This window comes from Coptis chinensis, chromosome 8, assembly GCF_015680905.1.
Source record: "Coptis chinensis isolate HL-2020 chromosome 8, ASM1568090v1, whole genome shotgun sequence".
Taxonomy (NCBI): domain Eukaryota; kingdom Viridiplantae; phylum Streptophyta; class Magnoliopsida; order Ranunculales; family Ranunculaceae; genus Coptis; species Coptis chinensis.
In genome coordinates this window covers 11,944,325-12,080,539 of record NC_141463.1, presented here as the reverse complement: position 1 = coordinate 12,080,539, position 136,215 = coordinate 11,944,325, and the positions used below count along the sequence as shown (strand labels likewise).

The 136,215-nt window shown below is 36.3% G+C and overlaps 2 protein-coding genes and 1 pseudogene across 3 annotated transcripts; all 3 read left to right on the top strand.

Moving 5' to 3' along the window:
* The first annotated feature begins 60,324 nt into the window (after positions 1-60,324).
* On the top strand, positions 60,325-65,794 carry LOC147479979 (tRNA/rRNA methyltransferase (SpoU) family protein). The gene is made up of 7 exons (XM_086580833.1): positions 60,325-60,551; positions 60,736-61,201; positions 62,727-62,865; positions 63,293-63,354; positions 63,510-63,648; positions 64,795-64,995; positions 65,601-65,794. Exons 1-6 carry the CDS (start codon positions 60,374-60,376, stop codon positions 64,930-64,932), a joined length of 1,122 nt encoding a protein of 373 aa, XP_086436959.1. The 5' UTR covers positions 60,325-60,373; the 3' UTR covers positions 64,933-64,995; positions 65,601-65,794.
* A 15,425-nt stretch (positions 65,795-81,219) lies between these two features.
* Positions 81,220-92,596, top strand: LOC147479978 (DDB1- and CUL4-associated factor homolog 1-like; annotated as a pseudogene). Its single transcript, XR_015205419.1, has 4 exons — positions 81,220-81,324; positions 81,767-82,067; positions 91,013-91,513; positions 91,655-92,596. The product of XR_015205419.1 is annotated as a DDB1- and CUL4-associated factor homolog 1-like (transcript).
* Positions 92,597-105,386: 12,790 nt separating this feature from the next.
* Positions 105,387-113,086, top strand: CLPB3 (casein lytic proteinase B3). The gene is made up of 10 exons (XM_086576746.1): positions 105,387-105,874; positions 106,354-106,572; positions 106,892-107,129; positions 108,088-108,283; positions 108,616-108,670; positions 109,027-109,177; positions 109,732-110,040; positions 110,139-110,404; positions 110,538-111,464; positions 112,606-113,086. The coding sequence occupies exons 1-10, from the start codon at positions 105,593-105,595 to the stop codon at positions 112,933-112,935; spliced, it is 2,973 nt and encodes a 990-aa protein (XP_086432872.1). The 5' UTR covers positions 105,387-105,592; the 3' UTR covers positions 112,936-113,086.
* The last annotated feature ends 23,129 nt before the right edge of the window (positions 113,087-136,215 follow it).

The window sequence follows — 136,215 nt, the reverse complement described above, 5'->3', positions numbered from 1 at the left end:
TCAGAGATTAACTAACGGGAAATCAAAAATTGGATGCAAATGCATTGAAATAATCTCAAAAAATAGTTAACTGGAAATTGGAAGTCGGATGTATCTGCATCGCATTGATCTCAAAGCATAAATGTGTCCACTTTTTTAGCCTTCTCACATGAGTAATTACGAGTAATTAGGAATCCAAAACGAAAGTGAGTTTATGAAAATAGACTTTTACATGTATGCAAACTGTATAGAAATTATAAACTATCAAACTAACATATAAAAATAATTAACGAAAAATCAGAAACTAGATGCAGATGTATTGAACTAACCTCAAAGAGTAATTAACAGGAGATTGGAACCTGGATGCAAATACAATGAACTAATCTCAAATACTAATTAACGAAACATCGAAAACTGGCCGGATGCAATTGTACTGAATTAACCTTAATGAATAACTAACGGAAAATCATAAAATGGATGCAATTATTGCACTGAACTAACCTCAAATAATAATTAACAGAAAATCGGAAACTTGATGCAACTGCATTGAACTAACCTCAAATAATAATTAATGAAAAATTGGAAACTGGATGCAACATACTACATTAAACTAACCTCAAAAAATAATTAATGGAAAATCAGAAACTTGATGTAAATGCATTGAACTAATAACCCTAAAATATATTTGTATTATATGTGGAGGAAATAAATGTCTCGACAAATATAGTTTTGCATTTTAAGTAGTGTTAGTCATAATTCATTTATTGTGATTGGGAATGTCTTGCTATTCAAGTAGCTTCAATATTATCTTCGTCATATTGGGCATTCTCACAAAACTTCAATCAAACTTTTATTGTTAAATCTAACAATAAAAAAAAGTCGATGAGTTTTATCAAGGTTTGATGCTTCCTTTTTATAGAGAGTGGTGCAATAAATTTAAATGAGTAATTAATATAATTTTCATATCTCATAGATATGCATAGTTGCTAATATTTTTTAGAATAATTTAATATAACGACACCCGTTCGTAGGACACGTTCATGTGATAAATCTTTTTAAGTAGGAGTAGTGTATTCTTTGAGGATATTGAAACAATCAATCTATTTTAGTGATTTGTACACATTAGTACGTAAGCCGAACGGTGATGATTTACCGCTAAATCACCTTAAATCTAATAAAACTATTATACAAACTAGATCGAGTTTAAGATAATTCCATTTGAAAATTACGGATTAATATCCTAAACCACAAAGTGAAGATGATATCTCAATTTGATCTATTAGTTTCTAAGTACTTATGCACCATAATTGCTGCTCATTAACGTATTTCGGTTTATTTTCAATAAAAATATATTCTGATTCAAAAAATTTCCACTAAATCACCATAAATATAAGAAAACTATTATACAAGCTAGATCGAGTTTATGATAATTCTATTTGAAAATTACAGATTAATATCCTAAACCACAAAGTGAATAGGCTATCTCAATTTGATTCCTTAGTTTCCAAGTACTTATGCACCATAATAGTTGCTCATTAACGTATTTCAATTTATTTTCAATAAAAATATATTCTGATTCGAAAATTTGCAGCTAAATCACCATAAATCTAAGAAAACTATTATACAAGCTAGATCGAGTTTAAGATAATTCTATTTGAAAATTATGGATTAATATCCTAAACCACAAGTGAAGAGGCTATATCAATTTGATCCCTTATTAGTTCCCAAGTACTTATGCACCATAATCGCTGCTCATTAACGTATTTTGGTTTATTTTCAATACAAATATATTCTGATTCGAAAATTTGTGTGAGACATTTTGTAAAGCCTTTTCAGCACACAAAATATTTAATAGATCCCGGGCGTATGCCCGGGTTCAAAATCTAATGTATATTAAAGTAGGGTACATCCTACGTGGACAGCCTCTCTCCTAGGTGGCACTCTCCCAATATAGAGTAAAGCCATGTAGATGAGTTTGTTTCTTTTGGGCCCAAGAGAGAGTGAAGCCACGTGGATGGGGCGGTTTGTTTCTTTCGGGTGGCCCTCTCTCAAATAAAACTCAATTAAACCCTTCGCACTAACTTCTCAGGAACACCGATAGAATCTCTGGGTTACTCTATTTATTATGAAAACGATCTCTTTCCCAGCGAAATAGAACAACTCTAATGAGCTATACCTCAACGGGCCTATTTTATACTGAGGGTGGTATATGGACACAACTGGTCAATTTGATTCACATAAAACAAGTGTTGTCAAGCTACAAGTTTGATGAATTTTTATTATAGTTTTATTTATTGATCAATCAATATGATTGTTGAAACTATTGAGACTACTTTTGTTGCAAATGCAATTGAATGAGCGCAATGTGATTTTTTTTCTGGCTTTGGAATTGTTTTTTTTCTTAGGTTGGACTGTTGGGCCACCGGTCAGTGCAAAAAACTCTTGATCGGATCAGATTGCTGAAGAGGCTGATACATCCAAACCTGCAGGATTGAGTTATATTCTGACAGGTAAATATGATGCGCGTTGTGCATTTTTCTTGTGTTCAAGCCATTTAGTACCATCCTTTAATTAGCACTTGATAATGTATACTAATGTGACCGCAAACTTCTAATCTACATACTAAATTCTGATAGATATACTTGATTGATGAACAATTTATTCTAAGAAGACATTGAGATACACAGTTGAACTCAATTAACTTGGGAACTCAATTCTGCTTGCTTTTCTCTTTAGATTCGCTTTTGACACTTTCGTCGTAAAGTACTTCTTAGAAGTCAAGTTGCGCCAAATTGTCTGCGAGAAACTATGTATTATTTTGTGTGAACTATTAGCAGGGTCTTTGTTCATGCAAGGAGTTTTTATTTAGTTGTTGGGTTCAATTGTTGAATTGCTTACGGATTGACCGTTGCCATTTAAGCATCCTTCTGCAATGATTTTAACTGTCCAATGAATGATAGGTTGCATTTTAATATAAACTCAATTAAAAGGCTTCACGTACCCTTTCTCAAATCTCAAATAAAACTCAATTAAACACTTTGACACTTTTTTACCACCCTCTGTCAAAAAGACACTGAGAGAATATCTAGGTTGTTACTTTGTTCTTTGTGAAGACCATCTCTCTCCGGGCGATCGAAATAATACCTCAACAGGCTGAGGTGATATGCATTAAGAATCAATAAATAATTTCTTTTGTTGTTTGTATATTAGAGCGAACCACCGAGAATTAGAGAAGTTTGGAACAAAGGTAAGATCATGTTTATTTTCGCTTTACTATGTTTGTACGTTAATTTAAATATCTTATTATGTCGTTTGTTGTTTATGTTATATATAAATTGTTAAGATTTATTCCTACGCGGATTTTGCTATCCTAATTTCCTTTACTAGAATTCAACAAGTGTCAGTGTGGATTTAAAATTTTAGTTGGTAAGAATTTCTAGATGAAAGTACTTATTTTAATGTATATCGAAAATTAGCCAACACATGTATCACCAATAGCCTCTCCTTCACTTCTGACATACTTTTGTCGTAAAATACTTCTTAGAAGTCAAGTTGCGCCAAATTGTTAATATACCTCAATTTTACACATTCTTCACTACTTCCATTTGTTGATACCATCAAGAATTGAATAACTTCTATTTACCAATAAGTTGGAAATTCACCATTGGGTTATTCAAATTTAGTCATCTGAGATTGCATTTCATTCAAGAATTTTCACTTTTAGTCATGTGCTCAATGAAGAATACTTTTCCTCATTTCAAAGAATAAGAAGCTCCATATTATCTGTTTTAGGAATTTATTTCGATCGGGTTGACTTGACGCCTAAAACTTGATCCCAACATTTCAGTTAAGGTTGCATTGAGACTGTGAAAAAAGCTATTTATGAACTCAGGTTGAAGATAACAATTCCCTTATAATAGGGTTTCTGTGGACCCATGAGTAGGTTCTCCACAGAGGGTGCAGGTGGGTAAAGCAGCATGATAAACAATAGATATACATTATACATGTAAAGAAATGATCAAATTTTTGACTACGCTATTTAGAAGTACACAGTGTAAATTCCCTAACGTCAACACCCTTAGAATATATCGACACAACAATAGCAGATTCTATGTAAAAACCAACTTCTTAGAATTAAGAATTGGAGATGATGAGCCTTTTGGTGTAGTGATATTGAATTGTGTAATTTTGAGAGTTTCTTGGAGCGAAGTTTCGAAGTCCAATACTATTTGTGGTTTTAATTGTGGGCGGTAAGGTGGCGTGACGCACAATATAGATGAGGTTTAGGGTGGTGGCTGGGTTGATGTTGGGTTTGCTGACGGGTAGACTCTTTCAGTCATTTTTTTGCTAGCTTTTTTTTTTGGGGGTTGGGCAAGAAATCAAGACTTAAGGTGGTGAAGAAATAATAAAGGAATAGAGAGATGGGGAATAATACAGCTATAAAGAATTGAAATAATAATGAAGTATGCAGGGAATTTTGGGCTATTTTCTCTCTTTATTTGTTAAAGTTATTTTGGTGATGTTGAAGTTGAAACTACTTGGGAAGGCATTTTGTTTAAGTTAGAGGAATTATGATTATGGGGATTAGAGAGAAGGTTTTGTATTACCTGTGGCGCATGTGAGGTTCGCAATGTAATGGGTTTGCAAGTAGCATCAAATAAGGATTTTTATTTTATTTTTTCTCCTGGATCAGGTAGGGGCTAAGTGCACAAACACTTATGTTACCCAACCAAGTTAATAATTTGAGTCTAGTTGCAAAACGTACACACTTATGTTGGTCATATAGTTGCACCTATTACATGATCGAGACAATGTGCTACTGTCAGTATTGTCCAATGCAATAACCTAATTGGGCTTCGCTTCCTTTGGTCCTTCATTCCCAGTGAGTGTAATAATAAGACCTGTAATCTCATACTGTAGCTGAGTATATTACCTTATATTTATTTGTTTATTCATTATTAGTGTTTGATTCAAGGTATAGATTTTAAACTATTAACTTTGTTATGCAAACTTAGGGTAGGGTAGTTTTCTTAGGTTGTTCTGTGGTGGTTAAGTATTTTTTTCATGTCTAATCCACCCATTTTCCCTGTGTGATCACAACACAGTATAATTAAAAAATCTCTACTCCACATCCCTCCTGATTTCCCGCTAAATGAAATTTGGAGAGTTTAGACTCTGATAATGAAGAGTTATTCTCAAGGTGCGTGCCAAGGGCCAAGTGGTTAGAAGTTCACCTTATTCTGTTTACGTAGCCTGCAATTTTATGTCATTGCTGACATTAGTATTTTGCATAACCAACCTACACAATATGGTAGTTGATACAAAATTTGGAAAATGGTATAGCACTAACTATATCGATCGCGATCAAATTTAGGATGTTGGATATAACTACAACCAATGAAGCTATCATTTATCATTTATAGTAGTTACTAGTTAGTGGATTTGTTGTTATTGTAGTTAATTGTTCTATCAGTCACAGGCTACCACCAACTTGGATATATACAGGATTCAATCACCGCTAATACTCTCTACTTGAATTGTAAGTAATTAATATGAATTCAACTGTTGAAGCCCTTTATCTCTTTAATTTCCTTATTAAACCAATTCTTGAAGCAATTAAGTGAATCAAAAGTGTTGTTTCACATACCTTAAATGTCGATAAAACTATGAAAGGATAAGTGCAAACATAACCAAAAGCACTAGATGAAGTCTAGGCTAGAACCAATGACACTACTAGTTTTTGAGACAGTACAGATTTGGTGTTGTTTCACGTCCACATTGAATGATATAGTTTGTTGCAGGTGTTTTGTATAGGTATTTGGCTATGCGATGCCCAACAGATTGAATGGTAACAAAATCATTAATGGAACTTAAGCTACATGGAATGGTGGAGTCGAGATTGATGCTATAAATTATGATCCACAAACTTAAAAACTGCAAAAGAAATTGTGTCGATGATTTTCATTAATGAGACTGGTGTAATGCTGAGCAAAAACTTGGTTTGTCCTGTATTCCTATGCGAAAATTCAGCTACAAAGTCTCAAGTGGAACTTACGTACACTGTGTATGCATGCATACCTAATCATCAACCCATCTATCTATACCTACAATTTTAGTGTCTTATAAGAAAGTGTTTGTTTTATGGTGAATCAAGGACTACCATTGAAATTTTGTAGCCGATTTAAAAACAATGATACATCAAGAAAATTAGAGCTTATAAGTTTTATGAAGTTTTTCTAATGATGAGATAAATTAGTTAAAAATTAACTTGAATGTTATCAATTTTGACATCAAGCTTTTGTTAAATCTGATATTCAGGTGTGCAATCGAGACTGAGGAACTTAATGTGAAGTTTACAGCTTTTAAGTTTAGGACTTTGACCACTGAATTTAAGAAAGCACTCCCAAGGAAAATTTCCAAAAGAGCCTGGCCATATGGCTGGGTCAAAAACCTTGTATTATATTAAAGCAGAGTACATCTTATGTGGATTATCTATTTTTCAGGTGACACGTTCTTGAGAGAGAGGTATGTCACGTGGACACTCTTAAATCATAAGAAGTTTCCTAGGTGGCGCATTCTTGAGACATAGGTATGCCATATGGACATTCTTAATTAATCATAAGAAGTTCCCTAATACAACATGAACTTTTAATCTTAAGAAGTTTCCTAATATAGCACAACTCTAATAAGTCAATCAACATCTCACAAGGAAATTTTATAAGACTCCAATAAGAAAATATTACTAAATCAACTCCAAAAACTTATGCTAATAATTATTAGTCATTGAATTCCTCACAAAAATTTAGGGAATTTGAATTTTAGAAATGATTCCGGCCATATGGCCGGGTCTAAAACCTTGTATGCGTATTATTTGCAAGGTCAGTGTGGCGTCTGACAATTATGTAGTTTGTCATTGCAAGGGAATTCACAGCTTTCAAGTTTTCAAGAGCAAAGAACTGGAATGATAAATAATAATTACACTAAGAAAATAAAAAGAAAATTTTCAAAAGCAATAAAACTGAAAAACATTTTCTCTCATTGACCCCATCGAGAATGTTGTAGTTCATAATCTCAAATCTTGAAGATAGTTCTGACAGCGGAATATATCAATATGGCTATAAAGCCAAAAATATCGGAATACTGATTATACCAAAAGTTTTAAAGTATCGCCTAGATTTTTTGTCCAGATTTTTTGTATCGAATTCAAGTGACGTGAAAGTTAAGCGAACCTCCAGACCCTCCAGTATATAATGAGAATTCAACCAACGCAGCAATACCAACTTTGATCATTGAGATTTCGTTACGTTCTTTCTGATTCTCTCTCTCAATAATATTCAAGAAGAATGGGTTTTCGTAGGAACAACACAAGTTCTTTCATAATGTTCTCATTGGTATTTCTTTCCCTAGTATCGGTAGGTTCGGGTAATGTTGATCAAGTTACGTACTCAAGTTAAGGGATGTCACTTCGGTTCAATATACAGCTTTGGTGATTCTTCATCGCTTCTTGATTTTAAGGATGGTCGAAGCAGTTCATCTGATCAAGGGTTACTACAAGTTGTGGACTACTTAGGTACGTTGAGAAACGAAAATTCATGTTTCTTGCATGTTTCTTTTTACGCCTAGAATCTTTCTTTTGTTATTCTTGTTCCTTGTTATTACGATTATATAGTTATTGTCGTGCATTCTTGTTCTTGTTCTTGGAACACTTTGCATGCAACTTCTTGCCTATATACTGAACGTCTAAACCACAAGCAGGGCAGGCCACTAATGATTTTTGCTTTTATTTTGGGCACAAAAAACAAACAGGACATCATATTAAATTACAGTATGAAAAATCCACAATTTTCTGCGGACGTTTGCTTTTTCAATATATATGAATATATAATTATATATATATGCCTATGCTATAATTGGATAGTTACTACCGAAAAAAAAAGTAAAAAAAAATTGGATAGTTCAGTTAGTTGGATTAGACATAAGAAAACTTGATGAATTACACACCGATAATTCCTTTAGTATTTTTATTCCAGTACTCATATGGCCTACTTTTCGAGTCCAAACAACTTATTCGATGTCTAATTTCTAATAATTGGCAATCTTCGTTTGTTATACAGCTTATGCTTTTCATCTTCCCCTTGGTCCATATGAGGAAGACACAAAGTTAGATTATGGAGTGAACTTTGCTGTACGGGGTGCTACTGCTCTGGACTCAACCTTTTTCACAAAGAACAACATTACATTGTCGCTAGCCAACAATTCTCTTCACACACAAATTGATTGGTTCCAGACCCATCTTGATGCACTATGTGTTGGAATCTCTAAGAGTATTTCTAAATACTAGTTTCGGTGTCCTATCTCTAGTTGGTTTCTTCTTACTTATCTGTTGAGGATGAGTCTTTATCTCTTTAGAGTTTGATATTGACTTAGAGTTTGAGGATGAGTCTTTATCTCTTTAGAGTTTGAAACCAACTTAGAGTGGAAGTGTGAGTCCTTATCCTATCTGGAACCGACCACCTTACCTCTATAAATACAGGACCTTGTGTCCATATAGAGTATCCCCAGAAAACAGCAACTCACACCTTCAGAGAAACAGAACTCGACCCCATCTTTTTCTTCTTCTCTTCTTACTGTCAGCCGCCAGAGAGAGTTATATTGCCGTTCTAGAGGGTAGTTGAACTAGTGCAAAGTCAAACTGCTGTTAACCATTGAATCCTGTGAGGAAGACGTCATTGTTGCCTTTCTGCACCATTAGAAGGGGCGAAATCTTTCCTTAAGGACAGCCTAATCCGCGCCTTGGTTATTACCTGTTACTTCTGTCCTTGTCTCTTATTGTTTTCTATATTCGGTTACAACAATCTTAAGGAAAGAATTAGATGTCTACACCAGCAGACACCACGCCGATCAAAGAAACCAATTTTGGAGTCATGGAAGTTACTTCGACAATGAGAGATGTTGCACCTCTATTGAATGCTCGCAACTTACCCAATGTGTCAAAGATTGAATTCTTCAATGGTTCACACTTCAAGCGATGGAGAGAAAGGGTGTTCACAACTCTAGATGTACTCAACTATGCAAAGTATCTCACTGATACAGCACCCATGGAGGGTTCTAATGATTTCGAAAGAAATCACGCTGCTTGGCTCAATGGGAATAATGTATGTCGTCATGCTATTTTGAGTACCTTGTCCAATGAAATATTTGATATTTATTGTTCAAATAAGAATGCACATGACATATGGGAGAGTTTGAACAAAAAATACGTAATAGGGAAGGCGGTACTCAGAAATATGCTATTGGGACTTTTCTAAAGTTCTAGATGAGAAAGGATAGAGATGTAACGTCTCAAATCCATGATTTTCATGTGCTGATTAATGATTTGAAAACTGAGGGTATTGATTTACCCGAAACCTTGCTTTGTTGCTGGATGTTTGATTGAGAAACTTCCCGAGTCTTGGAAACACTATAAAAACAGTATGAAGCATAAGCGTAAACAAATGACTCTTGAGGATGTGATCATTCACATTCACATAGAGGAAAAGAACAAGACTCGGGATGACGTGTTGTCTAAGGAATTCCATTCCAAAGCCAATATCGTTGAAGGTAATCCCAGTAAATCCAACAAAAACTCTAAAAAGCAGAAGTACAACAAAAATAAGAATTTCAAGGTCAAAGGCACTTCTTTTAAAAGGAGTGGTACTCGTAATGGAAATTGTTATGTTTGTGGTAAACCTGGACATAGATAGCCATCACTATTTCTGATAATTTTGATTCCAAGAATCACATCAGCTTCTCCCAAATCCTTCATTTCAAATTGGGAGAATAAGAACATCTTGGTGTTTCTCACAACATCAAGGCTATGACTCATGATTAACATGTCATCCACATATAGACAGATAATCACATATGTATTCACATCAAAAGATTTAAAGTAAATACATTTATCAGCATCATTTATGTGATATCCATTAGACATCATGACACTGTCAAACTTTTCATGCCATTGTTTTGGCGCTTGTTTCAACCCATATAAAGACTTAACCAATTTGCATACTTTTTGCTCATTCCCTGGGTACTATAGTACCCTCGAGTTGCATCATATATATTTCTTCATCAAGATCACCATTCAAAAATGCAGTTTTTACATCCATTTGATGAATAAATAAATTATGAATAGCAGCGAGAGCCATTAGAACTCTTATAGAAGAAATCCTAGTTACAGGAGCATAAGTATCAAAATAGTCAATGCCTTTTTTCTAGGAGAATCCCTTGACTACTAGTCTAGCCTTGTATTTCTCAATGGAACCATCTAGCTTCAGTTTCTTTTTAAAGATCCACTTGTAACGTATAGGTTTCGCCCCAGGAGGTAGATCAACTATCTCCCATGTGTGATTAGCTATAATCAAATCCAGTTCTGAGTTTATAACATCCTTCCAAAAAGGTGCATCTCGAGAACTGATTGCCTCATTATACGTCACAGGATCATCATCAAGAAGAAACGTGTAAAAGTCATCACCAAAATTGGTGGATTTTTGTCTCTTTTACTCTTCCGAATTTCTTGTTCGAAATTTCAGGGATCTTAATTGTTGTTCACTAGGAGCAACCAACCTCTCAATGCCAATTTTCAAAGGAAACAAATTCTCAAAGAAATCAGCATTTTTACTCTCTATAATAGTGTTAGCATCAACAAGGTTATTATCAGATTTTACTACTAAAAATCTATATGCGGCACTATTACGAACATAACCAATGAACATACAATCAACAGTTCTAGGTCCCAATTTTCTCTTTTTAGGTTCGTTCACTAGAACCTTTGCAAGACACCCCCACATTTTGAACTATTTTAGGTTAGGTACATGACCTTTCCATAATTCATATGGTGTCTTATTCCCTGTTTTCTTGTTGGGTATCCTATTCTGTATATGGCAAGCAGATAGGATTGCTTCCCCCCACAAGTTCAGGGAAGCTCCAAAACTTACAAGCATAACTTTCATCATCTCTTTTAGTGTTCTGTTTTTCCGTTCGGCTACTCCATTTGACTCAGGAAAGTATGGTGGAGTAGTCTCATGAATAATGCCATTCTTGTCAAAAAAGTCCTAGAAGGGGTTAGACTTATATTCTCCACCCCTATTAGACCGAAGTTTTTTAATCTTACAGTTAAGCTGGTTTTCAACTTCAGCTTTGTACTTGAGAAACATCTCACCTGCCTCATGCTTATTTCTAAGTAAATATACCATGGTGTACCAAGAGAAGTCATCTATGAATGTAATATAATAAAACTTCCCCCCCTCTAGACATGGTACTTCTGAATTCACCCAAATCCGTATGAATAAGAGTTAGCAATCCAGTTTTATCTCTAGAAATAGTTCTGAAGGGTTTCTTTTTGGCTTTAGTCTCAAAGACATATCTCACATTTTATCATTAGAAAAATCAGAAATATCAGACAATAAACCACATGCTTTCATTCTTTTCATATACTGAACATTCACATGTCCTAGTCTACCATGTCATATATTAAAAGAGTCAAGCAAGTAAGGTATGCAGATTCATCTTTATTAATAATAATGTTGTCAAGTACATTTAACATGAAAAGACCACTGTTATTACAATAACCTTTCCCAACAAAACCCTCATTCTTCGTCAGTACGAACTTGTCACTCTCAAAAGTCACCTTGACCCCAGCTTTTCCTAGTAAGGACACAGAAATCAGATTCTGACGAATCTCAGGAACATGCAGTACATTACTAAGTGAAAGGGTTTTCCCTGAAGTTAACTTCAAAAGAATCTTGCATGTTCCCTCAACAGGAACAGACCTTGAGTCACCCATATAGACCTTTTCATCTTTCACTAGTATGTAGTCTGAGAAGGCTTCAACATCACCACAGACGTGGCGGGTGGCACCAGAATCTAGTACCCAGTTCTTCTTCCCAGTGGCCATGAACACTTGTGACACCACAGTAACAATAATATCATCTCCCTCAACCATATTAGCATTGGGAGGATCATCAGTGTCTTTCTTGTGCCTGCACTGAAAAGCCCTATGTCCAGGTTTACCACAAACATAACAATTTCCATTGCCAGTACCATTCCTTTTAAAAGAAGTGTCTTTGACCTTGAAATTCTTATTTTTGTTGTACTTCTGCTTTTCAAAGGTTTTGTTAGATTTGCTAGGATTACCTTCAATGATGTTGGCTTTAGAATGGAATTCCTTAGACAACACATCATCCCGAGTCTTGTTCTTTTCCTCTATGTGAATGTGTATGATCACATCCTCAAGAGTCATCTGCTTGCATTTATGCTTCATACTATTTTTATAGTGTTTCCAAGACTCGGGGAGTTTCTCAATCAAACATCCAGCAATAAAGGTTTCGGGTAAATCAATACCTTCAGTTTTCAAATCATTAATCAGCACATGAAAATCATGGATTTGAGACGTGACATCTCTATCCTCTCTCATCTAGAACTTTAGAAAAGTCCCAATAGCATATTTCTGAGTACCAACATCCTCTATTATGTATTTTTTGTTCAAACTCTCCCATATATCATGTGCATTCTTATTTGAACAATAAATATCAAAAATTTCATTGGACAAGGTACTTAAAATAGCATGACAACATACCTTATTCCCATTGAGCCAAGCAGCTTGATTTCTTTCGAAATCATTAGAACCCTCCACGGGTGCTGTATCAGTGAGATACTTTGCATAGTTGAGTACATCTAGGGCTGTGAATACCTTTTCTCTCCATCGCTTGAAGTGTGAACCGTTGAAGGATTCAATCTTTGACACATTGGGTAAGTTGCGAGCATTCAATAGAGGTGCAACATCTCTCATAGTCGAAGTAACTTCCATGACTCCAAAATTGGGTTCTTTGATCGGCGTGGTGTCAACAGGTGTAGACATCTAATTCTTTCCTTAAGATTGTTGTACCCGAATAAAGAAAACAATAAGAGACAAGGACAGAAGTAACAGGTAATAACCAAGGCGTGGATTAGGCTGTCCTTAAGGAAAGATTTCGCCTCTTCCAATGGTGCAGAAAGGCAGCAGTGGCGTCTTCCTCACAGGATTCAATGGTTAACAGCAGTTTGACTTTGCACTAGAACAAACTACCCTCTAGAACGGCAGTATAACTCTCTCTGGCGGCTAACAGTAAGAAGAGAAGAAGAATAGGATGGGGTTGAGTTCTGTTTCTCTGAAGGTGTGAGTTGTTGTTTTCTGGGGATCCTCTATATGGACGCAAGGTCTTGTATTTATAGAGGTAAGGTGGTCGGTTCTAGATAAGATAAGGACTCACACTTCCACTCTAAGTCGGTTTCAAACTCTAAGAGATAAAGACTCATCCTCAAACTCTAAAGAGATAAAGACTCATCCTCATCCTCAAACTTTAAAGAGATAAAGACTCATTCTCAAACTCTAAGTCGGTTTCACCAATAGATAAGAAGAAACCAACTAGACACCGAAACTAGTATTTAGAAATACTCCTAGAGATTCCAACAATTGTTGTACCCGAATAAAGAAAACAATAAGAGACAAGGACAGAAGTAACAGGTAATAACCAAGGTGTGGATTAGGCTGTCCTTAAGGAAAGATTTCGCCCCTTCCAATGGTGCAGAAAGGCAGCAGTGGCGTCTTCCTCACAGGATTCAATGGTTAACAGCAGTTTGACTTTGCACTAGAACAAACTACCTTCTAGAACGGCAGTATAACTCTCTTTGGCGGCTAAAAGTAAGAAGAGAAGAAGAATAGGATGGGGTCGAATTCTGTTTCTCTAAAGGTGTGAGTTGCTATTTTCTGGGGATCCTCTATATGGACGCAAGGTCCTGTATTTATAGAGGTAAGGTGGTCGGTTCCAGATAGGATAAGGACTCACACTTCCACTCTAAATCGGTTTCAAACTCTAAGAGATAAAGACTCATCCTCAAACTCTAAAGAGATAAAGACTCATCCTCAAACTCTAAGTCGGTTTCACCAACAGATAAGAAGAAACCAACTAGACACCGAAACTCGTATTTAGAAATACTCCTAGAGATTCCAACAATCCCCCACTATTTCAAAATACTAATAGTCCCCTACTATTTTGGAATAGGATATTACAAAAGAAATGGGTTAACGAAATGCCAGAGAGAATCGAAAAAACAATGCATAAGATACTGGTGCTTTATGGGCTTGAACCAGTCATAGGGTAACATGTCTTATAATACGTGAAAGTGGTGGATTAAAAAATCTTTGAACCAACATTCTCTTATAGTAAAATAGATCACATGCACCCACATTGCTCTTTCATTATATTCCTGTTTTGCGTTGTTGCGCTTTTTGGCCCCTGTGCTGCCTGTGTTCCATGAATGCTCTAGAGTACTTGCTTGAATACTAATCATAAGAACCGACCCAGTTCTACATTCACGTAGGTGGATATCCATCAAATGTATATTGCAGTTAAAATACACTATCTCATAAACAAATGGACTATGGATTCCAATAAAAGTAAAATAACTCATCCTTTTCTCATTGCAATTCAAGTTATACAAAGTATACAAAAAATGCTATCTAGTCATAGGGTGGGACGTCTCAAAGAAAGACAATAGCATACTAGAGCGATGAGGTGACTTGTTTTTCTCTTTGAACCTAGTTCATGGGATCTCCAATCACATAGGTGGGGGTGCCGTTAGTGTCGCCCTCTATCTAAGGCAAAAGTCCCATCCCCCTTGACGTTTCAACCACTTGTCTCCTGTTAAGCGGTTTTGTCAGAGGATCGGCCAAATTTAACTCTGACCTCACATAATCTAGAGCCACAACTCCGTGATTCCAAAGAAATGCTTTATAGGATCTGTAGTCTCGGCGGATATGCCTGCTTTTCCCATTATACAATTTGCTCTTTGCCTTTGCTATTGCGGCCTGACAGTCACAATGCATAGGTACAGCTGGAGGCGGTTTTGTACCAATAGGAAGATCTGCCAAGAGGTTTTTAAGTCACTCAGCCTCAGCACTTGCTTTATCTAAAGCAATAAGCTCGGACTCCATGGTTGAACGAGCTATCAATGTCTGCTTAGAAGATTTCCAAGTGACTGCACCTCCACCAAGGGTGAAAATATAACCACTAGTGGACTTGATATCATGAGAATCAGATATCCAATTTGCATCACAATAACCCTCTATCACAGGTGGAGTTTGTCTAAAACGTATGCCGTAATTCATTGTTCCTCTCAAGTACTTGGCTAGTCTCTCTAACGCACTCTAATGTTCCTGGCTAGGACAATGAGTGCATCTGCTTAACCTGCTAACTGCATAAGCAATGTCAGGTCTAGTGCAATTCATCAAGTACATGAGACTACCAATAATTTAGGCATATCTAGACTGAAGGACACTATGTTGATCATTTTTCTGAAGTTCACTAGTTGCTTCATAAGGTGTCGACACAGGCTTACTATCATAAAAGTTAAACTTCTTCAAAAACTTATCAACATAATGCTCTTGTGAATATTGTTTAGGGAGATGATGGTGTCACAAGTGTTCATGGCTACTGGGAAGAAAAACTGGGTACTAGATTCTGGTGCCACCCGCCACGTCTGTGGTGATGTTGAAGCTTTCTCAGACTACATACTATTGAAAGATGAAAAGGTCTATATGGGTGACTCTAGGTATGTTCCTATTGAGGGAACATGCAAGATTCTTCTGAAGTTAACTTCAGGGAAAACCCTTTCACTTAGTAATGTTCTTCATGTTCCTGAGATTTGTCAGAATCGGATTTCTGTGTCCTTACTGGGAAAAGCTTACGTCAAGGTGACTTTTGAGAGTGACAAGTTCGTTCTGACAAAGAATGAGGGTTTTGTTGGTAAAGGTTATTGTAATAATAGTGGTCTTTTCATGTTGAATGTACTTGACAACATTATTATTAATAAGAATGAATCTGCTTCTGCTTACTTGCTTGACTCTTTTAATATATGGCATGGTAGACTAGGACATGTGAATGTTCAGTATATGAAAAGGATGAAAGCATGTGGTTTATTGTCTGATATTTCGGATTTTTCTAATGATAAATGTGAGATATGTGCTGACACTAAAGCCACAAAGAAACCCTGCAGAACTGTTTCTAGAGATAAAACTGGATTACTAACTCTTATTCATATATATTTGGATGAATTTAGAAGTACCATGTCTAGAGGGGGGAAGTTTTATTATATTACATTCATAGATGACTTCTCTAGGTACACCATGGTATATTTACTTAGAAACAAGCATGAGGCAGGTGAGATGTTTCTCAAGTACAAAGCTGAAGTTGAAAACCAGCTTAACTGTAAGATTAAAAAACTTCGGTCTGATAGGGGTGGAGAATATGAGTTTAACCCCTTCCAAGACTTTTGTGACAAGAATGACATTATTCATGAGACTACTCCACCATACTCTCCTGAGTCTAATGGAGTAGCCAAACGGAAAAACAGAACTCTAAAAGAGATGATGAATATTATGCTTGTAAGTTCTGGAGCTTCCCTGAACTTGTGGGGGGAAGCAATCCTATCTGCTTGCCATATATAGAATATGATACCCAACAAGAAAACAGGGAATAAGACACCATATGAGTTATGGAAAGGTCATGTACCTAACCTGAAATAGTTCAAAATGTGGGGGTGTCTTGCAAAGGTTCTTGTGAATGAACCTAAAAAGAGAAAATTGGGACCTAGAACTGTTGATTGTATGTTCATTGGTTATACTCATAATAGTGCTGCATATAGATTTTTAGTAGTAAAATCTGATAATAACCTTGTCGATGCTAACACTATTATATAGAGTAAAAATGCTGATTTCTTTGAGAATTTGTTTCCTTTGAAAATTGGCATTGAGAGGTTGGTTGCTCCTAGTGAACAACAATCAACAGATCCTGAAATTTCTGAACAAGAAATTCAGAAGAGTAAAAGAGACAAAAAATCCACCAATTTTGGTGATGACTTTTACACATTTCTTCTTGATGATGATCCTGTGACGTATAATGAGGCAATCAGTTCTCGAGATGCACCTTTTTGGAAGGATGCTATAAACTCAGAACTAGATTCGATTATAGCTAATCACATATGGGAGATAGTTGATCTACCTCCTGGGGTGAAACCTATACATTACAAGTGGATCTTCAAAAAGAAACTGAAGCTAGATGGTTCCATTGAGAAATACAAGGCTAGACTAGTAGTCAAGGGATTCTCCCAGAAAAAAGGCATTGACTATTTTGATACTTATGCTCTTTTAACTAGGATTTCTTCTATAAGAGTTCTAATGGCTCTCGCTGCTATTCATAATTTATTTATTCATCAAATGGATGTAAAAACTGCATTTTTGAATGGTGATCTTGATGAAGAAATATATATGATGCAGCCTGAGGGTACTATAGTACCAGGGAATGAGCAAAAAGTATACAAATTGGTTAAGTCTTTATATGGGTTGAAACAAGCGCCAAAACAATGGCATGAAAAGTTTGACAGTGTCATGATGTCTAATAGATATCACATAAATGATGCTGATAAATGTATTTACTTTAAATCTTTTGATGTGAATACATATGTGATTATCTGTCTATATGTGGATGACATGTTAATCATGAGTCCTAGCCTTGATGTTGTGAGAAACACCAAGATGTTCTTATCCTCCCAATTTGAAATGAAGGATTTAGGAGAAGTTGATGTGATTCTTGGAATCAAAATTATCAGAAATAGTGATGGCTATACGCTTTCACAAGAGCATTATGTTGATAAGTTTTTGAAGAAGTTTAACTTTTATGATAGTAAGCCTGTGTCGACACCTTATGAGGCAACTAGTGAACTTCAGAAAAATGATCAACATAGTGTACTTCAGTCTAGATATGCCCAAATTATTGGTAGTCTCATGTACTTGATGAATTGCACTAGACCTGACATTACTTATGCAGTTAGCAGGTTAAGCAGATACACTCATTGTCCTAGCCAGGAACATTAGAGTGCGTTAGAGAGACTAGCCAAGTACTTGAGAGGAATAATGAATTACGGCATACGTTTTAGACAAACTCCACCTGTGATAGAGGGTTATTGTGATGCAAACTAGATATCTTATTCTCATTATATCAAGTCCACTAGTGGTTATATTTTCACCCTTGGTGGAGGTGCAGTTGCTTGGAAATCTTCTACACAGACCTTGATAGCTTGTTCGACCATGGAGTCCGAGCTTATTGCTTTAGATAAAGCAAGTGCTGAGGTTGAGTGGCTTAGAAACCTCTTGGCAGATCTTCCTATTGGTACAAAACCGCCTCCAGCTGTACCTATGCATTGTGACTGTCAGGCCGCAATAGCAAAGGCAAAAAGCAAATTGTATAATGGGAAAAGCAGGCATATCCGTCTGAGACTACAGTCTATAAAGCATTTCTTTGGAATGCAGGTTGTGGCTCTAGATTATGTGAGGTCAGAGTTAAATTTGGCCGATCCTCTGACAAAACCGCTTAACAGGAGACAAGTGGTTGAAACGTCAACGGGGATGGGATTTTTGCCTTAGATAGAGGGCGACACTGACGGCAACCTTACCTATATGATTGGAGATCCCATGAAGTAGGTTCAAAGGGAAAAACAAGTCACCTCGTCGCTCTAGTACGCTATTGTCTTTCTTTGAGATGTCCCACCCTATGACGAGATAGCATTTTTTGTATACTTTGTATAACTTGAATTGCAATGAGAAATGATGAGTTATTTTACTCTTATTGGAATCCATAGTCCATTTTATAATGAGATAGGGTATTTTAACTGTAATGTACACTTGATGAATATCCACCTACGTGAATGTAGAACTGGGTCGGTTCTTATGAGTATTTGGGCAAGTACTCTAGAGTATTCATGGAACACAGGCAGTGCAGGGGCCAAAAAGCGCAATACCGCAGAACTAGCATATAATGAAAGAGCAGTGTGGGTGCATGTGATCTATTTTACTACAAGGGAATGTTGGTTCAAAGATTTTTTAATCCACCACTTTTACGTATTATAAGACATGTTATCCTATGACTGGTTCAAGCCCCTAAAGCACCAGTATCTTATGCATTGTTTTTTCGATTTTCTCTGGTACTTCGTTAATCCATTTCTTTTGTAATATCCTATTCCAAAATAGTGGGGGACTATTAGTATTTTGAAATAGTGGGGGATTGTTGGAATCTCTAAGAGTATTTCTAAATACTAGTTTCGGTGTCCTATCTCTAGTTGGTTTCTTCTTACTTATCTGTTGAGGATGAGTCTTTATCTCTTTAGAGTTTGAAACCAACTTAGAGTGGAAGTGTGAGTCCTTATCCTATCTGGAACCGACCACCTTACCTCTATAAATACAGGACCTTGCGTCCATATAGAGTATCCCCAGAAAACAGCAACTCACACCTTCAGAGAAACAGAACTCGACCCCATCCTATTCTTCTTCTCTTCTTACTGTCAGCCGCCAGAGAGAGTTATACTGCCGTTCTAAAGGGTAGTTTGTTCTAGTGCAAAGTCAAACTGCTGTTAACCATTGAATCCTGTGAGAAAGACGTCATTGTTGCCTTTCTGCACCATTAGAAGGGGCAAAATCTTTCCTTAAGGACAGCCTAATCCGCGCTTTGGTTATTACCTGTTACTTCTGTCCTTGTCTCTTATTGTTTTCTTTATTCGGTTACAACACTATGTTCATCACCTCCAGGTAAGCATATATGGTCCAAAGATTAATTTCATCCTATTTTAGCCAACTATTTCCTCTTATTATGTCACACATTCATTCATATTATTGATCATTATTTTCTTTATGTTGCAGATTGTCGTCAGAAGTTAAAGAAGTCTATCTTCTTGGTGGGGCAGATTGGGGCCAATGATTATAATTATGCTTTCTTTCAAGGGAAAACCATGAACGAGGTTGTTGGTTATGTGCCTGAAGTCGTGCAAACTATTAAGGATGCTTTGAAGAGACTCATCCATATGGGGGCTGTTAACCTGATAGTCCCTGGAAGTTTGCCAATGGGATGCCTGCCTAGCTACCTGACAATGTTCCCCAGTGATGATAGAAGGAACTAGGACAAGAATAAGTGTCGAGATGGCTATAATAACTTTGCAAGGCTTCACAATGATCACCTTGAGCAAGCCTTAACCGAGCTCAGGTTTGAGCACCCTCGTGTTCACATTGTGTATGCTAGCTATTACGACGCATTCATTGCTCTCCTTCACAACCGTGCTGTTCTAGGCTTCCAAAAGAGCTCCTTGAGGAAAGCTTGTTGCGGAAATGGAGGATCATACAATTTTGATTCATCAAGGATGTGCGGTGCTGAAGGCGTTCCAGTTTGCTCTAATCCAACCAAGCATGTTCACTGGGATGGGATTCATCTAACCGAGGAGGCCTACAAACTCATGGTGGAAGGCTTCATCAGCGGCAACTTTGTAATACCGAAACTAAGAATTCCAGAGAGATGGCATTGTGTTATGTAATAATCTAATGTAACCGGAAACATCAAATTAAACATTGAAGAACTACGTGTGCTTGATCCTATAAGTGGGGTAAGACTCCATGTGTCCCCTCCATGGTACGTAGGCAGCCCAGAAGTTACTTGGTTCCAACACCAAAAATACAAAAAAAAAATCGTCATCAAGGCACGTTGGGATCGCGGATGTTATAGCCTCCTGTATATAAGTGTGCAATTCCTCTGCTTTTATGTGTAGTATGTTACTGTTAGATTTCATGTGTAATTCTATATGTTCTGCATTCTTCTCTTGCCTTATTGAAATATTATTTTACTTGGCCAAAGGATCTAATGAGGGTCGGATTCCAAGATGTTTTAATTACTCATTACTCATTAGTGATGAATGTTGCTTTAGGTACTGCAAACCCAAAGGATTGTGGTACATGACAAGTTTGAACAATTCCTTTAAGCTGAAACTGTGGGACAATCAACGAGCAGTAAGATCCCTGTGTGTAACCATTAGTCGAGCAAGGTTCAACTGGTTCGGAGTGGTCTTAAAAGTATGCACGTCATCTTTTTCATACACTGCAATTCTCAATAAAATTACCGGATTTCTTCTGAAATTATTGGAATGAAAAAGCGGTCTACATTTTAGACAGTACTCACAGTCAGCTGATCTGTATTCAATCTTGTTAACCATATAGGTGTTAAATGAGGGCATTACTTGCTTCAAGAGCACCTAAGAAGAAGGGTAATCTCATACTCTCTAGTTGTTAAAAGGAGCGCATTACACTTGCCTCAATCACATGGGGAAATCTCATAATGTTGGAGATCGATGTATATTCTCATTGCACTTCCTCAATCTGATCTAACATATATTTTACATATTAAGTATTTTACAGTATTAAACACCCTTCTAAAGATGTGCACAATGTAAAAATTGTATTCCACCATATTAAGTTAATACATAAATGCATATCACATTAAGTATATATGGTGAACTTGATGGTGAATGTAAATTTGTTGTAGATTCTCTCTGGATGAAGAGGAGTGTCTTTTCTGACGTTAATACTGTTGGGGAAAACGATACCAATCGATCCCCCTTAAGATAGTTTGCATTTGGACAATCTACTAATCCAATCTAAAATCTAATCTTTCACTACAACCAACAACCACAATCCTAAACTATGGATATGACTATCACAAACAAGTAATAGAAATATTAGAGAAAGTAAAGCATACCACAACACAAAGATGTACCATGGTTTGGTCAATGATACCTACTTCTATAAGAGCTAATCCTTTTATAAGTATTGGAAGGAATATTACAATCACTCTTCTCAAGTCTCTCCAACTTACTAGATCACTCTTCTCTCTTTACAAGCTTTTCTTCTTGCAAAAGTTTTCTCTCAATTTTTTGATTACTCTCAAAATTGGGTTTCTATTCAAGACTTGCTTTTCCAAAACCTAACTTTTGTTTTTATAGTAATCTGAAATTTCGGCGCATTTACGAAATTTCACATTTACTGAAGAAAAATCAGAACATGGGATGTTAAGGGATGAGTGCGGGCGCGCTCTTGGTAAGGCCAATCTGAGCGCATGATCGCCCTCTCATTTTTCCATCTCAAAACTTCCAGTAGACATGTTTCGTGAGAGGGCTGAAAAAAATTATCTTCTTTTTCATAGCAAGGGCACGGGCGCGCCTTGGTCATGACCAATATGAGCTCGTGTGCGCTCAAACCTCTTCACACGAACAGTACCAATTTCTCTCTCTCCTCTTCCTCATGTGAGGGATAACTCCAACAATCTCCCCCTCCCGAATAGTGAGGGTGGACACCTCCATATATTCCCAAATCAACAGGAGGATCCCTATAAAAAGGGAATGCCTCACAAACAAATTACATATTATAAATTTAGAGGAAATGAGTTCACATTTGCATGTAATCCCTTATAAGTCTTTACGTCTTAGGTTATTCCCCTTATATCACTTACTTGCCATTTCTTCCTTTCTCTCCTAATTTCTGTTTTGGCTGAATTGAATATTTTATATTTGATTTTACAGGTTTAGTAGTAAACCTGCATGAGGAGTAATATGTCAGAGTATGGATGATTGGGAAGACAAATGTGTGGCTATTGCAAACACAAAAATGGATAGGAAAGTCTAAGGCTGAAGCACATATGCTCGCTGCTGAGTTAGATGTGGATTTTGTTATTAAGAAATACCAAATGTTGTTTTGTTAGTTTTAGGAAGTTGGTGTTAGTTTTTTTTGTTTTTGGAGGGCATTTTTTTTTTTTTTGAATTGTAATATGTATTGATACTTTGCAAGTTTGTGTGTTTCAGTCAGTTAAATGATTTTCTAGCTTATGGTGATCACAGTGTAATGTTTATTGTCCTTTTTTCTCTTTTAGAATATTCACTTCCCTTTATTAGACCTGTCAGAGTCAGTGAATATTTTTTTTGTTTTGATATTGTTCTGCTGGTCACAGTGGAGAATGCCCATCTTAAATTGGATTTTAAGAATATGCATTTATCTCCATTAGACCTGTCAGACTCAGAATTGGCTTGACGCACAACAGTAAGTAAAAATAAGTCGCAAACAACAAATGCTTCCACACAGAAGAGTGTCAGAGTGTGTAAGGTTACCTGCCAAATGTTCTCAGTGTGATGTGTAGCAGGTTACTATTGTTAGTTACAGGACTGCATGAGCTAGAGATCATTAGTATAGCATAATGCATACCTTATCAGTACCTTAGGCCATGACGAATATTAAGTTGGGTTTGTTTAACACTACTAAAATGCTATGTGCAACAACGACAATCCTTGCAGGTGAGGCAACGGTGTGTTTTGATATGCATAACTACTAAAATGCGTAGTCTGCACCGAAGTTTGTATGAGAGTGCAGACATTAGAACATTTTTTTTCCTTCTTTTAAATTGGATATAGCTTGGCTACTGGTAAAGTATACGGAAAATGGTTTGCTTAAGATGTTTGAAGACGAAACAGAGAAAGGACCTGTAACAATGCACAAAGAAGACATTGTGACCTTTTCTTTCCATCTTTTTCCACTCTTCACAATTGGCATGTACACAAAACCTTGGCTAAAAGAATGATTACATTTACTCACTTCTTTTGGAAGGTCAGCAAACAAAACAAAGCTATGATACGAATACCTACTCCAAAGGTGACAAATGACTTTTATTTTTTTCGATATCGAATACAATATAACTTGAAGTAGTCGAATCGGAAAAGAGAGTGTTTCAACTCATAACAAACCTCTTGCGCATTCACCACAACTGTGAACGCTTAATTACCATGATACTTGTACATCACAATATGGCCAATATCTCTAAAAGGTTATTAATATTTAAGCTAATATTATAAATTTAAACTAAAAGTTAAAGGACTCAATAGTGACAAACTTTCATAAATAAGAAGCATTAAACCTCAGCATTAATTGTAATGATTTCCTTTTCTTTATTTTCTTTATTCTCGTCTTTGCTGCTAATATCTTTCCAAACGCTTTTCTCCTTTTTCCTTCATCTGTTTAATTATTTCTTTGAGCTCAAAGATCTTGTCTCTATTTTCTTTGTCTTGAATCATACAATCTAGCATAAGGTTATTGAGGGTGTCAAGCTGATTTTGTTTTTCTTCAACTTCTTTTCTTTTCTTCAGCAGCTCTTTGAAATTGAAGTCTTCAATTTCTATTTCACGTTCATCTTTTATAAATTTTATTGCATTAAAAGTAGCGGAATCTTATGCCTTTTCTAAAGAATATGCAGAGCTTCCAGAGAATTCTTTAACTATGACTTCTTCATTGTTAAAGAATATGTCTTTTGGTACATATAGTGTTACACTGCTGATGAATTGTCCATTCTCTATTTTTGTGTTGTACACTGGATCTTGTTGAACATCAAGAACAGTTTCTAAAATTTGTTTTAGCAACTTAGTTTTATGTAAGTTGTAATTTTCATACGCCATGACCCTGCAATAGAATTTTTTATATAGGAAAACACAATTAAATATATGAAACTCATAAATATAGATATTTGGATTAAATTGAATTCTTTGCTTTATAGGTACACAATATTGAGGAAGATAAGAGGAATTGTTTACCTTAACCATTTGTTTACTATGCGTATGCTCTGGTTTCAATATGAATAAGTTTTATTTTTCTACATATATAGGTTTATTTATGTAAATTGATTAGGCTTCCCTATGTGATTAGAAGTTTAGTTTGTGTATTATTCTAACTTCATGTATATCTATAATTGTTCTATTAGGCTCAGGTCCCAAATATTGTTTTGTGTCCTTAACTTTAACTTGGGCTTCAAGCCCATTATATTTTTCATGAATTGCCCGTGTCTTCAAGTAAACACTGACGTGTCTTTACTTTTGACACTTTGACTAAAGTAAGTCAACTTCATTTCCTCCGAGTTATTACCGGCCAAATTGGAATGAATTGGAAATTAACAATAAACCCCAATAAAGTCATTGAAGTTGAAACCCCCATAAACTCGGATAGTTATTGAAGTTGAAAGAATAAAGTATCCGAGTCATTGAAGGTTTTGATCGATTACCTGCCAAAAAACCCTTTTGATTACAAATTCGTTTCCAATTTAGTTGTTTAGTCTTTTCTAGTGCCGTTCCTTCCTCTTTCTCCTGGTTTATCTTTTGGAGCATTGCATTTAACAATGAAGTTGATAAACCTAAATTGAGACGGCTTGGAATTTGTTATCTAAGTAACAATTACAACAGTTACAGGTATACTTTTTTCTCTTGCTTAGGACAGATTAGCAAACAAAGAATTACTGAACATCCAATTACTTTTCTTTACATGCACTGAAGACAATAAGCTTGTAGAGTTTCTAATTGAAGGAAATTGTCACAATTCAACACCCACAGTCCCACACCCCGTAACTGTCAAAAAGAAAACAAATATTAGTATAATCAATTGCATTATTAACACAATAACATCAAATGATTTCAAGAAAAAAAAAAAGGGAGAAGAATAGATATTAATATTCCAAAAATTGAGTTGAATTTTTGTTTCCAAAACTGAAGTTCAGATTTACAACTTTTAGATGAAGTGGGAACCTTATTTTGTTAGAATTTGTGCAGCTTACCACGTTGTCTTCTTATTGTAGTCTTTGTAGATAATACTGGAGAACAGGAAAGTTTAAAATCAATAACCATGCATGTTGTCTAAGAAGCCATAGGTGTGTGTGTATTGGGGGTTTTTACGAACCTAGAATGTAGGAAGTTGCTCATTTGAGTTGTCACACCTCAATACTGCTTGGTTGCATTGTATTTTAATTTTTTTAATTTATATTTTTTCCCCGGTTAATCATCAATCAGCAAGCACTTCTATGCCTTCTGAATCTGTTGACGCACAATCATAATTAGATGGTTACATAGTTCGGATTCGGCTTGGTTGTTGTTTTGTGTTTGTGCTTGTCTTGCATCCACGTTGGATTATTGCTTTGTTGAGAATCTCGATGAAAGTCTTGTTGACGAATATTTTCTTGGGAAGGAAGAATGCTCTGTTAAATATAGAGTGATTGGTTAGTACTATTTTTTTTTCTTTTCTTTTAATATTGAAGTGAATTATAGTATGTGGTATATTGTTTGAGTAAATGTTTCATTAGGCTATACATTTTTATTTTTATTTTTTATTTTTTATTTATTTTATTTTATTTTTGTTCTAAAATTTTAAAGAGTATTGTTAATGGCCTTTTAGCATGATATATTGAGATTTTGCATAAAAGCATTGTAGATGATATAGCCAACTCATAAGTTGCTTCTGTAAGGTGCAGTCTTATGCTTTATCTAAGTAACTTTCTGTAAGGTTGAAAGTATAACAAAATTTTACTATAACAAATTCAGTATTCGCATTGTTAATTTTCATATATTATATGGAAACTTGCTTTAAATTATCTTATCTATAGTTTATGTTATTATTATATTGTTTTTGCTTATCAGTTTTGGTCATTTGTGAGGGGAGGAGGTGACAAATAATCTTTATTAGTTATAAGATTGAGTGAGCTCAAGTCTTTGCAGTGAACTTGTTTAAACCAATCGTCTTTGTCTAACTGCGCAAATACAGTTTTACCCTGCCAAGATGAAACATACAATGTGATTACATTTTGAGAGCTAAGGATTCAAATAGGAAAAACATACTTCTTGACCAACTTGATGCTCTTTAAATTTTTGTCTTGTAGTCAGGATTCCAATTAATATCATTTGATGACCATTTCAGTTTAGGGATGATTGCAGACATGGGAAATAAAGTAACTCTCCTTGCTTTTACTTTTGATAGTTCTTTAAGATTATGCTTCACTTTCTATTCCTCTCAGTACCAAGTTACCCGAACTCTTTGATTCATATATGTAGATTGCACTTAATGGTCTTTTAAGGGCTTTGGTTAAGTTGGTGTTGTTAGGCCATTCCAGTAGGAAAATTTCTTTCTTTGATGATGCAAATTCAATCAAAACTTTGGTTCCATTCCAAAACTACAAAAAATGATTGGGACCTCTTTGGCTTGGCTCGAGTTTGGAGTGATTTTTGTATAAGGAAAGATGTCTTGGCTACTCAAAGCCCATTTCTTAACAAAATCGATCGTGATTTCCTTGCACAATCTTTTTCTTTCTGCTAGTCAGAGCCTAATAGATAAAAGATTGTCAATAGTAAGTTGGAAGTAATATTTAGGACATTGCAGGGGTGGTAGGTGATGGTCGATGCCTCTTCAGAGCAGTGTCTTATGGGGATTGCATGGAGTGTGGGGAAGAAGCTCCTGATGGAAACTGTCAGATAGAACTCGCTGATGACTTAAGAGCTTAGGTGATTATTCCTTTTCTAGTTGTGTTACTATGTTGTTTTACATCTTACACTCCAGGATCATGAAGCTTCTGATTATAATTACAATACGTAAAATTTGTAGGTTGTGGATGAGCTATTAAAGAGGTGAGAGGAAATAGAATGGTGAGCTTTTGAAATATTTTATTGGATATATGGTATAAACTTCTAGAGGTTCACATCTGGTTTTGTTTCTTCTTGCTCAATACAGGATCATTGAAGGAGAATACAACAACCTTATGCATGGGGTGGAGAACCCGAGCTGCTGAGGGCTTCACATGTCCTACGGTATGTTTTGATACTTCAAACTTCCTCTATTTATGTGGACCTTATTGTCACCAGTGTTGTAGTTAACAGACCAGATACAGAAGAAAAATTATAGTACATTTAAGCATAATATATAATGCTCATTTTATTCTATGGATGCAGGATGCCTATTTACGTGTATATGATAGACAGGAGATCAGGAGACCTGGTAAACATAGCAAGCTATGGTCAAGAATATGGGCAGGATGAAAGTCCTATTCAGGTAATATATAACAATGAGTTTTCCCTATGAGTCAAAATTGTGAAATAAATATGTTTTTTGGTCTGCATGCATCACTTTTAATTTCATAATAATATATAACAATGTTTTTAAATAGTATTATATGTGATAGATTTTAGGGGAGAAAACAATATACAAAAAAAAAGTTAATATGTAATATGTAATGAAATATACCTGGCATGTTGCTCTGAAAGTTGGATAAACTTTTCCATTAACAGTTTTAATATCTTCATAAGTCAAAGGACCTTTGATGATATTCAGCAACAGCCGCAGATAAAATCTCTCTCCTGAAGTGGGATGTGCGTAGTAGACACGTCTAATTTTATTCCAATTTTATTCCCTAAACCAAATGCTCACCTTCAAGATGGAATGGTAACCTTTCAACGCCTGGTCTTCTGTACTGAATATCAAATTTCAATAGTCTCCAAACCACTTTAGAAGCAGATAAGAATCGGCATGCAGTCTAAGAAATTTGCAACTTTATCAACGTCCTTTACTATTTGATGATTACTATCTTTGTTTGTAACCAAGTTTTCAACAATAATTGCAATAGCTCTGTCCCTTCCCTTGTTAATGTATTTGAAAAGGTATTTGATTGATCTTCCCTTGTTGTAGTGTTCTACATTAATATGAGCTTGGTACTTAACTATCAAATCAACATTGTGTGGAACAACCCGTCTGTTATCAACTTCTATATTTTTCTTCATTCCCTTTCGATTGTTATTCTGCCTCATGTAAACTGTGAAGTCATTGTCACCAATAGTTGTTTCTTCACTAAACGGTCTTGGATAGAACTTAGTACATTTTTTCTCATTCATGCAAGGGGAATCTAAGTTTTCTATTCCACATGGCCCATGTATCATGAATTCTACAACTGAATCATAGGAAATTTTATCACCAATTGGGTCAGGTAACTCTGCTGATATGAGCTTGTTGATTAGTGAAAGAGTAGTAAGCTTCGAAGCGTTGTCTAGAAAAAGTAAAATGTGAGCATGTGGTAAACCTCTCTTTTGGAATTCAATAGTGTATAATGCTGCAAAACATTAACAAAAACCTTGTTTATTAACATCTTCCTAAAATATTTTGACTTTTTAAATTATTTAAAACAGTATAGTATATAGGTTACCTGACCAAGCCTTTCCAAATTTCTTGCGCTTTTGTAAATCAGTCATCAGTTTATGCAATTTCATCTAAAAAACTCTTGCAACAATATCAAGAAAGTCTTCTGGTTTATAACCAAGAGCTATCATGTCAATACATCTTTGGATTTCTGGCCATTTAGGGCATGTAAAAGTAATGAAGAGATATGGAGAACCTATGTGTCTGCATATTGCAATGTCATCTTGATATTTCTGTACCATGTACCACGGACCACCTGTGAAAGATGAAGGAAGAACTAATCATTTGCCTATAGTACCAGGTCTCGTGTCACCAGCAACAACTGCATCTACTAATCCTTGATACAATTCTGCACGAATCGTTTGTTGATTATTTCGAACCCAATCCATTCTATTTTGTTCAACAGCTGTATAAGCATCTACACAAAGTTGTTGTCTCAATTTTTTCCCACGAACTATAGTCTGACCTTCATTGCATCTGAGTTATAATCTAAAAGCATAGTATTATCTCATGCTAATAGTTTTTCTTTTTCCAACTCCTGCATTGTTTCTATATGGAATGTCAAGTCTGTATCCATCTTCAGCATGGGGGAACAAAAGTGGATACTGCATTGCCATGAAACTTGGAAGCAATTCGTTGATTCTCTTCAAACCAAATCCTTTCTTGTCCACAATAACATCTCTGTGCTCATTAAATTCATCACCATTACCAACGATTAGACCAGCTATCTCTTTTGATGATGACAAATTATAAAGTCTCCCATCTTTTTGTCTTCTATTAATCAATTGTATGCTGACATTGGCCACGTACATGACATTCTTTAAATCTATCCCTTGCCATTCTATAAGTCTTGGTGAGTTCATTGGTAACATTCAACATATTTATCAATCCTTGAACAATGCTAGAATCTAAAGTATATTTTGGATTTCTCTTAACAATTTTCTTTTTAAGAAAGTTCAACCTGTGGATGACTTCATTTTCAGTATCATGTATGTACAACTGTGCAAACCTTGGACGTACTCCTTCAGCTGGAAGCAATGTTCCAATTTTGTGGTGATTTTGCCCTTTTATTTTATAAACAAAGGGTGCCTTTCCATCATTAACTAAGCTCCGAACTTGTCCACCAGTAGATGTGAATGCAAACATTGAGTTGTAAATGCTGATGTTTTCCATGTAATTTAACGATTTTGACCCTCCATTGCAATCCAAAAGATTCTTCAAAAATTTTGGAGTATCTTTTAGAAGAGGCAATTGAACCTTTCCATTCTGACAACATATGGAAAATTTAGGATTAATAGGTTTTTTGCTCCTATCATTCCTTTCTTCGTATCAAACAATAGCTCCACAGTGAGAACATATGGATGTTTGTAGAGGTTTGGTGTCCTGGGTCTACTACCTGATGTTATGGATGGTTGGGAATGGCTGCACTCTCCTTGGGACAAGAGTTGCCTACGTATCAAGTTTATACGGGTAAACTTGAATCAAGCCTTACGTAGTTTATCTTTCTCTACTTATAGATGTTTGAGCTGGCTTTCCTTATTTGCTCTAGGCTGTTATGAAGTGTAAATCCACCTTGTGTGCTATCTTGATGATTCGCCATTATTCTGATGTTACAAAGTAAATGTCTCCTTGATTATTGCGTTGACTGAGCTCCAGGATTGCTCTAGTTGATTTGCTTCCATAAATGGTTGTGGTTGATGCTGGAGACGACTTGGGCTTGGGTCGTTGGTATGTTCTGATAGACAGGTGCGAGCTGATGGATTGATACAACCTGGTGTGTGGACATGTGTATTGTAACGCAGAATGAAGGGTACTTACACAACCCCCTTTGTTTTACTTATTGTTTGGACAGGTACGGTGTGAAACTAAAAGTTAAAACAAAGCTTTTTAACACATGTCCATATGATGGGTGTTTGTATTTTGGAAAAATATGCAGGAACAGTTGGATATGACCCATAGGCCCAAAATATCGGCGGTTTGTGGGCGAGTTATGATTGTGTTTTTTGGGAATACGAAACATTTTTCTGTTCTCAAGGTTTTGTGCAGCTGAAGGGCTTAGGGTCTCTTGGTGGCTTCTCATTTTCATTAATTATATCAGCACGAGTCAAGAAAAAGTAGAGCAAAAGGAAAAAAAAAAACTTTTCCAACCTTTCGTCTTCAGGTGCGTGTTCTTGATCTAAAAAAATTGATCTTTTGTTTATATTGTTTTCGCTATGTCTATGACCAGTGATAGTTTGAGTGGTGAAGTGGAGATTGACTAGTGGAGAGAGAAAACTGTAAGCGAAGAAGATATTGAAGTTAGGGCTCGTAGTGGAGTTGGGGTGTCATCTTCTTCTCCATTGGAGACGATGACTGAGGAGGTGGAGTCTAGGTTGGTAGATTGTTATGCTTCTTTGCGGGAGGAGTTTGGTTGGGTAGAGTCCAACCTGGAGATGTATGACCTGAGTGAGGAGAGGAGGATATATAACAATGATTATGTTCCTCGAGATAGGGGAGTGGTGGTTTGTTATAGGCAGTTGAAAGCTGGGATGAGGTTGCCATTTTCCCGTCTTACTGTTGAGGTTTTGAACTATTGTGGAAAAGCCCCATGTCAGTTCGTAGGGAATAGTTGGAGAGTTTTCTATTTGTTAGATTTGTTGAATTAGTGGGGTTATAATATCCGCTTAGGGGATGTGCTGGAGCATTTTTATGTGAAGAGATCGTCTGCAATGAATTGTAGTTTGTAGGTCGTAAGGAGGCCTGCTGTGATTATGGGGGTGAGTAAGGAGGAATGGGGGTGTAGGCCATTGTTGGTTGTGGGTAATTACACCCCCTCTGGGTGTGAGCTAAATACCCGCTCTGTAAAGTGGGCTGGTAGGTAACTATTTTGTAGGTTGTAGGTAAGTCTTGTGTTTGATATGTTGTACGTTCTGATATTTTTGTTTCCTTTTGTGCAGAGATTTCCATTCGGGGTCGTCCTCAGCTTGACGTTATAGAAAAGTTTGCTTGTTTGAGTTGGGAGGAGAAACGAGCTATCTTGGGGGAGGTTGCCCACTACTTTAAGAAATGTAGTGGTGTGAAGATTAACAAGAAGAAAGCTGAGCAAAAGGAAAGGGCTCGTAAGCTTGTTCTTGATATCTCTGATTCTAGCTCGGGCACTGAGATGGAGAAGGAGAGCCAAAAGAGAGCACCTGTTTCTGGAGTGAGAACGGCTGGAGGAGCTGCTGATAGCTATTCTACTTTAGTGAGGACAACTAAAGAAGTTTCAGAGCGTTTTGCATCCAAAAGCCCTGAAGTGGGTAATGGTGACCGAGCTGGTCATGGTGGTGGGAGTGCTAGAGGTAGTGGTGATGTAACTTTTCGTAAGCTTCAGCTGAAGAGGCGCTCTGAGGTGGTTGAGACTGAGGGGGCAAAGAAGTCCCGAACTGAATCTGAGGAATGACCTAATACTGGGGGAGGTCGTTCTTTTGTAGGTCGGGATCCATTTAAGAAGCTGGATCTGAAGGAGCTTTCTGCTGATGTGGGGGCTGCTGATGCCCGAGGCAAGAAGAAGGCTAGTGAGAATAAGCCTGCTGCCCAGAAATGCAAGCGGTCGGGGAGTGCGACCCTAAGTGAGAAGAGTGTTGATGTCGTCCTGGATCAGGTGGTCAGTTACTACGACCCATTGAGTGGGTTGACCAAGCTAGTGAAAAACTTGGATTGTAGTTTCAATTCTTCATCAGTTGCTGGAGGACTGCTGGAGAGTGTTGCCTTGGATGGGGACATGCTCTAACTGGAGACTGGGAAGGATCTAGGGGCGAACTTGAGAGATATAGATCGCTCCTTGTGCTTTGTAAGTGTCCATCCGATCTCTGTTTGTGCTTTGTTAGTATCTTTCTGATCTGACTTATTTTGTTGGTTTTGTCAGGTTCTGGCCATGTACAAGAAGCTGAGGGAGATGACCACTATCTCCGACATGTACAAGAAGAAGCTGGATGCGGCCAAGGATGCTTATGACAAGTTGGTGGCTGTGCAAGAGGTGGAGAGGGCTGAAGTGACGAGGCTGAGGTCGTAGGTCGGGGATCTGGCTGGGAAGGTGTAGCCTTGCTGCAACCAACACTTGATGCTTCTAAGGTGGAGGTTCAGCATTGGGTTAATGAGACCAAGTGAGCGCAGAACATTGCTTAAAGAGCTCAAAAAGAATACAACGACTTGGTCGATTTGGTAGAGAGTAGGGATGTTTACGTTCTAGTGGATGACTTCATGGAACTAGAACGTAAATATAAAATCCTCAAGAGGTCGGTTGAAAGTAGTGCTGTAACAGTAGTTGTGGATAGTGCTATTGTAGATGTTAGTAGACGACCTGATCTACCAGCCGACCTGGGTGGTGCTCCTGCTGCTCATCCCACTGAAGATGTTGCTCCTGAAGTGTTGGATGCAAGTGGTGATCCAGCCAGCAGCTCTGTTGGTGAAGAAGGCTGCCAACTGGATCCTTTGAATATGGAGAATCTTCCTTGTGTCAATTGATCTTGCTTTTCTTGTTAGTTGTTTTGATGATGGATGAACTATATTTTTTTACTTGTTGTGTTTGATACTGATAACTGATATTGACAATTTTGATTTTTGATGGGGGTACTGAAGTTGTTTGCTCAGGATAACCTGGGGGCCTCTAGTATCTAACCAAATTTGCATGTAAGTAGAAATATTTAAATTACTTACTTGTTGAGATTGTGTTTAAATTTTTGCATGGATGTGATTGCCTTATTGCTATTTTGATTCGTTGTATGACGACTTGTGCTGCATAGTAGTAGTCTTGAGAATTTGTTGGGCATAGTAGTAGATGATTGTAGCCGTCACCTAGGTCTCCTTGTGTGTGTTATTTGGGTTGTTCCTTTTGGGGGAACTCCGATTAACTGATAACTAGCCTTTGATTGGTAGTTACAGTTGAGCCAAGCTTAACCTTGTTCAAAGGCCTTAAGTTGACTGTGGGTCCTTTTGGGGGTCCCATATATTTGAATTTGATTGATAATTGCGTGGAATTTACAGCTGAATCATGCTTAACCCTGGCGTTGGTGTTAAGTTGATTTAGGGTCCTTTTAGGGGACCTTGGGTTGGATTGATTGATAATTAACCACTGCGTGGTAATTGTACTTGAGTCGTTCTTGACTCCGTCTTTGATGTACGACCTGACATTGTGATGTCCTAGGTCGGGTTGCGTAGTGCGAGATGCATGGTACTTATGTAATACAAAAGATGGTATTTGTACTCGAAATGTTGATGAAATTTTATTCATATTGACTGATACATCTGGAGAAAAACTTATTAATAAAATCACTTGAGGAGAGCTATATTTCAAGGTCGAGGAAGCATATCATCGAGCTGAGTTTTGATCCAGTATGCTCCATTTCCAATGACTTTGTCAACGATGTAGGGGTCTTCCTATGTTGGGTAGAGCTTGGCTGGAGCTAGAGTCTTTTTGAGGACTAGGTCGCCAGTTTAGAAAGATCTTGGGACGACCTTCTTGTTGTAAGATCGTTAGATTATTTGGTGGTACCGAACTAGGGATATTGCAGTTGTTTCCCTTCGCTCTTCTAGGAGATTGACTTCTTTTGCCAAGATGGTGTCATTTTATCCTGATTCGACGATGTTAGAACGTATGGTTGTGATTGTGAGTTCTGATGGTATGATTGCCTCTGTTATGAAGCAAAGTGTGAAAGGAGATTCATTGGTACTGGCTCTGGCTGTTGTTATATATGCCCATAGAATGTTCTTGAGTTGCTCTGGCCATTGGCTTTTCTTGCTCTCTAACTTCTTTTGGAGATTTTCCTTGATTGCTTTGTTGGTAGCCTCTGCTTGACCATTGCTTTGTGCATATCTAGGTGTAGAAAATACTTGAATGATGCGCTATTTTTGCATAAATGCCTTGACTTGTGAGCCAGCAAATTAAGTTCCGTTGTCCATGACAAGGGTGTGGGGGAGACCAAATCTTGTGATGATATTGGTCCATATGAAATTGATGGCGTGGACTTCTTTGACTTGGACTAGTGGGATTGCTTCCACCCATTTGGTGAAGTAATTTGTGGCTGCTAGGACGTATTTGAGTCATATTTTCTTTTGTGGGATGAATGGTCCCATGATGTCTAGCCCCTACATATGAAAGGGCCATGGGCTGGCTATGTTGATCAACTCTCGTGCTGGACTCAGATGGTTGTGTCCAAATGTTTGACATTGGTGGCATTTGAGAACATATGTCTTTGCCTCAATGTGCATGCCTGGCCAATAATACCCTTGGGCAATTGCTTTGTGAGCCAGAGATCTTGCTCCTGCATGGTTATTGGTAGGTAGTTCATAGCTACGGCTCCTGCTTCTTTGGCGTTTGGCATCCAGTTTATGTCTGAGGTCGCTTTATGGCAGAAACTCTTTCAATTTGCCCTCCTCGACTAAGTCTTGGAGGTAGTGCTTGAGGCTCCAACATTCATTGGTGTCATGGTGGTGGATCTTGTGAAAATAGCGGTATGGACGTTCTGGTATGGCAATCACCTTGTTGATGTTGGATTTGAAGTATGGTGTTGTATATATTTTCTTCAGGATTTGGCTCGGCGTCCTGGAGAAGTTGGAGAATTCCTTTTTTGTGTAGGAGGGATTGTGGGAGCTAGAGCCCTTATTGTTGTTGTTGTTATTGTTACTGCTGCTACCTGAGTAGTGATTGTTTTCTTTGGGTTCTCGTTTGTCACTTACTACGAGAACTTCTTTGCCCTTGCGCTGGGCCAGCCACTCTTCGTACTTGATGTACTTGTCAATTTTGTGATACAGGTCGTCTAAGCATTCTGGTTTGTTGCGCATCAAAGATCTTGCTAGGTCGGAGTCATCCAGGAGAGCGTTGGTGAATGCAAAAGTTGCAAAGCTATCTTTTAAGCCTGGCTCCTTTTTGAAACGTCCTAAGAAAATGCAAATCATCTCGTCATGTGCTTGCTTTAGCTGAAACAAGGAATCCAGGTCGGCTTGTTTCTTCCCCGTTGTGGGACGAACTCCATCGCGGAACGCGTCTCGGCTAGCTTGTCGGTTGTTCTTGATTGAGTCAGGAGTGAGCGTATAGAACCATTCTAAAGCTCCATCCTTTAGGCTGGCTGGAAAGAGTTTGCACTTAAGGTAGTTGTACTCTGGAGCGCTGTTGAGTGTGAGAGTCTGGCTAAAACGAGCTACGTGTTGGTTTGGACACGAGCTACCATCGTACAACGGGAACTTTGGTTGGATGAACTCTGAAGGGGGTTGCTTGTCCCTGATTTCAGTTGTGAATGGTGACGCCTTATACGTTTGGAGTATTTCAGGTGTTGGCCTGGATCACGCTTGTCTTGTCGTTCGACTTCTCCAACCTTTGTGCGAAGTCTTCTAACTGTTGATTAGTGGTGGTGGTGAGGGTTGTAACGGCGTTGTTCTCCACTACGTCTGGAGTGCTGTTATTGGCATTGGAGGTGGCTTGCTCGCGCATTGTTTGGTTTTCTTGTTATAACGTGATGAAGGCCTCCTGGAGCGTCTTCATTTGATCTGCTAACATCTGAAGTGAGGGGTCCATGGTGGTTTTTCTGACCAGCTTCGTGAGCTTGAGAAAAGAGTGTGTGTTCTTTTCTTAAGGAAACGAACCAGCAGACGACGCCAATGTAGAGGTTTGGTGTCTTGGGTCTACGACCTAATGTTGTGGATGGTTGGGAATGGCTGCACTCTCCTTGGGACAATAGTTGCCTATGTATCAAGTTTCTACGGGTAAACTTGAATAAAGCCTTACGTAGTTCATCTTTCTCTACTTATAGATGTTTGAGCTGACTTTCCTTATTTGCTCTAGGTTGTTATGAAGTGTAGATCTACCTTGTGTGCTCTTTTGATGATTCGCCATTATTCTGATGTTACAAAGTAAATGTCTCCTTGATTGTTGCGTTGACTGAGCTCCATGATTGCGCTAGTTGATTTGCTTCCATAAATGGTTGTGGCTGATGCTGGGGACGACCTGGGTTTGGGTCGTTGGTACGTTCTGATGGATAGGTACGAGCTGATGGATTGATACGACCTGGTGTGTGGACACGTGTACTGTAGTGCAGAACGAAGGGTACTTACAATGTTGGACATCCAAAATCCAAAGGCTCAAAACAACTTCCTGCAAGGCAAAAAGTTAATTAAAATTAAATAATTTTATTATAATAAGAATATAAAACATTGCTGTAAGAAAATTACTTTTATGTGAGACATCTATTCCATGTGAAATGGAAACTTCAGTTTCATTGTCCACTTCAATGTCGGAATCAGATCCACTCATTTGTGATAGATAATCATCATCACTTTCACCGTCAATGTAATTATCGTTTCTAATGCTCTTCAAATTCAGCATATATATCTTTTTGTTTAGCTCTATTTATTTTAGCTTCTTCTTCATTTGTTCCAGGCATAAATTAATAATGTTTAAAAAATAATAATATGTCATTTAATAAAGTATTTGATGGTATAAGAACAATAAATTGAATACATAAGAAGAAAATATTTACCATTACGTTTCATTCTACTAAGATGATTAGATTTATAACTTCTCTTCTGTGTTTTCCTCCTCTGTTTTCTTTTGACTGGGTCTGTACTATCAATATCGGATATCTCGGCCAATTAATTGCCGATTAATCGCGTATCGCTTGTAAACCGATTAGTTTTTACCAATTTTTTAACTTTTTCTCATCGAACCGATTTAATCACCGAATTGACCAATTAATTGGCCGAGATGACCGATTTCTCACTAAACCGAGAAAAAAAATTATTGAAAATATCGGTTTCCCATAAAAAAAAAAACGTAAAATTAACGAATTGGATTCTTAAACCGTATTAATAATAATATAACCCAATCATGCAATACACAGAGCTAAGAGTTTACTTATTTTCCCCTCCTTAACGAAAGTTAAATATACAACTTATTATATTATCTCTCTAATAAATATTATCGCTTCTCAATCCCTTTATTCCTTTAAATATTTAACGTAATTTTTGTGTTTGACATATCTGTAGTACTCCAAAATTGAGCTAGTTAGATGTGATTATGAGAATTTGATATTTTTTGTTGTATCTTGGATTACTGTTTAGAAATATTTGGTATGATTATACTATTATATATTTTGAAAATGCCAAATATATACATCCGATATAACCGATTAACCGATTAATCGCATATCGCTCCTCGACCGATTAGTTTCAAAAACCGATTTTAACTGCTTAGATTGGGGTAGACTTTATAGTTGTTGTTCTTCTAACTGATACTTGATGCTGACCTGCAATTTATAAGTAATATTAGTATGATGAATATATAAAGTACTTGTCAGAATCATTGTGACTTAAGACATACTTTTTTGTGAAGGAACAATGTCATCAGAAGTTTCTTCCATATTATTAGGCTTGGTCTTCTTTGGAGAAATTTGAATCTCTACTTGAATTTCATCCGATTCTTTCTCTACGTTAATGAGTGCTTTTCTTTTCAACTTAGCACGCATGTTGCGAAACCAAGTAACTATGTTTTTTTTCTGAAACATTACTGTGTTGATTTAGTTCATCTTTCAAATTGTTAATCATCTCTTTATTTGGACTTCCATTGAATTGATCAAATACTTGATGCAGTTTTTCAAGTTGGATTGTTGTTGGTGTCCATCGCTTTCTGCTAGATAAATTCTTGTCAACATAAATCATGTAGAACATAATACTACTGGAAGCCTGGAAAGAAAATGAGCCAGTTAACTCAGAAGCAGCCAAATGTGTTGTGTTGTGTTGGACCAAATTTAAGTTGAACATAGTAAAACTCGATGCTAATTGGAGGTGTCAGTGTGGATAAATCTGGAATTGGTGGACTGGTGCGTATTAGTGATGGTGGTGGTCAGAGTGGTGAAAGCTTTTGCAGGAAGCAACAAATAATTCTTCTTATGTACCAAAAAATATGTACTAACAATAAAAATTTCAGACAAAGATGTAGACAAACAAACTTTTTCCTTTTTATTATTACCATGGGAAAAAAAATACTAACCTTCAGTGGAAGGAATTTATAGTCCTTTCAAGGATGGTGTACCAGGGAAAAACCTTCAGTCCAGGAAAAAAAAACAAATCTTCAGTGGAAGGAATTCGTAAGCCTTTCAATGATGGTGTGTGCTTCGTGAATATTGATGTGTTTTCTTATGATTTCTTTCTGTATATTGGCGTATGGTTTCAATAGGTTTTTGTTTAATGCTTCCTAAATATTGATGTCTTTATATATATTTTAATATGACAGCAGTTGTGTAGCATAAGAATTTTGTCGTTGATCCATTAACTAATCCATATCTATTATCTAATCCATATTCATTAACTCCATATCCATATCCATATTCAATAACTAATACATATCAATTAACTAATCCATTAATTAAGAGTTGCGCGGTTAGTGTTTAGAATAAGGGAGCTAGTTGACAACATAAGGCCTTTCATACATAGCTAGTGGGTGCCATCTTTCTTCAGTTTGTTAACGTATTTTTTTTTTGCTGAAAGGTAATTTATTAATAATAAAAGAAAAGAATAAGAGTTACATGAAAATGAAGAACAATTGGAAAAGAGTATCTAAGGAAAGGTAACACCAACAAATGTGTATCTTTCCTAGTATAAGATACTCTAGTTGACAAATCTGAAATAAGTAGTATAGTGGTTCTCTAAATTCTTCATAAAAGGAAGTCTGGAGTCCCACCACATACTTTCGCCTTGAATAAGAGCAGCTCCATGTCGCGCACAGCTATCAACTCTCAAGTTAGTCTCTCTCCATATTGGAGTGACATTGATCCATGCAGCCGCTTCCTTCATCCTTTGCCACTAATACTTGAATCTCCAATGCATAGTATTATTCTGGAAAGCTTTAACCACCGATGAGGAATCACATTCCACCCATATATATCTCCATCCCAGTTCCAAAGCTTTTTTAATGGCTTGCACAACTACCATAGTTTCGCCCAAGAAATTAGTCGCTATGCCCATTCCACCTGCTGCTGCACCCAGAAATTCCCCCTTATAATTTATGAGGACCAAACCCCCATCCCAACCTCCCTGGATTTTCCCTCGAGCATCCATCTGTGTTAATCTTAAGAATTCCCAGAGGGGGTAAGAGCCAATAACATTCCAAGATTTTGGGGGATTTGCGGAGTTTGTGTTGTAGATTAAAACATTTCAGTACCTTGAGATCGTGGACTGAATTCTCCACCCTGATGATATGTTTGAAACTATGACTTCTCTGATGATTATGATTGCAGCAGCTTATCTGATCATATCAATAATAAATCGGCAATAGTTCTCCCATATGAATAAATTATGCTTATATCCCAAGTGCTAGACTCAAAACTAACATTTGAAAAAGTTGCAACCACAATAAAAAAGATCTATCCAAATGAAACAACAACTAATATCTTTAATTGTAGAAAATTGTCCGCATGAGTAAAATTTTATACCAACAGCCAACCATATCCATTAACTAAATTGTTGACATTACCATTACATATTAATGACAACAAAATTCTTTCCTAACCATAAGACTTCATTGAACGCAACAGAAAAGTTTATTAAACACCCAAAGCTCCATCCACATCCAACATGTTTGCTTAAACCCTAAAAAGCCCAATTGTCAAGTCTCTCGAGGTCACCTTTTCCTCTAGGGTGAAAGTGTGAAACAGTTTGTTGCGGTGTCATTCACCCTCTGCCATGCTAACTCAAGCAAGCTCTCAATCTCCAGTGAAACTGTAACTTGTAGAAAATAACGCAAAAATCAACCCAAGCTAGACAACAATAGTAGCAAACTCAAAGGGAGAAAAAACGACATTATGCATATAGAATGGGCACTCAGCCAAAGTCCCTTTATCATACCACCCAAACGATTGGCATTGTGACTCCTTAAAATAAGTTTGGCATACCTGACTTTCAGAGATTGCGGGTGATGCAAAGACCACTGTAAAGCTTTACATAGCAACAAAGCTAAAGATGTACAATCATAGGCCTCTTCAAATGGAAGAAATTTTCCAAACCCAAGAACAAAGTATCTATTGACATATAATTTAAGCATGATTAGTTAACATATTAGCACCTAACAACTTTTGATAAGCAAAAAATGATACCTAGGTTTATGTAGTCATAACCAAGGATTGAGTGGCTAGTAGACAACATTGCATCAGCTGTGAATCAAGTATGTAATTATGGTAGTAGCTGGAAGATACTATCTCAATGTGTTGGTCTTCGGAAGCTTCCTAAGTTTGTTAATGCCCCGTCAATGCCTTATTTTTGTTGCACTAGCCCCATTCATTTACAACCCCACACATAGTTAAGACAGTACACAATAGGACAGTAGTCTAGCTAATACAACCTCCACTTACTGATACAAACACAGTAATTGATTCAGGCGCATGTAAAGAATTCATAATATTGCAAACATAGCACCATTTAGAAAATAATAATAAACCATGTCCCCCAAACCATTGCTTAATCTTTAAGTGAGCAATGACAGACACAAAAGCCCAATTGTCCAGTCTCTCGAGGTCGCCTTTTCCTCTAGGGTGAAAGTGTGAAACAGTTTGTTGCGGTGTCATTCACCCTCTGCCATGCTAACTCAAGCAAGCTCTCAATCTCCAGAGAAACTGCAACTTGTAGAAAATAACGCAAACAATCAACCCAAGCTAGACAACAATAGTAGCAAACTCAAGGGGAGAAAAACGACATTATGCATATAGAATGGGCACTCAGCCGAAGTCCCTTTATCATACCGCCCGAACGATTGACATTGTGACTCCTTAAAATAAGTTTGGCATACCTGACTTTCAGAGATTGCGGGTGATGCAAAGACCACTGTAAAGCTTTACATAGCAACAAAGCTAAAGTGGTACAATCATGGGCCTCTTCAAATGGAAGAAATTTGTCAAACCCAAGAACAAAGTATCTATTGACATATAATTTAAGCATGATTAGTTAACATATTAGCACCTAACAACTTTTGATAAGCAAAATATGATACCTAGGTTTATGTAGTCATAACCAAGGATTGAGAGGCTAGTAGACAACATTGCATCAGCTGTGAATCAAGTATGTAATTATGGTAGTAGCTGGAAGATACTATCTCAATGTGTTGGTCTTCGGAAGCTTCCTAAGTTTGTTAATGCCCTATCAATGCCTTCTTTTTGTTGCACTTGCCCCATTCATTTACAACCCCCACACATAGTTAAGACAATACACAATAGGACGGTAGTCTAGCTAATACAACCTCCTTGTACTGATACAAACACAATAATTGATTCAGGCGCATGTAAAGAATTCATAATATTGCAAACATAGCACCATTTAGAAAAGAATAATAAACCATGTCCCCCAAACCATTACTTAATCTTTAAGTGAGCAACGACAGACACAAAAGCCCAATTGTCTAGTCTCTCGAGGTCGCCTTTTCTTTTAGGGTGAAAGTGTGAAACAGTTTGTTGCGGTGTCGTTCACCCTCTGCCATGCTAACTCAAGTAAGCTCTCAATCTCCAGAGAAACTGCAACTTGCAGAAAATAATGCAAACAATCAACCCAAGCTAGACCCCAATAGTAGCAAACCCAAAGGGGAGAAAAAAATGACATTATGCATATAGAATGGGCACTCACAATTCCAAACTCACATTTTATTATGAACTCCTGGATAAAATATAGAATTTGACGTGTTTCAGTATAGAATCCAAAGATTAAGAAAGAATAGGCATCACATATATCAATGAACCTAAACAGTATTTGCTCCAAGAAGAATAAATTCAATTCAAGCCGCTAATTACCTACACTCCACTCCCCACCAATACTAGAAAGAGAATAATGCTTGTCGTCAAATTCAGATTTCATCATTTGTGCAATGTTCATCACTTTTGCAAGTGCAATAGGATGGACAGCCTTGCAGGAATAGCCTATAAGTGTGGAGTAGTTGTACATAATAGCCGCAAAACTTTAGAAACTTGGTAATTGGTTTACGCCTATTCAGATTTGTAACTTTGATCAGGGTAAAGGTTCAGGCTATAAGGTATTGAGATTGATTCTCATTACACTCATGATTGTGTTAATTGCAACGATTCCTTCGCATCCTGATTTTAATGGTTTCCAAAAACAATAAGAAACAATTTAATATGATAAAACGATTCCTTCACATTCTGATTTTAATGGTTTCCAAAAACAATAAGAAACAATTTGATATGATAATTCATGAAACCTGGGCAGGTGCCTTTCCCTTCTTGAGATCTTCTTGCCTGCCCTCCTCCGACACCTTTTCCTTTATGAACTCAATTTGTTCATCCCCCATTGTGCAATTTCAGCAACTTCTTTATCAGGGCTACCTAAAAATTATGTTTGGGTTTTTTCTAATTTGAAAGTTAAAGAAATATTGTTGATTTCCACGAGTAAATGAGTAAGCGGAGAAGTAAGAGGTTTTGGGGTTTTTAATGAGTGAGCGGAGAAGAAAGAGGGTATGAGATTTTCATTTTAATTTCGTTCGACTATTCTTAGTTTTCACAGTTTTTTCCTCCTAATTTATCGTAATTAGTCTGGACACATGGACACTCTAGCAATGCTTTCTCAATACAGGAGGGGAGAGCTATAATATATACTAGTTTTCGAACCCGATCTATGAACAGGTGTCGTTATATTAAATTATTTTAAAAAATATTAGCAATTATACAGAGCTATGAGATAGGAAAATTATATTAATCACTCATTCAAATTTCTTGCGTCACTCTCTATAAAAAGAAAGTACCAAACCTTAATAAAACTCATCGACTTATTTTTGTTGTTAGGTTTAATAATAGAAGTTTGATTAAAATTTTGTGAGAATGCCCAATGTGGCGAAGATGGTATTGAAGCTACTTGAATAGCAATACATTCTCAATTATAATAAAAGAATTATAATAAACACTACTTCAAATGCAAAACTATACTTGTCGAGACATTATATTCTCCCTATATATAATATAACTATGTTTCGGGGTTAGTTCAATGCATTTGCATTAAGTTTTCGATTTTACGTTAATTATTATTTGAGGTTAGTTCAATGTAATTGCATCTAGTTTCCGATTTCCAATTAATTATTCTTTGAGGTTAATTCAATGTAGTTTTATCAAGTTTCTGATTTTTCTTTAATTATTCATTAAGGTTAATTCAATGCAATTGCATATAGTTTTCAATGTTTTGTTAATTACTCTTTGAGATTAACTCATTGCATTTGCATCTAGGTTCCAATTTCTCGTTAATTACTCTTTGACGTTAGTTCAATACATCTGCATCCAGTTTCTGATTTCCCGTTAATTATTTTTCAAGGTTAATTCGCATCTAGCTTCCAATTTCCGGTTATTTACTTTGAGGGTAGTTCGATGCAGTTACATCTGGTTTCCGATTTCTAGTTAACTATTCTTTGAGATTATTTCAATGCATATAAATCCAGTTTCTGATTTTTTGTTAAATATTCATCAAGGATATTGCATCCAATTTTTTATTTCAATGCAGTTGCATTCAGTTTCCGATTTTCCGTTAATTATTGTTTGAGATTAGTTCAATGTAGTTGCATCTAATTTATGATTTTCCGTTAATTGTTCTTTGAGGTTAGTTCAATGCATTTGCAGCAAGTTTTCGATTTTCCGTTAATTACTTTTTAAGGTTTGTTCAATGCATTTGTATCAAATTTATGATTTCTCGTTAATTATTCATTGAGGTTATTTCAATGCAGTTGCATCCATTTTTCGATGTTTTATTAATTAGTCTTTAGATTAGTTTATTGCATTTGGATCCAGTTTCCGATTTCTCATTAATAACTCTTTGAGGTTAGTTCAATACATCTGCATCTAGTTTATGATTTATGATTATTTATGCTTTGAGGTTAGTTCAATGCAATTTCATCCGGTTTCTGATTTCTTGTTAACTATTCTTTGAGGTTATTTCAATGCATTTGCACCTAGTTTCTGATTTCCCGCTAATTATTCTATGAGGTTAGTTCAATAAAGTTGCATTCAGTTTTTGATTTCCTGTTAATTATTTTTTTAGGTTAGTTCAATGCATTTGCATCTAGTTTCCCGATTCTCCGTTACTTATTATTTGAGGTTTGTTTGATGCATTTTTGCATACCATTTTCGATTTCCAGTTAAATATTTTTCAAGGATTTGCATCCAATTTATAATTTCCCATTAGTTATTTTCTGACGTTAGTTTAATGCAGTTGCAGCAGTTTCCGATTTCTAGTTAATTACTTTTTGAGTTTAGTTTATCGTATATGCATGAAGTTTCTGATTTCTTGTTAATTACTCTTTGAGCTCAATTAAATGTATTTAAATCTAGTTTTTTTTTCTTTTAATTATCTAATATGGTTTGTAATACCAACTTTCTACTAATCCATATGTAGTGTCCTTAATTGCAAACATGACATAAAAATAAATTATGCTTGATTTACTATATGGGATCATCAAAGATTATCCAGTTCCCGATTTCCTATTAATTATTCTTTAAATTATACCTGACTCACTATGTGGAATCTTCAAAAATTATCTATGAACGGGTCTTATCATATTAATTATTCTGAAAAATATATGCAACTATATATGCAGAACTATTATATACAAATATTGTATTGATCACTCATCCAAATTTCTTATAACTTGAAAACCCCACGTACTCTCTATTAAAAAAAATAACTCACCATTGATAAAACCCTTCAACTTCATTTTATTATTTAATAATAGAAGTTTGATACTCTCTATTAAAAAAAATAACTCACCATTGATAAAACCCTTCAACTTTATTTTATTATTTAATAATAGAAGTTTGATTGAAGTTATGTGAGATTGCCTAATAAGAAAAAGTTCATATTGAAGCTACTTAAATAGCAAGGTGTTCCCAATCATAAGAAAAAAGATAAGATAAAACACCGTTTTAAATACAAAACTATACTTATCGAGACATTCCCACAACATATAACACAACTATATTTTTAGATTAGTTCAATGCATTTGCATCAAGTTTATGATTTTATGTTATTTATTTTTTGAGGTTAGCTCAATACAGTTGCATCCAGTTTCCAGTTTCCGATTTCTTATTTATTATTCTTTGCAGTTAGTTCAATGCATTTGCATCCAATTTTCAATTTCCTGTTAATTGTTCTTCAAGATTAGTTCAATGCATTTGCATCCAGTTTCTTATTTCCCGTTAATCATTTTTTGAGATTAGTTTAATACATTTGCATTCAGTTTCCGATTTCTCATTTATTATTCGATGATATTGTATTTGCATCTAGTTTTCGATTTCCCATTAATTATTGTTTGAGGTTAGTTCAATGAATTTCATCCAGTTTTCTATTTTCCGTTAATTATTTCTTAAGGTTAGTTCAATGTTTTGCATCCAATTTATTTTTTGGAATTAGTTCAGTGTAGTTGCATCTAGTTCCCGATTTTCTGTTAATTATTTTTTAAGATTAGTTTCACGCATTTGCATTCTGTTTCCAATTTATAGTTAATTTTTTTTAGGTTAGTTCAATACAGTTGCATTCAGTTTCCAATTTCCTTTTAATTTAATCTCTAAGGGTTAGTTCAATGCATTTGCATCCAGTCTTCGATTTCCCGACAATTATTTTTTTATGTTAGTTTGATGTATTTGCATCTAAGTTTTGATTTTCCGTTAATTATTCTGTGAGGTTAGTTTAATGTAGTTGTATCCATATTCCGATTGTTCATTAATTACTTTTTAAGATTAGTTTAATGCTTGCATGTGCATCCAATTTTCGATTTTCCGTTAAATATTATTTGAGATTAGTTCGATGCATTTGCAAATATTTTTTTGTTTTCCGTTAATTATTCTTTGATGTTAGTTTCATACAGTATTATATATATTTTATAATATTTGTCATTATTGGTTTGCCGTTATTTTTTTTTCATTTTCTATTATATATTTTGTGATGTTATTTTTTGTATAATTTAATTTTCCACATGTAATTTGTTTTGGTTTGGTATATAATTTATTTAAGCCCAACATCCACTTTAACTAAATAAATAGTTATATAATTTATTTAATTCAATGTCCGTTTTAATTGAATCTCGTTATTCCGCTAAAATTGGAAATTATAAAATTCAGAAATTTAATTGGAATATGTCGTAATTATTGTGGTCGGAATTGTAGTTTTTGAAATCCTTAACTATGACTAAATGTCTAAATCCCACAGTGGATGCCACATCAAATTGATCCAACTTTATTTGTTATGCCCATATATATAGTATATACAATACAATTTTATTTGTTTTGGGTGTACACCTGTACTATTACTTATTTTATGATTAGTTTTTTTTTTCTCCAGTCACATGTGTGGTTAATAAATGCATAAAGTAAATGTTCAAGCAACTCAATTTATTTTTTTCTTTGTTTTTTCATAGTTTCATTGTCATTTTCTAAAAGAAACTTTGTTATGTTGAACTTCATCTGAGATTAGTGGAGAAACTATTCTTTGTCGAAAAATCATTTTTGGTTGAAACTATTGTTTTTAGCAATTTAGTTTTTTGTATATTTTTTTTCCTCCGTAATTAGCTATATTATTTAGGAAAAGTTGGAGACTTTGTGAAACTATAGATGGGATTGGTTTTTATTATATCCTACTTTTTCGTAATTAGTAAATAGTAATAGAGTTTGGAAAAAACTGGAGTCTCTGTGAGTGTTCCAAAAAATAGATTGGTGAGGGGTATAACTATAATACTAGCTTTCGACCCTGTCCTATGAACGGGTGTCGTTATATTAAATTGTTGTAAAAAATATTAGCAACTATGCATAGCTATGAGATATGAAAATTATATTAATTAGTCATTCAAATTTTTTGCACCACTCTCTATAAAAATAAAGCATCAAACCTTGATAAAACTCATTAACTTCTTTTTGTTGTTAGATTTAATAATAGAAGTTTGATTGAAACTTTGTGAGAATGCCCAATGTGACGAAGATAATATTGAAGCTACTTGAATAGCATGACATTCTTAATCATAATAAAAAAAATTATGATAAACACTTCTTAAAATGTAAAACTATATTTGTCGAGACATTTATTCTCCCTACATATAATACAAACATGTTTTAGGGTTATTAGTTCAATGCATTTGCATCAAGTTTCTGATTTTCCATTAATTATTCTTTGAGGTTAGTTTAATGTAGTACATTGCATTCAGTTTCCAATTTCTCATTAATTATTCTTTGATGTTAGTTCAATGCAGTTCCATCAAGTTTCCGATTTCCCATTAATTATTATTTGAAGTTAGTTCAGTGAAATTGCATCCACTTTATAATTTTCCGTTAGTTATTCATTAAGGTTAATTCAGTACAGTTGCATCCAGTTTTCGATGTTTCGTTAATTAGTCTTTGAGATTAGTTTAATGCATTTGCATCCAGGTTCCAATCTCCCGTTAATTACTCTTTGAGATTAGTTCAATACATCTGCATCCAGTTTCGATTTTTCCGTTATTTCTATTTTAAGGTTAGTTGAATGCAGTTGCATCCCATTTCCGATTCCCATTATTTATTTTTTTAGGTTAGTTCAATGCAGTTGCATCCAGTTTCTGATTTCTCGTTAATTATTACTTGCGGTTATTTCAATACATTTGGATCCAATTTTCAATTTCATGTTAATTGTTCTTTAAGGTCAGTTCAATGCATTTGCATCCAGTTTCTGATTTCTAGTTAATTATTCCGTGAGATTAGTTTAATGCATTTGCATCCATTTTCAATTTTCCGATTTCTAGTTTATTATTTGATAAGATTGCATTTGCATCTAGTTCCCGATTCCCAATTAATTATTGTTTGAGCTTATTTCAATGAATTTGCATCCAGTTTTCGATTTCCCGTTAATTATTTCTTGAGGTTAGTTCAATGCATTTGCATCAAATTTATTATTTATGCTTTGAGGTTAGTTCGATGCAATTACATCCGGTTTTTGATTTCCCGTTAACTATTTTTTGAGGATATTTCAATGCATATTTGCATTTAGTTTCTGATTTCCCACCAATTATTCTATGAGGTTAGTTCAATGCAGTTGCATTCGGTTTTTGATTTTCTGTTAATTATTTTTTGAGTTTAGTTTAATGCATTTGCATCCAGTTTCTGGTTTTCCATTAATTAATTATTATTTGATGTTTGTTTGATATATTTGCATACCGTTTACGATTTCCCATTAAATATTTTTCAATAATTTGCATCCAATTTCTAATTTTCCATTAGTTATTCTATGACGTTAGTTTAATGCAATTGCATCCAGTTTCCGATTTCTAGTTAATTACTTTTTGAGTTTAGTTTATTGCATTTGCATAAAGTTTTCAATTTCATGTTAATTACTCTTTGAGCTCAGTTATATATTTAAATCCAGTTTTCGATTTTCTTTTAATTATCCAATGTGGTGTGTAATACCAATTCTTCTACTAATCCATTTGTAGTGTCCTTGCAAACACGACATAAAAAATAATTATATTTGATTTACTATGTTGGATCATCAAAGATTATCCAGTTCCCGATTTCCCGTTAATTATTCTTTAAATTATGCATGACTCACTATGTGGAATCTGCAAAGATTATCTATGAACGGGTATTGTTATATTAATTATTCTAAAAAATATTTGCAAATATGCATAACTATTATATATTAATATTATATTGATCACTCATCCAAATTTCCTATAACGTGAAAACCTCACTTTCTATTAAAAAAAAAACTCACATTTGATAAAACCTTCCAACTTCATTTTGTTGTTTAATAATATAGGTTTGATTGAAATTTTGTGAGATTGCCTAATAAAGCGAAGTTCATATATATTGATGCTACTTGAATAGCAAGGAGTTACCAATCATACGGAAAGAGAAAAGATAAACACAAATCTAAATGCAAAACTATACTTATTGAGACATTCTCACAACATATAATCCAACTATGTTTTGAGGTTAGTTCAATGCATTTGCATCCAGTTTCTGATTTTCCGTTATTTATATTTTGAGGTTAGTTCAATGCAGTTGAATCCAATTTTCAATTCCCGTTATTTTTTTTTAGGTTAGTTCAATGCAATTGCATCCAGTTTTCGATTTCTTGTTAATTTAATCTTTGAGGGTTAGTTCAATGCATTTGCATCCAGTTTCCAATTTCCTAACAATTATTTTTTGATATTAGTTTGATGTATTTGCATCCAAGTTTTGATTTATCGTTAATTATTATTTGAGGTTAGTTTAATGCAGTTGTATCCATATTCCGATTTTTTATTAATTACTTTTTAAGATTAGTTTAATGCTTGCATTTGCATTCAGTTTCTGATTTCCCGTTAAATATTATTGAGGTTAGTTCGATGCATTTGCATCCAGTTTTCGGTTCCCCATTAATTGTTTGTTCTTTGACATTAGTTTCATTCAGTATTATATATGTTTTACAATATTTGTCATTATTTTTTTGCCATTATTTTTTTTTTTCATTTTCTATTATATATTTTGTGATGTTATTTTTTGTATAATTTAATTTTCCACATGTAATTTGTTTTGGTTTGGTATATAATTTATTTAATCCCAACGTCTACTTTAACTGAATCTCGTTATTATATATATATAGTGTTGAAAATTTATAAATTTAATTGGAATATGTCATAATTATTGTGGTCAGAATAGTGATTTTTGGAATCCTTGACTATGAATAAATGTTTAAATCCCATTGTGGATGACACATCAAATCGAAAGGGTTTTAGGAAAATTGTTTTCGGTGGAAACTATTATTTTTAGCAATTTAGTTTTTTGTCTCATATTTTTTTTCCGTAATTAGCTATATTGTTTAGGAAAAGTTTGAGACTCGGTAAAACTCTATATGAGATTATTTTTCTGTAATTAGTTATAGTATTTAGGAAAAGTTAGAGACTCTCTGAAACTTTAGATGAGATTGTTTTCTTATTTATATCATATTTTTTTATAAGTAGTAATAGAGTTTAGAAAAAACTGGAGTCCCTGCGAGTGTTCCAAAAAATAGACTGGCGAGAGTATAACTATAATATAGATCTAAGGAATTGAAAGACGTCGTAATTATTGTGGCCGTAATTGTGATTTTTTAAATCCTTAACTAAATAAATGTCTAAATCACATAGTGGATGGTGCATCAAATCGAAAGGGTTTTAGGAAAATCGTTTTCGGTTTTTTGTCTCATATTTTTTTTTCGTAATTAGCTATATTGTTTAGGAAAAATTGGAGATTCGGTGAAATTATAGATGTGATAGTTTTTTCGTGTGTTTAGGAAAAATTGGAGAGTCTGTGAAACTATTGATGGGATTGTTTCCTTATTTATATCCTACTTTTTTATATTTAGTAATAGAGTTTAGAAAAAAAAAAAATGAATCTCTATAAGGGTATAACTATATATATATATATATATATATATATATATATATATATATATATATATATATATATATATATATAGGATAAATATAAATATATATATATATATATATATATATAAATATTTGATTTAAATATTTGTTTTCTATTTTATCTCCTACTTTTTCTTAATTAGCCATGACACGTGGACACTCTAAAAACGTTTCCTCAATTGAATAGGATAGAGCTATAATATATATATAAAGATAAAGATATAGAGATAAACTAGATTTTGGACCTGGGCATATGCCCGGAATCTATTAAATATTTTGTGTGCTGAAAAGGCTTTACAAAATGTTTCAAACAAATTTTCGAATCAGAATATATTTTTATTGAAAATAAATCAAAATACGTTAATGAGCAGCAATTATAGTACATAAGTACTTAGAAACTAAAGGATCAAATTGAGATATCCTATTCACTTTGTGGTTTAGGATATTAATCCGTAATTTTTAAATAGAATTATCTTAAACTCGATCTAGCTTGTATAATAGTTTTCTTAGATTTATAGTGATTTAGCGGCAAATTTTCGAATCATAATATATTTTTATTGAAAATAAACTGAAATACGTTAATGAGCAGCGATTATGGTGCATAAGTACTTGGAAACTAAGGGATTAAATTGAGATAGCATCTTCACTTTGTGGTTTAGAATATTAATCCGTAATTTTCAAATGGAATTATCTTAAACTCAATCTAGCTTGTATAATAGTTTTATTAGATTTATGGTGATTTAGCTGTAAATCATCACCGTTCAGCTTACGTAATAATGTGTACAAATCACTAAAACAGATTGATTATTTCCATATCATCAAAAAATACACTATTCCCATTTGAAAAGATTTATCATATAAACGTGTCCTATGAATGGGTGTCATTATATTAAATTATTCTAAAAAATATTAGCAACTATGCATAGCTATGAAAAAATGAAAATTATATTAATTACTCATTTAAATTTCTTGCACCACTCTCTATAAAAAGGAAGCACCAAACCTTGATAAAACTCATCGACTTCTTTTTATTGTTAGGTTTAATAATATAAGTTTGATTAAAGTTTTGTGAGAATGTCCAATGTGGCCAAAATAATATTGAAACTGCTTTGAATAAAAAAAAAAAAATATAATAAATACTATTTAAAATGCAAAACTATATTTGTCGAGACATTTATTCTCCTTACATATAATACAAATATATTTTACGGTTATTAGTTCAATGCATTTGCATCAAGTTTTTTATTTTCAATTAATTATATAATCTTTGAGATTAGTTTAATGTAGTACGTTGCATCCAGTTTCTAATTTTTCATTAATTATTCTGTAAGGCTAGTTCAATGCAGTTGCATCAAGTTTCCAATTTTATGTTAATTATTATTTGAGGTTAGTTCAGTGCAATTGTATCCACTTTATGATTTCCTGTTAGTTATTTATTAAGGTTAATTCAGTACAGTTGCATCCAATTTTCGATGTTTCATTAATTAGTCTTTGAGATTAGTTCATTATATTTACATCCATGTTCCAATCTCCCGTTAATTATTCTTTGAGGTTAGTTTAATACATCTGCATCCAGTTTATGATTTTCCGTTAATTGTTTTTCTATGTTAGTTCGATAATTTACAATTTCTATACAGTTTGCATACATGTAATAGTCTGTTTTTATAAACTCACTTTCATTTTGGGTTCCTAATTACTCGTAATTACTCATGTGAGAAGGCTAAAAAAAATAGACATTTATGCTTTGAGGTCAGTGCGATGCAGTTACATCCGACTTCCGATTTCTAGTTAACTATTTTTTGAGGTTATTTTAATGCATTTGCATCCAATTTTTGATTTCCCGTTAGTTAATCTCTGATTTTAGTTTAATGCAGTTGCATCCAGTTTTTGGTTTTCCGTTAATTATTCTTTGAGATTAGTTCAATGCAATTGCATCCGATTTCCGATTTTATGTTAATTGTTTTTTGATATTAGTTCAATGCATTTGCATCAAGTTTCCGATTTCCCGTTAATTATTTTTTGAGGTTAGTTCAATGCAGTTACGTCAAATTTATAATTTCCGGTTAATTATTCATTTAAGTTAGTTCAGTGCAGTTTCATCCATTTTTCAATGTTTCGTTAATTAGTCTTTGAAAGTACTTCATTGTATTTGGATCCAGTTTCCAATTTTCCGTTAATAACTCTTTAAGGTTAGTTCAATGCATCTGCATCTAGTTTATGATTATTTATGCTTTGAGGTTAGTTCGATACAATTATATCCGGTTTCTGATTTCCCGTTAACTATTCTTTGAAGTTATTTCAATGCATTTGCATTTAGTTTCCAATTTCCCACCAATTATTCTATGAGGTTAGTTCAATGCAGTTGCATTCGGTTTTTTATTTTTTGAGTTAAGTTCAATGCATTTGCATCAAGTTTTTGGTTTCCCATTAATTATTATTTGAGGTTTGTTTGATGTATTTGCATACCATTTCCGATTTTTCGTTAAATATTTTTCAAAGATTTGCATCCAATTTCTAAATTCCCGTTAATTATTCTCTATCGTTAGTTTAATGCAATTTGCATAAAGTTTCCAATTTCTCGATAATTACTCTTTGAGCTCAGTTATGTATTTGAATCCAATTTTCGATTTCCTTATAATTATCTAATGTGGTGTGTAATACCAACTTCTACTGATCCATCTGTAGTGTCATTGCAAACATGACATAAAAAGTAAATTATGCTTAATTTACTATGTGGGATCATCGAAGATTATTCAGTTTTTATTTATGTTAATTATTATTTAAATTATGCATGACTCACTATGTGGAATCGATCTTCAAAGATTATCTACAAACGTGTGTTGTTATATTAATTATTCTGAAAAATATTTGCAAATATGCATAACTATTATATATTAATATTACATTAATCACTAAACCAAATTTCTTATAACGTGAAAACCTCACTCTCCATTAAAAATAAAAAATTCACATTTGATAAAACCCTTCAACTTCATTTTGTTGTTTAATAATAGAAGTTTGATTGATGTTTTGTGAGATTGCCTAATAAGACGAAGTTCATATATATTGAAGCCACTTGAATACGGAAAGAGATAAGATAAACACCATTTTAAATACAAAACTATATTTATCGAGACATTCCCACAACATATAATCCAACTATGTTTTGAGGTTAGTTCAATGCATTTGCATCCAGTTTCTGATTTTCCGTTATTTATATTTTGAGCTTAGTTTAATGCAGTTGCATCCAATTTCCAATTATCGTTATTTATTTTTTGAGATCAATTCAATGCCATTGCATCTAGTTTTTGATTTCTTATTAATTATTCTTTTTGGTTAGGTTAATATATTTGCATCAAATTTCCAATTTCACATTAATTATTCTTCAAGGTCGGGCCTCGATGCATTTGCATCCAGTTTTTTATTTCCCGTTAATTATTCTGTGAGATTAATTTAATATATTTGCATCCAGTTTCTGATTTCTCATTTATTATTTGATAAAGTTGTATTTGCATATAGTTTCCGATTTTCCGTTAATTATTTTTTAAGATTAGTTCTACGCATTTGCATTATGTTTCCAATTTATAATTAATTTTTCTTTGAGATTAGTTCAATGCAGTTGTATTCAGTTTCCGATTTCCTGTTAATTTAATCTTTGAGGGTTAGCTCAATGCATTTGCATCCAGTTTCCGATTTTCTGACAATTATTTTTTAATGTTAGTTTGATGTATTTACATCCAAGTTTTGATTTTCCGTTAATTATTCTTTGAATTGAGATTAGTTTAATGTAGTTGTATCCATATTCCGATTTTCTATTAATTATTTTTTAAGATTAATTTAATGCTTATATTTGCATTCAGTTTCCGATTTCCCGTTAAATATTATTTGAGGTTAGTTCGATACATTTGCATCCAGTTTTTGGTTCCCCATTAATTGTTTTTTTACGTTAGTTTCATTCAATATTATACATATTTTAAAATATGTTATTATTGCTTTGTCGTTATTATTTTTTTTTTCATTTTCTATTATATATTTTGTGATGTTATTTTTTGTATAATTGTTACGTGTTAAGGATATATTCGAAATAAGTCGGTGATTTATTATAGTCTCATAGACACTAAAATTATATGATTTGTAATATGAAATTAGTTTCTACAAATCACCTATTTTTTAGCAATTTTTTTATTTGATCAAATATATAAAAATTAGAACAATAAAAGTGTTTGATTCGTAATATGAAATTACATTCTACAAATCACCTATTTTTTAGCAATTTTTTTTATTTGATCAAATATACAAGAATTGAAAATACACTCAAACTCTCCAAATATAAGAATTAGAAATACACTCAAACTCTCCAAAGAGGTTCTATGTACGTAGGATTGTAAGCTATTAGAAAATACTATCTTTCATATTATAGTGCCACATAGGAGAGAGAAAATCTTCCTTTAAAAGTCTCTGTTTTACTATATAGACTATATTTTGGACCCGGGCATACGCCCGGGATCTATTAAATATTTTGTGTGCTGAAAAAGCTTTACAAAATGTCTCACACAAATTTTCGAATCAGAATATATTTTTATTAAAAATAAATTAAAATACGTTAATGAGCAGTGATTATGGTGCATAAGTACTTGGAAACTAAGGGATCAAATTGAGATAGCATATTCACTTTGTGGTTTAGGATATTAATCCGTAATTTTTAAATAGAATTATCTTAAACTCGGTCTAGCTTGTATAATAGTTTTCTTAGATTTATAGTGATTTAGCGGCAAATTTTTGAATCGTAATATATTTTTATTGAAAATAAAACCGAAAATATGTTAATGAGCAAATGATTATGGTGTATAAGTACTTGGAAACTAAGGGATTAAATTGAGATAACCTTTTCACTTTATGGTTTAGAATATTAATCCATAATTTTCCAATAGAATTATCTTAAACTTAATCTAGCTTGTATAATAGTTTTATTAGATTTATGGTGATTTAGCTGTAAATCATCACCATTCAGCTTACGTACTAATGTGTACAAATCACTAAAACAGATTGATTATTTTCATATCATCAAAAAATACACTACTCTCATTTGAAAAGATTTATCACATGAACGTGTCCTATGAACGGGTGTCATTATATTAAATTATTCTAAAAAATATTAGCAACTATGCATAACTATGAAAAAATAAAAATTATATTAATTACTCATTTAAATTTCTTGCACTATTCTCTATAAAAAGGAAGCACCAAACATTGATAAAACTCATCGACTTCTTTTTATTGTTAGGTTTAATAATATAAGTTTGATTAAAGTTTTGTGAGAATGTCCAATGTGGCCAAAATAATATTGAAGCTGCTTGAATAGCAAGACATTCCCAATCACAATAAAAAAAATTATAATAAATACTATTTAAAATGCAAAACTATATTTGTCAAGACATTTATTCTCTCTACATATAATACAAATATGTTTTAGGGTTATTAGTTCAATGCATTTGCATCAAGTTTTTGATTTTCCATTAATTATATATTCTTTGAGATTAGTTTAATGTAGTACGTTGCATCCAGTTTCTAATTTTTCATTAATTATTCTTTAAGGCTAGTTCAATGTAGTTGCATCAAGTTTTCAATTTTCTGTTAATTATTATTTGAGGTTAGTTCAGTGCAATTGTATTCACTTTATGATTTCCAGTTAGTTATTCATTAAGGTTAATTCAGTACAGTTGCATCCAATTTTCGATGTTTTGTTAATTAGTCTTTGAGATTAGTTCATTGTATTTGCATCCATGTTCCAATCTCCCGTTAATTACTCTTTGAGGTTAGTTTAATACATCCTCAGATCCGGTTTCGATTTCCTATTAATTGTTTTTCTAGGTTAGTTCGATAGTTTACAATTTCTATACAGTTTTACATATATGTAAGGTCTGTTTTTTATAAATTCACTTTCGTTTTGGGTTCCTAATTACTCGTAATTATTCATGTGAGAAGGCTAAAAAAGTTGACATTTATGCTTTGAGGTCAGTGCGATGCAGTTACATCCGACTTCCGATTTCTAGTTAACTATTTTTTGAGGTTATTTCAATGCATTTGCATTCAATTTTTTATTTTCCATTAGTTAATCTCTGATTTTAGTTTAATGCAATTGCATCCAGTTTTTGGTTTTCCGTTAATTATTCTTTGAGGTTAGTTCAATGCAGTTGCATCCGATTTCCGATTTTATGTTAATTGTTTTTTGAGATTAGTTCAATGCATTTGCATCAAGTTTTCGATTTCACATTAATTATTTTTTGAGGTTAGTTCAATGCAGTTACATCAAATTTATAATTTCCCGTTAATTATTCATTAAGGTTAGTTCAGTGCGGTTTCATCCATTTTGCAATGTTTCGTTAATTAGTCTTTGAGATTACTTCATTGCATTTGGATCCAGTTTTCAATTTCCCGTTAATAACTCTTTAAGGTTAGTTCAATGCATCTGCATCTAGTTTATGATTATTTATGCTTTGAGGTTAGTTCGATACAACTATATCCGGTTTCTGATTTCCCGTTAACTATTCTTTGAGGTTATTTCAATGCATTTGCATTTAGTTTCCAATTTCCCACCAATTATTCTATGAGGTTAGTTCAATGCAGTTGCATTCAGTTTTTATTTTTTGTTTATTATTTTTTTTGAGTTAAGTTCAATGCATTTGCATCAAGTTTTTGGTTTCCCATTAATTATTATTTGAGGTTTGTTTGATATATTTTTATACTATTTCCGATTTTTTAGTTAAATATTTTTCAAAGATTTGCATCCAATTTCTAATTTCCCATTAATTATTCTCTCATTCGTTAGTTTAATGCAATTTGTATAAAGTTTCTAATTTCCCCGTTAATTACTCTTTGAGCTCGGTTATGTATTTGAATCCAGTTTTCGATTTCCTTATAATTATATAATGTGGTGTGTAATACCAAGTTCTATCGATCCATCTCAGAGTGTCATTGCAAACATGACATAAAAAGTAAATTATGCTTAATTTACTATGTGGAATCATCGAAGATTATTCAGTTTTCGATTTTCAGTTAATTATTCTTTAAATTATGCATGACTCACTATATGGAATCGATCTTCAAAGATTATCTACGAACGGGTGTTGTTATATTAATTATTCTGAAAAATATTTGCAAATATGCAGAACTATTATATATTAATATTATATTTATCACTAAACCAAATTTCTTATAACGTGAAAACCTCACTCTCCATTAAAAAAAAAAACTTGATTTTGATAAAATCCTTCAACTTCATTTTGTTGTTTAATAATAGAAGTTTGATTGATGTTTTGTGAGATTGCCTAATAAAGCGAAGTTCATATATATTGAAGTTACTTGAATACGAAAAGAGATAAGATAAACACCATTTTAAATACAAAACAATATTTATCGAGACATTCCCACAACATATAACCCAACTATGTTTTGAGGTTAGTTCAATGCATTTGCATCCAGTTTCTGATTTTCCGTTATTTATATTTTGAGGTTAGTTTAATGCAGTTGCATCCAATTTCCAATTCTCAAGTATTTATTTTTTGAGATCAATTCAATGCCGTTGCATCCAGTTTCTGATTTATCGTTAATTATTTTTTTTTTAGTTTAATACATTTGCATCCAATTTCCAATTTCCCTCGTTAATTGTTCTTCATAGGTCGATTCGATGCATTTGCATCCAGTTTTGATTTCCGTTAATTATTCCGTGAGATTAATTTAATGTATTTGCATCCAGTTTCGATTTCTCGCTTATTATTTGATAAAGTTGTATTTGCATATAGTTTCCGATTTCCGTTAATTATTTTTTAAGATTAGTTCCACGATTTGCATTATGTTTCTAATTTATAATTAATTTTTCTTTGAGGTTAGTTCAATGCAAATGTATTCAATTTCCGATTTCTGTTAATTTAATCTTTGAGGGTTAGCTCAATGTATTTGCATCCAGTTTCGATTTTATGACAATTATTTTTAATGTTAGTTTGATGTATTTGCATCCAAGTTTTGATTTTCTGTTAATTATTCTTTGAGGTTAGTTTAATGTAGTTGTATCCATATTCGATTTTCTATTAATTAATTTTTAAGATTAGTTTAATGCTTGTATTTGCATCCAGGTTTCGATTTTCCGTTAAATATTATTTGAGGTTAGTTTGATACATTTGCATCCAGTTTTTGGTTCCCCATTAATTGTTTTTTTTATTACGTTAGTTTCATTCAATATTATACATATTTTAAAATATTTGTCATTATTGCTTTGTCGTTATTTTTTTTTTTTCATTTTCTATTATATATTTTGTGATGTTATTTTTAGTATAATTGTTACGCGTTAAAGATATATTTGAAATAAGTCGGTGTTTTATAATAGTCTCATAGACACTAAAATTGTATGATTTGTAATATGAAATTAGTTTATACAAATCACTTATTTTTTAGCAATTTTTTTATTTGATCAAATATATAAAAATTAGAACAATAAAAGTGTTTGATTCGTAATATGAAATTACATTTTACAAATCACCTATTTTTTAGCAATTTTTTTTTTTTATTTTATCAAATATATAAGAATTGACAATACACTCAAACTCTCCAAATATAAGAATTATAAATACACTCAAACTCTCCAAAGAGCTCCAAATATAAGAATTAGAAATACACTCAAACTCTCCAAAGAGGTTCAATGTAGGATTGTAGGCAGGATTGTAGGCTATTAGAAAATACTATCTTTCATATTATAGTGCCACATAGGATAGAGAAAAATCTAACTCTCATATTAGAGTGACACATAGGAGAGAAAAAATCCTCCTTTAAAGGTCCCTGTTTTAGTATATAGATAGTAGATAGTAGATAGTAGATAGTAGATATGTAATATCATGGAGAAGGCCCAAAATACTGGACTTGGACCTGTTTTATATGCCCAAGACATTCATTGGTTTCATGGATTGGACCAAAGCAAGACAAAATTGTGACGTGCCTTTTCTTATCCAGCACCCGCACACAAAAACCCACTCTTGTCACTCTCGGCCAACAGAGGACTAGAGGAGGAACAAAAAAAAAAGAGTATGAGTACTAGCACTAGCGTCTGCAAAACCTTTGTTCTTCGTACATCATTATTCTCTATCGAAAACCAACTCATACGTACAAACACCCGACCCATTTCACTTCCAAGAAGCTCCCTTTTCTTCCCCAACTCTTACTCTATTCTCCCTCTCGTTTCTCCATTCTCTCCATATCAACAAGGTAAACTTTCCCAAACTCTTACTTACTTCAAATATCACTTTGTAGTATAAATATGTTCACTTTACTGTTACAATATGCCTACAAAGCATTCAACATTGCTTACTACTTTAAAAATAGTAAATTTTTCTTCCATAATGCGGTCTTGCCCAGATATTTAACTAACTACTTGAACTTGATGTACTAGGGCTATGGTTTGATTGTAAGAGAGGTTCTATAAGATCATATGGTTGTGCTCTTAGAGCTGTTTCAAATGAGACTACGGATCATAATGTCCTTGAACCCGGTACAGAAGATATTAATAAGGATAGGGTTGAAGAGTTACTTAAAAGTAAAGAAGATGATATTGCTAGACTAATGAAAATGGAACGGAAGTCGGATATTGGAAGCGAGGGTCGTTGGTTTCCATATCTTGATGTTTTTAGAGCGGGGAAGTCGTTTTTGACCAGTGAGGAAATACTTGAAGCTGTTGATACACTTATACTGGATGTGAGGAAGGAGAGGATTAGGAAAGTTGTGGAGAATAGAAGTTATTCTGTTTGTCTGGTGGTGGAAGGTTTAACTGATTTCGGGAATGTTTCGGCTACTTTTCGTTCGGCTGATGCTCTTGGGTTCCAGTCGGTTCATGTCATTTCCTGTGACAGCACGAAAAGGTGCAACCACATTTGAGGTGCAAGCCTTTTTAAATTGCTTTTACTTTATTTTCATTTATTTTTTTTTGTTTTTTTTTAATCTATTGCCATTATCTCCCCTGGTTTATTAAATTGATATTCAATGTATGAGATCATGATGCACATTATATATGTAAATATATTATATATTTTTGGTGTTTTGAATGATGCATGAACCTAGCTTTGGATGATGACTTAATGGGTTTCCACCGTTTGATTATGTTTCCAGATTTTATTGAGGTCCATGTGGCTTTACATTTAAGCATGCCACCTATGTGATTTTATGCACGAATATGTGTTTACCCATACTATACTAGTATACTGAACTAACTCGCTGCAAGTCTCTATCTGTTATCCTCCCCTTTCTCTTATCTTAGGCGCTCATGTTGATTTTAAATAACTTCAAGAAGTTTAAGGTGCAAGTGACGTGTTTGGGCCCTGATGGGCCCAAAATTTGGCATGTTTGCTAAGTAGTCTACCAAAATAGATAGAGAGATAGTAGATAATCTTGAGAATACTGGAATACATGATGTTTTTCTCAATTAATAATTCATATTGAAAAGCAGCCTGTGTTTGGCCATCGTACTTGTATGCTGATATGTAGTCTTCGGCTCACCCTGGCTCTAGGTCACAGCTCTCATCAGGAGAAAATATGCCGAGTCGTGGACGCCTATGCTCGCGCTTAGACTCGAGGCTCAACCTTGTGCTTAAGTCTAGCATCTGCGTTTGCATTGTTCTGAATGTTAGATAATAAATCTCCTACATGGATATTTGATTCTGTCCAAACGTTGATTGGGTACCATTTAACCTATTCTCTTCCTGCTTGACATTGAAAAGTGAATGTGACCACAGTGTTGAGTCAACTTCTGACCTAAGACCTTCAATTTCATGGCTTGTTTCCACGGTGAATCAGATTGATAAGTCTTAAGCTATTTATGTTTCATTATTGATCTTTAGTTGTTCTTCTAAGATTGATTCACCATTTTCATTAAGGAATTGTTTTTATTTGGGTTATTGAGCCACTAGAGAGTTTATATTTGGCACCAATACGTTGAAACTTGAAAGTGTGAGGTTGATGATCTTAAATCCATTGGCACTGAACTTGGAGAATAACACGTTCAGCGAATGCCTTCATGAAACTGCAAAAAATTTCATTGTGTTTCTTATTATAACATACTAGTTTTCTTCGTGTTTTTCTATATTTCTTTCATTTTTGACAAAAGTAGTCTGCAGAGGACAAGGTTCAACTTTTTGAGATTGTGAATTAAAAATCATTGGGGAAAAAGAAAAGAAGAGAAATTTTGAGTGTTTATCAGTCACTCTATAGTGTTTATGTTCTAAGTCGTTTATAAGATTACCTTTTAGGTCAATAAACTATCATGTATCAAATATCAAGGGAAACAGAAGGAAGTACAATATGGGCATTTAGATAAATTTGTTTCTTTGAACTTTTAGAGGAGTCTGCCCCATTATTTGTGTTTCTGATAATTCTGTTGTTTTATCACAGATATAGAGACAATCGTCATGTTAGCATGGGTGCTGAGAAGTGGTTGGATATTGAAGTTTGGAATTCTCCACAGGAGTGCTTCAGAGTGTTGAGATCACGTGGTTATCGCATTGCTACAACTCATGTGGGAATCGATGCGGTATTATTTTCCTTCTTCCTACTAAACATTGCAGTGTTGTACCCATATGTTACTAAGTAAACACAGAAACCAAAAATGAGTAATGAAGCAGGAAGAAACTTTGCCGCATTGCATCACCTAAGGCTGTCTGGGTACATTACATAATGTGAATAGTCATGTAACTGCAGAATATTTACTAAATTTTTATATGACATGGTAAAATGGAAGCCTTTCAATGAACTTTTAGATAAAAGAGTTTGTAGCATTTAACACCCGAATAACTATATGTCTATAACTATATAAGCATCTCCTTTTTTCTTTTTCTTTTTCTTTTTGTAATATAAAATATCTTAATGAAAGTTCATTGTGTTATATTCTACTTGCTAAGCTTCCTATAATTCTTTTTCACTGTAGATACTGTACTAAACCTATATATCGCAATTTGTAGGTATCAGTATATGACATGGATTGGTCGTGCCCCACAGCAATAGTAGTTGGAAATGAAAGTAGGTGAGCCTGTTCTCCATTCTTTTGCACCAAAGCACGTCCTAGTATTAGACATATGACCTGGATTATCTTACTGGTCTACCAACATCAAGGCCACTTGTGTCTGTTTAGACCAGTTAAGTTTCCCTGAGTTGATATTGTTTTTTCTTTGATTGTAGGGGTATAAGCGACGAGGCTTTACAATTGTCTGACTTGCACTGCAGCATTCCTATGAAAGGCATGGTGGACTCATTCAATGTTTCAGTTGCTGCTGGCATCATTATGCATCAGGCTGTTTGTGATAGGACATCTCGACTGGTAAAAAAAACTTGAATCAATAGTTCCTCTAGCTTGAGGTACTATCATTTGAGAGGTTCATTAATGGATACAGTTCTCAAAATTGAGGGAAATGATAATTTTGCTGCAATTAGTTTAGAAACTAAGGACATGCTCTACTATCTAAGTGAAGGTGCTATCCTTTGCAACAAAGCCCCTAACAGTATCCTTGTTAGTGCCTGCTTTACCAAAATTGTTTTAGAAGTCACTCGCTATAAAAGACACATGCTTGTGTACCGTTGTCAACATGGGTACGAAGTGTTAAGGAAGCATACCACCATCATTGTGATACGAAAATGCTGATAAGATGTTTTTGCATGACTGACAACCCGGCAACTTTGAAAAATGATACAGTTTCCTTGTTTATTTTTTTCTTGGAAAATGTTCATGGCTTGTTTGTTGCAGTTTCTATGCTTTTATCACATAGGCCTCATTATGGTTGAACTCAAAACAGATATGCAAAAGCTTTTAACGAGTTCCGGGAATGTGAAGTTTTCTATGAAAGCTTTATCTGGTAGTTTCACACAGCAACAAAAGACACACTGACACAGCCGTATTTACCATAGCAATATTATTTATGAGAAAAACTGAAAAACATTTGATGGATGGTAAAGTAAATTGATATTATTGCTAATGAAGAAGAAAGTTTGGAGAGAAAAGAGAGTACAGTCTCAATTGGGTTTGGCCTTCTCTAACACTTCTTGATTGGGGGGGAAATAGTCGGGGCTGAAATGACCCACCTATCCATTAGAACTCTAAGTCTCTAACAGATAAACTATACTATTATCTAGGAGAACTTTACTAAGCTCACATAGCACCTAAACATGACCTATATTTTGATTTGTGAGAGCAGGGACCTGTTATACATTTGGAGATTCTAATCTTAGAAAACAACAAAAACAACAGATTGTACCTGATTGATTGATATGACTCATTAAAATCTTACCGTTTTGGCCTTTTAGGGTCTTAGAAAAATAGAGAATACCTCTTAGTAATCTTAAAGCAAGTTAGTTATGTTTATATCAGTCACTCGGCCGTTTCGTTTTGGCTGCCCATGAGTTACACTTCACATTTTGATTCTCTCATCGTTACTGGATTATGAAAACTTATCTATGCATTTGTTGGCAGGGTTGTCATGGCGATCTGACAATGAAAGAAAGTCAGATCTTACGTGCTGAGTTCTCTCTGCGTCACAGCAGTAGTGCAATTGGCATTGCACATGAGTATGCGAAGCGCAAGGCAGACTGGTCCATCCCTAAGCTTTGACTCAGAAGCAGTGTATAATGAACATGCTCTTTATAGAAAATTCAGATTCAATACATCTCCCAGGCAAGTTATGACTCTTGATTCCTTCTCTCTTTGATTCTTAAAACACTTGTTTGGAAGAAGCTAACCTCTTCTAGGCTGCAGTAGGTCCCCGTCCTCCAGTACTGTGTTTATGATTTGATACCATTTCTAATTGCAATTTGATATACATAGATTGAACAAGTACCTTACATAGAACAAATAGTCTTACAAGAAATATCAGTTATACAACTGAGATCCAGAAATGATATGCAGTGGAACGATTACTGTTACAAGAAATTCGGTGATGCAACTGAGATCCAGCGTTACATATGTGGTGGAACGTATTTTGAGCTGTAAACTTTTTTCACCAACTTGGCTGTGCGCCTGTACATCAGTTTCTTGACATTTTGTGGAATATGACATTACATATTACTTATTTGATGGATATTGCAAATTTCTGATTACAAAACAGGATTAAACATATATTGGACAAATCTAAATGCTGTACTCTTTAGAAATGTGGGAGACATAATCTTTACAATGATTAGAAATTGTAGGAAAATCCAATAATTTCTTTTGTAAAATTGCTAATTATGCAGTTTGTCAAAATAATTTGCTTAGCTCGTATGGTCTCCCCTGGTTGGCAGGTTATTGAGGGATCGGGAAAACAAGGACGATCGTGGATGAGAAGATTTGTACTCCGGTGGCTGGTACCGAGCAGTGTGAACAAGAAACATGTTTTATTTATCTACTAGTAGTGTTAGAACTCTTATACTTTATTTATTAAATGAAGATTCAACTTTGACAGCCATTTACTGGCATGCCAAGTCTCAAGCTTCTTTATTTGCTAGATCCTCAACTGAAGTAAAATTATCATTGTGCATGATACGTTCTTTAAAATAGCCCTTTGAGACTAAGCTTGTGTTACTATGCCCTTGTGTTTTGCACAATGTTGTTAAAAAGGCTGTGGACTTAGTCGGACAATGATGGAATTGCCTGTGCCTAGACTGTCCTGTTGGCTTAGCACCCGAGCTCAAACAATTAGTCTTTGTCAGATAACACCCCCCCCGAGACAAGCACCATTATGAAATTAACAAATTAACAAACCCACTGCTGAAGGGTTACGCCTCAAGTTCTGGGGGACAACTCCCCACCTTCATAGGGAAAGGAGAATAAAAGTTCAGGGGTATGTTTGTTTACTTCTGGTCCTCACATCACTTATTTCGAGGTGTTTGGTTTTCGCTGGACAATCGTCATTGAAAAAGCGAGAGAAACCTACATTAACTTATCAGTGGTTGTCAGAAGAAATCTCATGTTTTGAAATGGACCACCTATTCTTTCAGTGAACGCGTCCGAAGAGTTTAGGCGTTAAGTAAAGGCCCACCTAAGTGTTTTTTTTTGTGTGAGTGTGTGTGTTTGGGGGGTGGGGAGGGGATTGAAATTCGGGTATATCAAGAGCTCGAGTAGATTATTTTTAGCAGTGCTTTTTATTTATTGGAAACGTTGTTGTATATTAGTAAATCAGTGATAGATGTTTGTTACGGCCGCCTGATACTTTTGCTAACTTTTGGTATTTGTTATTTTCTTTTGCTTGCAATAGAAAAGGAGATATGCCTACTATATTGCTGATTTAGTAAAACCACCAGGAACAACATTACTTTCTGTATGATGGAGGACAAATTGATTCCATCAGAATAATACATGAGATATATACATGCGTTTCACTGATCATTCTCTGAGCTTGACCAAAGTGGGAAATAATAGGAGTTGGTTCTGCAAACTGCTTGAATTTTGCTCTACCCGTCATCACCCAACCTGGATTCTGAGTACTAATCTGTCAGAAATGAAACACACATAGAGTTACCATTTAATTATGATGAGCAAAATTAGCTAACAGATTGTGAATCGCAGGCAATATTTAGAAGTCATTTCAGCAGCAGCTTTGAAATTATACTGGTCAAGTTAGATAGTGTTTTATGCACTGACAAAAATGGTTGAATGACTAAGAGGTTCATAAACATGTTATCAGACATGCAAAGGTGTTTGCTGGTAAGAAAATTCTCAGAACTCGCCAGTAGTGTAGTTTGCCATCAGTTTCAAATGTGAACAGAGTTCCCCAAAGGGGTGACCTGAGAACACAGGTACAAGTCTTGATATTTCCAGGCAGCACTATCACCACCATCACCTGTGTTCTCAGTGCCACTCCTGTGGGTTGTACTCGATTGGATGTAGACGATAACGATACTTCATGTGGTAGAAAATAGGAATATGACGTAAAGTGTGGAAAAGATTCCTGGCAGGACTTCGTCTAAAACAGGCGATGATGGAAGGACTTGCAGGTGACCGTCAAAATCCTTAACTAAGAAGAAGTAAACCCAATAAAAACTGCAGAGTTAAACTGCAGAGTTTTTATCTGCTTTTGCATCTTCCAAGGCTAGGATTTGAGCGGCAGAACCAGTACCGAGTCCTTTAATCATCCCTGCTTTATTTGAAATCTGGAAGTAGAGAGCACATGGGAAGCTGCGTTCTTTGCAATGGGATGATGGATGACATGTTGTTTGAACCTTTTATAACACTTCTTTCTTCCTCGTCATAATGTGGACATCCTCTCTTCACTATCCAAATATGGATGGTCTTATTGATTGAAGTCGTGTTGCACCCGTCTTTATCATCAATTTAGGCGCCAGTTTCAGGTACTGGTCCGAAAGGGCATGAGTTCGAATCCCATTCTTGACCATTTCTCTCTATTCTTTATGCCCCAACTAAATTTCTTTTCTCCTCGCTTACCTATCAAAAAAAACACTCGAAAAGAAAATGTCGTCATCTACTTGTGTACAACTGTACATAGAAAGGATGAGCACACGAGTCTTTACACTATACTAGCCATTTGGCCCGGCCTATGGCCGGACTTGCTACATAGATAGCTAATGACTCAAAAACCTAAAGTCCACTTGAATAAATAATATATGTATATTGATAGCTAATGATTAATTACTTATAATATATATATATATATATTTTGTTTGATGGGTTTATGTGTGTTTTTTTTTTTAAGTATTATTGTCCTAAAAAACAAAGTAAATCTAAAATAAAAGCAATAGATAAGAAGACATATAACAGAAAAAGTCAAGCTTAAAGTATATAAGTGCTAAAACGTTATAAGTTAAGTATCCATGATAACAATCTCCGAAAAATTGTTCCAAATTTGGGTGTAATGTTACCGACGGCTCTTGAAGAGGCCAATAACGCCTACAATTGTTTTCACATAAATGTCGAGAAACCTAATCAACAAATAGCCGAAGTTAACAAAGGAAAGTGGTTATTGAAATAAAATATTACCTATGAGGTGAGTTTTGTTTTCAACTTGGCTTGAAATTTGCAATGTCAATACCTTCTCCATTCATTGGCGTGACTAATGTGCCAGGTTTGAAAAAGATCTTGTGATCATTCTCAATTAGCCTATAACTTTTAAGCAAAACCACACGTCGAATTTCTCTAATGTGTAGATATTGCCTTCCTTTAACACATTTCCTTAAAGTATATCTCCAAAATCCTTAAAGTTCAATAATCACGTCAAATTTCTCTAATGTGTAGATATTGCCTTCCTTTAACACATTTCCTTAAAGTATATCTCCAAAATCCTTAAAGTTCAATAATAGATGAGCATTTGTTAACCATTAATTCAATTGTTTACCATTAATTTATATAAAATGGGTATTGACCATTGATATAATTTTTAATTCTTGGTAATATTTGATAATAAAAGTTTATGAATTAGTATGTATCAAAAAATCTTACTTCTAAAATATATTGAAACTCAAGAGTAACGCCAATAATTGATGAGGCTAAAAGGCTCTATTTTTGTATTAATGGGTATTAGAGTGTATTATTATTAAGATGTCCAATTTTTATGGGTTTCATGATAAAAGTTAAACTTAATTTTTAAACACATTAGTATACTTAACACGTGGTGTCACATTCACCATTTGTATCTCTAATTTCCACACGGTATTAAGCACTCGATTTTTTTTAGAAAGCAAATGGTTAACCTCTTTAGTCTCTTGGGTATCTATTTTCAGTTTACTTTAGCAAAAAAAATTCAGGGCAGCTCTCAAAGGTACTTTTCTTTTTCAAGAAAATCTCTTGAACTTCGCTATCGTTATTTATAGTTTTGTAATTTGCTATATTCATTCTTATTGGAATTGAGTCGAGTGCTTTTGGTTCCTTCTCTTAAACGTTTAATTATCAGATTTGTTGAATTGCAACACTTTAAGAAACAATTAAAATATTTTTTTATAGAACCTACATTTAAATCATATCATATTATTAGTGTTTTTTTGATATATTGATTGTTTTAGGTATTAGATATATCTTTACATTTGAAGAATGGTTTGTTTGATGGTCTTGTTTGTCAAATTTCAATAAAAAAAATTTAAGTGACTTATGAGATACATTGCCCTTAATCCATTATAAAGACCTACAAAGAAACACGATAAAAACTCACTGAAGTTGCCAAAATACACAATAGAAAGATTTAGATAAGCTGCATTATGTATCCGGCTAGAGTTTGTTAACCATGATTTGATCTTTTGTCCAGTCCTCATCAAGTCTGGTGTACAAATTAAATATTAAGTTCCCCATATCCTTTGTAAGACCATTGTTGCATGTGTGATATGCCTTAGATACTTCTAACAGAAAATTTTGCTTAATATTAGTTTAAGCAAATATTAGTTTCAGGGCATATATATTTGCTTCGAAATAAGAAACACCATTGATTGAACCATTGTGTTTACCTTTCCCACTGTCCCAATCAACACCAACCCCAAATTACAGTACCAAGAGTGGGTTCTTTCTTTTTATTGTAAGTGAGATTTTCACATTGCAAGAAATTTGGATGAGTGGTCAATATAATATTCATATCTCATAGTTATGCATAGCTGCTAATACTTTTATAACAGCACCCATTCGTATGACGGATTCGAAAGCTAGTAATGATTCAAAAGACGAACTCTTTCGCAATCATTAGTGACAGTCTGAAACTACAATTCTAATTCATGGACTAAATGTTTGTTTTTTGCCTTCTGATTGACCGACATTAATAGGTGTTTTGGTTTAGGGGATTAAAACCCGCCCCTCTTCATCACTGGTTGGACTTATTAGGCATACATGAATCAAAAGAAAGAGGTAGATATGTCCCTATGTGATAGCTTTAACACACCCTCCCATCCCTTCTTGACCAGTTTGTTTCAACACACCCTCCCATCCCTTCTTGACCAGTTTAGGGGTTTGCAGTGGTGAAGGGACCCTTAAATACATTGCGGTGGCAAAGAGGTCTTTCAGGAGGGGAAAAAAAAGAGGTATTTCATGGAAATGTCCTTTCTTTGAAACATACAGAAGAATCATTGTTGAGATTAGGGAGTCTAAAAAACATGAGTGGCAACGAAGGATAGACAAAAGAGAAAAATGAAGATAAATTTGATTATCCATAATATCCAAAAATCAATTAAGAAACCCAGTAAGTGAGAGAGTCTAACTCAACCACCTCCCCAACCCTAAGCACTTTACTCCATCCCATGTTAAAATTCCAACAGAAATTCCTTATAACGCAAGTTTCATTGGAGTCGGTTAACTTTACCCCACTACATCTCCTGCTAGTACCGAATTAGTTCCTCAATATTCTTTTCTTCAGAATTATCCAAAGTAAAGAATAAGAATAAGAAAACCTTTTCTCGATAACTAATGCAAGTAATCAACAAATGAAAACCGGAGAACTAAAGTTTATTTTCCTAATTTACGAGATAACTCCTAAGCAGTTTTAGAGAACAGGAATAAAAGCACCAACAACACACATAGTCACACACAAAATATTATCGAAAACACACACACACACACACACACAAATATTATTTAATAATATCATGTCATTTGGGGCTAAACCAAAAGGAATAAAATAAAGAAATAAGACTTCGGTTTCCTCATTCAATGATGGAAGTAATACCAGCCATGACATGGCCGCTTCAAAGGACCTATGGATAATTGCAATCAAACCCCGAAGTACAACCGGTAATAGATTTGGAGTTTTGAGGTATTCAAACACATGGTGAAGGCACTTCTAGAAGCAAAATTCCATATCACCATTAAGGATGCCACAATTGCTTTTAAAACAAATTATCTCCAAAAAGCTATCGCCAAAGAAGATAGGTTGCCTTAACGCCGCAGAGACCTAACACGTGAAGGACAAACAACAAAATAAATATCATGTCTTTTATCTAACCAATCAAAAGTTGTTCTTGAGTTACTCCCCTAATTCATGGCAAAGAAACATGGACTTTCCCAAACTGACGATTAAAGCCTCCTATTTATTTTCTTCAACTCAATTAATTCATTTAAACACTTTAAACATCATATTTTTGGAGAAAAAAACGTAAGGTTGACCTAATCTTTAGTCCAACAGTTAGAACCTTCACTCGTGATTTTCCATAATTTTTTGAAACGAAGTCACCAGTGAGTCTCTATATATCAGAAGTAAAGAGAAAGACATTCATTCAATTACTAACCTGCAATTGCGCTCATTGCACCCACTTCAACTTAACCTCCTAAAGCTGCACAAAGAGCACTTCTTTGCACTAAAGCATCTTTCTCATTACCACTACCTCGATGACTGCCAGGGTTGTGAAGAGCATTGAGCTTCAAAAATCTTCAAAACCACTTCACAGAACTAACAACCTGCAGGGGACATTTCAAATTACAAACTCAGATCTGGAACCAATCGAACATGACAAACTGCAAGATCATATAAAGTGGAGGGGGAAAGGGCTAGATTCTAGAGCTAAATGATCATATAAGAAGATAAAATCTAAATTAGTTTAAGTAAAACCATAGGTTGTTTCAAGACCAACCCAAAGGTTAGTTTGATTATAAGGGAGTTTGATCACCTAAGTTTCTTTTATTAGTTTTTCTACTTCTTTGGCATGTCGTCATTCTTGGATTGTGTTACATATTTAGTTGTATGATGCATCCCCACCCTTGGTCATGAGTATGCAGACTCCAACGTGAAGCATGCAATCGTTAAATCAGCATCTTGTTCGGCAACAGCAGCGACTTCCATCAATGTCATTGCAGAATTGTATTGGACTTCATAACTACCTTTCTCGAGAAGAACAGCAAAACACAAAAGCCCTCGACTCCGTAAATGCTTTTTTGCAAATTGTCAATTCCCTTTAGCTAAATGCCATAAGGCTCTTTGCTGCCATCGCCTTCATCATAGTTTTAGTTGCGTGGTCTTCGGTTCCCTCCCTTTAATACTATTCCCATACATAGAAGACATGCTTGATCGATGATTCCGGTATGTCTTTGGTTATTCGCTTCACACTCCCACCATTGCTCTTCGCATTGTTCACATTATTCTCTTCTTCTTTTTGTTGTTGTTGTTGTTGTTGTGGTGGTGGTGGCCTCGAATTGGTCTTGGGCATGTTGGTTGCCATGGTAGTGCCAAATACTCAGCTTCACAGCGGTGGAGGAATAGCATTCTGGTGTCGTTGTCGCCGTGTTACATAGTTATCTTCACCATTGAATTGAGTTTTATATACGATTTTTTGAATGTCTCCGGGTCGCTCTTCTAAAAATCAAAAGAGCAATGTTTCCTAACCCAAGTGTTTCATCAATAACATGTAACATCAAAGAAATTCTTGGAAACTACACAAATGCTTCCTAGCTAGACTTACATGAGATGTGAAGGCCATGAAACTCTTGGATGCACCTCTTTCCATGAGGTTGAGCACCTTCAATGCTATAATAAGAACACCTTTATATACGGATCCAAAATTTCCCATACCAATCAAGTTTTGTGGAGAAAAACCATTTCCGTTAGAGACTACTTTTCCAAAAGAGTTTTAAAGAAAGATTTGCTCGACGCTTTTGCTTCAAGCAAAATGCAAGAAACAGGAATGATATACTTAACAGAGGGAGAAGAACACCAAGTATCACCTTTAAAGCAAGAGACATTTCCTTTTTCTTTGACATTTGGATAGGGCATTTCGGCAAATGAAGTTCGGTAACACCCCCGCATAAGTTACTGTTTCCACCAATTGAATATGCACTCACATTTTCAAAGATCCCTCTTATTGGTACGTCACCCTCAAAGTTATTGAATGATAGATTTAAACTTTCCAGAGCACCAATATCAGATATTAAAGATGAAGAGGAGGCTAGACGACCAAGCTCCGAATTGAGAATCTCGAGGTCACTGAGGAAGCAAGTAATAACAGGAAGGCGGAGACATAGACTCGTACCAACTACAATGCTAAGCACTCTTGATAATGTTAGTGTCAACATTCACACAGATTCTTAGGACAATAGTCTGCTAAAACACCAAATGTAAAAGGAATTATGTATCCTAAGATACCTATTGCTATGGCTCTCCTTCCAGTTGCAAAATAATGTTATGATCCATTTATACTCCAATAAGAAATTGGAAAATTGTGAAGCCAAACAATCCAAAAGTTTCAAGTACAACTTTTCCTCCAATGCAGAATACTATTCTTGTGAACTCCTTACTCGACCGAGGAATGAAGGACCGAAAGCATCGCACCACCCCCAAAAACATCGGCGAAAATAATAATGTCGATAGCACGCATTACATCGTAGACTTAAGTATACTTTTCCTTTTGTTTTCATAGTGACGCAAGAGTATGTGCCCTGTGTTTTACTATTTGGCCTCTATATGCCTTTTGACTCGATTGGATTTGTTTATCGTGGCAAATTTTAAGCTCCTTCGCTCAATGAGGCCTGCCAGATATTCGAAGCTTGTATACACTCTGCAGAAGATATGGGAGTGAAGGTTATTGATCTCTACACGCCATCCGAAAAACGAGATAGTTGGAAAACTTCATGTTTTATAGATGGTGTCCATTTATCTTCCTGGGGTAGCAAGATAGTAGTGGATGAGATCTTGAAGGTCTTAAAGGAAGCGGAATGGGAGCCGAGCCTATATTGGAAGTCCTTGCCGTCTGAATTTGTCGAGAATCCTCTTTACGCTCACAAAGAGGGTGCCATAAACGCTGATGAATGGACCTTATACAGGAAAACTGGCATTAAATTTATTATTCTCTTTGCTCATAATGTTCGGATGAAAAAGTCTACTATGTTTGTATTGCATAATGCAACATCTAAAGAAATTCAAAAATACGTTTAAGTTGCCAATGAAAGAATATATCGGTTCAATAAGAGGCTTCAACTATTAAATGTAATTTTCGATCAAATTCCAAATGGTGCGGTTCCTTGGCTTTTGTCTCTCGATCATACATGACGACCACAAAGACAGCGTTCTCTACAACAACCAGCTACCAAGATAGAATATCGGAAAAGACGAAGTTGAAGGCCAAGTGCCCAACACTACCTTACATAAACATCCATTTGAGATTGTTAAAGATCTCTACCACTCGGAGCTAACATTGATATTTACTATCATCCATGTTTTAGTTTCCCAAAATGATCATATATATTCTCTCCTTTTGTAATTCAAAACTATCCTTTTAACTATTTTATCGGACAGATAGAACCGCAATACTCAAATATGTTAATCAAGTCATTTTAAGGGCCTCCACATCGTATGCCCTAGATTACTCTGAATTATAATATTAGCAGCTTTGATGAACCTAAGGTTAAGGTATCAAAAGAATGTGTTCCTTATCTTGCAAACAATATGAGTCGAGCCTTCTCTATTTATAATTAACTTAAACCAACGATATACAAATAGGAATTTTGGGACACCAAGACATTCTAATTAGATTTCAACACCGTTACCTAATCAAATTTGGAAACCAATTTATCACCTTCAATCTATTTCTATTTCTATTTATTTTCTATGGACTAAATTAGAAACCACCTAAAACCTATGAGAGAGTTCTTCCCACGTGGATCTCTATTTTGTACAGAGAGTTCTCTCACACGTAAATCTCTATTTTGAATAGGAATTTCCCCGCCATAATTCCACAAGACACTTCAAAAGAAATTTCCAAATTAAATTTCAAGATTCAAATCAAATCTGATACATGATTGTATAATACACTTGTTGTCCAAACAAATCTAATCCAAGTTATGTATGCTTCCAAACAAACAAATCTAACAATACCTACATTTTCCCCATGACGTGCATGCATTCTAAAGAGATTTCTTCTACATTAATCATTACCATGTGTGGTGCTCCCCATTTGTGGAGTCATTGAGACTTACCTTCAAAAGTGATTTCCCAACCTGGTTGTAAACTTGTAATGCAGCTCTATCCTTGCAGCTAAATCAGCCGAGAAGTTAGCTTCTACATGAGTTTTCAATGGGTAATAAAACTCTTTCAGCCGCATTCTCTTCCAACAGGCCTCAAGATCCAAAGGAATCGACATTCCCTCAAGCAAAGGTGATATAGTCTGCAGATCTGTCGTCTTCAAGCCAAAGATTATACCAGCCTTTCCTTATAGTACAACCCGTCAAGACCTGCTCTTTGAGCTAGTGCATAGAATATACCCCGATGAATAAGCAAAAGAACATACCCCATTCTCGCTCAACGAAGAAATGTCATATAGCTGAGGCCAATCCTCCTTCTCACCAACAAATGAGCAAAGATCTTTAAAATGTTTCAAAGTGACTCTCATCAAACATCCATGGGAATATCATCTGTAGTAGTAAACCAAGATGTCAATAAGATGAATCCAAGAAATACAGTAAACACCTAATAGTATGTCTTTGAGGCAGAAATTATACAAAAAAGAAAATAAAAAGAGAGAACAGATGCCTTTGGGTAAACAGAAAAACTACTTTTATGTGAAGGTTATGATTTCTACCTAATAGTATGTCTAGTCTGCTTCTATTAGCTCCCATGTAAAATGCATATAATAGTTTTATTAATGGAGATAATCTAATGTGACAGAGGCTCTTAAAAGTATCACCAAATGACCACATGCTTCTATTCTAAGGGAATACTCATGAGACACCCCCCGAATACTCATTATTTTCGAGAGACAAATACTAATACGTTACACAAAAAAGATGCAAATATTAAAATTTGGAATATAATCCAATATAGCTTAGCTTGCTCTATTTGGATATACCGATATAAAAAATCATCCTGTGAGGAGAAACCCGTGAGAATTCAACATGGGGAAAATGCAACTAACCAACCAAATATCTAATGCAAAACTTCAAAATTCTGGAAAAAACAACAAAGAAACCTAAAGAAGAACTCTAGGCTCAACTACCTTGGCTACAATATTAAAGATCTCAATTCCGTGCAAGAACATAATGACCGGATGATAAGCCCAGGCTGCAATGACCTAAATCGAAGTTATTTATGCTCAATGCTATATTAATTTCAATATGCTAGCCTAGAACGGAAACAATAGGCCATATAATCTCGACAAAGCATACATTTAATAGGTTTTGTAGAATATAGAATAGGTGCCTTAAAGCAAGATTCATCGTTCTTTGCCCACATGCGTCTGACTATGAATGTTCTTAAAGATCATAACTTAAACAGTTTAATGTGTACATAGTAATTAAAGTCAGCACTCGCTTGAAGTTTACAAAGTCTAATGCAAATCAAAGAAAGGTTTTGGGAAACAACTTGTATAGTGCAAGATAACTAACAAAGTTTAGAATTAGTGTGCTTTCACCTTCTTTTACCCTTCAAACTTCCGCAAGCATCATACTTATGCACCATGTCTTGAATCCCCGCAAAGACCACACTACCAACTCTAATGTCGCCTTGTACTGTATTTACAATGTTTTTGTGTTTAAGCTTTCTTCACAACATACATGAGCTAAAAATGAGAATAACCACCTAGCTAATTTAAAACGCTGTAGATGTTCAAGAATTGCAAAGATGAAAACATACCTAAGTTAGTGAGTTTCTTGGCCTGAAGTTATGACTTTGTAAATCTTCGTGAACTCCGCATGAATACAGTCGTTTTACCACGACCATGTTACCATTTTTTGTCGGTGAGAATGGAAGTTAGAGTCACCCTCCTCAATCTTAGATCCTAACTAATCAACTGTATTAAAACTTCGGTAAATCATATTTGTCCACCTTTAAACACCCCGATAAAGATAGAGAGAGCAAATACAACAAAGATGAGCATCGCAGAAGGTCTCCGGTTCTAAACCATGACAATGTTGCCAATTCTAAAAGGAGTCTATGCTTTGGCATGAGAATTTGGGATACATGAACTACCATAATCACAGGTGCAAGGGGCAAACTAATAGGTTTACTTCAAACTCCGGGATCAAATGAACTTCATAAAATCAAGATACAACGAGGACTGGGACAAACACTGTTCACCAAAAGGATTTCCTCTAGTCCATTTTCTATGATACATTATACTCATGTGCCAAATTTTCAATATTTGGATAAGTACAACATTGATCATCGTGGTTGGCAACTTGGCATTCTACATTTTAGTATCTTTGTTTACGAAATTCATTCTCGCACTTGATCGATTAAAAACAAAGATCAAATGAAAGTAAGCTTACTTGATATCAAGGCCTTGGGTCGGTCTTGAACAATATCCGATGACGATAATTCCAATTACTTCCAATTCTACCCTTGATGAGGTAGGTTCATCAAGCTTGCTTGGTCCCCATCTCTTTTTTTTTCTTCAATACCAACAATGGTTTTTCAAGGACATTCTTGATCCGCATACCATGGTACCCAACAAAGGAAAGTATAATTCCCCTAAAAAAAAAAAATTGAATCGCTTAATTCGATTTAATCAATTTGGATCCCCATTTTCAATCAAACACCTTTTACCATACCCAACCCCAATTCGGGATGGACCAGATGTTGTTAATTAATATATTGTAAAGAGATGTTTTCAAGAAAAATGAAAAATTAAGACTTTACCTCAAACGTAAGAGCGGCAGAGGCTACCAATTTCGAGGTTTTGAAGACGATCTTGAAAAGAAGGTTGAACTTCAACTACGCTTGCATTTCTACGATTGCCCATTCTGCACACAACTTCAGAATAAAATTTTGAAAATGAAACACAAACGCTGGAGTTGGAGGCATTGGACTCGAAGGGAGATCGAATACTCTATTCGTTCTCAAGGATGCGAGAATAACAATAATATTTGTAAATAAATCTTTGAAAATCAGACACACATGTTTTTGCTCTCAAGGAAAAAAATCCTATAACTAATCAATTCCAAATGCAGATTATGCAATAACAAGAAACTAAAAAGACTTGATGCAAACAACATATAAACAAAAATAACAATACATGCAACTTTAAGTCAAGGGAAGTGAAAGTATATATTACTTCTTTCCTTGTGCAGGGACTTCAGCCCTCAAATCGACCAATACTCTTACTTTCCAAATCCCAAATCTTAATCCCATCTTCCTCGTCCGCGCACATAGCCAATACCTATTAGGACTAAAACAAAGCGCATAAATAATCCCACCAAAGATTAAGCAAATACAATCTCTTCCCTTCACCCAAATCCCAAAGCAAAGTCACCCCATCCTTCCCAATCGCTTGCACAAAGCTTACCCATCAGTGAAAACAGCCACCGTATTCAAATAGCCAAGATGACCAGCCAAAGTAGATTTCAACTTACAATTTGATAAATTCCAAACCTTCATCATCCCCGGTCCCACGGCGATCGCTAAACAATCGTGGGATTCTCCACAAAAGGAGAAAACTTTACACTCATCACCCAATTACTATGCCCATCACCTTCTTGAATTATGTACTTCCATTCACCCAACAGATTCCAAAGCTTAATAGTCTTTTGGAAGATTTTAGGAAGATTTAATTGAACTTTCGCCAAGAGTAGTAGAAGGAAGCTTCTTCAAAAGTGCTCATTTGTTGGACTTGCGCTTCCTAAAAGCATGCTTCAAAGTCATTAAGAACACTTCCGAGGAGGATATTCCCGAAAAAAGGCCATCTTGAGAGAGTTTGAATTAATGATGAAGGTGGTGGAGATATCCGCTGTGTGGTTATCTTCAAATGCGCTTCTTCTTCATCACTTGATCTCTCAGATTTGTGGTAGCTTCTCGGAAGAAATTATTGTCCGCTCTTGAGAGTTCAATTATTTTGGAAGAAGAATGAGAGAGAGAGTTTGAAAGAATAGAGATAGGTTTTTAACTATTTTGGGCTACGATGCGAACAATTGAAATAGTGCGTAGAATTCATTTTTTTTTTAGATAAAATCTGATGTGTCAGTATGAGAGAAAAAAAAGGGGCTGACGTGGGTCACTGGGAGCATTCTCCACTACTGAGTATTAATGGTCTTTGATGATAGTATATGATAGTCGGGTTTTAAAGAACCCCTCCCCACTATCAAGTAGGCTAATTTAGATTTCCTTATTTACTTAATTTAGAAACACCTCCCTCACTAAATTTAGCATAAGTCCCACTTTTATTAATATAATTTGAATAAGGTCTTTTTTGTATTAATAATTTAAAAACACCTATCTAATGTCACTTAAATTAAATAATTACTCCCATTTCCTATATTGAAATTAAAACAAGTCTTATTTTATTATTGTTAATTTAAAATAACCTCCCTAATATCACTTAAATAACACAATTATCTCCCATTTTGTTTTAAAAAAATAAATAGATGAGTCTTTCCTATATAATTACAATTACGATTTACAATTATAATCCAAAAAAACCATACTAACTATCGATCTAGAAGAGGGGGTGACACTTAAGAAAACCGATGTGTAGCACGGTTTACATACTTGTAACATGAGAAAGACAATCATCCTATCAAGTTTTTTTTTTCTCGAACCAATCGTGTTTGTGGATGTAGAAGGACATATATTAGTTGAATTAAATAACACAGACATGTAGAATTGTTTGTTATGCAATTGTTTAAAAGTGACACATTAGAAGAGTGTACTCCAAAACTTCAATTAAACTTCAGTTACCAAATGTACACTCCAAATTTTGATGAAATCTGTGGGTTTTGGTTCAGTTGGTTGTGCATCATGATTCGTGAACAATCGGTCTGTCACCTAACTAAGTAACATCAGTGTGATCCAAAAAAAAAAGAAAAACAAAAAGGTTATTTAGCTTTAGGTCTTATTAGCAATAATAGGGGTATTTGAGTTGATTACAATTTTTTTGGTTTATTAGCATTAGGTCTTCCCTACTGTTACTTGACCGTTATGAGCCTTGTTAGCAATTTGGAATACGGCAAAAATTCGGTACGAGAATAATTCAATAATTATTCGGCGACTCAAAAAAACGGTACGGTCAAATATTCGTAATACGGCAATGATGCGGTATTTAATTAATACGTGTTTTAAACGTTTTGTTGCAAAAATTCGAAAGTAAAAAATTCGTGATATTATGTTAATAAATATTTATAATAGTTGTCATTCTTTACAACATAACAAACATATCCAAACAATTTAGCTACGAAAACATTGAAACCAATTGAACGGTCTACATAAATAGCTTCATTGATTTGTTATTGGATTGAAATTACAGTTCAAACTTCAAAATACACACACCATGACATGACAATTTAAATATTGCCTAAAAATTATAAAAGCAAAACTTTTGTATTAATTTATTACTAAGAATGTAGGAGTGAGGCACTTAAAGTAAGAGTGATGATATAAAATACATAAAAAAATAATAAAAGGCACAATTGAATTTTAATTCTTTTTTTTTAGATGAATTTTTGAAAATTCACCAAAAACTGAATTATTCGTTTCAAAGCAAAAAATCACAAATTATTCCGAATCTTTGAAACATTCGGAAGTATTATACATATTGCCCTTTAAAAATTTGATTCGCAAATTATTCACCAATAATTCGGGGAATTGCTAACAAGGGTTATGGGTTTGATTGTCGTAAATGCCCCTTGAACATTACAAAACCGATTTTGGTAACCAGAATAAAGGCAAAATCGGAACAAGCGCCCATTAGATCTATCTAATAAAAAGCAATGGTGTGGGGCCGCAGGGACTCCATCCAATGGTTGTTATTGTCTTTTCTAAGTTGTGACATGACAAAATAAGCCAATCCCAAAGAGTATGTTTCCTTACGCCCTAACACACGGATCTACTGGATCTTATTTCCTCATATCTTCAAACAAAACATCTATGCCCTATTCTTTCTGCCGCCGTCAAAAGTTGCTCTTTCTAAGTTTTTGCCGGTTAGATTCATTGATGCACCAACTGCGGTCGGGAACACCAACCACCAGTAGCATTTCAAAGCACCAGGTCTCCCAAGTTGAATGGAGCACCAACGAACATGATTCTTATCCTCAACGACTACAAATCTCGACAGGCCCATACCTCCGGTGGGAGCTCTCAGCAGGTTGCAGTCCAGTAGACCCCTCAGAGAATTAAGAGAAGTCGCCAAGGTTAGTGGTCATCCGTCATCCACACAAACAAGTACATATGAATTTTGACTCATTGGAACTGTCTAAACTAAAATTTAGTATATGTCATTGGATTGGTACTAAGCTATCTTGCGTGATATATATTACAGTTTTCACAGCATTTGTTGGAATGTGCATCCCTTTCTTTGGTGGGTTGTTAGGATTCTTTGGAGGGCTAGTGTTTGCACCAATATCTTATTTTGTGAGTGTGAATATCAAATTCCTTATTTGCAACTCTATTCTCCCAATTGCTTGAGTTTTATTAATACAGCCTTTGACGAAACATGGTCAAGTTGAAATTCCAAATTTTAGTTCCGATCCTGGATATGTTGCTGCACTGTAAAAGTTATTTCTACCGTCACAACTCACTAGAAATTCCATCATAATTGTCATATAAATGACGCATAATATGTTGTTCGTGCAGTATCTGAAACATCAGCATCACCAGTGTCCAGCTCCTATTACCACTTTACCTCCGTTATCATTATTACACCCACACACATGTCCTGAGTCAAGGCATAGCTTTGATGCACCTGCAAATTTATCGGCCAGGCCGTGAGCACACGTGAGTTCAGAAACTGGTATGGTGGCATTCATGGAAGCCGTAGAGATCGTCAGTTTGTCTACAGCAGATTCAGGCCTTGGCATACTTGCCGGGATGATGCCCTTTTGACATGCTTAACTTTCCTAGGGGACTCCTCTCAAATTGCAATTGGCAACTGTGTGTACCCTACGTCATATTTCCAGTCCAAAGTATACTCGGACTATGAACCGGGTGTAAGACCAGCGGCGGACCAGTTTGGGGGCAAACACTTTGGATAATCCGGTCCTCTAATCCGTTAGAGTTCACAACGGGTTTAGGGCCCATCCGGGTGGCCCAAGTTCATGGACCCAATCCGTTCGGATCATTCTGATCCAGTCACCCCGATCCTAATGCAATCTGATAAGATCTTGCACAAGAATATAATGGAATCTTAGAGAATGATCCTATTTTAGATAGAGTCATGATAGGATTCATGAAAGAATGCAATCTCTGAGAATCACTTTCTTGGCCGCCAAGGCAGGAGATTGCTATATATACGGAGGCTTCTGCATCCTCCAGAACTACGTGAAAAAGAGACTTGATCCCGGATTCCTCACTAGGTACGTAGGCAACCAGAACGTTGGTGCAGTCTCTCTTCCTCAAAAATCCCAATCCCCCATCTCTTTCGAGCCTTCGGAAGCACCATCACATCGGGAGTGTCGGGTTAATGTTTTGCCCCGACATTCTTTGGCGCCGTCTGTGGGGACCGAACCCACGACCACGTGGTATTCCGTTGGAGTTTGATATCATTGGCCTTATTTTTCATACGTCCTTGTTACCATGGCTGAACAAATTGCGATGAGTAATACAGAAGTTGCCAGTCGGCGTGTAGCAACTCTGCAAAACATGGAGACTATTCCAGGCACCACTACGGAGGTGGGGCAGTCGAGCCGTCGTAGATCTTTCTCTCAGAATGGAGGAAACAGACTGTCTGAAGTAGTTCCACACACTTTGGAGCCATTAGGGACTCGGGAATCTAATCCCGTGTCCTCGCCTGCAATGCCGTCGAGAACCGGAGAGGCTGCCGAAATCCACGCCGGGATGGTCCTCTTGAACCCACCCGATGATGCTCTTTGCGCGACGTCCAATAAGGGGTCGGGGAGGCCGACATGCTAACCCACGCGCCTCCATCCGGAACTTGCAATACCAATCAGATCCAGCTAATCTCTCTTTTGATAAGAGTAGTTGCGGAAAATGAAAATTTGAGAAATCAACTAGGCAAACGGCCTAGAGACCCTGCGGAGCACCAATCGGTCGAGTCCCCTTTGTCTGCACGTAGGCAAAGGCAACGGGCCGAACCGGGACAGCGCGAAGATCCTAATAATGGCCAAAACCTTATTCACAATAATGGTCAAGCTAGAGATCCAAGCCAAAGCCGGACTGTCCACCCTATCGTGTATGTCCACACTTATTCACAGTCAAACAATGTCTGGGATCGTTTGGGCACAAATCCTCAGACACACCAGTCATAATAATTTGGAACGCCAGCAAATGCATTGAGTTCTAGTTCGGAAACGCCAGCATCCGTGGATGTGTCCGGATCAAGATATGAATCCCAACACACAAATCAGAATGAGAGTCCACTCCACTACCGCGCTAGTGGCGGTGGCGAGCGAGTAGAATCGAACATCGGCAACAGCCGAATCCCCTTCGAATCTTAGCCCTCGATGAACGGATCTGGAGAGAAGAGAATCAAGATGAGGGCAGCTGTGAGAATATGAATGAACAAAGGGTTAAGGAATTGATTAACCAAGCCGTGACCAGGCAAGCTATCCGAGACGATCCACTCTTGGAAAGGGTCGCGGCGAGGTCCGAAATTTCACCCTTTGTAAATGACATTCGGATCGTGGTTTCATCACGAGGCATTCAAACAGCCCCCTCTTCCGACTTACGATGACGTGGATGGCTGTCCGAATGAGCACGTCATGAGCTACCAACCGGCTATGACCTTATGGGAATTTCATGAGTAGTTAATGTGTCGTATTTTTCTAGCGACGTTGAAAAGATACGCACTATCCTGGTTCAACAAGTTGCCTCCGCGTTCAATTGATTCATTTACCAAGCTCGGTGATATGTTCGTTGAACGTTTTCATCAACATGAAGACGAAGAAGAGTCCGAGCACATTCGCTCAATCTCACTATGGAGAAAGGCTAAACAATTAAGAGTTTGGTACGACGGTTCGTGAAGCTTCACCGGTTCAGGGATGTGAGTGATGCTTTTCGCAATACAAGCATTCCATCAAGCGTTGCATTTCGACAGAGATGGACTTTACAACTCTCTCACTCAAAAGCCGCCTACCACCCTTTCTGATTTATTTGCCCAAGTGGAAGGGTACGTTCGAGTGGAAGATGATCAAAAGTCTCGACAGAGAAAGGATGGCACAGATCCCGCTTCCAAGGACTCCACAAAGGATAAGATTGCCAGTCAAGGTAACAAGAGGAGTACTCAGAATAATACAAAGGCCCCAAATATAGAGGAAAAGGTATTCACCCTTTTAACTCTTGGCCTTGCAGACCTGTACGAAAAAATCAGAACTAAAAAAATGTTATTGCCAGCTCAGCCGCTACCAGAAGATCCTACAGGTAGGCGGGATAAAAATCAATGCAAATATCACGATGATATTGGGCATAAAACAGATCACTGCAGAGCTTTGAAGAAGGAAGTTCAACGCCTCGTTGACGAGGGACAGCTTACTGAGTTTGTTCAAAACAAACCTCGGTCAGCCCATATCAGCTTGGTTGAACACAACGTTATCGATGTATGCCACGCGTGTGTCGATAGCGTCTCACGTCGTCAGCGCAAGATAGAAACACGCTTGAAACTTCGTCATATACAAGATCATTACCAGGTCAATAGTTTCAATTTTGACCAAGGTATCAATACGGAAACCTATGAATGTCACGAGTTGAAGTTCACTGAGAATGACGAAAAGGGGGTGTACGTATTACCCTCACAATGACGCTGTTGTCATTACTGCATGGATATGAATCTTTAAGGTGCAGAAGATTCTTATCGACACAGGAAGCTCAGCTAGCGTGTTATTCACCAGGGCATACTCCAGAATGAAACTTTCAGAGGACTTGATCATAGAAGATCGTAACCCAATCATTGGATTCAACGGCGAACCAGCCCATGCCATTGGAAAGGTTCATCTCCCTGTCATAGTTGGGCATCAATCTGTCGATAAATTTCCTTTGATAGATTGTGGTTCTTTTACAATGCAATTTTGGTAGGGATTGATCCATGCAAATCGTCGTTGTATCCACCTTCCACCAAGCGTTGAAATTCCCCACGCCCTCTGAGGGAGTATGTAAGATCCGCGATGACGACCGATGATGTCACATCGTGTCATGATTTGGCACTAGAAGATACACGAAATCGAAGTCCGGGGCAACACGATCCTCCAAGTTGATCACGCCAAATAGCAATTACGAAATGTTGGGCTTATCGGTGCGAAGCCCGACGCTCTGGAGAAGGTCCCTCGATCGATCAGTTGGAGGAAGTTCAGATAGGGGGTGAGAGCAACGAAACTACTTTCATCGCTGTCGGCTTACCTCCAACCGAAAAAAAAGCTCTAATTCACCTGTTATGGGATTATCAAGAAATATTTGCCTGGGATATCAACCAAATGCCCGGAGTCGACACAGATGTCGCTTGCCATAGGCTCGATATTGACTCGAGATTCAAACCAGTTCGACAAAGACCAAGGCGGATGGCTCCCGAGCGAAAATTGAAGGTCAATGACGAGATTGGTAAACTGCTTGGAGCAGGGTTCATCAAGCCCATCCAATACCCGACTTGGGTATCCAATATCATCGCAGTTCCAAAGAAAAATGGGAAGCTCAGGGTTGGCATTAACTTCACCAACCTAAACAAAGCTTGCCCAGTGCATCCATACCCATTACCTCGCATCTCAGATCTAGTCGATGCGACCTCGGGTTTCAAGCGTTTGTCGTTCATGGACGCTTCCTCTGGTTATAACCAAATATCTCTGCTTGAGGAGGACCAGGAACACACGGCGTTCGTAACAGACCACGACCTGTATTGCTTTAGAGTCATGCCATTCGGTTTGAAAAATGCAGGAGCCACCTATCAGAGGATGATGAATACTATGTTTGCCGATCTGATTGGGCATATCATGGAAGTTTACATCGATGACATGGTGGTCAAATCCAAAGAAACACCCGATCACCTTCAGAATTTACAAGAGGTATTCGATAGGCTCATACGATATAAACTGAAGTTGAACCCTTCGAAGTATTCTTTTGGGTTAGCATCTGGAAAGTTCTTAGGTTTTCTGATGACTCGACGGGGTATTGAGGCAAACCCTGAACAGATTCGGGCCATCCTCGAAATGTCCCCACCATCGAATAAAAAAGAAATTCAGCGGCTCATCGGTCGATTGGCAGCCCTGAATAGATTTATATCTAAGTATTCAGATTGATGCAGGCCATTTTTTCAAACGCTGAAAGGTGCCTCAGTTTAGAACGAGGACTGTGATAGGGCTTTTAAAGAAATTAAAGCATATTTGGTATCACCCCCTGTCTTGGTTAGTCCGCAAACTGGCCAAGACATTGGAATTTATTTGGCAGCTTCCGAGATCGCAGTAAGCGCAGTATTGTTTGTGGACAACCCGGAGGAGCGCCCAATATACTTCATTAGCAAAATGTTGACTGGATCTGTGAGTAGATATTCTAAAATTGATAAAATCGCGCTTGCCCTGGTGCATGCAGCACGTAGACTTAAGCCATATTTTCAGGGACGTGTGGTTAAAGTGTATACAGAATATCCCCTTCGTAAGGCACTCGGACGAGCCGAAGAGTCTGGCCGCCTTGCTGATTGGTCTAGCTACCTAAGTGCTTACCACATCTTATATGAGCCTCGCACTGCAGAAAAAGGTCATGCATTAGCTTCTTTGATGGCGGATTTCCCGGTAGAAGATATCGTGGTTTCACCCGAGTTATTCGAAGAAGAACAACTGCCAGATTTTCCCAACCACCAACCTGACTCCGTTGAAGAGAATTTCACCGGAGGCGAGGCGTGGGTTGTGTATACAGATGGTTCAAGTAATAGGAAGGGGTCCGGGATCGGTTGTGTGATAGTCAACCCAAACGGTAGCCGAATCGAGAGGTCCGTCCGACTTTGCTTTCCTGCTTCCAACAATGAAGCCGAATATGAGGCAGCAATATTTGGAATGAGAGCGGCGCTCGAAATGGGGGCAAAGGAAATCAATATGGTAATGGACTCTAAGCTAGTTGCTTGTCAGTTTGGAGGGTCATATCAAGCACGAGATGAGCGAATGGCGGCTTATTTAGATATGATACGCGATCTCGCTGCAAAATTTGAGCGCATCTCAATTTCACAAAGACCAAGGAATGATGTTCAGCACGCTGATGCATTGGCCTACCTTTCAGCAGCAGTTGATTCAATTGAACCTCGCAATATCAGGGTAGAGGTCCAGTTACTGCCTAGCATTGACCTCCCATTGCCCGATATGGTCGACATCTATCTACGCCGAATCGCGCGGCATTCACGCAGATTTATCACGACTACGCCGCAAAGAAAGCGCCGGGACAAGCACCAAGAGCATCCCACTCGGGATTCTCCTCGCAGCCATGAGGAGGATGTCGACATCTCCCCACGGTGGATACCGACTCTGCGAGCGGGCGGAAAACGAGGTTGTCTGAAGGAAGACTCGCGAATCGATTCAAACGGATCTTTGCCGACAATGCTCCCCGAGATACCGATGATCGGTTTTCCAACATTGAGTCAATGGAACTTCTACTTCCGATTGGCGCCGAATATGGTTGAATTCTTACTGGCTGGAGAACTCCCCTTAGATGTGGGCTTTATCCGACAAAGTCAAACGGGATGCATGGCATTTTGTGTTGTTACCTACCTCGGAGGGGTCCCGCCTTCTGAGAAAACCCATGGGTTCGAGCCCACTCCTCCGTGCCTTACTCCCTAACGGGACAACGTGGTTTTAAAAGAAATTCATGAAGGCATTTGTGGTAATCATTATGGTGGTCGAAGCCTCGCTCACAAAGCTCTCACCCAAGGATATTAGTGCCATATATGCAAAAAGATGCCAAACGGTTTGTCCAAATATGTGTACCATGCCAGAAACATGCTCGGATCATTAAGCTTCATGCGAATGAGCTTCATCCCATACTTAGCCCTTGGCCATTTGCTAAGTGGGGACTCGACATTGTGGGTCCTTTACCTAAGGCCCCAGGTAATGTGAGGTTTCTCTTGGTCGCAACTGATTACTTCATTAAGTGGGTTGAAGCTGTATCCTTGAGTCAGATTCAGTCTTCAGACGTCAAACGGTTCATCTGGCGCGATATTGTGTGCCGATTTGGTGTCCCAGCTGAAATGGTATCGGACAACGGCCGCCAGTTTGATTCTGCTGAGATCCACATCTTCTGCAAATCCACAAGATATCGGCATAACTTCTCCGCACCCTATTATCCCTGTGGAAATGGACAGCGGAAGTAGCGAACCGGTTATTCTGACACGCGCGAAGAAAAGGCTTGAATCGGCTAAAGGAAACCGGGTTAAACAGCTTACCGAAGGTGCTTTGGGCTTATAGGACACCCCCGCCGCTTCAACAGAATGTCACCCTTTTCATTGGCATATGGAATGGAAGCGATACTCCCAACTGAAAATAATCGCCTAACAATGCGCCACAAGCCATCTCCACGAGGTCAATGTTTGACATCTTGGCTCGCGACAGAGCCATGGTGGAGGACCTTAGAGATGAAGCCCTGCAATCTCATGACTTACCAGGATTCTATGAAACGCAGTTATGACAAGAAGTTACGCGCACGAGCATTCAAACCAGGCGATTGGGTCTTACGTACAAGGCAAAGGAGCAACAAAGAACCCAACAGTGGGAAACTCGGTGAGAACTGGGAGGGGCCTTTTATCATTGAAAGGCTCGCATCCAAAGGTTCTTATTTTCTCAAGAACTTGGCTGGCGATGTCCTAACCAAACCATGGAACGCGTACCATTTGTGCTTATTTCACAAGTAATTTACTTATCATTAGTTCCACCAATAAATTTCACATACATTGTACTTTCCTTCCATTTTTCATCAATAAAATTCTTTTCCATTTATGTTGTGTTTTAATTTCAAATTGGTCATTTAGTTTTAAATTTATTAAACCCGGGTGGCGAAGGCAATCCTGCACTTCAGTTTCGGCTTGCGTGGTGTAGTGTGCCTACGCCTGGCATCATGGTTCGACAATGAAAATCCAAGAACGATAATGTATCGCTTTTGGTCTGGGTGCGATTGTTTAGAGTACATCAAGCGTATACCCTTAGTGGCGGAGTCTAAGCTACACTCTGATTTAAACCCAACTACTGAGGCACTTCTGAGTTGTCTGTTGGTCTCTTCAAGGATCGTCTATGGGAGAATCTTTGCAGTGTAACTACGCTTGTTCGTCAAGTGACTTAGTGGCATTGTTATCGTCACGGCAACGGTAGACCGCCGTATAATATTTTATAAAGATATTACACATATTCTATCCGTGTTACGTCCACTTTCGCAGGTTCTATGAAGAGAATCTTACGGATTAGTGTCGAATCGGTGGGAGATGTTGTCTCAATTCCAAAGATTCCATTTCTATTTCTCCTGATTTGGCTTCCATACTTTCATCTGCTACTGACTTTGTTCTTCACACGACACGGATGCAGCGTTCGGTTCATTAGATACTATGTTATTTTGGTGTTATTCCGCATCACAAACCCCATGTTATTTCTAATGATGAGCTATATACCGGGACGTGTAACACAAGCGGGGGCATCTTAGTTGATGACCTTTACGAAGTCAGCCATGTCGGCTAGATTTGCCGCATAGAGCATATATAGTTTAAGGCTTGATTATCAAATAATTGATCAGCCACAAGCCCAGTCGTTCAAGACATCTGAAATTCATTTTTCGGATAGCCTCCCATATTTAACAAAGCCCCATCCAAAGGGCCCATTCCAAAAAAACCAAACCAAAACCGGCACTTCAACTCTTGACCCTCTACCACCGGCACCGGTCGGTTCAGGTGGTTTCCATCCGGTTTCGACATTTTTTCAGCCGGTTCACTCTTTTTTCAGCCGGTTCAGGCGTTTTCCAGCTTGTCCAGGCGGTTTTCCTCATTGGTCCAAAGACTTCCCACCGATTCATCGGTATACATGCCGGTTCCAATAGTTGTCGGGGCGGTTCAGGCCTACTTAGATCCGGTCCGATGAATTTCCTACATTTTCGGTAGGGTCATCATTTTTCTTCCCTGGGTCAGCGGTGCTTTACCGGATCAACCGGTTTTCTAGCCAATTTTAGTCTTTTTTCGACCAGGTTAGCCTCTTCCATGGTCATATCATTTAATTGGCCACTCGTTTTACCCACTCAAGTGTTTAAGCTTTTCTAACTTTCTAGCCTATCTCCATTACACGTTCCTTCTTACTTCATTTTGGTTTTTTCGGTACTTTAATTATTCAACACATCATCTTCATCTTCGTTTTGATCATTTGTTGAAGAGGGGGCAATGTGTGTACCCTACGTCATATTTCCGGTCCAAAGTATACTCGGACTATGAACCGGGTGTAAGACGAGCGGCGGACCAGTTTCGGGGCAAACACTTTGGATAATCCGGTCCTCTAATCCGTTAGAGTTCACAAGGGGTTTAGGGCCCATCTGGGTGGCCCAAGTTCGTGGACCCAATCCGTCCAGATCTGATCCAGTCACCTGATAAGATCCTAATGCAATCCGATAAGATCTTGTACAAGAATATAATGGAATCTTAGAGAATGATCCTATTTTAGATAGAGTCATGATAGGATTCAAGAAAGAATGCAATCTCCGAAAATCACTTTCTTGGCCGCCAAGGCAGGAGATTGCTATATATACGGAGGCTTCTGCATCCTCCAGAACTACGTGAAAAAGAGACTTGATCCCAGATTCCTCACTGGGTACGTAGGCAACCAGAACGTTGGTGCAGTCTCTCTTCCTCAAAAATCCCAATCCCCCATCTCTTTCGAGCCTTCGGAAACACCATCACATCGGGAGTGTCGGGTTAACGTTTTGCCCCGACAGCAACCATTCTGGCGACCTCAAGATTTTCGACTCGAATAGTGGTAATATGTTGGAAAGTAATGGGAGTCACCAGTCACATGCATTTGTTCAATCAGCTCTTTCAGGTGGCAACCGTCTGTTGCTCTCTTCTAGGTCCTATGAGGTGCGGTTGTGGAATGTGTCTTCAATATCAGGTGGTTCGACACATTCTTTTGAAGGGTGCAAATCTGCTAGGTTCAGCAACTCTGGGGAGGCATTTGCCGCTTTATCTACAGAACCATCACGTCGTGAAGTTCTCTTGTATGACATCCAGACTTGCAAACTCGAGCTGAAATTGACTGATACATGCTTCAACTGCCGTGAGAGGGCATATACCTTCTCCTATACATTTTAACCCCTTAGACACGATGCTTCTGTGGAATGGAGTTCTATGGGATCGAAGGGGATCTGGCCTTGTTCGTAAGTTTGATCTGTTTTCAGACTACGGTGGTGGTGGTTTTCATCCCTCTGGGAATGAGGTATGCTTCACACTTGTACTTGAAAAGTTTATAACAATATTGTTGTGGAATAGGTGTACAAGTTAGCTTTTCGTCAAATCTGAAAATCACTGTGATAAAATAGCAGTATCTGTTAGCTAACTACTTTATTTTTGTTCACTATTAGTGGTTTCACTAAACTCAAAAGTGTGGGATCTTCGAACGTTTAAGCTCCTATGGAGTGTCCCTTCTTTGGATCAGACGGTTATAACATTTAATGCTCATGGTGACGTCATCTATGTGATCCTGAGGCGGAATCTCGAAGATGTAACTTCTGCAGTTTATTCATGTCGGGTCAGGCACCCCCTCTTCTCTGCGTTTTGAACGGTGGATGCTGTCAACTATTCAGACATTGCCACAGTCCCTGTGGATCGCTGTGTGCTTGACTTTGCCACATATCAACTGACTCATTTGTTGGGTTGGTAACCATGGATGACCATGAAGAAATGTATACTTCTGCTAGGCTCTATGAAATAGGTCGAAGGCATGGTGGTGATGATTCAGATCCCGTGATCTTTGCCGAGAGGAGGAAGATGAAGATGATGACGATTCGGGACGTGACGGTGACCCTTTATTGGGTGATGGCCTGGATGTTGATAGTGATGTGGATGATATGAGCAATGATGAAGGTGATGATAGTGTAGATGACATTGAGGACGACGACGATGATGGTGATTTTGGGATGGACACTGAATTTACTGGTGGAGGCCTATTGGATATTGTAACGGAGGACGAGGACGATAACGATAACTACAGTCAGTTGATGGAGTCTATTAGTAGTGGGGACGAGGAGAACTTTGGCTTCTAATATTACAATGTCTTCAAATTATCCTCATATTTTGATTGGTGAGAGAAGCCGAGTTCTTTGGCGATTAGGTAATGTAATTAGTGTCAGATTATGGATCAAAATCAATAGTTTGTCATTGGGGAAAATTTTCATGCTTTGGTCCAGTTAGAGCGAATTAGAGATGCCAGGAGCAAAATGTACATAAGATTGGAAAAAGTTAAGGAAGAGAAACAAATTTTTTCGAATGTAATTCTAAATTCGTTTTATATTATTTCCCTTTCATCTTCTTCCTATTGCTGAGAATCACGGCTCTTCAATCAATATATTAGTGTCGTACGTTAAAATATGGAGTGTCGGGTAGCGCCGCCAGGCACGTCGAGGCCTCGCGGGCCGTAGGCACGGGCATACCCTAGTTCCAAACAAAATATAAAAATAGAACAACTTCATAATTGAGGTGACTCACTAAGTCGACTTATCGTCTTCTCTAATTAAAGATATTAAAGAACCCATAAATCTTTGGCTGTTATTCAACACATTCGAAACAATGACGGCATTGTGCTTGAATTTCCTTACAACTAATACCAGCAACACAATTTTATAAAAAAAAAACATGCCAGCAACACAAAACATAACCCAATTCACAATGCCACTTTGGCTTGAACGAAATCAAAGCTGAAGATTTATTGATACCACCAAGTTAAATTACAATTAATTAGCATAAAAACAATCCAAATGCATCTCAATATCGAATTCCACAGTTTTTTAAAGTATATCAAACATTATATCTCATTCAATTATATTGCACAGAGAGACATTATCATGCCCATCCCGCCCCATGCTCAGGGCCACAATACTTCTCCAAAGTTGTAGGAGTCCCATTCGAATGACGCACAGAGTTGAAAAGTATGTCGTTGATAACCTGCACAAGATGCAATTAGTAGGGGAAAGTAAGTATAGACATGAATTAACAAGAACAGAGGGAAACAACATCGCACGAATCATTATAATTTATAACTCATTACCTAAGACACGAGACCATGCACCTGCTCAATTGTGATCTTTGAGTTATCTTTGCAAGTTGGTTTTCTTCCTGCATTAGAGGAAATGGAAACAAATATGTGAAGCAAAGCGAAGCAAAACGAACATCGTGGTATGCTGATTGAGATTTGATAAGTTTTGATCTTAAGCAATTGGCCGAAACCAAACCACCATATGTCGAGGCCTACTGCCGAAAATACAATTTAAAATAGATGAAAAGATAGAACAGAGCTAGTACTTATACATAACAAACTAGTTTTCGAACCCGTCTTACAAACGGGTGTCGTTATATTAAATTATTTTAAAAAATATTAACAATTATACAGAACTATAAGATATATATGATAATTATATTAATCACTCATTCAAATTTCTTGCACCACTCTCAATAAAAAGAAAACACCAAACCTTGATAAAACCTATTGACTTCTTTTAGTTGTTAGGTTTAATAATTGAAGTTTTATGAGAATGTTCAATGTGACGAAGATGATATTGAAACTACTTGAATAGCAAGACACTCTATCATAATAAAAGAATTATGATAAGCACTATTGAAAATGCAAAACTATACTTGTTGAGACATTATATTCCCCCTATAAATAATACAATTATGTTTCGAGGTTAGTTCAATGCATTTGCATCAAGTTTCTGATTTTCTGTTAATTATTCATTGAGGTTAGTTCAATGTAGTTATTGCATCTAGTTTTTGATTTCCCATTAATTATTCTTTGAGGTTAGTTCAATGCAGTTGCATCAAGTTTTCGATTTTCCGTTAATTATTCTTTGAGGTTAATTCAGTGCAGTTGCATCAAGTTTTCTATTTTCCGTTAATTATTCTTTGAGGTTAATTCAGTGCAGTTGCATCAAGTTTATAATTTCTCGTTAGTTATTCATTAAGGTTAATTTAGTGCAGTTGCATCCAATTTTCGATATTTCGTTAATTAGTTTTTGAGATTAGTTAATTGCATTTCCATCCAGGTTCCAATTTCTCATTAATTTCTCTTTTAGATTAGTTCAATACATCTGCATCCAGTTTCTGATTTCCAGTTAATTATTTTTAGAGGTTAGTTCGATATTCAATGCATTTGCATCTAGTTTCAAATTTTTAGTTATTTATTCTTTGAAGTTATTTCGACCAGTTACATTCGATTTCTGCTTTCTAGTTAACTATTATTTGAGGTTATTTCATTGCATTTGTATCAAGTTTCTGATTTCCCGTTAAATATTCCTTAAGATATTGCATCTAATTTCTGATTTACCATTAGTTAATCTCTGATTTTAGTTTTATGCAATTGCATTTAGTTTCTGATTTTCCGTTAATTATTCTTTGAGGTTAGCTCAATGTAGTTGCATCCAATTTTCGATTTCTAGTTAATTGTTCTTTGAGGTTAGTTCAATATCAAGTTTTCGATTTCCCGTTAATTATTTTTTTAGGTTATTTCAATGTAGTTGCATCAAATTTATGATTTCCTATTAATTATTCATTGAGATTAGTTCAAAGGCAGCTTGCATCCATTTTTCGATGTTTCGTTAATTAGTCTTTGAGATTAGTTCATTGCATTTGCATCTGAGTTTTCGACTTCCCATTAATAACTCTGAGGTTAGTTCAATATATATGCATCAACCATCAAAAAATGTATATATGTGCATCTAGTTTTTTATTATTTATGTTTTGAGGTTAGTTCGATGCAATTACATCTGGTTTATGATTTTTCATTAACTATTCTTTGAGGTTATTTCAATGCATTTGCATCTAGTTTCTGATTTTCCGTCAATTATTCTATGAGGTTAGTTCAACGCAGTTGTATTATGTTTTTGATTTTATGTTAATTATTTTTTGAGATTAGTTCAATGTATTTGCATCCAATTTTCGATTTCTCATTAATTATTATTTGAAGTTTGTTTGATGTATTTGCATACCATTTTCAATTTCTCGTTAAATATTTTTCAAAGATTTGCATCCAATTTCTAATTTCTTGTTAGTTATTCTCTGACGTTAGTTTAATGCAGTTACATCCAATTTTTTATTTTTAGTTAATTACTTTTTGAGTCTGGTTTATTGTATTTACATAAAGTTTCCGATTTCCTGTTAATTACTCTTTGAGCTCAGTTCAATGTATTTGAAGCCAGTTTCCGATTTCCTTTTAATTATCCAATGTGGTGTGTAATATCAACTTTAAACGGGGAATAAAAATAAATTATGTTTGATTTACTATGTGGGATCATAAAAAATTATCCAGTTCCCGATTTCCAGTTAATTATTCTTTAAATTATACATGACCCACTATGTAGGATCTTCAAAGATTATCTACAAACGTGTGATGTTATATTAATTATTTTGAAAAATATTTGCAACTATATATACATAACTATTATATATGAATATTCTATTGATCACTCATCCAAATTTCTTATAACGTTAAAACCCTACTATCCATTAAAAAAAAAACTCACCCTTGATAAAACCCTTCAACTTCATTTTGTTGTTTAATAATATAAGTTTGATTAAAGTTTTGTGAGATTGCCTAATAAAGCGAAGTTCATATTGACGCTACTTGAATAGCAAGGCGTTCCCAATCATACGAAAATAGATAAGATAAACACTATTTTAAATGCAAAACTATACTTATTGAGACATTCCCACAACATATAACACAACTATATTTTGAGGTTAGTTTAATGCTTCTTCCAATTGGTGATCAAATTAAGGTCAACACAGATGGGGCTTCTAGAGGAAACCCAGGTCCAACTGGGTTGGGTGGATCCTTTAGAAATGTTCATGGTGATTTTGTCTTACTTACTCTTGAGCAAGGGTATCGGAATTGCAGACAACTATACAGCCAAGTGCATGGCTATATTGGAGAGTGTGGAGCTTGCCCTTTCAAAAGGATAGAGCAATCTCTGGGTGGAATTAGATTCGGCAGTAGCTGTCACAACTTTTAACTCAGGGGCATCCCTTGGCAACTCCTATGTAGATGGAAAATTTGCACGACGAAGGTGCAAAGCTTGAAAGTGTCGCACAACTGGAGAGAGGCTAACCTAGCCACAGACCGGCAAAATTTGGATCTTTCTTAGCTGAGAATGAGGCTTTTGTATCAAATGGCAGACCCCCATGGCTATATGAATGGGAGGTTCTATATGGTTGCTATTTTATAATATCTTGAGCCTACATCATATAGCATGTAGGTTCTACCACTCCTATACAGTTCTTTTATTTCGTTTATTTCCTTAATTCAATTTACACTTACCGAGCAAAAAAAAAGGTTAGTATATTGCATTTGCATCTAGTTTCTGATTTTCAATTCCATTATTTATTTTTTGATGTTAGTTCAATACAGTTGTATCTAGTTTCTGATTTCCCGTTATTTATTTTTTGAGGTTAGTTCAATGCATTTACATCCAATTTCCTATTAATTGTTCTTCGAGGTCAGTTCAATGCATTTGCATCCAATTTTCGATTTCCCGTTAATTATTTTTTGAGATTATTTTAATGCATTTGCATCCAATTTTTGATTTCTCATTTATTATTCGATAAGGTTGCATTTGCATTTAGTTTCCGATTTCCCATTAATTATTGTTTGAGGTTAGTTCAATGAATTTGCATCCAAAGTAGATGATGCATTAAATCTATCCAACTTTATTTGTTTAGGCCCATATAGACATATAGTGCATACAATTCAATTTTATTTGTTGTCCGCTTAGTTTTGATTGTACACCGTTACTTATTTTATGATTAATTGACTTTTATTTTTCCTTTTTTGTCCCAGTCACATGTGTGGTTAACAAATATAGAAAGTAAATGTTCAGGCAACTCAATTTATTTTTTCCTTCGTTATTTCATTGTCTTTTTCTAAAAAGAAACTTTGTTATGTTAAACTTCACCTAAGATTAGTGTAGAAACTATTCTTCGTGGCGTAAGGGTTTTAGAAAAATTGTTTTCGGTGAAAACTATTGTTTTTAGCAATTTAGTTTTCTGTCTCCTATTTTTTTCATAATTAGCTATAGTGTTTAGAAAAAGTTGGAGAATCTATAAAACTCTAGATGGGATTGTTTCCTTCTTTATATCATATTTTTTTTAGTAATTAGTAATAGAGTTTAGAAAAAACTGGAGTCTGGTTTTTTCATAATTAGTCAAAGAGTTTTACAAATATTGGAAACTCTGTGAATGCTCAAAAAATAGAGCTAAGAGGGTATAGCTATAATATATATCTAAAGATTAGGGAAGGGTTGGGTCCGATCCGACTGTCCAAACACCTTCACAGAATTTCACCCTGTTTATGACATGGCGGAATCTAAAGGTATTTGGTGGTATGTTTCTTTAGTTAACACAGACTGGCACATAGTATCGTGATTTTCTCCAAATAAACCAACGCCTCTCCATTTTTCTTTTCTCCAAACAAACCAACTATCACTCTCATCCCTACCGCCCTCACCACTCCAATTATGTTTTGTTTTTGGAAGAGCACTCCAAATTTTTATTCCTCATCCATCTACCTTTTGAATTGATGTTTACTTTACTTTTCATTTAACCCATTTAAATTGGGTTTGGAAAGATAAGAATTAAATTTTAGTTGGTGTCGGTTAATGCACTGTTTGGTTTGATTTGGTGGTTCAAGTGTTTGATTGTTGTGATGTCTTTTTAAATGGCAGCTGTAACTAGTTCTCTCCCAGTCGAAGCAAAGAATGTGTGTGCGCCTTGACTGAGATTGAAACCAAAGACTACAAGGATATTCAGCACTGCACAGGAAGGATATTCAGCACTATAAGGTCAGACAAAATTTGGTTACTATATATTATTTTTTAGCTAGACATTTGCAAGTTGATTGTATCTAAATACAGCAGCATGCGCCAAAGGCGCACGTATATGTGCCGTACCGAGGGGGATGTGCGTTAGGGGTGCCGAAGCTGAAGACGCGCATATCTGTGCCATATCGGGGGGGGATCTGCGTTAGGCGACGATATGTGCCGCATATATCGGGGGGGCGGATGTCGCGCTAGGGTGCCGAAGTGAAGACGCCGCGCATATCCGCGCCATATCGGGGCGGATGCGTTAGAGGCGCCCGGCGCTACAGATCCGTACCCGTGACGGCACGGACAAATACTAGTATAATTTCAAAGAAGAGATCAAAGACACCAACTGTTTAAGTTATCCCTCACATGAGGATGAGGAAGAGGAGAGAAACTCATACTGTTCGTGTGAATAAGTCGGATCGATTTAGTCTGGCTCAAGGCGCGCCCGCGCTCTTGTCGTGAAAAAGAATATAGTTTTTTTTTCAGCCTCTCATGAAACATGTCTACTGGAAGTTTGGATGGAAAAATAAGAGAGCGTGCGCACGAATTGGCCTTGCCGAAAGCGCGCCCGCGCTCATGCCTAAACTTGTAAGTTTTTATTTTTCTACAGTAACCACAAAATTGTAGTTTACTATAAAAATATAAGTAAGGTTTTGGAAAACCTAAGTCTTGAATAGAAATCCAATTTTGACAGCAACCAAAATTGAGAGAAAACTCTTGTAAAGAGAAAAACTTGTAAGGAAAGATGAGTGATCTAGTAAGGTGGAGAGACTTGAGAGGAGTGATTGTAATATTCCTTTCCACACTTATAAAATGATTAACTCTTGTGGAAGTAAGTATCATTGGCCGAACCACATTATATCTTGTGTTGTGGTATGCTTTACTTTCTTTGTATTATTATTACTTGTTTGTGATAGTTGTTGATTGCTTGGAATGTTGGGTTTGTTGGCGGTTGTAGTGAAAGTTTAGATTTTTTGTCTATAGTAGTAGTTTGTCCAAGTGCAAGTTATCTTAGTGGGGATCGATTGATATCGTTTTCCCCAACAAGTGGTATCAGAGCCAGGTTAGATTAATCTAGGTTGTTATCCAAATTTTGTTTGGAAGGTGTTTGACAAAATTCCTGAGAGGAGGTTTGAGTTGAAATAGCTTGTAGGGATGGACTATTATATAAACACTCACATGACTAGTCTGAATAAAGGTAACTACACTATTTGGAAAGCCAAGATGGGAGACTTGCTATATTGCAAGGACTTGACACAACCCATTAAGAATGGAAGGGTAAAACCAGAAGCGACTGTCGTGGCTGAGTGGAGCAAGCTTGATAGAAAAGCAATTGGGTATATTCGACAGTGGATTGACAATAAGGTCTTCCACCATGCATCCCAAGAGACTATCGCTTTTGGCTTGTGGAAGAAACTTGAAGACCTCTATAAGAGAAAGTCGGCCGGAAATAAAGTGCTACTCATTAAGAAGTTTGCGAATTCGAAGTACAAAGAAGGTTATTCAATGTTTGAGCATCTTAATGACGTATATAATACCATAAATCAGCTGCATTTGATGAAGATTCATATGGGTGATGAAGTTGAGGCTTTGTTACTATTAAACTCTCTACCCGACAGTTGGGAGACCTTGACAGTTTCTCTTGGCTGAGCCGCACTTGATGGAGTCGTTTCTATATACACGGCTACCGGGGTATTGTTGAATGAGGAGACTAGAAGGGGTTCACGAAGCAGCTCCTCTCACTCAGAGATCCTTGTCACAGAGAAGCGGGGAGAGGTAAGAGCAGAAAACCATCTTATTCTAGAGGTGATGACAGAAGCAAATCTAGGGGTGATGTTAGAACTCCTAAGGCAAAGAGACAATGTTACTATTGTGCCACCAAGGGTCACTTCAGGTACGAGTGTAGAACACTGAAGATGGATGAGAAAAATAACTGTGTATATGAAGACATGGTAAAGAGGAACGGGAGCACAAGCCGAGATACTATCGCAATAGCAGACGATGATCTATTGGGGATTGTGTCTGATTGTGGTGAGTGTTGTATTAGTACCTCATGTCGAGATACATAGTGGGTGATAGATACAGGAGCTTCCTATCACATCACACCGCACAAGGAATTCTTCACTACCTACAAATCTGGTGAATTTGGTGAAGTGAAGATGGGTAACAGTGGAGTCTCCAAAATTGTAGGCATTGGTGATGTTCATGTAGCAACCAATGTCGACTACACCTTGACACTCAAGGATGTAAGACATGTCCTTGACATTCGGCTAAGCCTAATTTCCTCTAGGAAGTTAGATGATGATGGCTTTCAAAACTAGTTTGGTAACGGGGTATGGAAACTGAGCAGAGATTCCATTGTAGCAGCTAAAGGGAATAAAACTTGCTCGCTTTACAAGACACAGCTTAGTTTGTGTAAAACAAAAGTAAATGCGGCACTATAAGAAGCTTCCTTCGAACTATGGTATAAGAGACGGTGTCATATGGGAGAAAAAGACATGGAAGTTCTTGCTAAGCAAAATGTCTTGCCAAACATTAAAGGTACGCATTTAAATAGATGCACTCATTGTTTGGTTGGAAAACAACACATGGTGTTTTTCTAAAGATTCCCCTCTCACAGGAAGGAGAACCTCCTTGAGCTTGTACACACAGATTTGTGTGGTTCTATGAAGATGAAGTCCCACGGGGGAGCTTTGTACTTCTTGACTTTCATTGATGATGTAACAAGAAAGATATGGGCATATAGTCTGAAGACCATTGATGAAGTATTTTGCATGTTTAAGACATTCCATAGCATGGTGGAAAGAGAGACATGGAAGCCATTAAAGTGTATTCACTCAGATAGTGGGGGTGAGTACATTGGGCCATTTGAAGAGTATTGCAAGAGTCATGGGATTCATCATGAGCAGACCGTTCCCAAGATACCGCAACACAATGGTATAGCCGAGAGGATGAATCGTACCATTGTAAAGAGGATGAGATGCATGTTGTTTCACTCTAAGTTCTCCAGGAGTTACTGGGTAGAAGCAATACGCACAGCTGTACATGTGATCAACCTATCGCCTTTGAAATCTCTGAATAGTGATTATCCAAAGAGAGTATGGTCAGGCAGAGATGTTGATTATGGATACTTGAGGGTATTTGGGTGTAGGACATTTGTTCATATTCCAAAGAATGAGAGATCCAAGCTTGATGACAAAGCCAAGCAGTACATTTTTCTAGGTTATGGGGATGAGAAGTTTGGATACAAACTTTATGATCTGAACAACAAGAAGGTTATCTGAAATCGAGATATTATGTTCTTGGAAGACCAAACTATAGCAGACTTTAAGGAGGGTGAGAAGCTAGAAGCTTTCATAAATGATCTTATTGATTTAGAACTAGAAGTTCCTACTGTGGAACGTGCATAAGGCATTGAGAATGCAGAGAACCATGAGTTTGAAGCTCATGATGATGATCCTATTGCTCATGATGGGATAAAACCTATTGATATAAAAGATGCACATGAAGTGTATGAACCACCACCTGAGCAAGCAGAAGTGCATCCTCATGAGGCATAAGAAGATGAGGCAAGGAGGTCTGAGAGAGAGAGACAAGCTTCAACCAGGTATCCACCACATACGTATGTTTTACTATCTGATGGTGGAAAACATATGTACTATCAATAGGCTATTGAAGGTACAGACAAAGAGAAGTGGTTGAAGGTCATGCATGATGAGATGCATTCTTTGCATAAGAATCACACTTATAACTTAGTTGAGAAACCGAAAGGAAAAAAAAGTTATCAAGAATAAGTGGATCTTCAAAGTCAAGTATGAGGAGAATAATCCACAACCAAGGCACAAAACTCTCCTTGTTGTGAAGGGATTCGGTTAAAGGAAATGTATTGACTTTGATAAAATTTTCTCTTAAGATGACTTCTATTAGGGTGGTATTGGGTTTGACTTTGTTGGAGTTATCCTTCACATGAGGATAAGAAGAAAGAGAGAAAATGGTATTGTTCGTTTGAATAAGTCGGAGCGCGCATGCGCTCGATTTAGCTTGGCCCAAGGTGCGCCCGCGCCCTTGTCGTGAAAAAAAATATAGTTTTTTTTTCAGCCTCTCACGAAACATGTCTACTAGAAGCTTGGATTGAAAAATAAGAGGGCGCGCGTGTGCTCGAATTGGCCTTGCTAAGAGCCTATGCTCATGCCTAAACTTGTCAGTTTCTATTTTTCTACAGTAACCGCGAAATTGCAATTTACTATAAAAACAGAAGTAAGATTTTAGAAAACTTAAGTCTTGAATAGAAATCCAATTTTGAGAGCAACCAAAATTGAGAGAAAACCCTTGCAAAGATAAAAGTTTGTAAGGAGAGTGGAGTGATCTAGTAAGGTGGAGAGACTTGAGAGGAGTGATTGTAATCTTCCTTCCCACACTTATAAAATAATTAGCTCTTGTGGAAGTAGACATCATTGGCCGAACCATGTTATATCTTGTGTTGTGGTATGCTTTACTTTCTTTGCATTATTATTACTTGTTTGTGATAGTTGTTGATTGCTTGGAAGGTTGAGTTTATTTGTGGTTCTAGTGAAAGTTTAGATTTTTTGTTTGGAGTAGTAGTTTGTCCAAGTGCAAGTTATCTTAGTAGGGATCGATTGGTATCGTTTTCCCCAACACCAACAACTTCAAAACCAATAAAAATGGGTATTGAAATTCATTGAAAACCACTAAAATAATCTTTTTGAAAATTTCTTATGGTCTCTTATTTCACTCTGCTTAAGTAGTTGAGCCTATGTTTTTCTCTAAACAAGAAAGTTAGAGAGGTGTTAAGAGAGTTTAATTAAGAGTGTGTTTGTTATGATGGAAACACTATGGAAAGGAAAGGAAAATAAGAGTGGTCCACCTTTTCCATAGTTTTTAAGGCGTTTGTTTACCCATGGAAAAGAAATGAGCTTTTCCATATGGAAACAAAATCATGGAAATGGGAAAGGTTTTGTGTCCTTAGCTAACCCTTAAAAATTTTGTGGAAAGGAAAGGAAAGGAAATAAATAGCTAGGGACTTACTACTAACACACCCATGACCCAACAATATAATTATTCATTTCCATAGCTTTTGCAAACAAACATAATTATTTCTTTTCCCAGTTTTTACTTTTCTTTCCCCAGTTTACCAAACACATACCATTTAAAATTATTTCCTTTCCATTCCATTCCATTCCATTCCATTCCATTCTATTTCATAGTGGACCACCCATTTTATTTCTTTTCATTTTCATGAGTTAAAATTTAACAAACACACCCTAAGTGTGTGTTTGAATGGATTATTTCGTAGAATAAAGAGAAAGAGGGGTGGTGGGTTGTCGTTATTAGTTTGGTGGGAAGTTTGAGTTTGAAAAATATCGAATTTTGTAGAATTTTGTACCTGCCTTGGACTAAAAAGATAAACATTAATGGCAATTTTTCTAAATGGGAGCTTTCTCTCTCCTCACCCCAAACAACATCGGTTTGATTAGAAATGTAGGATTGTAACACGTGTTTAGTGAAATTGAATTCAAGTTTTTTTTTTGTGTGAGAGGTACTTCAGGTAATCTATAAGTTCACGACACCAGAGTACCAGACACACCTGGACACTGTCAAGTAATAATAGTAGGGATGATGTAACGCTAATAAACGAAAAAGTCTATACTCAACGCAATTTATTGGGAGGGACAAAAAGCCCTAAATAACCTAAAAGAAAACTTATATATAGGGGTCACGGTATTGAAACCCTACTTTATGGAATTGGCACCTCTTTGACTAATTCAAAAGTACTGACACCTTTCCATTTCCGCGATATCGCACAATCCACGGTATCGGGTTACCGCGAGATCCTATATCCCACAGAAGGTGGTTGCCGTAGGTTTTTTTTTTCTCTCTTTTAATTATTTTTAATAGCTATCGTAAAAAAAAGTTAGTTACCGTGAGATGGTTGTGTTCACTAAAACGAAGTTTTTACTTGTGTTAATTATCAAAACTCTTTTCATTAATTTGATCACAAAATTTTCTTATAGCATATGAAAATATTTGCCACAAGATAGCAAAATTATGTCTCGATTGTACATTTTTTTTTTGTCATGGTTTTAGTGTTGTTCTTAGAGTGTATAAAGAAGTTTTAAAGAAGAAAATGAGGTATACATATGTCGTGTGTGTTTAATACGCAAAATTTGAAATGAAAAAAAAAAAAATACAAAAAAAGTATTCCGCGGCAACTCCTTACCATGGGATATGGAATCTCATGGCAACCCGATGTTGTGAATTGTGCGATCTCGCGGCAACGGACATGTGAGAGTGTAAAATGACAAATAACCATTATTGTTTTATTTTTTACCAAGGAGTGCCAATCCCATAAAGTGGGGTGCCAATACCGCACCCTATATATAGACTTCAAATACAATGACAAAACCAGTGTAGTCAAGGCGCAAGGAAGTGCGCACCTAAGGCGCAAGGCGAGGAGAGGCATTTTTTTGTACCTCGCCTCAGCCCAAGCGCGGATACTAACATGAGGCGTGCGCTTTTCACGCTTTTAGTTGAGGCGCGAGACGCACAAGGCGCGCGCCTTATTAACTTTTACAGTTTTTTCTTTTTTTTTTTTTTTTAATTTTTGCTATTTGTGACACATTTACACTCAATCCAATTGTTGTATGGTACAAGAAATTTTACAAATTTAGCAAGTTTTATTTTGGAGTACACTCTAAATTTAATTTTGACTAGTTTTTGTTAAGTTGTATGGATTGAGAGAAAACACAAAGATGAATTAAATGAAGTTTTACGGGATTCTAAAATTTGAATCACGTGTTCTATTTCATAAAGAACTCATTTGGCTCAATTCGAATGATTCATTATTTTAGTTTATTGAAGTTAAACTAGATTGTTTTGAGAGATACGAGTTTTACTTTACTCTTTACTTATTGTTTAAGATTTTTCTTTTAAATGACTACAATGGTTCCATGTTTACAATCACATAAAATTAATTTTAAAATTGGGCTAAGTAATTTAGTGATAATTTATGTCATATTTAATATTTATTTTATTTTTTATTTGATATATCTATTTTTTTTATTACTACGTGCCTCACTTCAATCAGACTTGCGCACTGCGCCTAAGGCACAGAGAGGGTATTGGGCATTAGGTGCCCTTTAACACCTTGGTACACTGGACGAAACTAATCATGAAACTACTAGTACGTACTATTTAGTGGCCCCCTCGTAATCCCTACTCACTCGCTAAGACCGTTAAAAAAAAAGAATACTTATACGTACGTACGTGTGTCAGTGTGTGTGCATGTTCTTGAACTCTCCATAACCTTCTCCTCTTTTCTTCCCATTCAAAAACACACACTTTATCACTTCCACAAGCAAACCTTCAAAAACACCAACTCAAAAAAATATCAAAAATCGAAACTTTACTTGATTTCAAGTTTGCCCAACAATGGAAACAATTCACACTGGTTTACAATTTCGTGTTCCACCATCTTTTACAAATTCAAAGACTAGTTTTACTACTAAAAAAACAGCTTTATTTGCTCACTCTCAATTTTTTTTAAGTTTAAGTATAAGCCCAAGAACTTTAAAAGGTCTTAAATCTTCAAATGCTTTGAACAAGAATGATGTGTTTTTGTTTAATAGAGGAATTGAGAAGTTGGGGCAGAGGAATAGTTCTTCACGGTCGAATTCGTTTGTTGTTAAATGTGAAACTCAGAGTAATGGAAGGGTAATTTTTATTCTCTCAGTGAATTTTTAGTTTTGAATGTTATGGTTGTTACTGTTTACTTTTGCGTTGTTTTGTTTTGCATATTCTATGCTGATTAGAGAAAGTTGTATTGAATTTTTTGATGTTTATTGATGAATTTGGATTACTGTTATTGCTGTTTTGGTACATTTATGTTGTCCAAAGTAGATGTTGAGTATATGCTTGATTTTGGAAGTAGTAGTAAATCTGAATAAATTTGTTTCATTAGTTTGGGAATTCCTGTTTCGATATCCTATTCTTGCTACATTGACCATAATTAAGCTTTAGTATTTATTTATTAAGATTTTGGTTTTAGTTAAATTAGTTGATGGGATTATATGTTGGTTATGAAAGAAGGGTATTTCTTATTTTCAAGGATGAATCTGGGTGAATGGTGTTTATATTATGACACTGAGTAACTATCGAAGTTTGGTATTTATTCTACGGTTGGTTTTATGTAGATTACTCAACAAGAATTTACAGAGATGGCTTGGCAAGCAATTGTTTCGTCCCCAGAAGTGGCGAAAGAGAACAAGCATCAGATTGTGGAGACAGAACATTTGATGAAGGCTTTGCTTGAGCAAAAGAATGGTCTTGCTCGACGGATTTTTTCAAAGACGGGAGTCGATAATACCCGTCTACTAGAATCTACTGATAAATACATCCAGCGACAACCAAAGGTATTTACTCTAGTTATCTAATGGGCAGAAAAATGCATGGTTCAGGTTGCCAATACGTTATGAATGGAGTGCTGATAAATCATGTTTGTAGTATGTCACAGTGGTGGTCATTCCATTCAATCTTACTTGTACCTGAACTCATGTGAAATGAGCACTTTGTAACTGTTGGTCGGTGGTCATGGTTTATACTGTACACGTCAGCATGTAAAAATGTCTAATACATCTGTGGAACGATTCACATATTTCACTCTCCTTGTATTAGTCATACGATTATAGTGTGACCTAATATTTTCATCTCTTTTACTGTTGGCCTCCACAGGTTCTTGGTGAATCATCTGGTTCCATGTTAGGGCGAGATTTGGAAGCACTGATTCAGAGAGCTAGGGATTTTAAGAAAGAATATGGTGATTCTTTTGTTTCCGTTGAGCATTTAGTACTTGGTTTCGTACAAGATCAACGCTTTGGGAAACAATTATTGAAGGATTTTAATATATCACTTAAGAGCTTAAAGTCTGCCATTCAATCCATAAGGGGGAAGCAGTCTGTCATTGACCAAGGTGATGATTTGCTTCTCTTGTTTTACTTTCTATATTGGATCATGTTGCTTAGCTTATCATACTAAGGGGCAGTTCTTGAATGGTACATGGAAAATTTTAAGAATATAAGTTACCCACTTGCACTCCTTTTCATGCTGCCCCATGCACGTGCACAACTAGAATGGATATACAGGGGGTGGGGGGAGGGGTTCAAAATCACTTCAGTAGGGTGTCATAAAACTACTTTTTATTTTGAGAAACATTTGTGTGATTATTAAGTCCACTGTATGAATCAAAGTTCAACTGAGAGGGTGAAAACACTTTTGATACAATAAGACTATCACTACATATTATATTGCGTTTAGATATTATGGGTTAATGAGTTGAAGTGTCATAGAAGTGTCTTTTGAGTGTCGCTCAACATAGGTTTGATACCCTTTCGCAATGTCCTATAAAACACTGCTGAGAATGAAAGTTGTAGGTTTGCTAAAGTTTCTCTTATTTAGTAACATTCATCTCAGGATTTTGCTAGTCTGAAGCATCAGACCTAGTACTATAACTTTTAGTACTGTGGTTCTAGTGACTTTCTTCCTATGTGTGGTGCCTTTTTTTTTTACCAGTAAAAATTAATTGTATTGATAAACAGCACTGCTATTACATCAATACCCAACCTAAGTTTATTTTAGGTTACCTGTAGTTGGCCCATACCCAGCAATGAAGCTATCAGTGTGGTGCTAATGAAGCTATTAGTAAACAATATTGACATTTGTTTCCTTTAAGGTGATAACTAATGTATGTTTCACATGTGTGGAAGCTTTCTCTTATGATGGGTTGCTCGAGATACTTACTTGCTTAGAAACAATAAACAAGGTGTAGATTATGGTTGTGACCAACCCTCTTATTAATTCAAGACTTGCTCAGGATCACATGAACTTGGTTTGGTATGTACCTGAAGGCTAACGTTTTGAGTTTCTTACAGATCCCGAGGGTAAGTATGAAGCCTTGGAAAAGTATGGAAAGGATCTGACAGCCATGGCTGAGGCAGGAAAGCTTGACCCAGTTATAGGAAGAGATGATGAAATAAGGAGATGCATACAGATTCTCTCAAGAAGAACGAAAAATAACCCTGTCCTGATTGGTGAGCCAGGTGTTGGAAAAACTGCAATTTCGGAGGGGTAAGAGCCATAGATTTATCAGTGTATGCTTAAAAATGTAATGTATCCTTACATTATCCAATCTTAAAAATGTGGACAAGTAGCTGATTAGTTTATGCCCTGAGTTCACGAGAAGCTTCTCAAGAGTTTTGAGAGCTCATACTTGTTTATTTGTATGGGTAAATTGAGTTTCCTGCTCAGTTGACCTTCCATTAGTATACTCAATTACTCACTTTATGTCCCTGGGAGGCGGGCTTCCTTTGGTTTATATTTTTTTCCTTTACAATCTTCTTTACCAATAAACCGATATTCTTCCTCTCTTTCATTTGTCTGTTTCATGTGTAAATTTCCAGGCTTGCCCAGAGAATTGTGCAAGGAGATGTCCCTCAAGCTTTGATGAATCGCAAGGTAGGCGTTTAAACAAGGGTCCTACCGAAGTTTATATCTTAAAATTTCTTATGGCCTTTTTATAGAGGTGCAACCATACAAATTGCAGCTTTCATGTATATCTTGTCGTCAGTTGTCAGATTAATAGAAGTCATTTGAGCCGTAAGAATATGATAGTAAAGTTTAAGTACGACCACATGCTTGTCTTTATTAATAAATGTAATTTTTTAAATAACATTCGATAATGTACCTATGTTTTCTGTTTCTGTTGACTGTTGATAATAAGATTTGTCTCATAATTTTTTAGGTCCCTCGATAATGATGATTTTTGCATTTTGATTTTATCATACTTGGTCTAATAGAACTTTTATTACCAGTTGATATCCCTTGATATGGGTGCGCTTATTGCTGGTGCGAAATATCGTGGAGAATTTGAGGACAGGTTGAAAGCTGTCCTGAAGGAAGTGACTGATTCAGAAGGACAAATTGTTCTTTTTATTGATGAGATCCACACTGTTGTAGGGGCAGGTAAAAACACTTTGATTGGGTTACGAGCAATGTTTTTCAGATGTTTTATGTAAATAGTTGTTGAGTATGTAGTTCATTTCGTTGGATTCTGCTTAATGTAATTCAACCTGATATGGGTACAATATTTTACTCTAAAAAATTGAAGAATCAATCATTTTTTCACCCCGTAGTTTCAGATACCTTACGGAAGTTCATGAGATTTATAGATTTCAAAAGTGATTCCAGTATACTGCTTGAATTTGGTGTAGTAGTCCGTTGATCTTCTTTAATATTAAATCTTCTTTGTTGGATAAGTCTATCAACTTATTCTTTTATTTTTTCCTTTCAAGCTTCGCAAAGGTGAATGCATTATGTTTTTGTATAAACTGATCAATGAAGACTTGTCAGAGATTCTTGTACCGATAAAAACAAACATAGACTCACTTGACTTTATTCTTATCTCCATCTATATCATTTTATATGGCTTGGCTAGTTCACTTTATTATCAGTTATCTTCAGATTGAGTTTGTAATTTAGAACTAGATATTATTGATATTTTGGTATTAATATCTTAGGTGCCACAAATGGTGCGATGGACGCTGGTAATCTTTTGAAGCCTATGCTTGGTCGTGGTGAGTTGCGATGTATTGGTGCTACAACACTCGATGAATACCGTAAATATATTGAAAAAGATCCTGCCTTAGAGCGTCGTTTCCAACAAGTTTATGTTGATCAACCGTCGGTGGAAGATACAATTTCTATACTACGCGGATTGCGTGAAAGGTATGAGTTGCACCATGGAGTCCGAATATCAGATAGTGCACTTGTAGCAGCTGCAATTCTTTCAGATCGGTACATCAGTGGCCGCTTTCTTCCAGACAAAGGTAATCAGAAGTTCTATATCACAGAGCACTCAGCTTCGATTGAATGGTTTTCATAGTGGTTGAAGCTACCAATGCTAATGTGAACATGTTTCTTCCAGCTATTGATCTAGTTGATGAGGCAGCTGCAAAACTGAAAATGGAAATTACTTCAAAACCAACTGCCTTGGATGAGATCAACCGATCTGTACTGAAGCAGGAGATGGAGAGGCTTTCTTTGATGAATGACACAGACAGAGCATCGAAAGATAGGCTGAGTCGCCTTGAGGCAGAGCTCTCTCTCTTAAAGGAAAAGCAGAAGGCTCTAACCGAGCAGTGGGAGCACGAAAAATCTGTCATGACGCGCATTCAGTCCATGAAAGAAGAGGTGTGTGCTCCTTGTACACCTTTGTCTACCCAATGATACCGAAACTTTTATTCACTTTGAAGGCATGATCAGTTTCAAATGCTCTAATTGATGTTCTAAAAGTCTGTTGACTGCCTCCTTTTTTTTTCCAAAGATTGACAGGGTGAATCTTGAGATTCAGCAAGCTGAACGGGAATATGACCTTAATCGTGCTGCTGAACTGAAGTATGGAAGCCTTAATACTTTGCAACGTCAGCTTGTGGAAGCAGAAAAAGAGTTGGATGAATATATTAAATCTGGAAAGTCCATGCTTAGAGAAGAAGTGACAGACAGTGACATTGCTGAAATAGTCAGTAAATGGACGGGTATCCCTGTTTCCAAACTGCAACAGTCTGAGAGAGAAAAGTTATTACATTTGGAAGAAGAGCTGCATAAACGTGTTGTGGGTCAAGACCCTGCAGTTAAATCTGTAGCTGAAGCTATTCAAAGGTCACGCGCAGGACTATCTGACCCTCACAGGCCCATTGCTAGCTTCATGTTCATGGGTCCCACTGGAGTTGGCAAAACAGAACTTGCAAAAGCTCTTGCTTCTTACATGTTCAACACTGAAGAAGCCCTTGTGAGGATCGATATGAGTGAATATATGGAGAAGCATGCTGTTTCAAGACTAATAGGGGCCCCTCCAGGATATGTAGGATATGAAGAAGGGGGACAACTAACAGAGATCGTCCGCAGGAGGCCTTACTCTGTTATCTTGTTTGACGAGATTGAGAAAGCTCATTCGGATGTTTTCAATGTATTTCTACAAATTTTGGATGATGGAAGGGTGACTGATTCACAGGGTCGGACTGTAAGTTTTACTAATTCTGTCATAATTATGACGTCTAATGTGGGTTCACAGTATATACTTGACACAGATGATGAAAATTTGCCAAAAGAATTAGCTTATGAGACCATTAAGCAGAGAGTATTGGACGCTGCAAGATCAATTTTTCGTCCCGAGTTCATGAACAGGGTTGATGAGTACATAGTTTTCCAGCCTCTTGATCGTGACCAGATAAACAGTATAGTGAGGATACAGGTAAGATTATACATTCATTATTAAGAATTCAATAATACTTATGTCTTAGTTTGTGATGCCTGATGTCAATTTATTTGAGTTTTTAACTCCATGTACTCGGCAAAAGTTTCCTATATGGTACACGTATTTTTTTTCTCGTCTATTAGTACCATGTACTTTCAATTTTTTACAATTGAGTACATTTATACAATTATCCGACCAAAATGCCCCTTTTTCTAATTTGTAACTAAATGTATCTTCTTCATCCACCCTGCCACTTCCAACCAAATTTTTTTTATCTAAAAAACGAAGGTGGGGTGGCGGATGAAAAAGATAAATAACCACTGTCAGATTCATTCTTTTAAGACGGGTTAGATGACTCCACTAACTTAAGTGATGGACTATAACGTAGTGACAACTTAGAAATTAAATAGATAGGGGCATTTTAGTTAGGCAAATGTATAAATGTAGTCAATTGTAAAAAATTGGAAGTACATTGTACTACTAGGTGAGAAAAAAAGTATGAGCACCATATAGGAAAAACATGCAAAGTACGTGCTACAAAACAGTTAAAAACAAAAATTTATTTCAAGTCCAAAAATACTTTCTTTAATGCTTTTCTTGTACTATGTATAGATCCCATATCTAAAACCCTCAAGTAATATTTCATGTATATAATACCGTAAAGGTTAAAGGTGTTCTGTAACATATTGTTTTGGCTAGAGAAAAGAACAATGAATCAGTTTTGTGTACAACTTTGTTTCTCTTTTGCTTATAATATTGTTGGATTAGGTAAAAATAAGAATAAAGTCTATACATGTGAAGACTATAATGGATGCCTTTATCTCTTGAAAGGTCTGAAACACTCCCCATAGCAGTTTGTTACTATGTCTCTAAGTATAGGTGGTTTCTTCTCGTCTCCTTAATAAGCAATATAATAATCTGTCATTTGATATTGTTTGATTTTTTCCACTTCTTTTCTTGGTGAACATTTTTGGAATTATGTTGCATCATAGAAGCCGTTAGGTATAGTGTTCACATACTTTCTTCTTTGTATATATTAAGACCTTTCTATCTTCTTCCAGTTGTGCCTCTTCATCTATTGTTTATCTTTAAGGAGTTTGTTCTCTGAGATGACCTTGTTTTTGCATCTTTGTCTCAGTTGGAGCGAGTACAACAAAGAATTGCAGATCGGAAGATGAAAATTCATGTGACAGAGGCTGCAGTTCAGCTTTTAGGAAGTCTTGGATATGACCCCAATTATGGTGCCAGGCCGGTCAAGCGAGTAATCCAACAGATGGTTGAAAATGAGCTTGCCAAGGGCATCTTGAGAGGGGACTTAAAGGACGAGGACACAATCTTAATAGATACCGAAGTCAGTGTGTTCTCTAATGGACAGCGTCCCCAACAGAAGTTAGTATTCAAGAAAATAGGTACAGAATCGGATCTACCGTCGGGGAGAGATGTGGAAGCTTTTTCACAGAGTGTCTGATCGTTGATGTTACTTTTGTTTGTATACGTAGTGTAATCTCAATATATCAGTCACACATACAACTTCTCTTCTGTATCATATATATTTCGTCTGCTGTTGTTTCTTTGTCCGTTGTTTCAAGTGAAAAATAAAGAAACATCTGTTGAGCTGACTGTCCATTGTTGGCCCTTCTCCATGTTTTCTCTGGGTTTTGGCGTTTTGCACTTTTGCCAAAGGTCTTCATTCGTGCAGTCTCGCTGTCTATGATTATTGAATACTCCAATTAGTAACACGCATTGGGTTTTTTAAGTTTTGAAACCTCCAAATCGATAAGTCTTGAAACCACTCTAGTATGGTTTATTTGGATTCGGTAATTGTAATTATATAGGAGAGACTTATCTATTTATTTTTTTTAAAAACAAAATGAGAGATAATTATGTTATTTAAGTGATACTAGCTAATCTGCCTGTCCTATGGCCAGGCTTACTACTATAGAGATTAGACCACATTAGTAAATACATATTTTGGGTATGTTTGTTATTAAGCTCATAAGTTTGTGTTGAAGAAAGATGTTACGGTACTTTTAGTCTTAAAAGTTAGCGTCTAAGTGAGACGGCTTCTATAGCTACAAACGAAAAAATTCTAAAAGTTACACAACATCGTAATCTTTACTATAGACTTACTTTTCTACACTCGTTTTGTCAAGAAAACGAAGATTGCTGGAATCGATTTTGAAATAGGCGACAAAGTACGTAGGAGCCCTGCTAAAAGAAAACACCTAAGTATCGAATAAGGAATTATATAGCTAGAAGCTAAAAGATTTAAAGTAGAATGCAAGCCGCTGCTTGTGGTCATCCCTTTCGTAAAAAATGTTGGAAAGGTTATGTTGGCACAACAATTAATGATGGCCCTGGGTGTTTAGTGTTGCGATGTCCTGATCCCTCATGTCACGCTGCTGTTGGTCATGACATGATCAATTCTTTGGTTTCTAATGAAAGTAAGGAGAAGTATTCCCGTTACCTTCTTAGAACCTTTGTTGAAAGCAATCATAAAATCAAGTGCTGCCCTGCACTTGGCTATGAGAATGCTATAGATTTTGAAGTTGGAAGTGAGAGCTACAATGTTTGTGCGGAGGACGCTCATAGTGACCAAGTGGATCTTGAAGAATAGTGATGAGTCTGCAAACGTCAACTGGGTATTAGCTAATCCGAAGGCTTGTCCTGAATGCAAGAGACCTATTCAGAAAAATGACGGATGCATGCTTATGACCTGCAGACCTCCTTGTCGCCACGCGTTTTGCTGGTGGTGTCTTGCTCCATGTAATCGTTATAATGAGAAAGAAATGAAGACGGAACAGAGAAGAGAAGAAAGATGGCTAAACAATTGATAGATAGATATACTCGTTATTATGAAAGATGGGTTGTCAAGGCAAAAGGCGGTTGGAGATTTGAAGCAAATGCAAGATGTCAGATGTGAATATGGAGAAGCTAGGAAAAAATCAATGTCAGACTCTATTATAGCTCAAGTTCGAGTTATTTGAGTTCGAGTTAGAACGTCTTCATCTATGTGCAGAGAAAGAGTTTCAATAACTTCCGTGCAACGCTAAAATTTCTGACCAACACTACCTGTAAAATCCTAACTTTAATCAATAACAAAATACTCTTCCCCTTTGAGGTTTTTCAGATCTTCTTCTTCAGAGAAATTGTATAGAGAGATTAGAGATATGTTGATATTTTGAGAGAGTTTGGAGTAGGGTGAGGTTTTGTTTCTGTTTTCGGTGGTTAATTACTCAATTACCCCGGCGTATAACTCAAATATGAGCGTGTATTTGGTTTTTGTTTTCCTACACACGATAAAAGACCAAAACGTTTTTTTATAATTTGCTAAACACACCAATAATAAGGCTAGCTTGGTAATCAACATTGTAATTATTTTTTAAGTGGGGACTTTTTTAAAAATATTGCTGATGTGGCTCTCTGTGAGCATATTGGGAGAAACAGATATTAATATAGGTAGGATTAGGAAAGTTCTTTTAAATTATCAATAATAAAATAGGACTTGTTTTAATTTCAATGTTTATTAGAGATAATTATGTTTATTAATAACAAAAGAATCTTGTTCAAATTATATTAATAAAAGTGAGACTTATTCTAAAAGTGGGATAATTATTTAATTTAATGAGGGAGGTGTTTATAAATTAAATAAATAAGGAGATGATAAATTGCGTACTCGATATTGGGAAGGGTATTCCGGAAGACCCGGCTATCATATACTGTAGATATATGTCCATACCTCATTGCATTTGCAGTTTCCATCTACGGCTACCTGGCTACCTTTTCGTTAATTCGTTGATTGCCGTTGCAGTGGGTTGCTTCGAAAATTCACCATGACAATAATAGAAAATGCTGAAGAAGTATAATTTTCAGTGGAAATAATAGTGGAGGCTTATTACAAGGATTTAAAGAGGGGGATGTAAAGTGTCATTGTTATTGATTTTTTTTAAACTTTGGAGACTTATTTGGAGGGAACTCTTTTTCTACATGTAAAATTCCATGGGCCTAATTATGTGAAATCAAAACCAAAGGCCCATTATACTGTTCCAAAACCCAAACAAAATACCAAATTTTAAATTCTTAAAAAAAAAACCGGAACCTTTAAAGTCCAAACATTCAGAAAGTGTCAATAAACTGGGCCTAGAAATTGAAGTATATATATATAGGGGTAGGTTCCGTTTACAACACTTTTATACAATGTTTTATACAATACTATTAGAAAAATAGATTTGTACAAATCCATTGAGGTATGAATGAGTAATTTGTCTCCCAAATTACCCACTTGAGATGAAATGAGTTTCACTTAAAATAGTACGTAAAGAGATAAAAACCTTTTCGAAAGGGTGTACTGGTTCGAAACAGTGCATTATGCCGAAAAGGTGCGACGTTTCGAAATAGGCACTGGTTCGAAACAGTGTTTTATGCCGAAAAGGTGCGACCTTTCGAAATAAGCACTGGTTCGAAACAGTGCTTTATGCCGAAATGATGCGTCTTTTCGAAACATGTGACTTTTCAAAGAGGTGCCTAACTTTTTCAAAGAGTCACTGTGCTGTTTCGAAAAGGCACTTCTCACTTATAAATAGTGGATGAATTTGGAGAGAAAGACACACCAGATCATACATTTCTGATATTTCTCTTCTCCCTCTGTTCTTAGTCAAATACTATGTTGTGTTCGCTGATTCTATAAAATTGAAGTGCTAGCTTTCTATAGAAGGAAATCCGTTCTATCTTGGGAGACATTTTCCCATCAACCTTCAAGCTAAGCACCGTGAGGGGGAAAATCTGTCTTAAGGACATAGTGTTTCTACATAAATTAGGCTCGGATTTAACTAAAAAGTACAAGTAACTTACAAGACAAAAGGTTTGTATGGTTTGGTAATTGGTAAAGAGTAAGTACAATTAAGTTGTATATTCCTAACAACTTAAGACAGAATCTTCTTTGGTAAATTAAGTTCATTCATGATATATTTGTTATATCAATTTGATTTTCTTATTTACTTAACAATAAGTATATTTTTGGAATAAGTTTCCTACAAATACTCTCTCTCTTAAAAGTATATATACAATCCCTCTCTTAAAAGTAGCAACTTAAAAATATATATATACACAAAAAGTTAGGGTTAAATTCATTTTCTAGGTGAAGTTTTACTTACGTACTTATTTTAAATTAACTTAAATAGCTACTTTTTAGAGAAAGACTATATATATGGTAGGTTCTGTTTACAACACTTTTTATACAATACCCCCCACCGGACCCTTCAAGATGATTTAAGGGTTAATTTTTTGTGGATAAGATGTCTTACCATGGGTATGACCTCCGCAAAAAATCGGGTCCTTTGACCATTTCTAAGTTTGCCAAAAAAGGGTTACAAAATCAATATTTTTGGACCGTTGATAAAAATTCATAGGTTGAGAGCAATTTTTCTTATGGTTAGGAGTTTTCAAATGAGTTAAATTTTTGTGGAGATGATCTCTATGGTGTGCAAATTATATCTACAAAGAATCAAGACTTAATTCATATTTTTAAGGGGTATGGTATAAAATGTTACAGACCCTTCAAGATGATTTAAGGGCTACTTTTTTGTGGATAAGATATTCTCACCATGGGTATGACCTCCGCAAAAAAATCGGGTCCTTTGACCATTTCTAAGTTTGCCAAAAAGGGTTACAAAATCAATATTTCTGGACCGTTGATAAAAATTCATAGGTTAAGATCAATTTTTCTTATGGTTAGGAGTTTTCAAATGAGTTGATTTTTTGTGGAGATGATCTCCATGGTGCGCAAATCATATCTACAAAGAATCAAGACTTAATTCATATTTTTAAGGGGTATGGTATAAAATGTTGTATAAAAAGTGCTGTAAACGGAACCTACTCCATTATATATATATCATAATCTTAAAAGTAGCTACTTAAGTTAATTTTAAAATAAGTACGTAAGTAAAACTTCATCTACAAAATGAATTTAAACCTATTTTTTTGTGGATATGATATACTCAATATTAAGATCATCTCTACAAAATTTCAGCTCATTTGGAAACCTCTAACATGGTAAAAAACAATTACAAAAATTCAACATTTCTAGACTATTAGATTTCTTTTTAAAGATGACAACAATTTTTATCTATGTTAGAGGTTTCCAAATGAGTTGAAATTTTGGAAAGATAATCATTATGGTAAGTGCTTCATAACCACAAAAAAATAGATTTGAATTCATTTTGTAGGTGAAGTTTTACATACGTACTTATTTTAATTTAACTTAAGTAGCTTATTTCTAGAGAATTACTATATATATATAAGTTGTTTTGTGACAAACAAATCCACACTCATGTCTGACAGAGAAATAGAAGCCGACCAAACTATAAGTGAGATTCTTTGGCAGCGGGCGTTTTCATTTTATTACTTTATCGTTTCTTTTTCATATTTTGTAGTTGATTATTTGGGGTTTTACATCTGATTCATATATGGTGGTGTAATGTCCTAATAATCTTTTAGGATAAATTTAGACATTTACAGATACATTGTTTAAAGCATCATCAGTTGTATGGATTGAAATGGTCTGATGTCGACATTTCTTTCGTTACAAGTTAACAACCGCTTTTAATTAACATAATTACATAAAAAAATATTGTTAGGCTGCAACTTTTACTGAAGTATGACCTTCTTTTCTTAGTTCCCTTGCTGCCACTAGACCTGAAGGCCGAGCAGCTATTAAACATACATGCTTTGAAGGGATATTTTCCTCAAGAACAATATTATCGTTCTTTTGGAAATGAGCTTGAGGTTGTGTATGGCTTTTAAAGGTTAATTTAATGAAACATGAAAGCTCCAGGTGCATCTAACTAGGTTGAATTGAGACACTTATTTGCCGATATGCCGACGTAATGATCTCTTCCAAATTTCAATTATTATTTTGGAGCTGTCAATGTTAGCGTTATCCCTCACATGAGGAGAAAAGGTGTTATGCTTGCGTGCATAAGCCTGAACGCGACCCGCGCTCAGAATAGGCTTGCTCAAGGCGCGAACCGCGCTCATGCCTTAGTCGACCTCTAGGCACTTCAGCGTGACCCGCACTCGACTTGGCCTTGCCTGAGGTGCGCCCCGTGCCCATGCCTATTTTTCGGAGAATTCTATTTTTGTGGACCGCGAGTTTGCAATAAGGGTTGAGATTTTTGGCAAAATCTAACACTCAGAAAACACACGAGAGGCAACACAGAAGTAAGAGAAAACCCAATCTTGAAAGCTATCAAGATTGAGAGATAACCTTTACAGTGATACAAACTTGTAAAAAGAGAGGAGTGATCTAGTAAGGTGAGAGACTGCAATGAGTGATTGTAATCTTTCTTCCCACTTTATAAAAGGACTAGCTCTTGTGGAAGTAGGCACCATTGGCCGAACCACGGTATATCTTTATGTTGTGGTTTGCTTTTACTGCTTTACATTATTATCTGTTATTAATAGTTGTTTAGCGAGTTGGGCATGTTAGTTTGGTTGTAGGGAATATTTAGAAGTTGTCTGGAGTTGAATTGTGTTCAAATACAAGTTATCTGTGTAGTGGGGAATCGATTGGTATTGGTATTAAGCCCAACAAATTGTATCAAAGCCTTGGTTAGATTAGCCTAGGGTGTTATCCAAATATTGGTCGGAAGGTGTTTGACAAAACTCCTGAGAGAAGATTTGAGTTTAAATAATTTGTAGAAATGGACCATTCCATGAACACTCGCATAACGAGTCTGAATAGGAAGAACTACACCATTTGGAAAGCCAAGATGGAAGACTTGTTTTATTGCAAGGACTTGGCACAACCCATTGATAATGGAGGAGAAAGACTGGAATCGGTTGCTGCGGCTGAGTGGAGCAAGCTTGACAGAAAAGCAATTGGGTACATTCGACAGTGGATTGACGATAGTGTCTTTCACCATGTATCCCAAGAGACAACATCTTTTGACTTGTGGAAGAAACTCGAAGACCTCTATAAGAAGAAGTCGGGCTGAAACAAAGTGCTGGTCGTTAAGAAGTTTGCCGACACGAAGTACCAAGAAGGTTCTTCAATGTCTGAGCATCTTAACGAAGTACAGAATACCATCAATCAGATATATTTGATGAAGATTAATTTAGGAGACGAAGTTGAGGCTTTGTTTCTATTAGGCTCTCTACCCGAAAGTTGGGAGACGTTAGCAGTCTCTTTACACGGAGCAGCCAAGGATGGAATTGTTATCATGAAGATGGCTACCGCGTCTTTGTTGAATGAGGAGACTAGAAGGAGTTCAAAAGGCAGCTCCTCTCACTTAGAGGTCCTTGTCACATAGAAACGGGGGAGAGGTAAATACAGAAAACCATCTCGTTCTAGAGGTGATGACAGAAGTAAATCTAGGGGTGAAGCTAGAACTCCTAAGGCAAAGAGGCAATGTTACTATTGTGCCACAAAGGGTCACGCTAGATATGAGTGCAGAACATTGAAGAGGGATGAGAAGAATAATTGTGTACATGAAGACAAGGTGCAGAGGAACGGAAACACATGCAGAGATACTACCGCACTAGTCGACGACATAGTGGGAATTATGTCAGATTATGGTGTGTGCTGTCTTAGTACCTCATGTTAGGATACAGAGTGGGTGATAGATACAGGAGTATCCTATCACGTCACACCGCATAGGGAATTCTTCATTACCTACAGCGGTGGTGAATATGGTGAAGTGAAGATGGGTAACAGTGGCGTCTCGAAGATTATAGGCATTGGTGATGTTCATGTAGAAACTAATGTCGGCTACACCTTGACACTCAAAGATGTAAGACATGTCCTTGACATTCGGCTAAGCCTAATTTTGGCTGGGAAGTTAGATGACGATGGCTTTGTAAACTCATTTGGTAACGGGGTATGAAAACTGAGCAGAGGTTCCATTGTAGCAGCCAAAGGAAAGAAAACTTGCTCTCTTTACAAAACACAGGCTAGTTTGTGTAAAGCGTATAAATCTTGGCCGAAGAAGAAGCTTCCTCCGTCGCGGGCACAAGAGATCGTGGTCATATGGGCATAAAAGGGATGGAAGTTCTTGCTAAGCAAAAGACCTTGTCAGACATCAAAGGTACACATTTAAATACATGTACTCACTGTTTAGTAGGAAAGCAACACAAGGTGTCTTTCCAAAGATTTCCGTCTCACAGAAAGGACAATGTTCTTGAACTAGTGCATACAGACTTATGTGATCCTATAAAAGTGAAGTCCCATGGGGGAGCTTCATACTTCATGACCTTCATTGATGATGCGTCAAGAAAGATATGGGCATATAGTCTGAAGACCAAGGATGAAGTACTTGGCATGTTTGAGAAATTCTACAGCATGGTGGAAAGAGAGACATGGAAGTTGTTGAAGTATATTCACTCAGATAATGGGGGTGAGTACATTGGGCCGTTTAAAAAATATTGCTAGAGTCATGGGATTCATCATGAGCAGACCATTCCCAAGACACCGCAACAGAATGGAATAGCAGAGAGAATGAACCGTACCATTGTAGAGAGGATGAGATACATGCTATCTCACTCTAAGCTACCTAGAACCTACTAGGTAGAAGCAATGCGAACAACCGTGCATGTGATCAACCTATCACCATCGAAGCCTCTAAATAGTGACTATCCAGAGAGAGTATGGTCAGGCAGAGATGTTGATTATGGATACTTGAGGTTATTTGGGTGTAGGGCATTTGTGCATATTCCGAAGGATGAGAGATCCAAGCTTGATGACAAAGCCAAACAGTGCATTTTTCTGGGTTATGGAGATGAAAATTTTGGTTACAAACTCTATGATCCGATTAGCAAGAAGGTAATCTGAAGTCGAGATGTTGTGTTCTTGGAAGACCAAACCATAGCAGACTTTGAGGAGGGTGGGAAGCTACAGGCTTTCACCAATGATCTTGTTGATTAAGAACCAGAAGTTCCTACTGTGGAACGTGCAGAAGGCATTGAGAATACAGAGAACCATGAGTTTGAAGCTCATGATGAGAATCTTATTGCTCATGTTTGGATAGAACCTATTGGTATAGAAGATATAGATGAGATGCATGAACCACCACCAGAGCAAGCAGAAGTGCATCCTCCTGAGGCACCAGTAGATGGGGCAAGGAGGTCAAACAGAGATAGACTAGCTTCAACCAGGTATCCACCACATATGTACTTGCTACTATCAGATGGTGGAGAACCTATGTACTATCAAGAGGCACTTGAAGGTACATACAAAGAGAAGTGGTTGAAGGCCATGCATGACGAGATGGATTCTTTGCATAAGAATCACACTTATGAGTTAGTTGAGAAACTGCAAGGACGAAAAATTCTCAAGAATAAGTGGATATATAAAGTTAAGCATGAGGAGAACAATCTTCACCTAAGGCACAAAACTCGCCTTATTGTGAAGGGATTCGATCAAAGAAAACGGATTTACTTTGATGAGAAGATGACTTCTATCTAGGTGGTATTGGGTATGACCGCAAGTATGAACCTAGAGGTTGAGCAGCTAGATGTTAAGACAATTTTTCTTCATGGAGACCTTGAAGAAAATGTCTACATGGACCAGCCAGAGGGGTTTGAGGTCAAAGGCAAGGAGCACCTATTATGCAAGCTGGTAAAGAGCTTGTATGGGTTGAAGCAGACACCGAGGCAGTGGTACATAAAGTTTGATTTCTTTATGGCGAAGCAAGGATACAAGAAGTCTTCTTTCGATCATTGTGTGTTTGTTTAGAGATTTCCAGATGGGGATTTCATAGTGCTCTTATTGTATGTGGATGATATGTTGATAGTTGGCCCAAACATCAACAAAATATCCAAGCTGAAGAAAGACTTGAGTAAGTCCTTTGAGATGAAGGATTAGGGTCAAGCAAAACAGATACTTGGGATGCGGATCACTCATGACAGAAAGAGTGGGAAGTTGTGGCTTTCTCTAGAAAGCTACATTGAGAAGGTGTTGAAGAGATTCAACATGGATCAAGCGAAGCCAGTCAGTTGTCCGCTTGGTGGCCAATTCCCCATGACTTAAGAGATGTGTCCAAAGAGTAAGTATGAGCAGAGTCAGATGGAAAAGATTCCTTATGCATCCGCAGTGGGCAGCTTGATGTACACAATGGTGTGTACTAGACCGGATATTGCTTTCGCCGTTGGTGTTGCAAGCCGTTTTCTGTCAAATCCTGGGAAGGAGTATTGGGAAGGTGTTAAGTGGATGTTGAGATATCTCAAGACTTCCAAATTGTGTTTGTGCTTTGATGGAAGTAAGCCCTTACTTGAAGGCTACACTGATGCAGACATGGCAGGTGATGTTGACTCGATGAAGTCCACCTTCGGTTATCTGGTTACTTTTGTAGGGGGAGCAGTTTCTTGGCAATCAAAGTTGCAAAAGTATATTGCCCTCTCCACTGCAGAAGCCGAGTATATTGTAGCCACTGAGTGTTGCAAAGAGATGTTATGGATGAAGAGGTTCTTCAACGAACTAGGGATAAAGCAGAAACAGTTTGTAGTTCTATGTGACAGTCAGAGCGGCATCCATTTGAACAAGAATCCGAGTTTCCATTCTAGATCCAAGCACATACATGTGCGTTATCATTGGATTAGAGAAGTACTCGAAGACAAGCATTTGTGTATTGAGAAGATCCATACCGACAAAAATGGGTCGGATATGATGACCAAAGTTTTACCGAAAGGTAAGTTTGATATTTGCTGTGCTACTACTAGAATGGTAGCAGACTCCTCCTATTGATTTGGAAATGGCATGGAGGTATCCCCCCTCACTGTTCGGGAGGGGAAGATTGTTGGTGTATCCCTCACATTAGGAGAAAACGTGTTATGCTTGCGTGCATAAGCCTGAGCGCGACTCGCGCTCAGAATAGGCTTGCTCAAGGCATGACCCGCGCTTATGCCTTGGTCGACCTCCAGGCACTTCAGTGCGACCCGCACTCGATTTGGCCTTGCCCGAGGTGCGCCTCGCGCCCATGCCTATTTTTTAGAGAATTCTATTTTTGTGGACCGCGAGTTTGCAATAAGGGTTGGGGTTTTTGGCAAAACCTAATACTCAAAAAACACACGAGAGGCAACACAAAAGTAAGAGAAAACCCAATCTTGAAAGCTATCAAGATTGAGAGATAACCTTTACAGAGATACAACCTTGTAAAGAGAGAGGAGTGATCTAGTAAGGTGAGAGACTACAAGGAGTGATTGTAATCTTCCTTCCCACTTTATAAAAGGGCTAGCTCTTGTGGAAGTAGGCACTATTGGCTGAACCATGGTATATCTTTATGTTTTGGTTTGCTTTTACTGCTTTACATTATTATATGTTGTTAATAGTTGTTTAGTGAGTTGGGCATGTTAGTTTGGTTGTAGAGAATATTTAGAAGTTGTCTGGAGTTGAATTGTGTTCAAATACAAATTATCTGTGTAGTGGGGAATCGATTGGTATTGGTATTAACCACTAGCTCTTGTGGAAGTAGGCACTATTGGCTGAACCACGGTATATCTTTATGTTGTGGTTTGCTTTTACTGCTTTACATTATTATATGTTGTTAATAGTTGTTTAGTGAGTTGGGCATGTTAGTTTGGTTGTAGAGAATATTTAGAAGTTGTCTGGAGTTGAATTGTGTTCAAATACAAATTATCTGTGTAGTGGGAAATCGATTGGTATTGATATTAACCTCAACAGTCAACTCATCTATTTAATGTATAATTCAGTGTCCCTTACATTTCACTCCATTCTTGAAAAGAACAAAAGCCTAAAGAATGTTATTCAATCCATATTTTAAGGAATATGCTTCTTGTTTGATTATCATGAAGAACGTGTTTGAAACTACGATTCTAAAGTCTTTGTTATTAATTTGGGAGCCGAGAGATATATAGCAGAATCAAACTGCCACTGCTGAATACATGATTTCAGTATCACAGGTGCACAGTTTGGTAAAAGACACAGGTGCATAGTTTGGTAGAAAAAACTCGATATCTGTTTTTAACTTTTTATGTTGTAGTATTTTGTCCTACCTCAAAATGTATGAAATACATGGAGGCGTCAACTAATTAAAATCTCTTAAGCACTACTATATCTGCAAATCAGCTAGTATGCAGTATTTAAATAGAAAAGGTAGGCCTATATCTGATTTGCAAATCTTAGGATATAACTTATATAAACGAACTCAATTAGCCATCTTTCATGGCATCACAGTTTTTAGCTGGCAACATGCATTATTAGATTGGGACATGAACTTCGGCCTTCGGGTGTTATTGGAATCTGCCTATAGTCCAGAGAAGTTGTTGTAGACTTGTAGCATTCACAAATAACTAACCTGTGTTATGTAACTTTGACCCATTACGAGGAGACTCATGATCGACCTCCTTTGTAAAGTGGTGCAATTTGATCAGCTTGGCTAGGTTTGTTATGCGTGCGCCATCTGTTCTAGTTAATTCAACTGTTCATCACCTAAAAATCCTTTATGACTACTTAGATTGGTCCACTCGAATTTAGGAAAAGGCGAGAAACTAGGTATTACACCTTATTATAAACACACAGAAGGTACATCTCAGGGGAATCCATGCCTAGCTGGCTATGGAGCCGTATACAGAAACAGTGAGTGTGTTGTTCTTCAAGTCTTGTGTAGGCACAGCCAGATAACAGTGAGTTGAGGAATGCACAGTGTCAGAAAGAATTTGATGGGAGTATGTTTTAAGACCGTGAATACAGACGCAAATCATCTTTGAATACAGGGGCGATGAGAATTCAATCTCCTCAAATAGAGAACACACTTGGCCTCTCTTGTAATGCCCGTATTTGTAATCTGCATTTATTTATTTATCAAAATTTTTTTTTTATTAAAATTTGTTGGATTGGATTTGGGATATGTGGGCCTGATTTTTGGGCCCGAGTATGTGTTGGGCTTAGGTTTCAAAACCCAAGTATATATTCATATTTTTCCAAAGAATAGGATTTTTGGATAATAATAATATAAAATGGAGGCGTCTCGCTTGCTAAAGAGTGGGAGCGCAACGATTCGGATTATGAGGGATTCGTGGAGATTTTAATACAAGTGAGTAGTTATGTTTTTTCTTTTTCCATCGAAACTAGAGTTTTACTTCTACTACGAATAAAAATATTTACTGTCGAGTTTTTCTTCCGCTCAGTTTTTGTTCTCCTTTTACTATGTCATTATTTTTCTCTCATCCTATTGAATGGCTAACTCGTTAAATGCTATGGGTTGTTTTGCTTAATTACTAAAACTCTGGAAGTTGATTTGTTGAACTGTTGGAACTGAGGTCGGTGATGGAGGCGCGAGCCCACAGTCGTCCGGTGTATTAGTTTGAACTTGAATACTGTTGTGGTTGTTGTTGTTTTGATTGACGGAGGATTAGTTATAGTGGGTGTTGGAGTACTGGAGAGTGGGGAGGAGCTGTTGAAGCTTCATGCTTGTTAATGGCGGCGCGATACAGATCCAAATTTGGAGGAAGGGAATCGATTTAAGGTATTACGTTTTTGTGGTTAATTAAAGTCTTTGGGTTTTTCCCAAGGACCAAAACCGATGGGGTGAGAGTAGAGGAGGAGAAGAATCGATGGTGGCGGGATTGAGCTGGTGCGCTGGTTTGGGTGACCGAGATCGCGACCCCAAAGGCACCCATCCTCACTTCCAATTTTCGGTGGTCTTTTGGTTGGGTTTTTCCTCCTGAGTGGTTTCGGTTAGGTTGGAGTGTCAGTGGGTGGTCAGTGGTGGCTGGTGGAGGAGAGCTGCTAGAGCTGCTGGCGCTGGTGAGGTGAGGGAGACGACTGTTTGGTTGGTTGGGCCTTGGGCCGAAATCTATTTGGTTTGGGCCGATTTTAGTTTTTGGGTTTTAGATTTTAGTTCTTGGGCCAGACTAAGTTAGTTAGTGGTTTGGGCCATTTTCAATTAGTTAGTCTTTGAGCCAGTTTCTTTTACTTTCTTTGGGCCGAATCACTTAATTGTTTTGGGCCAGTTTCTAATATTGTTTGGGGCCCGTCCATATGACTTAATATAGATCCAAATGGGGTCTTTAAATATTTAGACTTTTGGGTTTGGTTTTGAGCTTTGATTGTAGACTTTTGACTGTTTAAATTGTACTACGTTTTATGTTGTAAATTTTATGGACAAATATAATAATAAAAATGTTGTCGAAAATTGCATAATCTTGTTTGTCATTATCTAATTAAGATTGACGTGAGTAGTGTGTAAAGCATATAAATATTGGCACGTAACAAGAGAGAAATTCTTATAAGACTTAGATATATACGTTTTTATGAGAATTAAACTACATACGGACTCAAATTTATGGACTTTAGTATTGGGCTTTTGACGGTTGATCAGCTTGACTTGACTTGTGATTTGGACTCGAATAATTATGCGTGATATTTGGACTTGAGTTGTTCTTTCTTTTTAAAGTCATTTCATTTTGACATTTGGTAGAATGGACATATATTTCGATTATTTATATGGTACACAAATGGAAATAATGTGTGCCTTTGATGGTGAATTGAGTTCACATAAATATATTGAACGAATACATTACATGATTGATTACTATTATGAGTTGCTACTTAAATGAATTGTAGTATGTATGAAGGCTTGAGATATTCCATATGCTGTAGTGCAATATATGATTTGCACATGAAATAATAAGTTTTAAGATTTGATATAGAGATGCTTGGATATCGTGCAATGAATAGTATTGGCACGTGATAATGTAGATTTTATTATAACAAGAAACGTTGAGCTTCAGTACAATTAAGTATACTGGCATGAGATAGAACAAAAATTATTATGAGACATGAATGTATGACACCTGAATAAATTACGTAACGAAAATCCTATAACCTAGCTACCACAACTCATGTGATTTAGTCCTTGTGATGGGCGTATGTGATATGATTGTCCCTTCGGGCGTTTCAGTGAATCTGAATAGCCCTTCTGGCATAAGTAATGTGATTGGCCTTTCTGGCGTTTCAGTGAATTTGAATGGCCCTTTTGGTGTAGCCGAATAGTGGCTTGATTATTCCGTTCGCAAAATTAGAACGAGACGCGTGATATTTTATGCCGAATAGTGGTAGTACTCACATAATGGCTTTCGTGTGAGGGTTACCTGGTATGCGATATCCCGCTTAGGGTAGCTACGCACGGAGTGGTTCATTATGTGAGGGGAGGCATGTGGATGTACATGTTCGGCGTTAGGAAGCGATTGTGGTAGCCAGGGAAACTAGATAAAACGTAGAGACGACGTGATTTTAGGGACACGCAAAGAAAGCCTTAAATAATATAATTATGGTAATATGTTAGTTAATGATATATCTTTAAATATATGATTGTATATAGTTTTGCAGAAGGGTGGGTCAAACTAATTACTTGTGCAGAGACGACCCACTCTATAATTGAGCATGAAATGCGGTAAGTATAGAATATGTTTGGCTGATTATTAGTTTAGTTAGAACCTATGGTGCCTCGGTGGAGGAACTAAATGCCTTAGTATTATTGTTGGGAAGCTAAGGCGCCTCAATAGAGGAACTACATGTCTTATTTATTATGCATATGGTTTGTTGTGTGGTTGGTGAGAAGTTAAGGCGCCTTAGTGGAGGAACTACCTGCCTTAATTTTTATAATTAAGAATGTTGTATTAGTCGTTGGAAGTTAAGACGCCTTGGTGGAGGAACTAAATGCCTTATGGATTGTGTATATATATGTATAAGTATAATTTGTATTTTAGAGCTACTCATACCAACATTATTTATAATGCTGACCCGATTTGCATGTTTGCTTATCAGGTGTGTTCATTAAATGAACATAGTTGATAAATCTTGACATGATTAGTGTTGAAGAAGGTTGGTTGCTGCTTGTGGTTTGCGTTAGCGTCACATTCAGGATATGTTTTGTTTTCCCTTAAGGTGTAATAGATTTTAGTTGAGACAAATGTTGTTTTGTATTTTCAGTTGTAATTATAATTTAAGAGTTGTTGAAAGGAGATTTGTAATTTAATCATATTTGGGAGTTCTTGGGAAATGAAGAGGACTTTTGTTTATCTTAAATTTTTATTGGTTTTTAATTATCCGCGTATTTAAACTGATTATGGTTTTTTGGGAGTTGAGAGTGCATCACACCTCGAAAATCGAAGAGTCGGGAACAAATATTGTTTTTCAAATTCTGTGGAAATTCGGGGTGTGACATCTCTGTTAGGGGAAACAAATTCCAGACGCCCGAAAATAGCTCCACAGGGCATCATGAGTTGTCTAATATGGAACTATCGAGGTATGGGTCTCCCCTCGACGGTAAGAGAGATTAAAGATGTTATCAAGAAGTTGAGACCAAAAATCATCTTTTTGTGTGAAACTAAGGCTAGCTTAATTAAATCTAATAATATTATTAGAAGTATTAGGGGTGGTTATAAGTCTTTTGTATATCCAGCAAGAAGTCTTTCTGGTGGTTTATGGTTATTGTGGGATGGTGATGTAGACCTTGATATAGTGTATGTGGACTCATGGATCATTCATGCAAAAATCAATGAGAATAGTTCATCTTTTTGGTATTTTTCTGGAGTTTATGGCAACAATGATTTCTCTGTAAGGAAAGAACAGTGGAAAATGTTGGAATTGTTGAATCCTTGAACTGACCAAGCCTGGTTTTGTGCTGGAGACTTTAATGACATTTTGTATAGAGAGGAAAAAAGAGGGGGCAGACCTGTGTATCAATGGCAATGCCAACCATTTGCAGAGTTGATTCAGAATTGTGCTTTCATGGATTTGGGCTTTGTTGGCCCAATCTTCACTTGGAATAACAGACAAAGGTTTCTTAACAGAGTATCTAAAAGGCTTAACCGTGCTTTGTGCTCAAGCAAATGGAGAGGAATGTTTCCTAACGCAATGATATACCATAAAGCCACATTGGCATCAGACCATAAGATACTTCATTTGAGCTTTGATCCAACAAAACCAAAGCTTAAGAGGCCTTTTAGGTTTGAAGCTATATGGACCAAGGACGAAGGCTGCAGAAGAGTGATTCATAATATCATGGCACAAGATTTTTATGGGTCTCCTTCATACACTTTCTCTAAAAGGCTGGCAGCATGTATGACTGATCTGATCGAGTTGAATTATAAAAGTTTTGGAAACCTAGATTATAAACTGAATCAGCTCGACTTGGAAATAAAACAATGCCAACAGCAACAACATCGAATTGGGTGTCCCACTAAACAACAACTGTAGCAAGAATGAGATCTTCTCATGGAGTATGAAGAGGTTCTGAAATTGAAGGACATACACTAGGGACAAAAGGCTAGGCATGACTGGTACGGAATGGGTTAGTTGAATACCAAATACTTCCACTCTATTGTGATTCACAGAAGGAGAAGAACTAATATTAACAGGTTGGTGAAATTAAATGGCGAGGTGTTGACACAGAGGTAGAAGATTGGAGATCATTTGATTGATTACTTTTCAAACCTTCTGTCAACGTCGAATCCTGATCCTGATCCTGATCCTGATGTTATCCCTCTTATGGTGACCCAGGAGGACAATGGCACCTTGACTAGATCAATTTCGCATGAGGAGATATGGTTGGCTGTTAAGAATATTGGATCTTTTAAAGCTCCGGGGCTTGACGGATTTCAAGCAGTGTTCTATAAAACATATTGGGAGGAGATTCGCGAAAAGATAACAAGCCTTGTCCAACACTTCTTTAACTCAGGAACTTTCACTAAAGAGCTCAATCATACTAATATAGTGCTTATTCTGAAAGTTCAACATCCATCTGCAGCTGAGCATTTCAGGCCAATCAACCTAACAAATGTTAGTTATAAGATCATCGCAAAGATAATCGTCCAGAGAATGAGACTGATTCTACAAAGAATTATCAGACCTCAACAGAGTGCTTTTCTACCAGGGCGATCCATACATGATAATGCTCTTCTGGCTCATGAGGCATTTCACGTTATACAGAACATAGCAAATGTTAAGTCCAAACTCTTTGGCCTGAAGTTGGGGCACAAAGCGTACGACAAAATGGAGTGGCCCTTTCTTGAGAAGGTATTAAATAGATTTGGCTTTGATGAAAACTGGATCAAGAAGGTGATGTTCTATGTTAAAAGTCCCACGTTTTATATTCTCCTAAATGGATCCACTTATGGCTTCTTCTCCCCAACACGAGGACTTCGTCAAGGCGACCCAATATCTCCTTTTCTGTTTGTACTATGTGCTGAAGTACTCTCTCTTAATATCAATAGACTCCAAGTGCAAGGGCTGATTCATGGTCTCAAATTCTCTAGAAACAACTCACCGATCACTCATTTGATGTATGCGGACGATACTATTATTTTCGGGAAAGGAAATGTCAAAGAAGTGGAAGAAAGTAACAGATGTTTAGAAAGATATTGTGCTGCCTCGGGTCAAAGCATAAATAGAACGAAGTCACAATTCCTTCACCACAAGAGGCTCCCAACTAGTGAAATGAGGATTTTTCACTGTATTTTTAACACGCCTTGTACTCATAAGTTCCCTACTTATTTAGGTATACCACCGTTGTTCAGTGGAAAAAATAAATGAAGGCATTTCTTTCCGTTGATAGAAAAGTTTAACAACAGACTAGCGTCATGGAAGGCTTCCTTGATATCCAAAGGTGGGGGATTGACATTAATAAACTCTGTCCTTTCGGTATTGCCTACATATATCATGGTGTGTATTCAATTACCGGTGAATATTATTGACAAAATGGATAAAATAAGAAGGAATTTTCTATGGGCGTAAGAACCGGGAGAAAGGAAACTGCATTACTTTGCATGGGATCTAGTCTGCATACCACTTCAGTTTGGAGGCCTGGGAATCAAGGACCTTCAAGTGCAAAACCTGGCGTTACTTGGAAAGAAAGCCTGGGAATTATGCTATCCCCAATCACTCTGGGCGACACAAATGAAAGATAAGTACTTCAAGAACCAAAAATTTATGCATGCTCATCTAAGCACAAGTGCATCAAGAACCTGGATAACCTGGAATTGAAGGTAGGTGATGGCATCTCAATTCGAGCATGAAGGGATAATTGGATACCGGATACTCCTATTAAACTGCCCCTCATTGAAAAACCAACTGGTTGCACGCATGGACCGAGTGTGTTGATATATGCTCTTTACTACTACTTAGAGTTTTGATCTCTAAGAATTGATGCAAAAGCACTCAAGGTTCCTTACTCACGATCTTCGTTTCGTAGAGTTGGAATAAAGATTCGAACTAAACTAAAGCTTAGAACAACTATAAATTGGAATTTACAATTAAGGGAAACTAAGGAGTAAGGTCATAATATAAATGCTAGATTTTTCCTTCCTACATAAACATTAAGAAAACATTAACGTTGAAAACATTCACTTAATACCGAAATAGAGATTTGAAAGAGAAGGTGGAGAGTTAATCCTCCTCATGTGAAATTATCATTAGTGTTGATTTGAAAAAGGTTTTGATTCTTCCTAGACTCATAGACAAGTCCCTAACGGAAAAATAGATTTGATCCCTAGCATGCATGGCTCACTAAAGAGCTCATACATGCTAGCAAGTGAAACCAAACAATGACTTATCTCTAAGCTCATTGCTTGATTCCTAACTAAACTCTACACCAACTACCATTTTGGGATAAGATGTAGAGTTAGTTGTTCTTCCTAAACCTACCAAACCAACAACAATTGGTTTACCCTCACATGAGTTGGATTAACTCCCCAAAAGAGAAGTTAGCTCATGATCCTTGGGACAAGGATTTATAAACTAAGAAAAATACAAAAGAGAGAGAGAGAGAGAGAGAAAGATGAATAATCAAACTCACTTCTATTTCTTTTCTAGAAGAAACAAGTGTTCCTCCATTAAAACTATTACAAGCTTTTTTAATAAAAACTAAAACTAACTTTACATTTCTTTCACTAAGGAACTAAAATAATGTCATGTGAGGAAAATAAGTCAAGGGAGTAAATGGGGTGTCCCCCACCCTTGTCTAATTTCTTCTCCATTTGAGAGAAATCTCATTTCCTCCCACGTGAATTATCAAACCACATTAATAAATTTTTATCCACCACATTAAAACAAAGTGACACCTTGCCTTTTTTTTCACTATTAACACCTAATCTAATTTATTACATGCAAGGTGTCAACTCTGCACTAATAATTTGTTATCTTTGTCTTGACATGCTCCATGATTGATGACTCATCCAATCTTGTGGCCCCAAGATAGTGGGTCCATGTGCAGTCCATCGGGCGGTCCGTATTTTTTGGGGCGGTGTTATAATTTCCCGCCTATCGCGTAGAGTTCATCGCCTACGATTGTCCGAAAGCATCTCTCGTGGTCGCATTCAGAGTCCCGGGTTTGAGAGGTAGGAGCTTTGGAAGTTTGATGCTTCGTGTGGATTTGGGAGAATTCAGATATACTGCTCCTCGTGCTTTATTTCGTGTTTAACCAATATTTCCATGTTTATTGCAAATACCGCAAAAGTATGAAAACATATTTATTTCATGATTATTAAACACATAATTAACCAAATTTATATGTCTCAATGTGGTTTCATAATACACTTTTGGGTGCTTATCACATTACCCCCTTAACAAAGACTTTGCTTGTCCTCAAGCAAAAGAAGAGACACTAAAATAGATAAGTGGCCAAAAATGTGTAGTCCTAAACTAATTCTCGTTTACAGAGAGCGGTTTGCATTGACCATATGCAACAAGGCCTTAAACCACTAGGAATTCCCTAGTGGACGAAGTTATAGCCTCGTGAGAGTTTTCCAGAAAAAGATACTCACAAACTTCATTTATACTACAACGACTCGATGTAAACTAGTTTCCTAAATTAATCTCGGATATCCATACATCTCCTTAGCAGGAAACGAGGATTGATTTCTTTGAAACTCAAGTTAATATGTATTCAATAATTAAAACATCTACATATGATTATTCATGCAGTGAACTTTTCATTGAAATATACTAGCGGGTTGTTTCGATCCCTTGGAGAGCGCATACCTAAATGGGTTCTCACAAGTATGTGTCGAAACACAAATCCACTCAAAATTTTACCACTCGTGGTTTTGTTAACTCCAAGTTAATGCGGTGGGCACACGCTTCCTTACATCTCAATGACAGTCAGAGGAGCCGATGTCGATCAATCACGTCTACTACTTATTATCACACCACCCTACTCCTAATTGAGCTAGAGGTCTTTATTAGGTATTGTGGGGCTTAGGTGATAGTGTACAAGAAAATGAAAATGGATAATCAAAATTTATGAGTATGAGAGAATAGGTTCTTCATATATTTACACTAGAGAAATCCTTGTTTCCTTTCCTTCTTCTAACTGAGTTTTTCCAACCTTGTTCTTAAGCCTCTGGATACTAAGGATATATATATATATATATATATATATATATATATATATATATATATATATATATATATATGGCTTAAGAACATGATTCTATTTTCCTTTCCCGGAAGCAAGTAACTGACTTTTATTTGGGACAAGTCTTTCTCTTTATTCTTTCCACATTTCATCCTATTTCTCATACTCATCACTTAGGTAGGTTCTTTCATTTGGTTTAATAAATGGGTAAGGAATTTTTGGTGAAAGTGAAAGGTTTGATGAACGGTTCAGTGGAGTGACTAGCGGTAAAATTTGTAAATGTAAGAATTTTTTAGCTATGTCGATCCAAAGAAGGCCTAAATTCTCTTTAGGGTTCGGTGGTGATCAAGTAAGTAGATGCGTAATTTCCTCTAATCGGAAAAACTACTCCTCTGTGTCATCACACACAAATCACTCATATCAAGGCTTTTGGTTAGATTCTCACAGGATTTATACCGTTGGTTCCAGAAACTTACTGCTATGTACAATCAATGATACTCAGTACATGAATATTCATGAAAAGATGTATAAACTATTGCATACGTATTATCTAAAGTTTCTTAAAACAAATCCTAATTCGGATACTAATGTGAGATTTCTAGACAATTTTCATCATTGAAAAGGAAACAAGACTTTGTCACTAAGTACAATTATTAATATGAAAATAAAAACTATATATAGGCTACAAGATGCCTAATTTTTGCTACAGGTTTAAAGCACCCCCAAACAGAATGATGCTTAGTCCTCGAAAGATCAATAATTAAAGAGAGAAAGTATCTGAGAACCGTGAGCAAAATTAGGGCTAGATTGCTGGAACAGAGAGGTTGGAGATCATAATATATTATTCAGAAAGAACAAGAAAATGTTCAATAGCACATTAAACATAGCACACGATACATATCACACGAAATAATGAACCATAGCATACGAAACATGAAAAACAATAGCACACCAAACAGAAGGTTTAGCTAGATATATGTACAATAGCAAACTCAAGTTTACCATCCAACAGATGAAGGTCGGAGGCCCTTTTAAGGAAATGCATTTCCTTAGCATCGGCGCCAATAGATAATAGTCTGCCAAATTTCTGCCCATTCTTTGTCTCCGGATTCCCTCAAATTGGTCTTCATCTTTTCGTCCTTTGGGTAACATCGAACATGCCTCAGGTATCGAGCAGGACGCTTCCATTGACGAAACCTCAATGAGCGAATGATTCTGTTTGCTGGGCACATGGAATCCACCTTGACCCAGTCATGAAAAGTAGCTACAAACTGTGGAAAATGTATCTTCATGATTCGGCAAGCGGTGACTGGTAAAAGTATATACTTGTCCTGAAAAGTGCGAGCTCGTTTCAGGATGGAGATAACACAACCTAAAATGTTAAATAATGCATGACCCTGAGCTAGTGCACTGAATACAACGCAAGCAGCCTCATTGGCAATAGAAAAATGCCAATCTCCCATAATGTTTAGGAGTACAAATAACATTGCAGTCCCCATGTTTATTGTCATGCTTGCTAATGGAATGGTGATGTTGCGCCATGGCACATGGCCATCTCCTTCTCGTTTGATCTCAAGACCATCACCATAAGAGTCGCGAAACGCTTGCCACTGAAAGGAACGGTAAGAATTATGATAGATGTACTGCCAAGATGCAGCGGGTTTGTGGTATGGAAGATCCAAAGATAGGGCAAGTTGTTGTTCAGAAAAGATATGAGGTGTGTCACCAACTCGGATTGTGAACCTGTCTAAGTAGAAACCATGTGCATGGTTGAATGCTGGTATGTCATCCATATTAGCATAAAAGTATGCAGCCAAACTCGGAGAATAAGTTTGGTCAGGTTGAAGAATTAGGGAAGACCACCCAATGTTTGTGATGTAATCATGGAAGAGATGGCCATAGGCATTGGAATCCATCATAGACTGAAAGGATTGCTCAGGAATGAGTTTGGGAGGTACCATGGATGATGAAGATGCAATGTTTGATGAAGATGCCATGGTGGATGAAGTAAAGAAATGGGTAACGATAGGCAAACTGGATGGAAAAATGAGTATGTAAGAAAATAGACCCTCCTGTAACACATGTTAAAATTATATTAGTCATAGTGGAAATGATGACAATCCTATTAAGCATTGCATACAAAAGAAGACAAAAAGATAAGACAAAATACATAGTAAGACGAAAAAAACGTAATAACATAGATGATTATATACTTATTGACTTAGTAATATCATGGATTCTTATATTGCTCTTGGAGATGCATATTTTGCACCAAACTGTTTAGGTCTTCTATTTGTTGGTCGAAATGCATCCTGAATGTCCCCTTGGGCAGAGAGAGTAGTTTGATTTTCCATTAGAGAGCGTGATTTTGCAAGAAT

What these genes read in the sequence shown, in the direction of transcription:
- LOC147479979 (XM_086580833.1), top strand. Translation starts at nt 60,374, where the DNA reads ATGAGTACTAGCACTAGCGTCTGCAAAACCTTTGTTCTTCGTACATCA. An exon ending in GTAGTTGGAAATGAAAGTAG is followed by an intron (nt 63,355 to 63,509) that starts GTGAGCCTGTTC and finishes CTTTGATTGTAG; the next exon opens with GGGTATAAGCGACGAGGCTT. An exon ending in GTGATAGGACATCTCGACTG is followed by an intron (nt 63,649 to 64,794) that starts GTAAAAAAAACT and finishes ATTTGTTGGCAG; the next exon opens with GGTTGTCATGGCGATCTGAC.
- CLPB3 (XM_086576746.1), top strand. Translation starts at nt 105,593, where the DNA reads ATGGAAACAATTCACACTGGTTTACAATTTCGTGTTCCACCATCTTTT. An exon ending in ACATCCAGCGACAACCAAAG is followed by an intron (nt 106,573 to 106,891) that starts GTATTTACTCTA and finishes TGGCCTCCACAG; the next exon opens with GTTCTTGGTGAATCATCTGG. An exon ending in AAAACTGCAATTTCGGAGGG is followed by an intron (nt 108,284 to 108,615) that starts GTAAGAGCCATA and finishes GTAAATTTCCAG; the next exon opens with GCTTGCCCAGAGAATTGTGC.